Raw genomic sequence first — 141275 nt, 5'->3', positions numbered from 1 at the left:
AAATCCCACTCCGCTCTCACAGCCCAGCTGTCATTCCCCCCTCCTGCCCCCAGCACTATTGTGTCAGTGCCCCCCCCCCACGACCCCTGCCCAAATCTCCCTCCCCGCCCCCCATCTCCACAATTATCATCGGTCCGTTTCAGATGGATCTGGCTATTTTTCTTCCCCCCACCAATCATTCTGCTGTTTTCTTTGTATAAGTTTGCCCCCTTCTGCAAACGCAGAGCGAGATTTGGGGAAGAAGGGAAAGGAGGAGAGACGCTGGCATGACGGGTTACAGACAAGGAGAACTTTGTCTTTGTTTTGCACTTGATATATGTTTGAAAACCTTAATAAAGTGTTAGGAATAAAACAAGCAAAAAGGTTGCACATATTACTACAAGTTCAACCGCAGCTTTTAAAGCTCAGCTAAAAACTTTTCTTTTTCCTAAAGCTTTTAAAACTTGATTTTGTTCTGACTTTATACTGTTAGTTTTACCCTACCCAGTGCCTGTTTACCCTACCCTGTGCCTGTTTGCATTCTCTTCCCCTCCTTATTGTCTTATTATGGTTTTATTAGAATGTAAGCCTATGCGGCAGGGTCTCGCTATTTACTGTTTTACTCTGTACAGCACCATGTACATTGATGGTGCTATATAAATAAATAAATAAATAATAATAATAATTTAAGTAGACCAGAAAGGGCAGATAAAAAGCACTGACTGGGTTTACACAACACAATAATCCACAATCAAAGGTTGAGTGTGGGTTGTTGTTTAACCATGGGTTGTTGTGTTGTCTGAATCCAGCCGTGCAAACAAACCAGGGTTTGTTAACCACGAACAACCCGTAGATCACGACCCAACGACAAACCATGGGGTCTCTTATGGGTTGTTTGTGGTTAACGCAGATGTAGCAGCATCTTAATTTAGGGGCCTACAATATCCCACCTCCATCAGTGACTCCTTCTCCAACGCCACATCTAGTCCCTTGCTCCTTCTTTTGCCCCTCACCCCAAAAGAAAAAAACGGCTTCTGCCCAGCTCCGCATCTTGCCCCATTCCTTCTTTTCCTGGACTCCCTCAAAACTTGCTCCTCCCTCAGCAACGCCTCTTTATATTTTAGGGACAAACTAGATATCCCATTATTCGTGTATTATTCGTGGGCCTATTTGTGGACTCCTCACAAGCAGCTGGTTGGCCACTGCGTGGCCTGGTTCACACGTAACGGCAACCCACAGTATGGGTTGTTGTTGAATTGTAGGTTGTTGTTACATGCGAACGTTGCACTATGGTTTAAGTATGTGTTGTTAACCAACAACAACCTAGGAAGAGAACCCATTGTTTGTCCTACAAACAGCATGGCTGGTAGGTGGGGTGTGTCTTTCTTTTTCTGCAAGAACTACAAACTATTTGGCTATGAATCAATGTAGGTAAGCAATCGGAAGAAGAATGATAATTTCAGAGTTAAAAGAGGGTATTACAGTGTCATTTGGCTGCTACTGCTTAGTGGATCCAGCCCTGTCTGCTAAAGAGACGAGAGACCTCTGAGAACCTATAAGTTGAGGTTTACCCTGAGTTTTTCAGACCGGAGTGACAGCGAGGTAGACTAGGTAAACAATGGACTATTAGAAGTGTGTTCCTGGGACAGTGGGAGTGAATTAGTCCCCTCACCGTTCGTGATAAAAGTAAGAATCGGATATATTTGAGAAGAATATCATGAAGCTGAAATCTGATGAATAGTAGGGTGACCATATGACTGGATTTGCCCGGATTTGTCCGGGGGAAATCCGGATTTTTCCAAAGAGCGGCTCTAATGGGAATTAACAAAAATGCTTATAACTCCATCATTTTTTTAAGATAAAGACATGAAACTTGGCACAATGGTAGCTCTTAGGAAGGGCTTTACTCATACCAAATTTGAAACAGATTCGTCCATCTATTGATTTTTAGGAATTTTTTAAAAATTGAGGTTTTAAAATTATTATTTTTAAAATCGTCATTTTTAAAGATAAAGAGATGAAAGTTGGCACCCTGATAGCTTTTAGGTAGAGCTTTAGCCATACCAAATTTGAAATAGATCTGTTCATCCATTGATTTTCTACGATTTTTTAATAAATGTTATTTTTCAAGATAAAGAGATGAAACTTGGCACTATGATTGCTCTTAATAAGGACTTTAGCTATGCCAAGTTTGAAACAGATCTGTCCATCCATTGAGTTTTAGGATTTTTTAAAAAAGTTTGAGGTTTTAAAATTATTTTTTAAAAATAATTTTAACATGGCGACCATGTTGTCCTCCTTTTTGATTTCCAAAATATGGTCACCCTAATGAATAGTCACCCAATGATCAAGGTTGGGGCCACAGCTAGACCTAAGGTTTATCCTGGGAATATCCAGGGTTCACCCCTGCCTGAGCACTGGAAGCCCTGTGAGTCACCTAGGTGAACAGGTTTGACCCCTGGACGATCCAGGGATAAACCTTCGGTCTAGCTATGGCCTAGGAAGGCATTTTTGGGAGAGGGGAGTGTTCTTTCCTCTCCATCTACTAGGATGATAATACACCTAACTTCACTGCCAAGTGAGTCTAATCTACACCAAGCAGAATATTGCACTACGAAAGCGGTATATAAAAGGCAGGAGCCACACCAAGCAGGATATAGTGGTATGAAAGCGGTATATGGTATGTGTCTTATGGGCCCGAACTGTCAGTGCACTTCAGTACTGCTATATAGCAGTAGCGTGGCTCCTGCCTTTTATATGCCACTTTTATACTGCTTTCATAATGCAATATCCTGCTTGGTGTAGATGAGGCCTTGGCCCCTTCTGTGTTTTTATTTAGCCAGACCATTGGCATCTAAACTGGGCTGCTTTTGAAGGGTTTTTTAATTGGAGCTATTTATTTCTTTTATTGTTGTGCTCTTCATTGTGTTTTTAATATATTGGGAGGAGGCCTTTGGTTCAATTTTAATTAATATTTTAGTTTTAAGTCTGTATTTTATTGTTTGCTGCATCGAGCGCCACTTTTGGGGCCGGAAAGGCGGGGTTTCGACGAATGAAATAGCTAATAAGGCTCTGTACAATGCCTATTAAAAAGACAAAGAGGTCTGCTGTGCAATCTAAAAATAATAAAAATAAAATTCCAAGGGGTTCCCTGTGTCTTTTAGAGCATCAGAATAATGCTGGCAGGTCTGAAGCGGTGTGTGGCACCCAGAAAGCTGCCCTCCTTCCTCCTGTAACATTTCTTGGGGTCTGGTTCAGTTGGCTGGTACTCTGTTCTCTGATGGTGGTATGCCAGGGTCTGGATTTCGTGGGCCGATCAGTTGCCAGGAGGAAATGTTTTTCTAGGACGAGTGTGGGTCCTCTTTTACAGAGGACCGTCCTCTATTTGAAGGCTTAAAGAGAAAGAACTCTAAGAAATGTTACCCAACCACACTTAGGACTTGAGCAGCAGACTGAACGGCAGGGCCACACAGGTCTCCTCCTCGTATGTATTGTATTGTATTTCTATTTCAATGATAAGAATGATTTCACGATTTGCATCTACTCAAGAAAAGTAGCAGAGGCCGTTGTTATGCAGACCGCTGCTTTCTTTTAACCTTTTTGGAGGGGTCAATTCATAAATAGATTATTATAAGTCTTAAGGTGCAATCTTCATGTTTAGACAGAAAAAAAAGTCCTATAGCTCCCAAAGCGGCCTGTATAGCTGGATAGAAGAAGAATAAGGACGAGATCCTATGCATGTTGAGAGCTGTAGGACTTTTTTTCTGTCTCAACTTGCATAGGATAGCACCCGCACTCTTTTTCGATCCAGCTATACAGGCTGCGTCGTACGCTGTAGCCCGGGGGTTCTTTTTATGTGTGAACACGCCCCAAATGTGTCCTGGGCAGCCAGGCTTGGCTGCGGTCTCTCTGTTGAATTAAACACACCAAGTGGCAAACCTGGGTTCACGGCCTTGTCGTGGGTGAAGGCGGCCTTGCGTTTGTACAAGGCCCGCTCCGGTCCTTCCCTGCTGCGCGTTTGGCCACGCCAAGGTCTCCTCACTCTGGAACAATAGCCCAGCACATTCTGATGGACGAGCCAGGGACCGCATGGAATCCCATTGTCTCATGCCCAGTTTCCCGTTTCCGTCCTAGGGGCCTTGGTTCACCTGCCTATTGTTTTGAAGGCATGGGGGGCATGCAGCCAGGGCCGCTACCCACTGCCCTAAGCTGGGGACTCCCTCAAGCTGGCTCTTTTTTTATGGATTCTGTGCCAATTACATTCCCAGCTGGGCTTCCTGAACAACGGTCCTATTATCCGCACAGCTGGAATTCAGCCGCTGAAAAGTCATCAGCCGCCCACCAGGCCAGGGGAAGGAAATGGCCAGGGCTGGTTTGGGGACGCCAGATAATTGGCTTGTAGGAAGCAGGGAGGGTTACGGATGGCTGAGTTCAACATTCAGCTTTAGAGGAGCAGTGAAACCTAGTGGTGGGTGCGGAGTATGAAAACCAGGACTTCTGGGTTCTTGTACGGAGGGTGTGAGAAGATTGAATGCGTTAGGAAAGAATAAAGCGAAGCGCTGGGCATTCCTGGGCCCTGCCCCAAGCTCTGTGTCGGAGCCAGCGGAATCATAGAATCATAGAATAGTAGAGTTGGAAGGGGCCTAAAGGGCCATTGAATCTAACCCCCTGCTCAATGCAGGAATCCACCCTACAGCATACTTGACAGATGGTTGTCCAACGAGCGAGCGACAACGGGTTCAGGAGCCAAGGAGATTGTTGTCACATCTCCTGCATCGCAGCTCACCCTTGTGATGGTGATGAGTTCTTGGGGCACCAAGGACAATTTGAGGAGCAAATGAGGTTAGCGGGCAGGACAGCCAGGTAGCAGTGTCTAGTGGTTAGAGCAGGAAAGGGAGAGCCCTGAATCCTTTGTCTGGCTTCCTCCTCAAAAAGCCGCATCCCAAATTCTGCCTACTCGGTTTCCCATCATCCCCACACACACCCTCTCTCTGCCCCTCTTTCCAGGGCCCTGCCCCTCTGCCCCGGCCGTCTCTGAGGCTTTGGGGCTTTCTTGCCTTTAGGAAATCACTTCTGAGAGAAGAGAGGCCAACGGCTGCTGCTTCCGAGACGTCTGTCGAGAGCATCTTCCCCGGGGTTCCGGGTGTTGTCGGAAGAACCGAGGCGAGGGACACCTTCGGTTCTCGTACCGAAAAGAGCCACGTCTGCTTGGCACATTTGGGCAGACAATAGACGCATGGGAGCAGGGGGGCCCTCGCAGGCGAGAGAGATAAAGAGGGATCAGGGAGCAGGTGCGAGGGGCAGACCGGAGCCAAGTGGTAATCCAGGGCAGGGCCCAGCGCCAGCGCTAGGCACCGTGCCAGGAGCTGCCACCTTCCGGGCCATTAACCCCATCCAGGCCAGGCTGTAGCCCCAGCCACGGCCTCTCTCTGTGTGGTTTTGTTTTTCGCCCATTATCCGCCCTCTTCTGTCTGGCCTTGCTTCATCTTTTCTGTCCCTCCCTCCCCTTCCTTTCTTTGCCTTCCATGACACGTTCTGTTCCCCTGTGGTATTCCCACCGCAAATGTCAGCCGCTCGCCTCCCCCCCCACCCCACCGCTCGCCACCAGCCTGGCCGTTGTCACCCGATCTGTCAGTGACGTGCACAATAGCCCTTGGCCCAGAACAAAAGGCGAGGACGGCATTGACCTTCACTACCGACTCCGGGCCTTATATAGCAACTGCCACGCTCCACAAAGGCTCCTTATTATAGCCGCGGGCCGCCAAGCCCACCCAGGGAGACCGGAATAGAACCCAGGAGTCCGGCCTCCCAGCATGCCCTGCTCTTCACCCAGCCTGGCCTTCTCCGAGCTGGCCAGAGGACCAGAGAAGTCCAGGTTCCCATCAACCCCTCATCTACGCCACAGGTCTGGAGAAAACCCAGGTTCAGATCGGAAGACGGGCTCACGGACCAGGCCCAAACAAGGCTGTCTGGGCACGGAGAAGCATCTTTCACGTTTTGAAACTTCCCGTGGGGTTTAATTTAAAAAGGAAAATGAGTGCCAAGCCTCAAATCAACCAGGAAGCTGTTACCCAGACGTGTGGGTCCCCAGGTGGTTACAAAATAGCGAAAGAAAGGCACTTGCCACATGCTCAGAGGTATAGAGGTATATCTGGTTTTTGTGAACCGCCCAGGGAGCTTCGGCTATTGGGCGGTATAAAAATGCAATAGATAATAATAATAATAATAATAATAATAATAATAATAATAATAATAATAATAATAACCTGCTTGACAATAATTACACGTCTACCCAGAACCAGATCCTGATATTGAAAATTGGAGGGGTGGGGTAAACCCTGGGGACGCTGGGCTTAAAATATGACAGGTGCTTCCCTCCCCGAAACAGAAAAAAAAAATCTGATCTAAACTCCAAATCCAAACTCCCAAGTTTTGTTATTTATTTATTAATTTTTCCAAAAAAATGAGATTGGAAGATTGGCGCTTCTGTTGTTTTTATTTAATCAACAAAATTTATCTCCGGGCCAGAAAGGTTTGCAAATTACTGCCAAAAAAAAAAAAAAAAAGGATCTAGAATTTCACATTGAGCTTTGGCTATTGGGTGGTATAGAAATGAAATAAATAAATTCAATTTTTCTGCCATCAGTGTAAAACTGTTGATTCTTTTAGCGGTAATTTGCAAGGCCATCTGGACAAGACATACATCTTTGCCGTCTAGGGGGAAAAAGAAACACCTCAAACTTGCTCAAAATACTTTACCAGGGGAAAGGGATCTACACGCCATCTATATTTACTGTTTAGTAGTGGCGCAGAGCGGTAAAAGCAGCAGTTTCTGCAGCTGAAACTCTCCCCACGGCCTGAGTTCGATCCCAGCGGAAACTGGTTCTCAGGCAGCCGGCTCGGGTCGACTCAGCCTTCCATTCTCCCGAGGTCGGTAAAATGAGTACCCAGTTAGCTGGGGGAAAGGTAATCACGGCCGGGGAAGGCAATGGCAAACCACCCCGCTATAAGGCCTGCCAAGAAAACGTCAGCGAAAGCTGGCATCCCTCCAAGAGTCAGCAATGACTCAGTGCTTGCACGAGAGGTTCCTTCCCTCAAAATAACAGCCTCTTACTTGCATAAAATAATACCTATAAACCAGTACAGTTCCCCATAAACCTCTTGTCTGGGGTTTTGTGTACTTAAGATCTTTGAGGATTTTTTCCCCTTTTGGGCCAGGAAAAAAGAGGAGGGCCAGGATCTCTTCTCGATCCTCCCAGAGTGCAGGACACGGAATAACGGGCTCAAGTTAAAGGAAGCCAGATTCCAGCTGGACATCAGGAAAAACTTCCTGACTGTTAGAGCAGTACGACAATGGAACCAGTTACCTAGGGAGGTTGTGGGCTCTCCCACCCTAGAGGCCTTCAAGAGGCAGCCGGACAACCATCTGTCAGGGATGCTTTAGGGTGGATTCCTGCATGGAGCAGGGGGTTGGACTAGACAGCCTTATAGGCCCCTTCCAACTTGACTATTCTATGATTCTATGATACATTTGATATATCTGTCACCTTCACTTTCATATATTTAAACGAATTCATATTCTTGCCCAGGTATAACAGTATTATGGATCCAAAGCATTGTTGGGCTGTGTTTCTCTGTGAAAACCTGGGATAGAGTCCCATTTATATACCATTTCTCCACTTGTGCGAAAAAATCAAGAAGAAGAAAAAGAGGTCAGTTTGTCAATTCAGATTTAAACACTTTTACCACAGACTCATTGTGCAGCCCTGGGCAAGTCACTGGCAGGATCTACATTACTGCTTTAAATCGGTTTATAACAGTAGTGACAACAGTTGGGCCCCAGGACACCCTCCACATACAGTTTTCAAACCGTTTTCAAAGTGTCATATCCTGCTTGGTGTAGATCTAGCCTCAGTTCTCTGTCTGTACAATGGGATTTGCAGTGGCATGCCAATAAATGTGAGGGCCATCTGCGTTTGGTTCTGCTAATGTTTCTCCCTCTGGTTTTAAAACAGTAGTTGTAGGAGGCTTTCATTCTGTTTTGGGGTCAGGGCTCTATTTAATCTCGCCATCTCTCCGCCCCGCTCTAGATCACCCCAAAACTTCTGTTAGTTTTGGGGTGACCTAGGCGTGGAAAGAATGTATCTCCACCCCTAACAGCGGAGAGAATACATATATCACACCTGTATATATATTCTTATAGCAGCTTTCCCAGGGGTGATTTAGATTGGAAAAACAGCCCAGGGAGAAAGTGCATCATGGAGTTATCCAAGGTTGCTCATCCGAAAGCACAAAGCTTTTGGTTTGCGTTCATGGGAGTGCAGATCGCATAAGCAAATCTCCACCGGCAGAGAATAGAAGCCGCAAGAGACAGCAGCAATGAGAGAAGATGTTTTCTAATTTGTCTCCTCTTGCCTCATTTTGTGTACTGGATTGAGTGGAGAATCGGAGAAGAGTGTTTAACACTCAGGGGGAAAGAGCCCCTGGACAATCTGGGGCTCTTGACACAGCTCCCGGAATCAACAGCACTTTGTCATGTGCTGAATTTATAAGGTTTTACTTTCTCACTGTGTTCTTGGGGGGTTGATGGGGGGGGACACACAACAAGCAAGAAACTATGGGTAAAGGTGTGGGAGGAAGTGTTAAGGAAACTACATGAGAGAACAAAGTGTTTACGGGGACACTCCTGGGTTGCATAAAAAGTAGGCTGTTCCTCTGTCTCTATTTTCCTCCACCCCCCTGAGGCTCTGCACTCCCCACCCCAATGGAATCTCAACCCCGTTGTTCCAAGATATTTTGATGTCCCCCCCACCCGCCTCTCCCTGAACCTGTTCTTATTCTTCATACCACAACAATGACGACTGATTCCAATTGTTCCAGGGCATGCACGAAAGGATTTGAGGTGGGGGGAGGAGGGGGGGAATGGGTCTGTGTCCATATGAGGCTGGGCCAGGGGGCGGGGGCGGGGGGATAGGGGGTTTATAACAAGGGCTCTGGTTAAGCACCCTGCTTAGAACCCCCCATCGGCGCTGGTCTCAGGTAAGGCCCAGTGCCAGCTGTCCAACGCGTCTTCCTCACCCGTCGTAGGTGCCCGCATCTTGAGGTTGCAGAGGTGGAATGGAGCCCAGAGTAAAAAGGAATGATTCAGGGGGAGTGATGGTGCCAATCTGTTGATTTGCTGCTTGGAGTTGAGATTTTTGTCTGTGAATGTCAGGGCAGAAGGTGGTTTAGGAATGCGTATCCTGTAATGCGCATGAATTTATCAAGGCATGTGCCTGTGGGTTGCACGGGGCGTCAAAGGAGTCGCACGCCCAGCGGCTTGCAGGAATGATGTCGCAAGCACAAGGAATTTAGGGGTGGTTCAATTTGTGACGGCGTATTTGTTAGCAGGAGCGAGCGCACCCCAAGGCATGCGCAGCGCACCTGTGGGCGCGCAGAGCAGATGTAGTGTATTTGCAGAGAAGGTGAAGAGTGCAAGCATTTGCAAGCTATATGGCGATGGTCTTTAAAAACATACCATTGTTATATCGTTGGGCAGAAACGGGGTTCTGTTCTCGTGGGTCTTGCGTTTGGGGGAGAGTTTTGCGCATGGGGCAGCATTTGCAAATGAACACATGTCCTGCGTAGGGCTTGTGAAAATGTCATGCATAAATAAAAAGGTGTCGTATGCATATAGTGGTCGAGGAGGTATGTCTGCATGCAGTCTTGACAAAGTTTGGGTTGGTGTCGGAACGCACGAGAGGCGAGTGTCACATCAGTGAATTTAGCGTGAGTTGTTTTGCCTTTTTGCAAATCCTGACATTCGCTGGGATCCTAGCGGTTACGTAACATCCAAATATCCAGGCAGTTGAGCCCACACCGTTTGCACATCTCTCTTCCTTCTCAGGAAGAACTCAAAGGTATTGTGTGCCAGCTCCCAGCATTCCCCATGGCTGCCTGGGGGATTCTGGGAGTTTTAGTCCAGCACAACTGGAGGGCACCTGTTTGGCTGCTGTACACACACGTCCTTTGAAGAATCGGCGATTAAAAGAGCAAAGACATTTGCATTCTGAAGTCAGCCTCCACTTTTCCTTTCCGCCCAAATGCAAACAGCCGCCCAGGTCTCCCAAAGCTGGAATCTCCTCCCTTCGCTACGAACTAGAACATTAATTGAATGTTAGACCTTTTGCTTGAAATTCAGAGGCCAGGATCTTTGGGGGTTTTCAGCTGCCCTGCCCACGTGCAAAATCAGAGAATCGGTAGCAAGGAGTCCCACAGGCCTGTTTGTCGAGGGGATGCTTTCCCTCCCAGGTTTGCTTCGGGGTGTGTGTGTGAATGTTCACTTCTGGATGGTGTCTATAGTACCGTAACAGAGAGCGAATGTGGTCCTCTTGCTCGTTGCGAGACCTGCTTGTTTTCAGGCTGGGTGGAAAACTGTGTAATATTGGCGAGTTGGATGTGAGGGCGTGCTTTTGTCTGGAGAAAAGAGATGACGTGGAAGGTACCGGTTTTGGGAAATCTACCTCAGTCTAAGTACATGTGACTGAAATAATAGCATAATCTGCCCGTGTTAACCCTGCTCCCTTCCTCTGTCTCCTCCCCTGAGTTGAATTTTCGATTGCAAGCTCTTTGGGGCAGAGACCTTGCACTTTGTAAAGCAACAATAAACGTGCACGGCGTTACGTATAATAAAACCACCATTGCAGTGTTCTGTGTGCCCACCGCCCATGTCTTCTCTCATTAGAATGTATTGGAAACGTCATGATAGAAACTGTGTTGATTCTGCGCCTGTTCCCAACAGGAGTCCGGCCCGAGGTGTCACCCGGTTGTAGATCTCCTGTGGAATCCTAGGACAAGAAAAAAGGTAATAATAGAGAGCTTTCATCTGGGTGCAGCCACTTCTGGAGCGCAATGGAGTAGCTAAATAAATCTTTTATCTAGTGTCCAGTTGCAGGGTCTTCTAGGGTGGGGCATAGGAACTGTTTCTAAGGGGTGCACTTTCACTAAAGCCGGCACAGTGGGTAGCAGTCAGGTATGGTGCAGTCCTCCTGTTGTCCACTTGGGGGCAGCAGCACAACCACTTCCTTTTTAGAGAGATGTGTTGGGCAATGTGGAGCTGCCCCCTGCTGGCCTTGTTGTAAACTATAGATTGCATAATGGCTCCTCCATGGAGATGCAGACCCCTAGTGGCCTGTCGGTGAGTGACACCATTCCCACCCACCACGCCTGAAAGTCAGGGGTTCGAATCCTACACTGGGTTGATGAGCACATGTGAGAATGTCACTATCTGCTTGTGTGGGTGTGACCCTTGGAAATATTTTGCTCCCTCTCCAGCCATGTCTTCACATATCGAGATGTCCGAATTTGGCACCGCCGCCCCTTACCTGCGCATGTCAGAAAAGGCCAGGATCGAAGCACAAAACCGACCTTTCGACATGAAGAAGGACGTGTTCGTGCCGGATGACAAAGAGGAGTTTGTCAAGGCCAAGATCGTTTCCAGAGAGGGTGGCAAAGCCACTGCAGAAACAGAGAAGGGCAAGGTGATACCATCCGCTAGGCCTCTCTTTGACTCATGGCATGGTCCAATTTTCTCCCCTCCCAAAGCATTTAGGAGGGAACACTACCCCACGGTATCCCTCCCAGAAGTTGTCCTCCCAGACCAAAAGAAGGTTCTGGAACCTTCTAGACTCTTGAATTCTTCCACTCCACAGCACCCTTTATAGCAGCCTTCCTCAACCTGGGATGCTCCAGATGTGTTGGACTACAACTCCCAGAATGCCCCAGCCAGCTGGCTGGGGCATTCTGGGAGATGCAGTCCAACACATCTGGAGTGCCCCAGGTTGAGGAAGGCTGCTCTATAGGCACCGATTCACACATCCACAATGTTTTTAACACACATACACACACACACTGCCTTTCCTTCAGCCCTGCGCGATGCCCCCATGATATCCCCCAGTCTTTCCAGATATTCTTTCTCAGTGGAGGCTGGAAGCCTCAATGTCAGTGGGGTGGTGAATCCGCTTTGGGTTTCAGTCAGAACCAGTCAGAACCCTGAAGGAGCTCCTCCGATGTCAGTGGGGCGGTGAATCCTCCGGACTGAAACCCGGACCGGATTCACCACCCCACTGACATCGGAGCCACCAGCCTCCACTGCTCTTTCTGCTACCTCAACAACCCAGCATGGCTAAATACCAGCTGTAATACCCCCATTATCTATCCCTAGGGAATTTCATCCCCCCCCCTTCCCCACATGCCCTTAATTTATTAGGTTTTCAGAGCGAGGGTGTGTGGAGCGGAGGGAGGAGGCGTCCCGTCCTTGAGGTGGGCCCACCCCACTTAGCAGAGTAACGTTCTTGGCTCTTGGCAGACGGTGACGGTGAAAGAAGATCAGATCATGCAGCAGAATCCGCCCAAGTTCGACAAGATCGAGGACATGGCCATGCTCACCTTCCTGCATGAACCTGCTGTCCTCTACAACCTGAAGGAGCGCTACGCGGCCTGGATGATCTACGTAAGCCCGGAGGAGGCACGGGGGGTGGGTGGGCAGGGGGTTACGGGGCCTTCATGTAGCCGCTAGGGTTATTCCAGCCGCACTCCAAGAAACAGAACGTTCTCCACGTGCCACAGAGAGGGTCATGTGTAAATGTGCGTCAAGCCAGTCTGCAGTTGCCTCTTGCAGGAGTACGCGGACACTGATAAGTAAGAACAGAAGAAAAGTCCAGCTGGATCAGACCAAAGCCCAGTGTTCAGTTTCCAGCAGTGGACAGCTGCCTCCAACCCGCCCACAAGTGGGCGCATCATTGATCATTCAGTCTCCTGAGAATCTCAGCTCTCCCTCGAGTTTTCCTGCCTTTCAGGCACAGAAGTAGGAAGCGTCCTTCGCAGCCAGTTAGAATATCATCTTTCTCCTTCCTCTTTCTCGTCTGGCTTCTCCTTTAGACCTATTCCGGGCTCTTCTGTGTGACCGTCAACCCTTACAAGTGGTTGCCGGTCTACAATGCAGAAGTGGTGGCCGCCTACCGGGGGAAGAAGCGAAGTGAAGCCCCTCCCCACATCTTCTCCATCTCTGACAACGCCTATCAGTACATGCTGACAGGTAAAGACCGGGGAGCGGGGGGGCTGTTGGGAAGAAATGGGGCCCTGGATGTGTGGGAAGGAAATGGGATGGCAAGTGTTTGGGGGACCAAGATGCCATAATTGTTTACGACTTAATAGCTAGAGGTCTCTAGGTGGTTCACAAAATAAACTGTATTGTACAGTTCATAGAATCATAGAATAGTAGAGTTGGAAGGGGCCTACAAGGCCATCAAGTCCAACCCCCTGCTCAATGCAGTTCTTCCTCTCTTTCCTTCTTTCTCTTTTTGCTTGCTCTCTCGTTCATGTTTTCTTCCCTCTCTGTTTGGTTCTTTCACGTCTTTCATTTTTGCTTTTCTTCCTTTTTTTGCTGACGTGTTCTCCTCTTTTAATCCGTCTTTCGCCTTCTCCTTTCCTCTTTAGATCGGGAAAACCAGTCTATTCTGATCACGTAAGTTCCAAGCTCTTTTTCTGCCTGTCCTTCCAAACTTTTTGGAACGCTCTGCGCTTTCATCATTTAATCTAAGGCCGCTTCTTGGCCCGCGGTCTGTTGAAACCCGTCTGTTATATCCCAAACTCTTTCCTGCCTTTCGTTTGCCCTGTTCTGTCCCTTGATGAGTAGTAAGAATTGCCCCTTATCTGCTCCTTTGCAGCGAGTAGTAAGAACTAGTTCCAGGTGTCTGACCGGATACGGAAGCTCCTCTTTTTTGTGTGGGTGACTCAACCTCCCAAAATTCTGGGTGATTCCGATTTGTTGACTTCTTTGCAAAATTGCAGTAATATAGCTCATTTGCAGCCCAATGGATTCACACACTACAGCAGGAACAAGTGTTGCCTGTATTTTTAAGAACAGCTGCAGTATATTAGACGACATAGCCGGCTCTACCATTAGGCAAGTTGTTATATAGTGCAGCCGGCCCTACCGTTAGGCAACAGATTAGATGCCAGAGCCGGTCCTACTGTTAGGCAGAGTGATTTGGGGTGCTACAAAAAGGTAGCAAACTTGTTAGTTATTTCATTGATTATTATTATATTTTTACTGCCAGGAAGTGGGAGAGACGCTTGCGGGATTCTTTGCCTCAGGTGCCAAGACCATTTGGCTGGCCTTGGGTACCACACACCTTGACTGGCAGGGGGAGATTTCACCATTCAGTGCTCTGCCTCACATAGCCAAATGTCTTGAGCATCACTTTGGATCCCTTGCGAACCACCTTGAAAGCCTCCGTATGGAGGCAGAAAGGTGGGGCTGAAACACCTCCACAAACAAGCAAGCAAACCTTTCCCCCCCTCCATCCACCAAAGCACCTGACACGTGGTAGCGTGGACAACCTTGTGTTTCTACCCACAGCGGAGAATCCGGTGCAGGAAAGACGGTGAACACCAAGAGGGTCATCCAGTACTTTGCTGTGATCGCTGCCATCGGAGACCGTTTCAAGAAAGACCAGGCGGCATCTACTGGGAAGGTGAGCATTTCGGGCTCCATGCTGGCTGAGGGTGATGGGAGTTGTAATCCGAGACATCGAGAGGACACCAGGTTGAGGAAAGCTGTGTTGCGCCGACCACGTGAAAACCCCATCCCTGGCTGCAGCTGCTTAAGAGCTTGAAGGCACCCTCTGGATGACCAACGAAAGCCAGAGGGGCCCGGAGTCACACAGAGATGGAAAGAAAGGCCCCCATTCTCCATCTTCTGTTGCTGATTGGCTGTTCTTGTCTTTCCCGTTCTCCAACTGCCCACCCATCCTGCCTCCAAACTAGTAGGGAATGTCATTCTAAACTTTCCCATCGCCTGCAGGGGACTCTGGAAGATCAAATCATCCAGGCCAACCCCGCCCTGGAGGCTTTCGGCAACGCCAAGACCTTGAGGAACGACAACTCGTCCCGATTTGTAAGTGTCGCTCAGTTGAGAATTTGAGGCTGGGAGGTGGGAGGGAAGCCCTTCTTTGATATGTCAAGGTCATCACTTGTCCCCACCGTCCTGCGTGCCCCCCCCACTTCATTTCTCTCTCCCTCCCACTCCAGGGTAAGTTCATCCGGATCCATTTTGGGGCGACAGGGAAGCTGGCATCAGCTGACATAGAGACCTGTGAGTGTCACTGCTTATACTTACATTTCTTTCACGCTTGTTCACCCCCTTGGCCGTCCCTCTCAACCGCTCCGTCTTCTTCTCTTGGCATTTCTTAGACCTCCTTGAAAAATCCCGGGTCATCTTCCAGCTCAAAGCTGAGAGGAACTACCATATCTACTACCAGATTTTATCCAACAAGAAGCCAGAGCTCTTGGGTGAGTCTTCCCCGAGTTATTCCAAAGGACTTCCAAGTCTAGTCTGGTCAGAGACCTTGCCGTTAACATATCTGAGTGAACTTTAGCCTGCCCCAGTTCCTCCGAGGTGCAGCTGTTCCATCTTGATACGCCGGGATGAGTACCCAAATGTCGTGGGTCTAACGTATGTTGAATTTTCGAGGAGATTGAGTTCCTGAAAGCTTTGTTTATTCTGAGTTGACCTCTCTCCTATCTTGCTGCGTTGAGTTGGTGTTTCTCTTTTGAGTTGTAATTATTTTGAGTTTGGACTTTCTCTACTTAGGTTGGGTTCAAAAGAGCTTGTATAGCCTGTGGTGGGATCTTTCCAGCCTTGCTAGGGCTGAACTGGCAGCCACTAAGACTTTCTGGGCTGCGTCTTGCCTTCACTTGAACTTGCCAAGTTAGCTTGACGTCCATCTTTGTTTTGATGAGTTGTATTATTGTGGGGTCATGTTTGCTGTCCAGCAATGGAAGAACCATTTGGGAAGGGATCTTCTTCTGTTGCCTTAGTTCCTGCCCTGCTAATGTATCCCAACTGCTCTCATTCCAGATATGATGCTGGTCACCAACAATCCATACGACTACGCCTTCATCTCCCAAGGAGAGACCACGGTGCCATCTATTGACGATGCTGAGGAACTGTTAGCAACTGACGTGAGCACCGCAGACAGAACGATAGTCTAAGTTGAACAACTCATGAATGACCCACCTCTGTCACGGCTTGCTCAGTACAAATCCCCCTTTCGTTTCTCCCAAGACAGAGCGCCTTTGACATCTTAGGCTTCACCCAGGAGGAGAAAAACTCCATCTACAAGTTGACGGGAGCCATCATGCACTACGGAAACATGAAATTCAAGACGAAGCAGCGTGAAGAACAGGCCGAACCTGACGGCAGCGAAGGTGGGAAAGGCGTTCCCTCATTACTAAGTGGTTGGTTCCCAAGTCCGGGAGACAGGCTCATTGCCTGTTCTGGATGGGGTTGCTCTGCCTCTGAAAGAACAGGTTCGTAGTTTGGGGGTACTCTTAGACCCATTTCTGTCGTTGGAGGCTCAAGTAGCCGCCACGGCTCGGAGTGCCTTTTACCATCTTCGGTTGGTTCGCCAACTACGGCCTCTCCTGGACAGGGATAGCTTGACCATGGTGGTACAGGCATTGGTAACCTCAAGATTGGATTACTGCAACGCGCTCTATGTGGGGCTGCCCTTGAAGCTGCTCCGGAAGCTGGAGCTAGAATGCTGCAGCTCGGCTGTTGTCTGGAGCTGCCCCTTTCCAGCATGTAACTCCTCTGCTGAGGGAACTGCACTGGCTGCCTATTCGCTACCGGGCCAGGTTTAAGGTTCTTGTACTTGTGTACAAAGCCCTAAACAACTTGGGACCAGGATACCTGAGAGAGCGCCTTCTCCCTTACCAACCTGCCCCGTCACTGAGGTCATCCGAGGGCCTGCTCCTGGTGGTTCCACCTAGATCCAATAAAAACAGAATAAAACAGTTAAAACAAAATTTAAAAAGAAGCAAAAATCAGAAATCCAAGGCTGCATGTTAAAGAAAGGCTTCTTGGAATAAAGATGTTTTCAGGAGGCGCCGAAAGGAGTACAAGGTCGGAGCCTGCCTGACCTCCAGAGGCAGGGAATTCCACAGGAGGGGGGCCACCACGCTGAAGGCTCTTCCCCTGGTGGATTCCAATCGGAGGATGGATCTAGGTGGAACCACCAGGAGCAGGCCCTCGGATGACCTCAGTGATCCAATGTTGGGATCCTTGCCAAAAAAAGGCTGGACTCAGAGCTCCATGAAATGGATGTTTTAGTGCACTGTAGTTACTGGGCGCTCACGAAGTTTCGCGGGTCCCTCTCACGACGTTGCCTGCCTTCCGCCCCTTCTAGCCTTCTTCACGCGACAAAAAAACAGCCCGGTAAACCCGACTTAGTTTTAAAGACGGGAGTTGCCGCTATCTCCTGCTGTGTGCAGGAGAAGCAGCGGGATCAAAACGGCCTGCTGAATGGGCCATATGCAGGTCGTTTACTTCCTCTTTCAAAAGAGGAAGTAATGAGGGACAAACGTGTGGGTGGAGAAGCGACGGTAAGCAAACACAATTTTCCCTTGTGTGACGACGCTCTACATGGAGCCATGATCTGAGCAAGCAAACTTGCCAAAGATCTCCTAATCCAGCCTTCCTCAACCTGGGGCGCTCCAGATGTGTTGGACTGCATCTCCCAGAATGCCCCAGCCAGTCCAACACATCTGGAGCGCCCCAGGTTGAGGAAGGCTGTAATCCCTTACATCCGGGGTCCAGAATCTCTGGGGATTAAATCCAGCCCTATGTTGTCTCCGGATGGCCCCACCTTATCCCCAATCACTCATCATTTGTGTTATTCTTTCCCCATTCTAAAAGGTTGGAATGCTGCACCTAAAGTGACATTACCTCCTTGCTCTACTTCTGGAGACAGGGGAAAACGTTCTTGTTCCAACAGGCTTTTGTGAACAGTCTGGACATTTGTTAATGCACTAGATTTATTATTATTTTTAATTGTCATTTGCTTTTTAATCTTTTAAAGATGATTTAATTGTATTTTTAACTTGTGTATACTTCTGTTTATATGTTTTAATTGTATATGTTTTAATTTTGTAAAGCAGCCGTGAGTCCCAGTATTGGGGAAAAGGCAGGATACAAATAAAGAAATAATAATAATAATAATAATAATAATAATAATAATAATAATAATAATAATAATAATAATAGGAGCTTTTAGCTCAAATATGCTGGTATTTTGGCTTTGCTCCTTTTGCCTTTGATTCCACCCACCAGCAGAATGTGAGAACTTTTCCAAGATGAAATTTCGCCCTTGTCCTCTAAGAGGTTCAGTGCCTCTACCTCAAACAACTCAGCCCATTTTCCCTTGCCTCCCTCCATGCTGGACCCCTGACAATGTCTGCGGCACCACCTCCCTCCCCATTCCTCCTCAAAGCTCACCTTTCCCACCTGGCCTTTGCCATACCTTCTCCACCTTCGTACCCCTCCTTTCCCACTCGTCTGCCAGCATTCCTGTACCACGGCGTGGCTTCATCGAGTGGTTTCCCCCCTCTCTCTGCATTTACAGAAGCCGACAAGTCGGCCTACTTGATGGGCCTGAATTCAGCCGACCTTCTCAAAGGAGTCTGCCACCCAAGGGTCAAAGTAGGCAACGAATACGTCACCAAAGGGCAAAATGTCCAGCAGGTAAGAATCCAGTCCCAGAGACAAGGAAGGACTCCGCATCCTAAGCTTTTGACGTGAGAAGTTGCGTGGCCAGTCTAGGCTGGCTGCTCTGGGGTCAGTGGGGCGCTGAATCCGCTCCGGGTTTTGGTCAGAACTCTAAAGGAGCTATCCAAGGTGCTGGTGGCTCTGGCGTCAGTGGGGCGCTGAATCCGCTCCGGGCTTTGGTCAGAACTCTAAAAGAGCTATCCAAGGTGCTGGTGGCTCCGGGGTCAGTGGGGTGCTGAATCCGCTCCGGGTTTTGGTCAGAACTCTAAAGGAGCTATCCAAGGTGCTGGTGGCTCCGGGGTCAGTGGGGTGGTGAATCCGCTCCGGGTTTTGGTCAGAACTCTAAAGGAGCTATCCAAGGTGCTGGTGGCTCTGGGGTCAGTGGGGCGCTGAATCCGCTCCAGGCTTTGGTCAGAACTCTAAAGGAGCTATCCACGGTGCTGGTGGCTCCGGGGTCAGTGGGGTGGTGAATCCGCTCCGGGTTTTGGTCAGAACTCTAAAGGAGCTATCCACGGTGCTGGTGGCTCTGGGGTCAGTGGAGTGGTGAATCCGCTCCAGGCTTTGGTCAGAACTCTAAAGGAGCTATCCACGGTGCTGGTGGCTCCGGGGTCAGTGGGGTGGTGAATCCGCTCGGGGTTTTGGTCAGAACTCTAAAGGAGCTATCCAAGGTGCTGGTGGCTCTGGGGTCAGTGGGGCGCTGAATCCGCTCCGGGTTTTGGTCAGAACTCTAAAGGAGCTATCCACGGTGCTGGTGGCTCTGGGGTCAGTGGAGTGGTGAATCCGCTCTGGGTTTTGGTCAGAACTCTGACCAAAATCAGGAGCAGATTCACCGCCCCACTGACTTCGGAGCCGCCAGCCTGCACTGGGGTGGGCATATGTCCTCATTTACAGAGGTCAGTCCTCTTTTTGAACCATAAGAACTGTTGCCCATCAGCAGAATTGAACTCAAGTCGCCTGGTCGCAGTCTCCTCCGCTACGTGAGATGTCATTCCCATTATACTAATGGTTTCTAAATTTGCATGTACACATATAAATTAGCATATGCACGTTTTATGGAAATATCATTCTAATCTTTCCTCTTTGTTTGGTGATGAAATTCCTGTCGCTGTTGTTTTCATAAGTGGCCACCCTAGGATGGAACCCAGTTTTGAAATTTAGCACCTTTTTGCAACTTGGATGTGAAATTTCAGGTTTGTTTGGTTCTTTTGAGATTTTCAAGGTCCCTTTAAAACACGCACACACGGCCACCTTGATTTCCTCTTCTCCCTTCGCAGTTTCCTTCCAACTCTACTTGAAACCCTAGTGAAGGAATAACGCGCCTCTCTTTTCACTCCTAACCCGCTCCCTCTTTTCGGACAGGTGTATTTTGCTATCGGGGCCCTGGCTAAGTCGGTCTACGAGAAGATGTTTAGCTGGATGGTCATGAGAATCAACACCACGCTGGAAACCAAACTGCCGCGGCAGTATTTCATTGGAGTGTTGGACATTGCAGGTTTCGAGATCTTCGATGTGAGTCGTTCTTCCTGTTTTGCATGGTTCATTGGATGGATGGACCAATGGATGGATGGTCCAGGTGGACACTGCACAAGATGGCCTCAAGATGACCACAGAATCATAGAATAGCAGAGTTGGAAGGGGCCTATAAGGCCATGGAGTCCAACCCCCCTGCTCAGTGCAGGAATCCACCCTAAAGCAGACCTGACAGATGGTTGTCCAGCTGCCTCTTGAAGGCCTCTACCAAAGACCACTTTGTCCAGTTTAATCCATCCATCCATCCATGGATTTTAATTGTGAACTGCCCAGAGAGCCTTGGCTGTTGGGCAGTATAAATATGTAAATAATAATAATGATGATGATTATGGATTCAGTAGACCATGGACTGGTTTCCAGGAGAGCTCCCTAGCAGTCTTTGACAGTGCTCTCCGTGCAGAAGACTAGTCCTTGGAAGGTACTCCCTGCCAAGAAAGCAATGGCTCACAGGCCCTTCATTTTTATCCTTCCCTCCCACGTTGCCCCCTTCGTCCACCCCAGTTCAACAGCTTCGAGCAGCTCTGCATCAACTTCACGAACGAGAAGCTGCAGCAGTTCTTCAACCACCACATGTTCGTGCTGGAGCAAGAAGAGTACAAGAAGGAGGGCATCGAGTGGGTCTTCATCGACTTCGGCATGGACCTGCAGGCCTGCATTGACCTCATCGAGAAGGTGCGTGGTTCTCTTCCCTTCTTTTATGCCTCGTCTAGGGCAACAGCTTCCTGGAGTGTACAGGTCTGCCAGTGTGTGGGTAGACCATCTGGGATTATGTAAAGCAAGGGTGGGGAACCTTCGGCCCGTGGGCCAAATGCAGCCCACGAGAGTTCCCCATGTGGCCCGCCCGCTCCTTCCCAAAATTTATGTACATGAAATCCCAGTTTGCGCAGCCACAGTGCCCCTCTCTCAGGCTGCCAGCGGTGTTCCCGAGGAATGCCGCTACTCAAGGACTAGGTGACATCTCGCCTCCTCTTCCACAGCCAATGGGCATCATGTCCATCCTGGAAGAGGAGTGCATGTTCCCGAAAGCTTCCGACATGACCTTCAAGGCCAAACTGTACGACAACCACCTGGGCAAGTCGGCCAACTTTGCGAAACCACGGAACATCAAAGGCAAACCAGAGGCCCACTTCGCCCTGATGCATTACGCCGGCACGGTGGACTACAACATCAATGGCTGGCTGCAGAAGAACAAGGACCCCCTCAACGAGACGGTGGTGGGGCTCTACCAGAAATCAGCCCTCAAACTCCTGGCAAACCTTTTCGCCAACTATGCCGGAGCAGACGCACGTAAGCGAGGGAGTGGAAGGAGAGGGCGGGCGGGAGCCTTGCCTCTCTGATTGTAATTCTATGAACTCCAGTGCAGTCCATGAGCTGGCGGGCAGAGCCCAAAAGCGTCAGCTTTGTTCTGGATGGGCTTGCACTCCCTCTGAAAGATCAGGTTCGTAGCTTTGGGGTACTCTTAGATCCATCTCTGTCGCTGGAGGCTCAAGTGGCCACGGCGGCTCAGAGTGCCTTTTACCAGCTTCGTCTGGTTCGCCAACTACGGCCTCTCCTGGACAGGGATAGCTTGGCCACGGTGGTACAGGCATTGGTAACCTCAAGATTGGATTACTGCAACACACTCTATGTGGGGCTGCCCTTGAAGCTGCCCCTTTCCAGCATGTAACTCCTCTGCTGAGGGAACTGCACTGGCTGTCTATTCGCTACTGGGCCAGGTTTAAGGTACTGGTGTACAAAGCCCTAAACCAGCGGTCCCCAACCTTTTTGGCACCAGGGACCGGTTTCGTGGAAAACAATTTTTCCATGGACTGCGGGAGGGGGGCGTTTAAGGGGATGGTTTTGGGAAGCCCCCCCACTCCAGCATCCTGGCTTCGCGTCGCTATTTTTTTATATATAAATAAACCCTGACCCAGCCTTCCCCAATATGACGGCCTCTGGATGTGTTGGACTACAATTCCCATCATCCTTGGTCCTGCTGGCTGGGGTGATGGGAGTTGTAGTCCGGCACAACTGGAGGGTGCCTTGTTGGGGATGGCTGTTCTGACCTATTACTCAGTCCCCATCTCTCATAGAATCATAGAATAGCAGAGTTGGAAGGGGCCTATAAGGCCATCAAGTCCAACCCCCTGCTCAATGTTCGTTCTCTCTCTCTCTCTCTCTCTCTCCCTTGTACCTACCCAATAGCTGTTGAAAAGGGAAAAGGTGGTCATAAGAAGAAAGGGTCGTCCTTCCAGACCGTATCTGCTTTGCACAGGGTAAGGGGACTCCAAGGATTGTTTGGGAGTGGGAGACACCTGCCCACATAGGGGGCTGCCCTTGGCTGTCACTGACATGGCTGTGAAGCCCTTTGGCCGCCCCCCGCTCCTTCCTCCGAGGGCCACGCCACTTCCGCTCACGCCCTCCGCCAGTCTCAGTCCCAGAACAGAAGGAGCGTCCTGGCCACAACAAGCCGTGGACACCGTTTCCCCGAGAGACGCTCGTCCTGTCACTTGCCCTTCCAGAAATGGGGCATCAAGAATGAGTGGGGGGGGACAGCTGTCCGAGGTCAGAGGCAGGGCTTTTCATGAACGGCCTCTCTGCCGCCCCTCTGGAACATGGCTCCTGTCCCCCAAGCTTCCCGATGGCAGAGACCCCTGAAACGTTTCACAATTAGGACCAAGGGAATTACTGGACCTTCTTTCTCCCACGAAGTCATTTCTCTGCCTTCTTCCTCCTCTTCGTCCGTTTTGGTTTCCGGCATCCTTTCCACACTCACCCACCTCACTTGTTCTCCTGCTTTCTCATTCGGTCAAATGTCCATTTCTCCTTTTCTCTGTCTACTTCCTTTTCTTCCTTCCCTGTTCACCCATCTATCCGCCCAGCAGTGGAGGCCGGTGGGAATGCACTCCAGGGTTCAAAACTCTGAAAGAGCTCTCCAAGGGCCGACGTCAGTGGGGCGGGGAATCCGCTCCGGGTTTCAGCCAGAACCAGTCAGAACTCTAAAGGAACTCCTCAAGGCGCTTGGATTGCTCCTTTAGAGGTCAAGCTGGTTCTGGCTGAAACCCGGAGCGGATTCCCCGCCCCACTGACATCGGATCCACCAACCTCCACAGCCTACACAATTCCATCCCTTTCGGTCCAGCCAGCTCCGTTTCCCTGTTCCCACCTGCCTCGACCCACCTGCTCACCCTTCCTCCTCTCCCCTAGGAAAACCTGAACAAGCTGATGACCAACCTGCGCTCCACCCACCCGCACTTTGTGCGTTGCATCATCCCCAACGAAACCAAGTCTCCAGGTGAGGTCCCGGGCTATTGACTCGTGCCTTGGGCACCTTTTGCCATCTTTCTACGAAACGGGAGAAAATTTGGAACCTGTGCCTCCTTCCTTAACATCGCTGGTCAAAAGGACTGTAGGAATCTGAGGGAAAAAAACCCCAACAACCTTCTAATCGCAGCCTGGTCAGAATTCAAGGCTAGAAGGACCATTAATGCCAATTGGCACCACCAGGACAGGAACTTGGGGCACAGGTCTGGGGCCCAAAGGATTCCCAAATGACATGGGCAATGTCTCCTTTCTACTTTTGTCTTGCCACTGTTAATACAGTGATATAATCCCTTATATCTCTATACCAGACTTTCCCAGTCTGGTGCCCTCCCTGGTTCCCATGGCCCTGCTGGCCAGGGGATGATGGGTGTTGTAGTGAAACACGTTTGGATGGAAGCCAGGCTGGGAAAGCCTGCTTTATTCCCTTCTTGTACCTCTGTGATAACGACCAATCTCCCTTTCACACACATCTTCTTCCGCTCCTTCTCTCCTGCCTTCTCCCCCAGGTGTGATGGACAACCCCTTGGTCATGCACCAGCTGCGCTGTAACGGAGTCCTGGAGGGGATCCGGATCTGCCGGAAGGGATTCCCCAACCGGATCCTCTACGGGGATTTCAGGCAAAGGTGGGCTTCTCCCTCAATTGATGGGGGTGCATGTGATGATGCTTCAGGGGAGCTCATAAGGTTGTCAGGCAAGGCTGTGGGGAAGCCCCCCCTCCCCAGCGTCATGGGACACAGTTTTAAGGCAATCATTTGCACAGCAGCTGGATGACAGGGGTTTCATTTACTCTGCTCAAAAATAAGTGTAACTCCTGCCCCATTTTTGCATACATTTATCAGCAATACTACAAGTGAGAAGGATCTTGGAATCGTTGTCGATCACAAGCTGAATATGAGCCAACAGTGTGATGTGGCTGCAAAGAAAGCAAATGCTAGTTTGGGCTGCAATAATAGAAGTAGAGCTTCCAAATTGTACGAGGTACTGGTTCCCCTCTATTCGGCCCTGGTTAGGCCTTATCTTGAGTATTGTGTCCAGTTCTGGGCTCTACACTTTAAGGAGGATGCAGAGAAGATGGACGGGGTTCAGAGGAGGGCAATGAGGATGATCAGGGGTCTGGAAACAAAGCCCTATGAGGAGAGACTGAAAGAACTGGGCAGGTTTAGCCGGAGAAGAGAAGATTGAGGGGAGACATGACAGCACTCTTCAAGTACTTGAACGGTTGTCACAAAGAGGAGGGCCAGGATCTCTTCTCGATCCTCCCAGAGTGCAGGACACGGAATAACAGGCTCAAGTTCCAGGAAGCTAGATTCTGGCTGGACATCAGGAAAGAATTCCTGACTGTTAGAGCAGTATGACAATGAAACCAATGACCTAGGGAGGTTGTGGGCTCTCCTACCCTAGAGGCATTCAAGAGGCAGCTGGACAGCTGTCTGTCAGGGATGCTTTGAGGTGGATCCCTGCATGGAGCAGGGGGTTGGACTGGATGGCCTTAGAGGTGCCTTCCAACTCTACTATTTTATGATTCTATATTCTTGGCATCACTTATTCCTTGGATGGCCACAGCAAGGAATAAGGCACTATGGAGAAGACAGAAGTCCTAGACTGTATCCTCCTGGCTATTCCTACCCAACCACCTTCTATACTTCTGGGATTCCACCAGGTGTGGGAGCACATCTCTCCAAGCTTATCTTCTTATTCACAAGGACTAGAAACTTGGTTTTAAAAGAAGAGCGAGAACGAGAGAGAGAAAGCAAGCTTAGAATGCCAGGGTCCCACATCCTGTGCCACAATGCCATCACGCAATATACACAGCCTTGGGCTTTGGTGGGGGCAGCAGCCAGCGTTAAGAGCGAAGGCATGGCGAAGGGAAGCTGTCGGAAATAGCTCATGCCCTTACCTTTCTCGATCCCAGGTACCGCATCTTGAACCCGGCCGCCATCCCCGAGGGCCAGTTCATCGACAGCAGGAAGGGGGCCGAAAAGCTGTTAACCTCCCTAGATATCGACCACAGCCAGTATAAATTCGGACATACCAAGGTGAGGGGAGGCCGGGGTGGGGTGGGGAGGGTAGAACGAGCAACCCTTCCCGGAAAAGGGTGACAGTCGCCATTTCCCTCACTAGTTCTTCTCACTTTGGGCACTAGGGGGCGCAAGTACCTTTTAAAAATATTGTCTTTCTTCCTGTTGTGCAGGTGTTCTTCAAGGCTGGTCTCCTAGGGTTGCTGGAGGAGATGAGAGACGAACGGCTCTCCCGGATCATCACCCGGATCCAGGCCCAGTCCCGTGGTGTCCTCGCCAGGATAGAAGTCAGGAAGATCATGGAACGGAAGTAGGTGCCTTCGCGGATGCTCCAGCATTCGTGGGTGTAAAGGCAGAAGCTCTTCTCCAAAAATGCCGTCGTCTGAATGCCATATTGGTCTCCCATAAGGAGCAGGGCCTTTTCGGTGGTAGCTCCGGAGAGCTCTTCTGTAGGCTGTTCGTTTGGCCAACCCCCCTGTGGTTTCTGCTGGGGTTTTATTATATATTTCAGACGTCATTCAACTTTTACCCAAGCTCCTTAACTATTCTGTATATTAACTCCATTCAGTTTTTCCGCTGTTTCCTTTGGCGTTTCCCTAATTGTGTCCTTCGGTGAGCAGAGTTATCGGCTGCATTTGTCGCGGCCTGGAGGCGTCCTCCAAGGCCCCTCTGCCTTGGCAGCCGCCCAGTTTTTAAAGGAGGGAAAGAGTCTGATTCAGAATTAAGGCAGTTTCATCCATCCTGAGATTTTGCCAGCACGTACTACCTACCAAGTCTATCTGCACAGTCTTAATGGCTAGAAACCTTATGAAAGGTGAGATGCTTGAGAAGCTGAGTTCTGCATTTCCAACATCAAATTCCCTTAAAAAGAAGGAGAAGAAGGTTATTGTACAGTTGGAAAAGGCACAGAAAGAGGCAACTGAAAGATCAAGGGTCTGGAGCAACTCCCCTCAGAGGGAAGTTTAAAACATCGCTGGGTCTGTTTAGCTTGGGGGGAAAAGACGAGACAGTGGAGACATGACAGAGATATACAAAATTATGCATGGTGTGGGGAAAGTGGACAGGGAGACATTTTTCTATGACCTGGGGTCACCCCGTGAAGTTCATCAGTGGGGGTTAAACTATGGAATCTGCTAGCACAATTTGACGGCCACCAACATGACGACTTTAAAAGAGGCTTGGACAAATTCATGGAGGACAAGGCTATCAGTGGCTACCAGCCAGAGAGGACTTTCAGATGGGGGGGGTGGAATCACGTTTCCTTACCGTGGCTCTGCTTCCGGGTTCTCTTCCGCATTTGAAATGAGCAGAATTACACGGCGAAGAGAGCAGTGACCATGTGGCCCATGCAATTCAATGGAACAGCGCCCTCTAGTGGGAATTTTATAGCGTGAACATCCGTGAGTCACAAGCTCATTTAAAGAAGCCCCAAATGGCTATGTATCAGTGGCAGTATACCTACAGATACCAATTGCTGGGAAAGATAAGCTGTTACACTCAAGTCACACTTATGGCTTCCCAGATGGCTTTATAAGGGGATTGGACAAATTCCTGGAGAAGAAGATTATCAGTGGCTACTAGTCCTGATGCCTATGTGCGGTAGCAGATAGTATCAGAGTACCAGTATCAGAGGCAGTAGGCCTACGTACACCAGTTCTGGGGAACATGGATGGGAAGGTGCGTGTTCAGAGGAGGGCAACCAGGATGATCAGGGGTCTGGAAACAAAGCCCTATGAAGAGAGACTGAAAGAACTGGGCATGTTTAGCCTGGAGAAGAGAAGATGGAGGGGAGATATGATAGCACTCTTTAGATACTTAAAAGGCTGTCACACAGAGGAGAGCCAGGATCTCTTCTCGATCCTCCCAGAGTGCAGGACACGGAATAACGGGCTCAAGTTAAAGGAAGCCAGATTCCAGCTGGACATCAGGAAAAACTTCCTGACTGTTAGAGCAGCACGACAACGGAACCAGTGACTTAGGGAGGTTGTGGGCTCTCCCACACTAGAGGCCTTCAAGAGGCAGCTGGACACCCATTTTTCAGGGATGCTTTAGGGTGGATTCCTGCATTGAGCAGCGGGGGTTGGACTCGATGTCTTTGTAGGCCCCTTCCGGCTCTGCTATTCTATGATTCTATGATTCTATTGCACATGTCTTACTTGTGGGTTTCCCACAGGCAGCTTGTTGCGCACTGTGAATGATAAGAGGGATGAGAGGGACCCGTGGTCCGATCCAGCATGGCTCTTTTTACGTTCTTACGTTCTTTGCTTGTTTGGTGCAACTGTGAAATCACAGAATAAATGCAACCATGCTTATAGGGGCTAGTGTGGGTGAACTGTCCTCCCGTTTTCAGGTGGAACTTTTGCTCAACCAAGTAAGATCCTTCACTGACACGTCCTCTATTCTGTACACCAATGTTCTCTTTCGCTTCTCCTCCATTTCCTTTTTGCAGGGAATCGCTGCTCGTGATTCAGTACAACATCCGGTCCTTCATGGTTGTGAAGAACTGGCCTTGGATGAGGCTCTTCTTCAAGATCAAGCCCCTGCTGAAGAGCGCCGAGACCGAGAAGGAGATGTTGGCCATGAAGGAAGAGTTCGCCAAGTTGAAAGAGGCCCTGGAAAAGTCGGAGGCTCGGAGGAAAGAGTTGGAGGAGAAGATGGTCTCCTTACTGCAGGAGAAGAATGACCTGCAGTTGCAAGTCCAGGCAGTAAGTGACAGGGTGCTCTTGGAGTTAGTACAACGGGGTTCAAATTTGGATCATGTCAAGCCTCCCAGAGGCAAGAGGAGTATTGTCCGAGCTTCTCCAAATATGAAAGCACCGAAAGCAAAACAAACTTGAGTGGCTAAAGTCCTGGGTGTCTCCATCTTCCCATATTTTTTAAAAATGTCCTCCTTAGGAGCAAGACAATCTTGCAGATGCTGAAGAACGCTGCGACCAGCTGATCAAGAACAAGATCCAGCTGGAGGCCAAAGTCAAGGAACAGACCGAGCGCCTGGAAGATGAAGAGGAGATGAACGCCGAGCTGACGGCCAAGAAACGGAAGCTGGAGGACGAGTGCTCCGAGCTCAAGAAGGACATTGACGACCTGGAGCTGACCCTGGCGAAGGTGGAGAAAGAGAAGCACGCCACGGAGAACAAGGTAAGGATGGAGAAAGGGAGGCGACGCTGGAGGCGAGCCCCAAATGGCTTTTCTAAGAAGTTCAAAAGGTTTTATTGGATTGGACGAGGATCGGCTGGGTTGGTTGCCCTTGGAAGTGTTAAACCGAGTGGTCACAAAGTTGCTTTGGAAGTCTCCAAAGTTCATTTAGTCAATCTGGCCTGCGGACCGGAGGTTGAACACTCCTGCTATAAACTATGATGTGGCCGTAGGTTAAGAACCTGACAGAGGAGATGGCTGGCCTGGATGAGATCATTGTCAAGCTGACCAAAGAGAAGAAGGCCCTCCAGGAAGCACACCAACAAGCCCTAGATGATCTCCAAGCCGAGGAAGATAAGGTCAACACCCTAACTAAAGCCAAGGTCAAGTTGGAGCAACAGGTGGATGATGTAAGTACACCAGCCCTGGCGCTGGCATGCCGGACGGGCTGTCATTTTAACCGTTTCGCTGGAGAAGCAGCAGGGCCTTGGGCAGCCAAGCAATCTTGCTTGCTCTTTGGGCTAGCACGTTCTTGCTTAGTTTCCAGGCTTGATGCCTTCTTTTCTTCGCCCAACAGCTCGAGGGCTCCTTGGAGCAAGAGAAGAAGATCCGAATGGACCTGGAACGGGCTAAGAGGAAGCTGGAAGGAGACTTGAAGCTGACCCAAGAAAGCATCATGGATCTGGAGAACGACAAGCAACAGCTGGACGAGAAGCTGAAAAAGTAGAGTGCTTCTGCTGTGTTACTCACACACCCATCCCGCGCCCGCTTCCCCCGGTTATGGCGGTGCCTCCCGCCTCCCGCTGCTCCGTGGCCAGATCCAAACAGGTGCTTGTCTTCCCCCCAGGAAAGACTTCGAGCTCAACGCCTTGAACGCCAGAATTGAAGATGAGCAATCCTTGAGCATCCAGCTGCAGAAGAAGCTCAAAGAGCTACAGGTAAAGGGCCAACGGCAGGGATACCTGGGCATTTATATCATCCCCAACGTTAAAATGTGGACCGAAATGAGGTCTAGAACACAGCGTTTTGGGGTGTTGTGTAACTTAGCCTTCGACAACCTGGTGGCCCTCCGCCATGCTGGCTGGGAATGATGGGTGTTGCCATCCAGCACATCTGGAGGGCCACCAGGTTGGCAAAGGCTGGTTTAGCTGGTTCTGATGGGCATTACCTTTCTAGAAGGTTCTGGTGGGCATTACCTTTCTAGAAGGTTCTGATGGGCATTACCTTTCTAGAAGGTTCTGATGGGCATTACCGTTCTAGAAGGTTCTGATGGGCATTACCGTTCTAGAAGGTTCTGATGGGCATTACTGTTCTAGAAGGTTCTGATGGGCAATGCCTTTCTAGAAGGTTCTGATGGGCATTACCGTTCTAGAAGGTTCTGATGGGCATTACCTTTCTAGAAGGTTCTGATGGGCATTACCTTTCTAGAAGGTTCTGATGGGCAATGCCTTTCTAATGGGCATTACCTTACCAGAAACATCTGCTGCTTGCAATTGAGATATTATTAGCCTGGAGATCTCCACACAAGCTTCTTAGGATCTAGATCATCGTCTGGATTTTAGATAGGAAGACGTCAATTTCATTCCTGGAGAGCACTTGTTTTAGACCTTACCAAAGGCACGAATTCTCTCCTTTCCCTCCGGTGCAGGCGCGGATCGAGGAGCTGGAAGAGGAGCTGGAGGCCGAGCGCACGTCCCGGGCCAAGGTGGAGAAGCAGCGCTCCGAGCTGTCCCGGGAGCTGGAGGAGATCAGTGAGCGGCTGGAGGAGGCGGGCGGCGCCACCTCGGTGCAGATCGAGCTGAACAAGAAGCGGGAGGCAGAGTTCCAGAAGATGCGGCGTGACCTGGAGGAGGCCACGCTGCACCACGAGGCCACGGCGGCCACCCTGCGCAAGAAGCACGCCGACTCGGCGGCCGAGCTGGGCGAGCAGATCGACAACCTGCAGCGCGTCAAGCAGAAGCTGGAGAAGGAGAAGAGCGAGTTGAAGTTGGAGCTGGACGACGTCACCTCCAACATGGAGCAGCTGCTGAAAGCCAAGGTGCCCTCTGGGTGGGGGAGGCGGAGCTGTGTTGGGGGCGGAGCAAGGAAGGTGGGAGGAATCGAGATTTGAGGGTGGATCTAAAGTCAGCGGTGGGGTCGACGTTAAGAAGAGCGATCAGGAGGCATTAAAAGAGTGGATTTGGGGAGGGGGAGAAAGGATACAAACTTGGAGTGGGCTTAAAGGTTGGAGGAAGCCCCCTTCATCTCAAAATTAAACGTTCTGTGCCTGGCTGGGTTCTCCTTCTCTTTCTCTCCTTCCTTCCTTCCTTCCTTCCTTCCTTTCTTCCTTCCTTCCTTCCATGGGGCTGTCTAAACACTTGGAAAGCCCCAGGGTGGGTGCGCGGTGACGCAGTGTCAATTATATGATGCAGCAACAATTGTGCTTTCCGCTGAAGCTGCAGGGGGGGAAAGTCGAGGACTTACCCTGACCTTTTTCTCCGGAGCAAGGCGAGGATACACAGGACAAGGTGAAGACAGCCCCTAAGCTTCACTCCAGAGTTGCAGTGGAGTTGTGGCCGGGCGGATGGCAACCCTTGATTGGTTGCTGGACAGGGGACATGACCAGGGCCGGAAACCCGGCACTTTCCCTGCATCATGAAGTTTAGCCGCCGCCCTGCAGCAGCAAAAGCGCAGGGGTTTGGATCACCATGGTGGCAACCTGCCGCCGTAAAGACAACCTCCATCTCTTCCTACTTCTTTGTCTTGTTCTTCTTCTCCTTCCAACTTCCTTCTCGCCTTCGTTTTCTCTTTCCTATGACCATCTAAATATCCGTCGTCTTCCCATTCCATCCTCGTTGGTTTCGTCACCCTCTTCCTCTCATTGCTGAATTTCAGGTCAACCTGGAGAAAATGTGCCGCACCTTTGAAGACCAGATGAACGAGCACCGGGCCAAGTCCGAAGAGACTCAGCGAATGGCCCACGACCTCACCACGCAGCGAGCCAAGCTGCAGACGGAGAATGGTGAGGGAGGGGCTCCTTTCACTCGTTCCTCCCTGCCTACTCATCCATAGGAACATAGGGAGCTGCCTTATACCGAGTCAAATCCTAGGTGCATCTAGCCCAGTATTGTCAACACTGACTGGCAGCAGCTTTAAGAACATAAGAAGTGACCTGATGCTGGATCAGACCGAGGGTCCATCTAGTCCAGCACTCTGTTCACGCAGTAACCAACCAGCCATCAGCCAGGGATGAACAAGCAGGACATGGTGCAACAGCACCCTCCCACCCATGTTCCCCAGCAACTGGTGCACACAGGCTTACTGCCTCGAATACTGGAGGTAGCACACAACCATCAGGGCTAGTAGCCCTTGATAGCCTTTGCCTCCAGGAATTTATCCAACCCTCTTTTAAAACCATCAAAATGGGTGGCCCTCACTACATCTTGTGGTAGTGAGTTCCATAATTTAACTAGGCACTGTGTGAAGAAGTCCTTCCTTTTATCTGACCTGGATCTCTCACCAATCAGCTTTATGGGATGACCCCGGGTTCTAGTATTTTGAGAGAGGGAGAAAAATGCCTCCCCTTCCACATTCTCCACACTAGGCATAATTTTGTACAACTTTATCTTGTCTCCCCTTAGCCTCCTTTTTTTCCAAGCTAAACAATCCCAGTTGATGTAACCTTCCCTCATAGGGGAGATGCTCCTCTATCCTTTCATTCATCCACAGCTATCCTTCCTTCCTTCCTTCCTTCCTTCCTTCCTTCCTTCCTTCCTTCCTTCCATACCCCAGTATTACTATCCTTTCTTCTTTCAAAATAGTTGCCCGTACAGTCTTCAGTCATTTCTAAACTAGAAATAATATTTTAATCCTTCCCCCCAAATCAAATGCATACATAGGCTGAGCCATCCTTCTCGCCTCCAAATCTCCCCAACATGAAAAATGTATTAAAACATCTTCTGACAACCATATTCTATAAAACCCAGTCTACAAGACTTTGTATGGATTTTTGATCGCCCCCATTTCCAGAATTTCTACTGAAGAGAAATCCGTCCACAGGAATAGAGATGGCAGGTAGTCAGTGGAATCCTTTTCTGGGTTGCCATTTTGAGACCTGTAAAAAAACAACCTCTGCCTCTGAAGTAATGGGATCCCTTTGTGGGTTACTCAAAATGGCTGCCATTTTGAGACCCTTAAAAACTTCTGCCTCTGAGGTAATTGGATCCCATTGTGGGTTACTCAAAATGGCTGCCATTTTGAGACCCCTAAAAAAACTCTGCCTCTGAAGTAATGGGATCCCTTTGTGGGTTACTCAAAATGGCTGCCATTTTGAGGCCCTTAAAAACGTCTGCCTCTGAGGTAATGGGATCCCATTGTGGGTTACTCAAAATGGCTGCCATTTTGAGACCCTTAAAAACTTCTCCCTCTGAGGTAATGGGATCCCTTTGTGGGTTACTCAAAATGGCTGCCATTTTGAGACCCTTAAAAACTTCTCCCTCTGAAGTAATGGGATCCCTTTGTGGGTTACTCAAAATGGCTGCCATTTTGAGACCCCTAAAAAAACTCTGCCTCTGAAGTAATGGGATGTTCCCAGAGATTCCTCCACCCCAAAGTGACGGACTGTTCTCCTTCCTAGGGGAATTATCGCGCCAGTTGGATGAGAAGGAGGCTCTGATAAACCAGCTCACACGAGGGAAGTTGACTTACACCCAACAGCTGGAAGACCTGAAGAGGCAACTGGAGGAAGAAGCCAAGGCAAGAAACGCATGGAGGTTGTGGGTCAGGGGCATTGAGGGAATCAGGGGAGTTCAGAGGGCAGATTAGATTGAAGGCCCCTGAGAATGTCTGTCTGTTCCGGTTCCCTTAGGCCAAGAACGCCTTGGCGCATGCGCTCCAGTCGGCCCGCCATGACTGCGACCTGCTGAGGGAGCAGTATGAGGAGGAGACGGAGGCCAGAGCGGAGCTCCAACGCCTCCTCTCCAAGGCCAACTCTGAGGTGGCGCAGTGGAGGACCAAGTACGAGACCGACGCCATCCAGAGGACAGAGGAACTGGAGGAGGCCAAGTAAGTGCCCTTGTTGGCCCCCATCCCACCTCACGGCCAGACTTTTTGAGTTCCTGTCATTCTTTCCCTCACCCATCTATCTTTTTACCTCCCCTCTCTTTCCTGCTTCTGTCAGCTCTGCCCTTCCCCGTTTCACTTTCATCCCCTCAGCAAGACAAGAGGAGTCATGGTTATGCTTGAGTTTGCCAAGGCCAAGGCCAAGGCATTTTCCTGCCTGAGGCAAAGAACAAGATGGCGCCCCCTCTGATTTCATGTACAAAAGCTGACCGAACTGGCAGCCGGAACTTTCTGGAGTGCTGGCAATGGGTCAGCACCTTCCCCCACACCTGAAAGCAACAGACTAGCTTAGGGGGCACAGGACAAACCACGTAGCACACAGCTCTCTCTTTAAACACCTTGATGTCACCTCCCAGCATCTGCTGCCTGAGGCGGCCACCGCACTCTGCCTAACGGTAGGGCCAGCCACGAGTTCAGCCCCACAGCAGCAGTGTCAGGGCTTGCGGTGTCAAAGCCCCGGGACTTTATTATTAGCAGGGACTATGACATCATCTCCCACCCCCACCGGCACTCCAGTTTCTCTATTTTCTCTGAGCGTCGTTACAACCCTCACAGTAGCTGCCGCACGATGGATTTTTCCAGGCAACAATACCTCCTTGCAAACTATCCCTGTGTTGTAATGCAAATAATATTGGTGCAGCTTGGTCCTGAATGGGCAATTTGGACCCAAGGGCTTTACAAAAGACCCCCTCCTGATGGAGATGAGAACTCCTAGAATGAGTTTGTTGATTTGGATCAACACCGCGGCCTGAATATTTGGACTCTCCTTGGGGGCGTGGCCAAGGGGACCGTCACAATGAGTGCCTGCACTTCAAAATTCAGCACTATGCCACTGAAAAACAGAAAGGCCAACCTCCGTCCTCCCTTTTTTCTGTTGTTTTAGCCCAGAAATTGCCCTCCCCGCCCCTCCCCTTCCTTCCTTGGCACGTGACTCACTGTCGCCCCCTTCTGCTGTGCCAGGAAGAAGCTGGCGCAGCGGCTGCAGGACGCCGAGGAGGCGGTGGAGGCCGTGAACGCCAAGTGCTCCTCGCTAGAGAAGACCAAGCACCGGCTGCAGAACGAGATCGAAGACCTCATGGTGGACGTGGAGCGCTCCAACGCGGCCGCGGCAGCCCTGGACAAGAAGCAGAGGAACTTCGACAAGGCATGATGGGAAACACAGAGGGAAGAAGGAATGGGGAGCGGCGGGCGGAGAGCACCGATCACGTCATGGTCAAGGGTCCATCCCGTCCAGCACTCTGTTCACCCAGTGGCTGATCAGCTGTGGACCAGGAAGCCGCCACCAGGACATGCGTGCAACAGCACCCTCCCACCCAGGCTCCCCAGCAACTGGTGTATTTAGGCTTACTGCCTCTGACGCTGGAGGTAGCACATAACCATCAGGACTAGCAGCTTAGTGGGAGAGGAAGCACAAGATACAGTTGTGTAGGAGAAGGTCTCGGGTTCAGTTTCCACCTTCAGCAGCTGGAGGTTCTCAGGTCACAAGACACTCATCCAGTACAACACGTATCTTTTATAGGCTACATTGGTGCCAGCAGAGGCTGGTGGCTCCGATGTCAGTGGGGCGGTGAATCCGCTCCGGGTTTTGGTCAGAACCAGTCGACTGGTTCTGACCGAAACCCGGAGCGGATTCACCGCCCCACTGACATCAGAGCCACCACTGAGTGGTACATCCCAGACCCCGATTCCATCATGGGAACAGGTGGCTGGTGCCATTTTCCCGCCTCGTCAGAACATCCAGAAAAACAGGCCGCGTTTCTCTCCCCTACCAAACATTCAAGCTTCTATATTGGCAATGCAGAACCTCTGTTAGGGCCGAAAGCCATTTCGGAGACGCTCTCAGGGGCCGCATTGCAGTAGTGTCAGAGACAAAGGGGTGGGTGGGGGAGCGTTGGGGCCAAAATATCAGCATCTTTTAGCTTAAAACTCTTACTGCTAGTAATTAAGCCTTAGAAGAGACATTTCAACCTTTTAGAAAGGTGGAAAAAGCCACACAAAAGTGAGGAAACTACTCAACGATTTGTAGTTTCGGGAAAGAGTGTAGGTCCAGGGGAAGGAGACGTGGCCATCTGTGGAACCCTGGAGGGCCAGATTGGGGCCCTACGCAGGCCGAATTTGGCCTGCTGGATGGAGGTTGAACACCCCTGCTCTAGATTACTTTGAAAACAGTAGCTGTAGAACCCCATGAAAACCATTCAAACCTGAATTTTATCCGCTGTTCCCGCTTGTTGACCACCCCAGCTCCTGTCCGAGTGGAAGCAGAAGTTTGAGGAGTCACAGACTGAGCTGGAGTCATCGCAAAAGGAGGCCCGTTCGCTCAGCACCGAGCTCTTCAAGCTGAAGAACGCCTACGAGGAATCCTTGGAGCACCTGGAGACCTTTAAGAGGGAAAACAAGAACTTGCAGGGTGAGTCTTTTCCCCTCAGCGTCCGAAGCCTCCTCAGCCGCCCTCCCCTGGATGAACCTGGTTCCCCTGGGAGGTGAGCTGACTTTTCTAACCCTTTTCTTCCTTCCGGTAGAGGAGATTTCGGACCTCACGGAGCAACTTGGGGCCAGCGGCAAGACCGTTCATGAGCTTGAGAAAGTACGGAAGCAGCTAGAGGCAGAGAAGATGGAACTACAGGCGGCTCTGGAGGAGGCTGAGGTGAGGAGGGACATCGATCGCGGTCCCACAGCACCCTCTAACAAAATTCTTCACATGTTTTCCCGTCTACCTCACCTTGAGCACAATTTAGCATTCTTTCGATCCTTCCAGTCTCTTTTCGTTACCTCACATTTCTTCCTTCCTCCTCTCACGTTCCTTAATCTCCCTCCCAGCGTTGAGCTAAATGGTGAGGGAAAGGTGGAAGATACAAGATCCACCTCCCTGGCCAACAGAAATGTCACCTGCTTGGGCAAAATCCACTGTCAAATAGGAAAATGCCCTGACCAGAAGTGGTCCCATAAATGCTGACATTACCTGGACAATGAAACACTGAACAAACAGATTTTTCTACAAACATGGTTTGTTCATGTAAATAAACGGAGTCAGACACGGGGGCTTTTGGCAGACAGCATTGTTTGTTTTCCTCAAGAATGTCGTGTGAATTTATTGTGACTGAGAGCTCCCCAAAACATGTGTTGGGTGGGGTGGGGTTCCGCCATTTTGTTCTCCCCCTCTGCTCACAATTCCTTGGCGTTACAGGCCTCTCTGGAGCACGAGGAAGGCAAGATCCTCCGGGCCCAGCTGGAGTTCAACCAGATCAAGGCCGACATTGAGCGCAAGCTGGCCGAGAAGGACGAGGAGATGGAGCAGGCCAAGCGGAACCACTTGAGGATGGTGGACTCGCTTCAGGCATCCCTGGACGCCGAGACCCGCAGCCGCAACGAGGCGCTGAGGGTCAAGAAGAAGATGGAGGGCGACCTCAACGAGATGGAGATCCAGTTGAGTCATGCCAACCGCATGGCGGCCGAGGCTCAAAAACAAGTCAAAGTTTTACAGGGTTACCTCAAGGTACCTCCAGGACGTTTGGTTTGGGCGCCCTTTCTTTCTTCCCCCACCCCTTCAGAGTGGCTCCTGTCATTTTTGCCTCAGATTTTGCCTCTCTCCTTCACATCGGCTTCCCTTTTTCCTTCCAGGACACCCAGATACAACTGGACGACGCTGTCCGAGCCAACGAGGACCTGAAAGAAAACATCGCCATCGTTGAACGGAGGAACAACCTGCTGCAGGCGGAGTTGGAGGAGCTGCGTACCGTGGTGGAGCAGACTGAGCGGGCCCGTAAACTGGCTGAACAGGAACTGATAGAAGCCAGCGAAAGGGTCCAGCTCCTGCACACACAGGTAAGAGGAGCCCCAGATGCAAGGCAACGTATGCTCTTCGGCCTCGCGGGTTGTGCGCAACCTGGGAATAGAAGATGTTGCCCTCAAACATTCTTTGGTAGACTTATCTATGGCTTTATGTTCCCTACGCTGCAAGGGTGTCGGATCTCAGGCCTCCGGTCTCAATTGGGCCCCCTGAGGTTTGCCAGATGGCTGAGGCCCCTTCCTCTGCCCCTGCCCCTTTCCCCCCAAGGAATGCGGCCCATAAGAGATTCTCCAAAACTGAACGTGGCGCTCAGGCTGAAAGAGATCCGGCACCCCTGCTCTGATGGCTTCCTAGAACGTTCTAAACCGAGATCACTGTTTACCTCAGAACTTCTTGCGCAGGAGAAAACCAAACGTTTACTGCTGCCTCAGAGTGGGTTGTGGTGTGAATTTATAGTCGGACAGTAGGAGGTGGGAAGCTGTCAACCACAGGCCAGAATAAGGGAATTATTTCTTATCTAGTAGACTCTGCCACAGGCTGACAAAGGAATATTTGAATTGTAGGGAAGGCAGGGACAGGCCTTTCAACAAAGGAGCGGAAATTGCCAGAGCATTCCCTAAGAATTGGTCTGGCTGCGCCCCTTCCTTGAGTTGGAAGGCCTAAAGACGGTAATGCATGGGCTGGTAACTTCCAGACTCGACTTCTGCAATGTGCTGTACATAGGGCTACCTTTGTACCTAGTCCAGAAACTTCAACTAGTTCAAAATATGGCAGCCAGGTTGGTCACCGGTACACCTAGGGTGACCACGTTACACCAGCTTTAAAATCACTTCACTGGCCGCCAATTAGTTTCCGGGCGAAGTATAAAGTGTTGGTTATTGCCTTTAAAGCCCTACATGGTTTGGGTCCAGGTTACCTGTGGGATCGTCTTCTCCCGTACAATCCGCCCCGCACACTCAGGTCCTCTGGGAAGGATTTACTTCAGTCAGTGAAAACTAGATTGACAACTGTTATCCAGAGGACCTTTTCTTCTGCCGCCCCCAGACTGTGGAATGGCCTGCCGGAGGAGATTCATCGCCTTAACACTCTTTCCGAGTTTAAGACAGCCATAAAGACTAGTCTCTTCTGGCAGGCCTACCCAAATGAGTTTGAAACCTAAGAATTTTAAGATGTTGTGATTGTTATTTTAATATTGTATTAGTTTTATATGCTCTTTTAACCAGTTTTATGTATTATATTTAATGTTGTTCCCCACCTTGATCCAGAGGGAGAGGCTTCTTCTTCTTCTTCTTCTTCTTCTTCTTCTTCTTCTTCTTCTTCTTCTTCTTCTTCTTCTTCTTCTTCTTCTTCTTCTTCTTCTCCTCCTCCTCCTCCTCCTCCTCCTCCTCCTCCTCCTCCTCCTCCTTATTATTATTATTCTGGCCTGGTCCTGGTGTGGAGGACGGACTCACCAGAGCATTCCAGAAAGTGTGGGACTAGGAAATTAAAGAATTTGTTAGGGTGGTCATAACTTGGGTTGGGGTTTCTCGGTGACCTGATGGGACAAGAAAGAATGGCCAAGGAATTATATGAACTATCACCTCACAACAATCATTTCAGGCTAAAAGGCTGAGGGAGGCAAAGTGAAGCAATCCCACCCTGCTCTTTTCCAGAACATTTATTTATTAAAACATTTGTATCCCGCCCTGTTACCACAGGGATCTCAGTGCGGCGGACAGATAAAACCAGAACGACATAAACATGAATAGAGAGCACATACTTCTATAGAGGGTTCTACGATACAAGACCAGCCCTCAACAGCTGTTCACCTAAACTCGAAATGAAAAGCCCTGATATATTTCTTTCTTCTTTGTTTTTTTCTGCACAATCCAGAACACCAGCCTCATCAACCAAAAGAAGAAGATGGAGTCCGATCTTTCCCAGCTGCAAACAGAGGTGGAGGAGGCCGTGCAGGAGTGCAGGAACGCCGAGGAGAAGGCCAAGAAAGCTATCACCGACGTGAGTGAGAGAAGAGAGAGGTTCTTTTCTAAGGGAGCACTAGTTCCACCCTGCGGTTATCTTGACAGATTTGGCTCTGGCTGGCTGCATTCAAACAAACAAATATCAAAAGCATTAGTTACTTATGTATAATTTATTTTGGAATGGATGCCTCAAGTGTGCACTGTAATATCTTTTCTCCCCATGAGGAGGAGCACAGTCCGTGAAGTTAATGTATCCCAGAATTCTCCTTTCCTTTGGTGTACTGAGAGGAAAGAGCATCCTCTCTCTGGTGGACAGAGGCATGCTGAGTAAAAAGAGGGAGTAGCCCATAACATTCGTGGGGAGTGTGGAAGTTATGACTATCAGTGGCTACCAGTCATGACCGCTATATATTGCCTCAGGTACCAGGGGCAGTAGGCCTCTGTGTACCAGTCGCTGGAGAATAAAAGCGGGAGCATGCTATTGAGGTCATGTTCCGCTTGCAGGCTTCTCATAGGTGTGTTATATCCAGTTAGAAATTGTGGGAACAGAATGCAGGACTAGGCAGGCCTTTGGTCTAACCCAGCCCAGCTATTCTTATTTTCTTATGTTTATGTTCTTTGTGACCCTGTTCAGGCAACACGCTAAGCCATGGTGGTGAAGCATTTTGAGCAAAACATTATGGCTTAGTGTGTCGTGTGAACCATGATTTAACGTGTCGTGTGAACCATGCTAACCATGGTGCTACATAACCATGGTTTAAACACACTCACTAACCATTTCCTGCAAAAGAGTTAGTGGCCTAACCATGGCTTAGCATGTTGTCTGAACAGGCCCACTAAGTAGTTAATCCATTTTGGGTATAGTTACCTATATTATAAGGAGTACAGCCTCTTGCTCCTTTCTATTCCTTAAGTGTGTAGAATTAAAGCACACAGTGGGCCTGTTCAGATGACGCTTCAGGCTCTGTGGTTAGCGAAACTGTGGTTCTCTGGGGTTAGCACTAATCACAAACCATGCTGTCGCACACAACGCTTTAAGCCATGGTTAGAGCCTGTAACCCTGCTGCAGACGGTCCAATTGGGGTTAGCGAGTGAGCAGGGTTTAACAAAATGCATCACATAAGATAGCTTAAACCCTGCTGCTTAAGGTGTCTTCTGAACAGGCCCAATGAGTTTACTAAACTGAAACAATTCTCCCTCTGAACTGCGGCCCGCGTTCCTACTCAACGGGGCAGGCGGCCATGATGGCGGAGGAGCTGAAGAAGGAGCAGGACACCAGCGCGCACCTGGAGAGGATGAAGAAGAACATGGAGCAGACCATCAAGGACCTGCAGCTGCGGCTGGATGAGGCCGAGCAGCTGGCCCTGAAGGGGGGCAAGAAGCAGCTCCAGAAGCTGGAGGCCCGGGTGCGAGAGCTGGAGAACGAGCTGGAGCTGGAGCAGAAGCGCAACGCCGAGAGCGTCAAGGGCATGCGCAAGTGCGAGCGGCGCATCAAGGAGCTCACCTACCAGGTAGGCCGGCTCACATAACCTCCTCCTTTCTGGAACAGCATTGGTTCTGAATGCAGAACTTTGAGCACTGTTGCCTGATGGCTGTCCAATCATCATTTTAATGGCTGTCCAATCATCATCAAGCATCTTGCGTGCCTCTGCTATTTTAATATCGACCTAGCTTGTTTGAGTCCATGCATGGTCCAACCTCATCACAAGGTATTTCCATTGGGGACAAGTCACATCCAGGACACAACGAACCTGTTCAATCACCCCGCAACATGGTCTCTAGATCAATTCACTTGGTTCAAAGTTCTGCTCTGGATCGATCTAGAACCCGGACAATGATCTTGTATAACCTAGAATTACGTAATTGAACTGGTAGTGTAAAATCACTAGTTCTCATAAGGGATGCATCGCCATCAATGGCTACTAGTCATGATGGCTATGTATTACCTCCAATATTGGAGCAAGTATGTCTTTGTACACCAAGTGGGGTCATGCTATGACACTTTTGCCCTGGTAGTTGTCATGGACTTCCCACAGGCAGCTGGTTGGCCACTGTGTGAACAGAAGGAAGGAAAGGAACCTCTCTTGCAAGCACTGAGTCACTACTGACTCTTGGAGGGACGCCATCTTTCGCTGACGTTTTCTTGGCAGGCCTTATAGCGGGGTGGTTTGCCGTTGCCTTCCCCGGCCGTGATTACCTTTCCCCCAGCTAACTGGGTACTCATTTTACCGACCTCAGGAGGATGGAAGGCTGAGTCGACCCGAGCTGGCTGCCTGAAACCAGCTTCCGCTGGGATCGAACTCAGGCCGTGGGGAGATTTTCGGCTGCAGAAACTGCTGCTTTACTGCTCTGCGCCACACGAGGCTCGTGTGAACAGAACGGTGAACAAAATAAGACTTTAAGCTGATCCAGCATGGGCCTTCTTATAGTCTTGATTTTGAACTAATATGGTATATTGTAAATAGCCAAGAACCCAGGTACCATTTTGTTCGTGAAAACAGAACAAAAATATGTCCTATTTAAAACATATGCCTAACATTCATTAATACATGTAACATGTTATATCAGCCAAACACAGCAGGAAACCAGTCTCTGGTTCTCTGTGTTTATGGAAGATTTTGAAACAGCACATGGTGTTCAGGGCAAATTCTAGGGAGGGGAATTGCTCATGAAAAGTGTTCAAGAGTGTTCCCACCACCACCACTTTGGAGTCCAGGCTACCGGGGTCTCCGTCAGGGTTCCGGAGCATGCCTGCATGCCCAATTCCGAAGCAGCGTCTCGCACAGGCGTTTCAAAACGCGACCACCGTCTTTTAAGTCTAGAACAGCTCGGAAAGAATGAAGACTCACAGCTGTGAGAGGAGGAGGCGCAAAGCGATGAACACACCACGCCGTGAACCAGTTTTCTAGACTAGTTAGCTGGGTTCTGACTTGTTTCTCCTCCCTCTTTCTCTCTCTCTCTCTCTTTTGTGTCACAGACTGAAGAGGACAGGAAAAATCTTGTTCGCCTGCAAGACCTGGTGGACAAACTCCAGTTGAAGGTCAAAGCTTACAAGAGACAAGCAGAAGAAGCGGTGAGTAGCCAATGCGCCGGACTGCCGTTTTCCATGGCAGCTTTTCCAGGATACGGCCCTTAGAAATCAAGGCAGCCTACACCGGGGATTCACTCTGCACCCACCTTTTGTCCTTCCACTTCCTATCATCGGTGCCTCTTATATACCTAAACAATTGACACGTGGGCAATCCCTTCCTGGCCGGTAGGCAACCACGGAGAGTACTTCCTGTTCCACTCGCCTAGATTTCCCCTCATCCTCCACATACCTTGAAGTATTCCCTTACTTGTTTTTTTACGCCTTGCCCCATAGCCTAACAAGCCCCCTTCACAGATATAAACGACCACAGAAGCAAATGAAAATCCAATATCCAATTCCATTAGAATCAAAACTTACCAAGCGCGTAAAATCAAATAAAACAACACTTCAGCAGGAAGGAAAACGGCAGATTAAAAACAGCCACACGCTTAAAATCAACAACCACCCCGCCAAATGCCTCCTGACGCAGGAAAGGGGTGTTTTTGTGCGATTTTTGGGGTTCAGTTTCTAAAAATTGGGACGTTCATCCAGCATCTCCGAAGTTTTTTTGCTTTCGGGGAGTGCAGCAGGAGATAGTAGCGCTGATTAATAATGGGATGGTTTGCCTCAGACGTCCTCCTGTGGAGTGGGGGACCCACCCACCCCTCGTATGAATTGCAGGGCATAATCTTGAAGGCTTCTGGTGTAGACGTGAAACGGGTTTGAGGCGCGATGTGGCATTAATTCAAACGTGTCCATGCGCTTGAAGCCTGCAGTGACATCTTCAGCCACTCAGGAGATTTCCCTATATCCGTCACATAACTTTGGAGTCCGTACAGCTTGAAGCCAGGAGAGATGAGTAGGCCGAGGGACTACTCCCTACTGCCATGGGGCAGCTCCCTTAATCAGGGGCTATAGGGCCGTACCATGGCAGGGGCCGTATCTACGGGTGCCAACAGGAAAGGCTTCATTCGTTCAGGGTGGGCCGAAAGTGTCCAACTTTGATAGCTGCATACATTTGTTTGAAGCTTCCATTGTATCCAACCAAGGGCTCTCCTGGTGCATGCGGAACTGGGTCCCTTTGCTAGTTAAAACTTAAACCACCTGCCCCACCTCAGAGGACAAGGTTGCCCAGAGAAGGGCCTCCAAAAGTGACCTGACATGTGTGCAGGTGTTCCTAAATGTCATTTAAATTTTTTTTAATCCACTTCCTGTGAAGAGCACCGCTTCACCCCCGGCGTGCAGTACATGTACCTCTCCGAAGCAGAGTTGGCCCAAGACAAGATGGCACCTTCACCACACCCAATTCCATTTCAGCTGGCAGTCGAATCTTTTCTTGACACATCGTCTTCCTGAGGCCAGCAGGCTAGCTGAAGGGGCGCAGGGCAGGCCTCATGGCCTATAGAGCTCTGTCCTCCAACAACAGCTTCCTGTCACTCTCTGCCACCCCCACAGCATCTGCCGCCTGAGGCAACGGCCTCACTCTGCCTCATGGTAGGGCCGGCCCTGCTCCAAAGCCTGAACCCCAAATGCGAAAGCCTCCCTCCCTGTGTTTTAACACATTGCCTCTTTATTTCCATTCCAGGAGGAGCAGGCCAACAGCAACCTGGCCAAGTTCCGGAAGGTTCAGCATGAACTGGATGAAGCGGAGGAACGGGCTGACATTGCTGAGTCCCAAGTCAACAAGCTGAGGGCCAAGAGCCGGGATATTGGGGCGAAGGTGAGAACCCCTTGAAGTGTTATCTCTTCTAAATCTAGCCACCCCCTATAATTTCAGTTCCTTTTCCTTCTCTGTGCATTTCATCTCTGATGTCTTCCTTTCTCTCTCTCTCTCTCTCTCCCCTCCCCACTCCGTCCCCTTGCAGAAAGGTTTGAATGAGGAGTAACTCCTTTGAAGATCAAATGCCCCGTCCTCCTATACAAACACACACCGAACTCCACACCTAAAAGGTGCTGGAGAAACTTTTCCCGACCTCCCCACGCTCTGTATATCAGCACTGCTTCCAAAATGTAGAATAAAGACGATCAAATAGCCGTCTGTTCAGTGTGCGTGCATAGATCAGCCTTCCCGATGTCTTGGACTACAGTTCCCATCGTCCAAAGCATGGATATTTGGAAATCAGGTGTTGCTTGTGGGCTTCTCCTTTGGGCAACTAGTTGATAACCATGGAAAGAGAATACTGGATTAGAATCATAGAATAGTAGAGTTGGAAGGGGCCTATAAGGCCATCGAGTTCAACCCCCTGCTCAATGCAGGAATCCACCCTAAAGCATCCCTGACAGATGGTTGCCCAGCTGCGTCTTGAAGGCCTTTAGAGTGGGAGAGCCCACAACCTCCCTAGGTCACTGGTTCCATTGTCGTATTGCTCTAACAGTCAGGATGTTTTTCCTGATGTCCAGCCGGAATCTGGCTTCCTGTAACTTGAGCCTGTTATTCTGTGTCCTGTACTCCGGGAGGATCGAGAAGAGATCCTGGCCCTCCTCTATGTGACAACCTTTCAAGTCCTTGAAGAGTGCTATCATGTCTCCCCTCAATCTTCTCTTCTCCAGGCTGAACATGCCCAGTTCTTTCAGCCTCTCTTCATAGGGCTTTGTTTCCAGACCCCTGATCATCCTCGCCGCCTTCCTCTGAACCCCCTCCAGCTTGTCTGCATCCTTCTTGAAGTGCGGTGCCCACAGATGAGGCCTAACCAGTGCCGAATAGAGGGGAACCAGTACCTTGCGCGATTTGGAAGCTATACGTCTATTAATGCATCACAAAATAGTGCTTACTTTTTTTGCAGCCACACACTAGAGAGGCCTTGGGTCTCATCCAGCGTGGCTCTTCTTATGTTCGTAACATTCCGTGGCTCTGGGCAAGCTCTGTCCTCACTAGATTGGCTTGATGAGAGCCTGCCCCCTTAGATTTCTTTTTTAAAGCTTCTCCCCTTTTTTCTTTTGCACTTCTGCAAAACTTGGGCTTCCCCTGAGCTTGCTGACACCTCCCTCTTGTTTCTCAGTCACCCTGTTAAGTCTACACAGCATCACTGAGTTCTCAATTAGTATATGCACTTGGGGCCTGCAACAAAATGTTGCAGCGTCATGTTTTGGGGGCTCCATTAATACTCCCTTCCATTAATACTGCGTATTAATGGAAGGGCTCCCTTCCATTAATACTGCGTTGCTTCCTGGGCTACTCATTCCATTCTGTCCTACCACTTCCTAAATGAAATATCGTTTTTACTTCCCCTAAGCTTGCTGATACTCCCTTGCGGCGGTGCCTAGTTTGGTTGAATAAGTAACATAGGGTGGACCATATGGAAAGGAGGACAGGGCTCCTGTATCTTTAACAGTTGTATTGAAAAAGGAATTTCAGCAGGTGTCATTTGTATGCATGCAGCACCTGGTGAAATCCCCTCTTCATCACAACAGTTAAAGCTGCAGGAGCTTTGCCCTCTTAACCAGAAACAAAAGAGGGCCAGGCTCCTGCAGCTTTATCTGTTGTGATGATGAGGGAATTTCACCAGGTGCTGCATGCATACAAACGACACCTGCTGAATTTCCCCTTTCTATGCAACTGTTAAAGACACAGCAGCCCTGTCCTCCTTTCCATATGGTCACCCTAATGTTAACTTGGGATTTGTATCCTGCCCACCCCTCACTGGCTCTTCTCTGATTATCACTTTGTATGCTAATAGCTAGGGTGTCAATACAGAATCTGGTCAAGAGGGCAGGGCTCCTGCAAGGTTTAACCGTTGTGATGAAGAGGGGATTTCACCAGGTGCTGCAGGCATACAAAGGACACCTGCTGAAATTCCCTTTTCTATACAACTATTAAAGATACAGGAGCCCTCTTTTCTTTCTGGTCACCCAAAGTAACGGCACTCCGAGTATGTGCATTCACCGTTCGTATATAAGGTGTTGATCTCGTATGCATACAACCCCATCAACATGCAGGGTGCCAGTCAAAGCACAAAAGGGCAGGTCTCTGCCCCGTGGAGGTTACAATCTCTGTGTTACAGCCCTTCTTTTCCCCGTATAGGACCTTCTGCTGAAGCTCACTCTTTCCCCATTTCCACCAAATTCAGAGAAACGGGACCAAGTTCCAGTTTTCCCAGCATGTTCCAGGTTTGGTGTGGGGGATTCCTCCTCCTTTCTGATGGCAGCTCCCTGTGCAACTGCTGCCACCTTGTGTTTTTCGCCAGGTAGTAGCCAGTTAGGCCTAATCCCCCCCTTTTGGAAGAAGAGATGCTTCCCTAAAGCCAAGCCAGACTGTGTCACTTCCACAGAACTAGAGTGACCATATGGAAAGGAGGACCGGGCTCCAGTGTCTTTACCATTTGTATTGACAGGAGAAGTTCATTTGTATGCATGCAGCACCTGGTGGTGTTGGACTGGGAGTCAGGCGATCTGGGTTCTAGTCCCCACTCAGCCATGGAAACCCACTGGGTGACTTTGGGCCAGTCACAGACTCTCAGCCCAACCTACCTCACAGGGTTGTTGTTGTGAGGATAACATGGAGGGGAGGCGGATTATGTATTCCGCCTTGGGTTCCTTGGAGGAAAAAAGGCGGGATATAAATGTAATAATAAATAAATAAATAAAAAACAGTTAAAGCTGCAGGAGCCTTGCCCTGCTGTACTAGAGTGACCAGAGACAAAAGAGGGCAGGGCTCCTGCCGCTTTAACTGTTACGTTGAAGAGGGAATTTCACCAGTCAGCGCAACGGAAAAGTCCGCACAGCCTGCCACACAACGCGCCACGCAACGGTTGTGCAGGAACTCTCCTCTGAACAGAATGGCTGTTCCACGTGGAGTGTTTTCCAAATAAAGTCCACCGTTGCGTGGAGTTTTCCCGCCAGACAACACATTTCTCAATGGGGGTGTAAAAGCTTCGCCGCGGAGTTCTAAAACCACAGTTGAGAAACGTGTTGTCTGTTCTGGTCACCACACCTAAAAAAAAAAAAAGATTTTGTAGAGCTGGAAAAAGTGCAGAAAATGGCAACTAAAACGATTAAGGGGCTGGAGCATCTCCCCTAGGAGGGAAGGTTCCAACGCCTGGGATTGTTTAGCTTGGAAAAAAGGAGGCTAAGGGGAGACGTGATAGAGGTGTACAAAATTACGCATGGCGTGGGGAATATGGATAGTTTCTCCCCCTCCCATTAATACTAGAGCCCAATGAGGTCATCCCATGAAACTGATTGGTGGGATATTCAGGACATAGTTAAACTATGGAACTCTCTACCACAAGATATAGTGATGGCACCAATTTGGGTGGCTTTAAAAGGGGGTTGGATAAATTCCTGGAGGCAAAGGCAATCAATGGCTTCTAGTCCTGATGGCTATGTGCCACCTCCAGTATCCGAACCAGTAAGCCAGTTCCTGGGTTACATGGGTGGGAGAGTGCTGTTGCACCATGTCCTGCTTGTGGGTTCTGGTCAACACCTGGTCGACCACTGTGTGAACAGAGTGCTGGACGAGACGGACCCTTGGTCTGATCCAGCATCAGGGCTCTTCTGATGTTCTTATGCTCATTCACAGTTCTTTCAAAACATTCTCAATTTTTATTTTTTAAGAAATGCTCCCTGATTGTAATCAGTTCAAAGTGTTTAAAATCAATTAATCTAATTCAGCTTTTCCCAACCTGGGGGCCTTTGAGAAGCCTTGAACTACGTGCTGGGAAAAGATAGTCTAACACATCTAGAGAGCTTCCAGGCTGGGAACGGCTGATCCAAATTACGAAAGGCGCAATCCTGTGCATGGTGAGACAGAAAAAAAATTCTACAACTCCCAGCATTCTCCATGCTGGTTGTCTAGAAGTGCACCCTAATTGAGTAAGCATCACAACATCTGCCCACAACAGCTCACCTAGGAAAACGCTTCTCTCGTCGGAGACGCAAGAGACAATTCGCCATCCCACTTTGCGCTGAGCTGATAGTTCCCGTCGGAATTTGCCGTGGATGCAGAAGCAAACGGAGGGGCTGCTGTGTCACCTGACGAACAAAAGGCGGATTAAAATATGCATGTGTGCAAATGAGATTAGGCCGGGATGGTAGGTGCCTAAAAGGGATCAGAGACATTTAAGTCCGATATTGAAGGAGATTAGAGGAGATGAAAGCACGCAGATGTATAGATTAGGCTGGCTTATGGCGGATCCCTTGATTAAACTGATTAAAATAGGTCGGTGCTATTTAGAGAGGCTTAGAAGGATTAGAGGAGGGAGGGGTATTTATAGATTTTTTAAAAAATAATAACACACGTACAGGGAAGGGAGTGATTCCTGAGCAAGTCCATTGGACTTCCTGAAATTTGCTCTGTGACATTCCTATCTGAAACGATGTTGGAATCATTTCTTGCATTTTATTGCTGCTACAACAAAGATCCACATTTGGCTCTTCCAGAACACTAATTGGAGAGAGCGAATGGTGAGCAAATAGCTCCACGTTGCTCGAGTGAGCGAGCCAAGCTACGCCTTTTATATACCGCTTTCATACCACTTTCATAGTGCAATCTCCTGCTTGGTGTAGATCAGCCTTCCTCAACCTGGGGCACTCCAGATGTGTTGGACTACAACTCCCAGAAGCTCTGCTGGCTGGGGCATTCTGGGAGATGCAGTCCAACACATCTGGAGCGCCCCAGGTTGAGGAAGGCTGGTGTAGATGAAGCCTAGGAGGAGAGAGAGGCCATGGCTAGACCAGGCCTATATCCCGGGATCATCACTGTGCATCCAAATGACACACAGGGGATCCCGGGAGCAGGCAGGGACGACCCCTCCATTTGCCTGGGATCATCCTTAGGTCTAGCTAAGGCCAGAGAGTGCACAGAGGAGAAAAGTCTGTGTGGTCGGAAGGAGGTTAGGTGGGCCAGGAATTTATTTATTTATTTATTTATTTATTACATTTTTATACCGCCCAATAGCCGAAGCTCTCTGGGCGGTTCACAAAAATTAAAATCATCATAAAACAACCAACAAGTTAAAAATACAAATACAAAATACAATATAAAAAGCACAACCAGTATAAAACCACGCAGCAAAATTGATATAAGGTTAAAATACAGAGTTAAAACAGTATAATTTAAATTTAAGTTAAAATTGAGTGTTAAAATACTGAGTGAATAAAAAGGTCTTCAGCTGGCGACGAAAGGAGTACAGTGTAGGCGCCAGGCGGACCTCTCTGGGGAGCTCATTCCACAACCGGGGTGCCACAATGGAGAAAGCCCTCCTCCTAGTAGCCACCTGCCTAGGAGAAGTCACTCTTTCCATTCCTCCCTCCCAAAGCAGCAGTTTCTGCAGCTGAAACTCTCCCCACGGCCTGAGTTCGATCCCAGCAGAAGCTGGTTTCAGGCAGCCGGCTCGGGTCGACTCAGCCTTCCATCCTCCCGAGGTTGGTAAAATGAGTACCCTGTCAGCTGGGGGAAAGGTAATAACGGCCGGGGAAGGCAACGGCAAACCACCCCGCTATAAGGCCTGCCAAGAAAATGTCAGCGAAAGCTGGCATCCCTCCAAGAGTCAGCAATGACTCAGTGCTTGCACGAGAGGTTCCTTTCCTTTCCTTTTCCTCCCAGCCTCTTGCCTCGCTATTCCCCCCCCCCACACACACACACCCTCTTGACTACCCTGGCCCCCGCTGCAGCCATGATGGGACTAGCCACATCCCAATGGGAGCCATTTTGTGGTGATGCCCACGACAGTTTCTCAACTCCCCAACGTTTGGGGCCCCGTGTCGTAGAGGACGGCCAGTTCACGCGGGAGGGCGACACTCACGGCCCGGCCTTGTCAAACTTGGGGGCCAGTTCTGCTGCGTGATTGGTCCTCTTTCGCCATCAGCCTCTGCCAAGAGCCAACGATTAAACCCGACCGCAAGGACGGGCCTCCTCTCTCTTAATTCCTTTTTCTTGCTCGTAGAACTTAATGCATTAAGGGTAGTGGGGCAGGAGATACCGGCGGAAGGAAACTGATGAGGAAACTCCGCATTATTGAAGTATCCATTGCTCCAACGCTGTAGGAGGCCAAGCGGTCCCTAAATTGAGACGTCGTTAGCCGTGGCAGAAAGATAACAGCCTAATCACAAGGACATTTATTGTCCACTTAAAAGTGCATTAAAACTTTGATCAACATCGACAAGGGAATGAATTTCAACTCTCCCCCCCCCTTCCCCGCAACGCCTTCTTTTAAATCGGTCTCGCTCGCTTTATAGCCGCTCAAGCGTCGATACAACTGGGGAATGAGGGCTATCTTTCTGGCTCATGTGACGAAGCGCTCTGTGGGACTCAGAACCTTTCCTGTTGTTACGCGGAAGAAAGAAAAACTCCCATGCAACACCTCTGTTGTACCTTGTTTCCTCTATGCCAGTTTAGCACCCTTGCGGGGTGGGCAAAGGGGAGCAGAGCTCTTAATGCGGATTCCCCACTCCGCACCCAAAACCTTCTCTCTGTGGCTTCAAAATGCTTCTCTTTCCCCAATAGAAAATCTCTCTCTCTCTCTCTCTCTCTCTCTCTCTCTCTCTCTCTCTCTCTCTCTCTCTCACACACACACACACACACACACACACACACACAGAGACACTGATAAATTCCCAAAGCTGACAGTACCTGAGGAGGAGAGGGGGTCTTGATCTCCCATTCTCTGTGCCTCTTCTTGCTTGAAATGAAACTTGTCTTGTTGGGTGCCGGCCACTTTGGTGGGAAGGACACAGGAGACAGCTGTGGGGTAGGAAGAAAAGGGTCTGTGTATGTGTGTGTGTGTGTGTCTGTCCTTGTTAACTTATGTATTCAATGAAACTCAAGGGGGGGGAGAAGAAGAAGAAGAGGAGGAAGAAGAAGAAGAAGAAGAAGAAGAAGAAGAAGAAGAAGAAGAAGAAGAAGAAGAAGAAGAAGAAGAAGAAGAAGACGGCTTGCTCACCTGCTAACGGAATGTCACCTGCAGAAAGGGGGGATAAGATGAAAAGGGTGGATCCCCCCCACAAAGCCCCAAGCCTCTGCCCACGTTAAAAAAGCCGCTGACCTCCCTGCTTCCTCTGCCATATTCTGCCCTTCTCCCCTGAATACATGGCGTCATCTGACCCTCATTTATTCTTTAATGCCCCTCTTTATACCCTACCGTGCCCAAAGCCACTGAGATTAGGGGCGGTGTGGGGATGAATTGGGATAATGACAAGCCCCCCCCCCAAGCTGTCTGAGGCCGGAGGTGTGGCTGATTAAATAAGCATTGTTGTGAAGTTTCGAAATGGGAGGGGGAGATTCATGTTTGGCACCGGGGGTGGGTGGGGAGGGAGAAATCCTGTCGGTGGCCTTGACCCTCAGCGTCCCACCTGTCACCCTCCCACACGCCAAAATTGTGCTAATGACGTTACCAGAGACTTTCGGTCCAGCAGGTGCACCAAATCTCTGGGAACTTAAAAAAAATCCTGTTTCGCTCCACCCTCAAAGACAGTTGTCTCTCCTGTTATCCTCTCATTCCCCCACCCCCGGGACTTCCTACCTCTTCTGTGGACATATAGACCTACGAGGCATTCTTCCCCTGCTATTGGGCAGTATAGAAATGAAATAAATCAATAAATATCCTGGGGAAGGTGAGCACTGAAGTGAAGAGCCGGAGTGGAGGCAGCGGTGGGATATTTGGAAGGCCCGGGGTGGGGGGTGGGCAATTTGCAGAGACCTGGCTTACTGCAGTGCAGGTCTTTGGGAGATAATTGTGGGGCATTGCGAGAACATGGGGGGGGGGGGGTACTGTGGGTTAGGGTGAGAGGCTGCCTCAGCCAAGCAGGGAGGTGGAGATTGCCGGTGTAGGGTTGGGAGGCTCTGTTCAGTGGTGTCATTCGGTTGAATGGGCTCAGTTGGGGGCTCAGAACTGAAGGGCAACGGGGCAGGTGGATATGGGTCACGATGAGAGGAATTCTCAGAACAGGGGAAGAGGTACTGCTACAGCGGCAGGGGGTCAACAGAATCCAGATTCTGTTGCAACTGGCATTAGATTTTGATTGCACACAGGGACATTTCCACACCCACTTTCTCTCTCTCTTTGATGGGGGGGGGCGCCCCACAAATCCCCGGGAATGTATCACTTCTTTCAGGATAACAGTTGTACTCCTGTTTGGGAATCCACTTTATACTGACTAAGTGGACATTATGTTCGAGGAACAAAGCCAAATTTCATTCCTCCCAGCGCCTCTCGCTCGTGCACTTTCCTTGCGGCCCGATGGAGGAGACAAGGCCGGGAGATAATTAACTCCCCACCACCGTCAGCCAGCCAGCCCCCACCCACTCCAAGCTATTCCCTGATTCTTTTTGTCTCAATATAGTAAGGCCAGGATTCCAGAAAGCGAGCCAGGGCTGGACGTCTGTCAACAGCAGCTGGGTGTGAAGACAGATATTTCCCAGAGACAAGAGAATGCAACACTCCCAGATAATGAACCAAGGATCACCCCCCCCCTCCCGCCTCCCCTTGTCTGCCCTCCCCACTCCCATTTTGCTAGCCCCACTGAATTTCTATCCCAAAGCTCCCCAATATCTCCATCCTGGAGCAGGGGTATATCAGTTGTGCAGGCCACAGGCCACGGGCCGCGGACAATTCCCAGGCTTGCTCGATCGATACAACCAAGGGGCGCGCAGCAAATTGCCTGATGTGTAAGGTGGATTGGTAGTTAGTTACTCACTGCTGAGGGAAGCGCTCCCTGTACATGCTCAGACATGCTCTTGCCTTCGCTAATTCGTGGTGGCTGAAGAGGAGAAGCTAAGCAAATCTGAGCTCTTGCACATCCCTGGTTCTGGACTACGCTCATCCAGTCCCTTCAGTACACCTGTGTTAGGAACAGCACTAAACTGAACCTAATGTTGGAAAGTTGCCAGCTGTCCCATTTTAGCCGCACAATATTGTCCCCAGCGCCATGTTTTCTGTTCATCTGGATGCCTCTCCTAAAGGTGCTCAAGGAAAGGGCCTTTTCCCAGCAGCAAACGACAGAGGCCAGATTTAGATTTAGCCATCGTAGCGTTCCGCAACGGTTTGTTGCTGATTTTCTGCGTCAAATCAGCTATTTTTATTTTATTTTATTTGTGTGTGTGTGTGTGTGTGTGACAACCAATGTGAATTTCGGCTGTGTGTCAGCGGCAGTGTGCCAGGGGCTGCGCTGCGGGTGGCAGAAGGCCCTGCTTGGCCCATCCCTACGGTACGTAGCCCACCTCAAGCTGAAGAGAGCAATGGCCTGAAACAGATGATGAAGCAGTTTTTCAATCACAGCCTCCCCTGACCTCCTGCCCTTCAGCTACATTCAGCTACAACTCCCATCATGCCCAGCCAGCCTCTCCCAACCTGGTGCCTTCCAAATATGTTTGGACTGCAACTCCCATTATCCTGACCTAGCACAATACCAACCAACCGCCATTTTGTCTTATGGACCAAGGATGGGCCTTAATTCGGATCCACGAATTTAGCAATACTACAAACGAGAAGGATCTTGGAATTGTTGTAGATTGCAAGCTGAATATGAGCCAACAGTGCGATATGGCTGCAAGAAAGGCCAATGCTATTTTGGGCTGCATTAATATAAGTATAGCTTCCAAATCACGTGAGGTACTGGTTCCTCTCTATTCGGCCCTGGTTAGGCCTCATCTAGAGTATTGCGTCCAGTTCTGGGCTCCACAATTCAAGAAGGACGCAGACAAGCTGGAGCATGTTCAGAGGAGGGCAACCAGGATGATCCAGGGTCTGGAAACAAAGCCCTATGAAGAGAGACTGAAAGAACTGGGCATGTTTAGCCTGGAGAAGAGAAGATTGAGGGGAGACATGATAGCATTCTTCAAATACTTAAAAGGTTGTCACACAGAGGAGGGCCAGGATCTCTTCTCGATCCTCCCAGAGTGCAGGACACGGAATAACGGGCTCAAGTTAAAAGAAGCCAGATTCCAGCTCGACATCAGGAAAAACTTCCTGACTGTTAGAGCAGTACAACAATGGAATCAGTTACCTAGGGAGATTGTGGCCTCTCCCACACTAGAGGCCTTCAAGAGGCAGCTGGACAAGCATCTGTCAGGGATGCTTTAGGGTGGATCCCTGCATTGAGCAGGGGGTTGGACTCGATGGCCTTGTAGGCCCCTTCCAACTCTGCTATTCTATGATTCTATGAATACATCCTTGGGTGATTTGCAGGAGCTCTGCAGAAAGTTTCTGAATCCTGAGAGTTTTCTTTTTTTTTTACAACAGCAGTAACTAAAAGGGCCCCCTGCTCCTCTCCCCCCACCCTCAAAATCGGATTGCTATAATCAATAAAGCTGAGGAGAAAACCAGGAGTGGATTTTGGTGTAACACTGGACTGTGAGCTCTGTTCTGGCACTAAAAACAAATGATTGGGCTGAAGATACGCTCAGAGGCACCCTGTTCCTTAATCCAAAGGCTGCAGTCCTAAACAGCGGCTGGGGACTTACTTCTGAGTAAACATGCCCCAAATTCCTCTACCATATAGACGCCCCTCTGAGCTGCGCTTTCCAGCCTGACTCCTGTAGGTCAGCCTACGCCAATGTGTTGGACTACAACTCCTATCAGCTGCTGGGTAATAGGAATTGTAGTCCCACATATCTGGAGACTGCCAGGTTGGGGAACGCTCCTGACCACCTCCATTATATGCAGCATCATAAAGAAAAGGTCCCTTGATGGCTATTAGACATGGCAGCTAAACAGAGTTCAGGGACAGCGTACTTCCTTTAGAACAAGCACAGGGAAAGCTTTGCTACATCCCAGCCCCGCTTGTGACTTTCCTGAAAGTATTCGGCTGTCCACTGTTGGAAACAGAATACTGGACTTGCGGACTTTGGGTCTGTTCCAGCAGGGCTCTTTTTATAATAAAGCAAGCCACCAGGAACTTGATAAAAGTCTTGCTTTCACTGCATGCCTGGTTGTCTGGAATTGGCAAGGCTGATAGGGTGCACATTCAACTTAATAATTTATTACATTTCTATTCCTCTCTCTTCCTCCAACGAGACCCCCCCCATTTTATTCTCACAACAGCTCTGTTAGGTAGATTAGTCTGAGAGATAGTGACTGGCTCAAGTTCTCATAATGAGCTTTGTGGTTGAATGGGGACTTGTACCCGAGTCTCCCAAATCCTAGAGCCTTTCTACACGAGGCATTCGTTGAACGCTCATGGTAGTTTGCAGTTGCTTTACACAATGTCAGCATCCCCCCAGGGCCTCGCACGCTCTTTGCAACCATTTCCGCAGCCTTTTTTTTTAAGATCAAGGAAAGGCTGGTAGTATCTGGAAACGACGGAATGAAATCCTAGTGGAGTTGAGCAATTCTGCTATACCACGGCGCCACCTACTGCTTTTGTAATGGAACATATAGAAAGGCAGTGAAAGAAAGCACTTGTGTGTTGTGGGTGGGTGGGTGAACATGTGTAAAGGATAGGATCTTAACCCACATAGATTCTGGAAGCAGAAGCCTCGGTAAAGTTGCGGGATAAAAGCCTCATGTAGAAAAGTCCCTAATCCAGCACTCAAACCGCTATGCCATTTTGGCTCCATGTTGTGCAGAACTATACTTAAATTCTCAGTGAAAAGCCTTCAGAAACTTCCTGCAGGATTAGGAAATCGCTACCAATTCCTGTTCTTAAGATTTATTCATTTATTACATTTTTATACCGCCCAATAACCGAAACTCTCTGGGCGGTTCACAAAAAGATGGTACAACCACAGAAAACCCACACAGCACTGACATGGAAATTTTTAATGCATATTCTTCCTTTGTTTACCCCTTCCTCTGTTTCTCTCCCTTTGTCTGTTGTCTCACCTGTGTTGAATTTTAGACTGTATACCCCTCACAACAGAGACTCTTCCTCTTGTACCCGTAAAGTGTCGTCCAGACTGATCATACTATCATTTCTTTTAATACCCAACTTCCTTGGGGCGTGCCAATCATTACAGAGAGCAAACGCAACGCAGACATGAGAGTTCTCTGCATGCTTAGTGGAACCGCGAGATATGCAGCAAAGAAGACAACCTCACACACACCCTGTCCTGCAAAGACAAATTGCTTAGTTCATCTGTGTTCAAGCACCACACTAAAGTTATTATTATTTATTACATTTGTATGCCGCCCCACAGCTGAAGCTCTCTGGGCGGCTTACATAGGATAAAAACACTTAAAAACAATATACAAAAAATTTAAATCATAAAAACATACAATTTAAAACCACAAAAACATAGCCAGGCTAATTACATATTGCTAAATGCCTGGGAGTAGAGAAAAGTCTTGACCTGGCGCTGAAAAGATAACAATGTCGGCGCCAGGCTGGCCTCGTCAGGGAGATTGTTCCACAATTGGGGGGCCACCACAGAGAAGGCCCTCTCTCTTGTTGCTGTCCTCCGAGCTTCTCTCGGTTTAGGCACCCGGACGGGGACCTTAGATAGTGAGTGTAGCGTACGGGTAGGTTCACGACGGGAGAGGCGTTCCATCAGGTATTGTGATTCCAAGCCGTGTAAGGCTTTATAGGTTAAAACCTATAAAGTTCAACACTATGGATACCTGGGTGAGATAGAAAATGGGCATGCACCTGGGAACCAACTGCAACATTTTGTTGTAGGACCAACTTGTACTCTGATAACAATGAGTGCCTTTGGTTCAGTTCATTTACTGCCGTTGTGCCCAAATCCTGACTGCCACGTGGTGCAGGACCGTCTTGCAATGATCACATTTGGAGCGTGTGCGTGTCAGTCACGTGTTTCTTTCCCAGAATTCCACAGTTCTAACGAAGTAAGAGATGCTATGGTGGAAACTAACCACCTAATTTCAGAATCTATATGTAACCCAATGCTATGTGTGACCAGACTATGGGGAAAGTGTTTTTTCGCTAATGATTACTGCACTGCAACATATGAACTGAACACATGCAGAGTGCCTTTCTGTCACCGCTTTCACAAAAAAATGGATACCCTTCGCCAAATTACAATTGCCAAGTTTGCTGGGGGAAGCCATTGTAGTTAAATGGCACTTTAAACTTTCCAAATTGGTGTAAAGTCATGGGGTAGACCATAGCGTCCCCAATTTGGTGCTCTCCAGATGTGGTGGAATACAAACCCCATCATGAAGGGAGCTGTGGTCCACCACGCTCCCAGGTTGGGGAAGGCAGGATGTAGCATCTGTAGGCCAGGGGTGGGCAGAAGGTAGGTCTGCAGATGTTTTGGACTTCAGCTCCCAGCATTCCTGGCTATTTGCCATGCTGGCAGGGGCTTCTGGGAGTTGAAGTCCAAAACATCTGGTGAACTACCTTTTGCCCAGCTCTGCTGCAGAATAACACAACACTGTTTTATTAACAGAGCCCTCTATCAGGGCTTAGCTGAGCATTCTTTCAACTCTGTGGCAGAGCCTCTGAGCATGTGCAATGAGCCCTGAATCTCAACAGGCAGTCTCCAAATAGGCTTGAGGAGTGGGGGACAGGGTACCTGAGGGCAGGAGGAATCAGAACTACCACAGGTAATGTCCAGGGTGTACTTTTAATCTAAATTCTTTCAATTCTCCACCAGGAAAAGTTGAGTTCAGTGTCCGTGATGAATTGTGCAAATCACAATGTATTCTGCTCCTATGATCCATGGGGGGTGGGGAGAGGCGGGGCAGGGAGACAATTGTGAAACAGCGAAGGCCCATCCCCTGACCGCAGAAGACCTCCTTGGCCACCCACGCTTTTATTATCCCATCAACGGTGAGGACTAGAACCTTGGCCCCTTTGAAATGGTAGAAGCTGAGAGGCCACGATGCCATCACAGAGGCAGAGGACACGCGAAGAGCCGCTGAAACGCAAGGACGGCTCTTTTGAGAAAGCCAACGCTGCAACCTTGCACCCCGTCCCCATTTTCCTAGCTCTGAGCCGCCCGCCCCCCTCAACACCCAGTTCAGCCGGTCCATTTCTCCGAGCTCAGCAGCATCTTCGCTCTGGCTTCTGAGGGCCTATCCGGCGCTACTTGCCCGGCCTTGGGCTATAACAAATGATCCCCAAACATCCTAGTGGCACAAACAAAGCAGGTGTTAATCTCCAAACCCCGCAAAGACTGTGATCCTCCTCTCCTGCCCCCCACCCCACCTTAATCCTCCCCCTGGGCTTATCCCGGCTCCGGCACCTGTCTCCATTCTCCATCCCTCCCTCAGCCGGTCAACAATAGCAGCAGCTGAGAATCGGCACCGGTCCGGGAGGCCTTGAGAGGTGTGAAGTTCCAGGGGGCAGAGCGCATTCCTGTTCCCCGTGTCCGAGTGCCCTGGCAAGGCCCGGTCCCCTTAAACAACCCCCTCGCCTGCCCAAGGTCAGAAAAGGTGACCGGGGTGGTTTGCAGAGGTTGAGGCAAGTAGAGGGCAAATTCCAAGCACCTTGATAGCTCCGATAGAGATCTGACAAACCCAGAGCAGATTCACTGTTCCGAGGACATCGGAGCGACCAGCCTTCACCCCTGACCTGGAGTAGTTTGGTCCCCACAGAACTGGGCCCCGTGGACATGGGCAGGAGGGTTGAAGATCCTAGTCCATCTTGCAATCTACAAGCTCACCATCCCCATGCCCTGCCGGCCCTAACGTTTGCTAGTCGTAACGTTTCGAAGCTCTATTCTGGTCCATCTCCTTTCTGGTATGAAAAGAGAGACTAGCTCTGGTGCTATGTAGGATAAAGAGTCTTTTATGGTATTGTCCCCAAATTAAGATTTTTATTAAAAAGGTTCAAAAAAGCGCGACGTTTCGGATGCCAAGATCCTTCATCAGGAGCTACAATCAACATATAACACAAATACCATATAAGTATACAAACCAACACCCGTACTTAGAAGAATATTAAGCATGATTTTTCTCAGAGAGTTCGTTGTACTGTTCTACACGTTATTTCCATCGTTAAATCTTCTGTATTAACAATGTGATACATTTCCTTTCCTAGATACATGCCCGTTTTTAATTACATAAAAATGCTCGGTACTATCAGCTAGCAGGTCTGGAAAACAATAAGCAGATAAAGGTTACTGATTACCTTTAAAGCTAGGCAAGAAAATAATGTGATAGTCTTGAGAAACTATGTTTGACACAGCAGCTGACCTGTTAAGAAATACTAACTGTTTGGGACAGTAATTTTATCATATTTACCAAACGTTGATACCCTTTCTGTGGAACGTCTTTTTCGAAAGCTATGTTCTCTATCCAGAAAGCGGCTTGTACTTTCATATATATATATATATATATATATATATATATATATATATATATTTCAATACTTAAACTTACAATACAATTAAAAGAAAAACAACATAATACATAAATATTGAATAACATTGATGTCATATATTCTCGCTTAATCTATTTAACATAATCATACTTAACATAAAATTGCACCCCCCACCTCGGGATCTATTCCTGTTTCCAAAATCTCATAGTTTCTTCTGCTGGTGGTTTCCCACTTCCCTTAGAAAACACAAATATTAGGAACTGTTTCCAAATTCCCTCAAAATCATTTGTTTTTGCTATACCTCTTCTCACTTTAATATTACATGTCAATTTATCATTAATAGCAATATCCCATACTTCTTTATACCATTCTTCAATACAATAATCACCTTGATTCTTCCAGTTCCTAGCTAGAATTAACCTTGCTGCAGTCAGCAAATTTGTTATCAATGCCTTAATTTCTTTTTTACATTTTAAATCTTCATATAGTGAGAGTAACACAACTCTTGGTGTTTCTTCTATCTTCATTCCAACTTTTTCTTGAATCTCAGCGGCTTGTACTTTCAAGCCAAGGTCAGGTGTTATTTTATGCTGGTTAATTATATCAGCAGGCTCAGGGAAACCACACAGCGTTCTGGTGAAGTGATCCTGCCCAAACTTTATTCTGTTGTCATGGGCTGGGTTCTGAGGGCACTGTATCATGTTTTTTTAATGTCCCTTTCTTTTATTTACCGATTATCTATTTAAGTCTGGGGCCGGATCTACACTACTGCTTTAAAGCGCTTTATAACAGTTATGAAGCGCTTTAACTGCTTTAAAGCGCTATAAAACTGTTACAAAGCGCTTTAAAGCAGTAGTGTAGATCCCTGGTGGGACTGGCCCAAAGTCACCCGGTGGGTTTCCATGGCCGAGTGGAGAATCATAGAATCATAGAATAGCAGAGTTGGAAGAGGGGCCTACAAGGCCATCGAGTCCAACCCCCTGCTCAATGCAGGAATCCACCCTAAAGACTAGAACCCGGATCTCTGACTCCTAGTCTGCCACTTCAGCCACTACACCACAAGCCATGATGATATGCAGCGTGGCGTGCGAACAGCTGTGGCTTGTTTCCAGCTAGATCTGTTGGAATTCCACTCCCATCTTTCCCAGCTAGCATAGGCGTTGTAGTCCAAAATGTCCGCAGGGCACCAAGTTGCGGAAAACAGCCAATCGCTGTTCTCCCAAACCTTTCCTCTCCCTGTACATGCTTCCCTCTTGCGGTCGTGCCTGTGGGCTTGTGCGGAGTCAGTATTCGGTGGCGCCGGACAAAACCGAGACTGAGCAGCTGAGCCCCGCTTTGAGCATTTGTTTGAAGTCCAAATCTTACCTCAGCGCCACCCTGGATGTGAATGTGGGGGATTGTTGAAGAATGGCCAACCTGATACCTATGGAAAGCCCACAAGCAGGACGTGAGTACGATCGCTCCCACCCACTTGCATTCCCCAGCAACTAGTAAACAGAGGCACAAGGCCTATCATCAGAAGGACCAGCAGCCACCGAGAGCCTTCTCCTCCACGAATTTGTCTAATCCCCTTTTAAGACATCCATCCTGGTGGCCGCGATGGCATTAAACCATAATTTAACTGTGCGCAGCGTGGAGAAGTCCTTCCTTTTATCTGGCCTGAATTCCCCCCACCGCTCAGGTTCATTGGATGAGCGGTATTGTGGGAGAAGGAGGAAAAACGTCTCCCTGTCCATTTTCTTCACACCGTGCGTCATTTTACACATCTCTTCCTCCTACGCTTTCTCGACGGGACTGATGCTGATTCCTAGTTCTCCGGGTTCCTTATCCGACACAGGAACTGATCTTTCGACCACCCTGCACCCCCAAATTAGCCCCAGGCTTCCTTATTTCACGCCCCTCTGCCGTTTCTGGCCCCAAAGGTCTGAGATGCATGCAATGCGCTCGAACACAAGATGCCCACTAGCAATAAGGAATTGTCTTCTCCGTTCGCAAAGTCTTTTCTTACCCTTCCATTTATCCTTGTCTCTCTCCTGGCCTAAAATCACCCCCCAAAACCCTGACAAAACATGCTGTCATTCCAGCTTGGTTCCTTCCTGCTTATCTGCTACCACCAGCACCCTTAAAGTGCATCTGTGTGCGTCCCCCACCCTCCCACCTGCGGAATGCGTCTCTCCTCTGGGAATCAAGGGATTGGGGGGCGGGAGGGGGGGACAGATGAAGGAATGAAGAAGAGCGCCATTCATGGTCAGGCTAAACCTCCACGGAGCCATCTCTCTGCTTCCTTGTCATCGTGTCACTCACAGCTGCGATGGGCCTGCGGGGAGGGGGAGGAAGGTTGGGGTGGGGGCCGGTGCTATTTTGGAAGGAAGGATATAAAGGGAGGGGGATTGGGGAAGGCTCAGATCTTGCTCGGACGCCAGGCTGAGTTACCTTCCCGGCGTAAGTGTTGGGGCCAATTTCTGGGGCGGGGGGGTGAGGGTGGAGAGGAGAGATAGTGGACCAGAGGGGAAGAAATGAACTAGGATTTCAATGGGGGGGGGGGGAGAGAAAGGAGTAAGCCATGCCTATGTGAACCTGAGAAAGAAAGAAAAATGTTCTCCAACTTAAGGCCTCTGCAAATATTCCTTCTGAGTTGGATCCAGAGAGGGGGCGGAGATGGAATTTTTATTCCCTTTCTAGATGAGTTGGCACAAGTGTGCATTGTGGGGATAGACGTCTTCCTGGTACAGACATCTCTGGGTGGTATAGACCTCTCTTCTGTGTGCAATTTTCTGGTGAGTGTGCAAGGATGCTGTGGATGTTCAAAGATAAAAGGGGAAGGTGTCGAATCATCAGGAAAACAACTTGTGTTGGATCAACCTGCAATCTTCTGGGTTTGACAGAACGCTTCATCCAAAGTCCCACAGGGGACTTGCGGCTTTCCTAAACAATTGGCCCGTAAGAGTGAGGCGGGTGAGAAAAGGCCTTACTGATGAAGGGGGTGGTTCTTGAGGAGGGATGCTACATGGAGGAGGCAGGAGTGAGCATAGAGCAGAGGGATGTGTGGCCCTCCAGATGGACTACAATTCCCATCAACCTTGACCAGTGACTGTGCTGGCTGGGGCTGATGGGGGCTAGAGCCCAACTCCTCAACAACCACATGACAGAGGGCTGGGAGAATTTGTAGCAGGCAGAGAAGGAGAAGAAGAAAGGAGAGAGTTCTCAGAGCATTAAAGACTGGAAATTGAAGTTAAAATTTAAGAGTGACACCAGGGAGCCAGTGCAGAGGAGAACGGGGGGGGGGGGGGGTGTGTGGATGGAAGGAGGATCTGGAGCTGAGAGATTCCCAAGTACAGGAATGGCATTTCCTAGAAGCATCTTGGGGCTCCCAGGGAGTAAATTAGACAGGTCTCAGGAATGAGATTCAGGGCACATTCCTATGCATGTTTCGACATATATATATTTTTAAAAAGTCCTACAGTTGTAGGGAGTTGTAGGACTTTTCCCCCAGTGTAAACATGCATACGATTGCATCCCAAGAGTGAAGGATGGAGAGCAAAGAGGTAAAGCAGTAGAAAAGATAAAAGGGATTCGTGGCGGTAGATTAGTGGATAGGTGATGGACGCTTGGGGGGAAAGAAAAATTGAGGAGCTAGGACCAGCTGCGCAGATGACATGAGTGCTCTCCTAGTGCCCCCGAAGCTGGCTGAGGGTTCCAAACCACCCCCAATGATCCAACCTCCATTTTTTTAGAGGTTAACTCCATACCCTCCGTCAGGCTGTTCCAGCCCACCCGGGAGATGTCAAAAACAGAATTCCTGAATTCTGCCAGATGCAAACACTCAAGTCTAACACACACTCTCTTCCTCACAACCCACTTTCTCCGCCTCTCTCTCTCTCCCCTCAGCCTCTGGTTCTTCTACGACACTCTCCCTGAAGGCTCTGACAGGTAGGACAACTTCCTTCCAACCTCCCCATCCAACCACCCCTAGGTTTCCCCCTATATCTGAGTGCAACAGGAGGGGGACGGATAAAATCAAAAAGCATTGGGGGGGGGGGTTTAATTCATGGAAGCCCTTCTCATTTGCCCACCTGTGAGGGCAATTCGGTGGGTGTCCACATGGACAAGGGCCTTCTCTGTGGTGGCCCCAAACCTCTGGAACAAACTCCCATCGGAGGCCCGCCATGCACCATCCTTGCAGGCTTTCAAGAAGGCCTTAAAAACATTGTATTTTACCATGGCTTTCCCATAATGAGTATTGTTTTTGCTGTTATTATTATTATTGCTGCTGCTGGTGGTGGTTTTTACTGTTTTAATTGCTATTTTATTGCTTCTGATATTTTTCATAATTTATTGCTTTTAATATTTTATGTATTTTATTGTTGTAAGCCGCCTTGTGGCTTCTGCCCTGAAAGGCGGCCAAGAAATGTTTTAAATAAATAAAATAAAATAAGCGGGTATGAAACGGAACTACCCAAGGCTGGATGCTGACGGAAGTGTGTACTTATGGGCACTCCTTATTTATTTTTATTTATTATTGCATTTATATTATTGCATTTATATTTATACCCAAGGCGGAATACATAATCCTCCTCCTCCCCACTTTATTCTCACAACAACAACCCTGTGAGGTGGGTTAGGCTGAAAGTCTGTGACTGGCCCAAAGTCACCCAGTGGGTTTCCATGGCCAAGTGGGGACTAGAACCCAGATCTCCCGACTCCCAGTCCGACACTCTAGCCACTACACCACACTGCCTCTCTTTTGACGTGGTTGTTGGCTGTAGCATTTCTGCCGTTGCAATGCCTGGGTGGAGGCACGGCAGTTCCTCCACCGTGGTTCATTTCTCTCACACCGCCCTGCCTGTCTCCTGCCGGACAGCATGGGTGACGCACAGATGGCCGAGTTCGGCGCCGCGGCCCCCTACCTCCGGAAATCGGACAAGGAGCGCCTGGAGGCCCAGACCCGGATCTTCGACATCCGTACCGAGTGTTTCGTGCCGGACGAGAAAGAGGAGTACGTCAAGGGCAAGGTCTTGAGCCGTGAGGGCACCACGGTCAACGTGCAAACCCAGGGCGGCAAGGTCTGTGGTGGCGGAGTAGGCCGGAGCGCGGGGGGAAGGTCAAAGAGGGGGTGAAGCAAGGAATGGGGGTGGCCATGTGGAGGGTGGCAACGAGAACCCAAGGGTGTGAAGGCCAAAAGAGGGCACTGTGAGATGCCAGGGAGGCTGGCGGCTCTGCTGTCAGTGGGGCACTGAATCCGCTCCGGGTTTTAGGCAGAACCAAGCAGAACTCTAAAAGAGCTCTGCCTGGTTCTGCCTAAAACCCGGAGCGGATTCAGTGCCCCACTGACAGCAAAAGAACACCTTGGAGAGCTCCTTTAGGGTTCTGACCGGTTCTGCCTAAAACCCAGAGCGGATTCAGTGCCCCACTGACAGCAGAGGAACACCTTGGAGAGCTCTTTTAGAGTTCTGCCTGGTTCTGCCTAAAACCCAGAGCGGATTCAGTGCCCCACTGACAGCAAAGGAACACCTTGGAGAGCGCCTTTAGGGTTCTGACCGGTTCTGCCTAAAACCCGGAGCGGATTCACTGGTAGCGGAACCACCAGCCTCCACTGGTCAAATGGGATGAGAACGTTGTCAGTGTTTGTGAGGGCAGGTGTGTGGATTGAGGGGCGGCCTCGGGAGGGGCGCATGGCATGAACGAATCGAAAAAACCAGCAAGGATCAAAGAGGAGGGCAGTCCACAGTTAAGGCAGGGGTAGACAACATGGTGCCCGCGGGCCCCAGTGTGCCCCCAGCCACTTTTCTTAGTGTCTGGCAAGGGGGCCTACTCCCTACTTTTTCCAATGAACACATTTTCTTAGCAGCAGCTGGGTCGGCTTTGAAATAAGTTTCTTAAAACGATGAGTTCAGCCTTTGGGGCAGGTTGCTTGTCCTTTGCCTCCCCTGGCAGCCATTTTCTGGTGGTGTCCGGGGCAATTCCTCACATCGCACAATGTGCCCACAAGCCCCCAAAGTTTGGCTATCCTTGAAGTAAAGCCTGGGAGATGGGGAGAGGCGAGGGAGAAGTCGGTGGTCAAATACCCACCGTGGCCCACCGGGCTACGGTGGCTGACAGAGGCCAAAGAGCCGGAGTCAGGATCCCCAAAGGGAAGGAGAACGTTGAAATGCCACTGGGATGGCTGGGGAGGGTTAGTGGTCAACTGGGAATTGCTGGGTGGCCTTGTGGAGCTTCTTTGGGGGGATTTTGTCACTGGGATCTAGAGTGGTGGTGGGCGGCGGTTCTGCCGGTTGACACATTCTCTTCTTCCTCCCCTCCTTCAGACGGTGACAGTGAAGGAGGCCGACGTCCACCAGCAGAACCCGCCCAAGTTCGACAAGATCGAGGACATGGCCATGCTCACCTTCCTGCACGAACCCGCCGTCCTCTACAACCTGAAGGAGCGCTACGCGGCCTGGATGATCTACGTGAGTTGGCGGGATGTGTGTGTGTTCCTCATCTTTTCAGATAGCCTGCCCCAACCTGCCCCGCCCTCTACATGGACTACAGTCCCCATTGTCCCCGGTCACCACGTTGTCTGGGGATGATGGAAGTTGTAGTACAACACATCTGGAGGGTGGGGCAGGCTCAGCTAGGACCATCTCATTCCTGTCTTTCTGCCCTTCCCCTCCCCTCCCCTCCCACCTGGTGGAGGCTGGTGGCTCAGTGGGGCAGTGAATCCACTCTGGGTTCCCGTCAGAACCACTCAGAACTCTAGAACAGCTGCCCAAGTTCTCCCCCGATTTTAGTCTCACAACGACCCTGTGAGGTAGGTTACCCTGACAGTGATTGGCTTACCCAGGGAACTTCATGGCTGTGTGGGGGATTTGAAACTGGATCTCCCCTGTTCTAGTCTGATATGCTAATCACTGCAACCCACTGCCTCTGAGAATTGAATTGATGTCATTCCCTTTCTCGTTACCCGCCAAGAAATAGCCCACTTGCAGACTCCCTTCCAGATCAGCAAGAGAAGTGTGAGGGTGGTCCGTCTTCTAGACTCACAGCGATATGGCTTCCCAAGCAACTCGTGTGCCAACTTCTTTGACTTTTCCTTATACGTCAGGAAGGGGGACTGTGGCCTTTCGGAACTCATCTCTTATAAAAATAGGCTACTGGGTTTCTCTTCCTGGTACATCGGGGCTGCTGAACCAGTGGGCCAAATCCAGATGGTCATAGCCCCTTCCATAGGGTGACCCTATGGAAAGGAGGACAGGGCTCCTGTATCTTTAATAGTTGTCTAGAAAAGGGAATTTCAGCAGGTATTATTTGCATGCGTGCAGCACCTGGTGAAATTGCCTCTTCATCACAACAGTTAAAGCTGCAGGAGCCCTGCCCTTTTTTGTATCTGGTCAAGAGGGCAGAGCTCCTGCAGCTTTACCTGTTGTGATGAAGAGGGCAATTTCACCAGGTGCTGCATGCATACCAATGACACCTGCTGAAATTCCCTTTTCGATTCAACTGTTAAAGATACAAGAGGCCTGTCCTCCTTTTCATAGGGTCACCCTATTAAATGTAATAAATAAATAAATAAATTCCCTAGATCTTCAGGATTTTCTTGCTCGTCTTGCACCAAGAGAAAGCACTTCTCTTTTCTGAATATCCCGAAGACAGCTCTTTTTAATCTGTGCTGCTGTGTCAACATAATACTTTTTTCTAACCAGTTCCCCCCCCCCTTTTTGCTGCTTTTCCGTTCCTCTCCTTTCCCCCCTCAGACGTACTCCGGACTCTTCTGCGTGACCGTTAACCCTTACAAATGGCTGCCGGTCTACAACTCTGAGGTCGTAGCGGCCTACCGGGGGAAGAAGCGGAGTGAAGCTCCTCCCCACATCTTCTCTATCTCCGACAACGCGTACCAGTACATGTTGACGGGTATGGGAGCCCTCGCCAGTCTTTTCTCTTTCGGCCGTGTCTCCCCCACAACACTGCTGAGTCACTCTGACCCTATTCCCTGCTGAATCTTATTCCTTAGCAGAGCTGCCATAGAAGCCATAACATTTTTGTTCTCTTCTGAGGCTGTGCCTTTATTTTGGGAGCTTTGGTGTGTGTCTAGGGCCTGGTACATCGCTTAATTTTTCTATGCCTGATTCCTATTGTCTTTACGACCGGCAGCTGAATATGTGTCTGGCCCCATTGAACATCATTACGACTAATGTGAAGGATTTGTCTCATGTCCTCATATCTGGCCTGATCTACCCTTGCAGCAGAATGAAAGGGGGATAAGGTGGTATAGTCCTAAAGTGGTAGAAAGGATTATGACTAGGGTGACCATATGACCGGATTTGCCCGGATTTGCCCGGGTTTTTGATGACAAATCTGGGAGGGGGAGGGGGAATCCGGATTTTCTCCAACGAGCAGCTCTAATTGGAATTAACAAAAATGCTTAGAACGCCGTAATTTGTAATGCTAAAGACATGAAACTTGGCATGATGGTAACTCTTAGGAAGGGCTTTAGTCATACCAAATTTGAAACAGATCCATTCATGCATTAATTTTTTAGGATTTTTTTTAAAAATTGAGGTTTTAAAATTATTATTTTTTAAATCGTAATTTTTAAAGATAAAGAGATGAAAGTTGGCACCATGATAGCTTTTAGGTAGAGATTTAGCCATACCAAATTTGAAACAGATCTGTTCATCCATTGATTTTTAGGATTTTTTTAAAATTTGAGGATTAATTTTTTTTTAAAAAAAATGTTATTTTTAAAGATAAAGGGATGACACTTGGCACCATGATTGCTCTTAACAAGGACTTTAGCTATGCCAAGTTTGAAACAGATCTGTCCATCTATTGAGTTTTAGGATTTTTAAAAAAAGTTTGAGGTTTTAAAATGATTTTTTAAAAATAATGTCCTCCTTTCTAGTTTCCAAAATATGGTCACCCTAACTATGACACTTGAAGTTGTATGGGGGGGGGGGACTTTTTTAAATGATCCTCTACATTAGCGTGATATATGAAAAGAAGGACAGGGCTCCTGTATCTTTAACAGTTGTATTGAAAAGGGAATTTCAGCAGGTGTCGTTTGTATATATGGGGAACCTGGTGAAATTGTTGGTTGTTTTATTATGCTCTTCATGGTTTTAATTTTTGTGAACTGCCCAGAGCGCTTCGGCTATTGGGCGGTATAGAAATGAAATAAATAAATAAATAAATTTGTTCTTCATCACAACAGTTAAAGCTGCAGGTGCCCTGCCCTCTTTTAAATCTAGTCACTCTAGTATAGCTCCTGCACTTTAACTGTTGTGATGAAGAGGGGATTTCACCAGGTTCTCCATATATACAAATGACACCGGCTGAAATTCCCTTTTCTATGCAACTGTTAAAGATACAGGAGCCCTGTCCTGCTTTTCATATGGTCACCCTACTCTACATAATAAAACACGAGTCACAGCAAGCTAGCAAGAACTTTCCTCCTTGCATGGTTAGTTGGTGTGTGTGTGTGTTTACATGGGGTAGCATTAACAAAATGGCACCTCTATCCTGAGCCCTTAAACAGTACAGCGCACTCTACTACTCATTCCACTGTACATGTACACCTGGCACTTGCAATGGTCTGTTCATACATGCAGTGATTGAGTCATGAACGTTCACATATGAAACTCTTCCAAGAGTGTATTAAGAGTGGGAAAAGGCTCACAAGTAGGAAGAGAGATACAGGTGTGTAAGTACCCTGCTTTTGTACCCCACAGGACTTCTAGGACACTTTTTTTTTTAGCGTGTGGAGGTTCCATTTGTTGAGAGTGCTATACTGTTTTAAGGTCTCTCGGGGGAAATTGGTAAAAACAACAACCAGTCAACTATGTTCAGCATCCCACTTTTATTTTAAGCAATTGTCTGATGATCAAGGGTCTGGAAACAAAGCCCTATGAGGAGAGACCGAATGAACCGGGCTTGAGAAGAGAAGATTGAGGGGGAGACATGACAGCACACTTCAAGGACTTGAAAGGTTGTCACACAGAGGAGGGCCAGGATCTCTTCTCGATCCTCCCAGAGTGCAGGACACGGAAAAAGGGGCTCAAGTTACAGGAAGCCAGATTCCGGCTGGACATCAGGAAAAACTTCCTGACTTTTAGAGCAGTACGACAGTGGAACCAATGACCTAAGGAGGTCGTGGGCTCTCCCACATTGGAGACATTCAAGAGGCAGCTGGACAGCCATCTGTCAGGGATGCTTTAAGGTGGATTCCTGCATGGAGTAGGGAGTTGGACTCGATGGCCTTAGAGGCCCCTTCCAACTCTACTATTCTAGGGTCCTCTTTTCCTAATGCAGTGCATAGTAACCCATGGAATCCATTGCATAATAGGATGCCATGGCCGTAAAGCATAAGGACATTTTTAAAAAAGGCTGGGGAAATCTATAGAGCGAGGATGTAAAACCTCAGGTCCTCCTGAGTTCTCCAGAAGGCCTCTCCCCCACCCCATAGCCACCCCCACATTCCCCACCCACTTTCCCTCGGGCATTTTGGTGATTTCCCAATTTCTGCATGGAATTGTTTCCCATTCTGAAAGGCTGAAATGACCCTCCTAAGGCTTGCTTACTGGCAGTAAGAGCTTTAAGCTGAAAGAGGCTAGTATATTTGGCATTTTGGCCCCACCCCCTTTTCCTCTGGCCCCGCCCACTACTGGAATGTGGCCCCCAAGAGCTTCTCTGAAATGGAATTCGTCCCTCGGGCTGCAAGAGATCCAAACCCTCCTGCTTCTTATCTACAGCATCTAGGAATGGAACATCCATGTTGAGGAGGACTCTTATCTCTGACAACCAGATCTTTGGAATAAACAAAGTTTGGTTTTCAGCTTCTTAGCCTGCCTATGAGTTCCCGGGCGGCATCTGGCTAGCCAGTCACTGCCGGAGACAGAATGCAGGGTTAGGTGGATTTTAAGTCTGACCCAGTGTGGCTATTCATGTGTTTCCTGTTTCCTTCCAGACCGAGAAAACCAGTCTGTCCTCATCACGTGAGTACCAAATATACATTTTCTATGTACAATTTTTGGAGTTCTAAGGCATTTCTGCGTGAGGCTTTTATCCCACATCTTCACTGGGGCTTTTGCTTCTAGATTTTTTGCGGGATTAAACTTGGCTCCTTTACGCGTGCTTTTTCTGGGGTTTTTCTTTCTTTGGCATTCTATATGTTTCATTATGCAGCCACTAGGTAGCGCTGTGGCACAGCAGAATTGCGCAAATACACAGAGCATTTCACAGCGCCTTTTAGGATGTACCAGGCTTTCCTCGATCTAAAAAGAAAACTTGTGATAATGGTTACAAAGCACGGGAGAGACCCTGGAGGATGCTGACGTTGTATAAAGGCCCCGAGTGAGCAATCACAACTGCACAATAAAACCCTCATGCAGAAAGTCTCCTAAGAGTAAAAATTACATTTCAAAAGTTTTACCCCTACAGCGGGTTAGCAGTGATAAACATACGCCTGCACAGTCTTCCCACCCATCTGATGTCTCCCTGTTGCGTTTCGTCCCCCTTCCAGCGGAGAATCCGGTGCAGGAAAGACAGTGAACACCAAGCGAGTGATCCAGTACTTTGCCAGCATTGCGGCCATCGGCGACCGCAAGAAAGACGCCGCCAACTCTTCCAAGGTCCTTACCGTTATTGATCGTTTATAGCAGCCTTGCTGAACCATGTGCTCTCCAGATGATGTCTGGGGATAATGGGAGTTGTATTCCAACTTATTTGGAGGGCTGGTTTATAGAGTCTTTTCTTCCTCTGTGCTTAGACAGGTGGTGGCACCTTAGAGTTCTACCTGGTTCTGACTAAAACCCGGACATGAGTCACTGCCCCGCTGACATCAGAGCCACCAGCCTCCACTGGTTTAGACTCTTAGGTCCCCAACCCTTTCGAGTTGGTGGGCAGATTTCGAAGTTTGATAGAGTGTCATGGGCACTCTCACAAAATGGCTGCCATGGAGGGGCTGGTCCATTGATAAACTGAATGTGTCTCCATTAGGGGTGTGTTCCGCTCCGTTACAGATCCCTGAATCTGAAGCGGGCCGATCCGAACCTCCTAAGCCCAGTTCCGGAGCGGATTGGGGGAGGTTAGGATCAACCTGAAGCGGTTCGGAATGGTCCAAAGCGATTTGGACTGTGCCGAAGCTTCGAAGCCAGGTAAGTGGGAAGGGGAGCTCACCTGGCTCCCCCATCCGCTGCTGCTGTCCGTGTGGCGACAGTGTCAGAGCCAGGTAAGGGGGAGGGGGAGGGAGGCTTACCTGGCTCCATCGGCCCCCGCCGCCACGGTTCGTGCGACGGCTTCAAATGCTGTCCACGGGTAATAGGTGTAGGCGGCCGGCAGTCGAAGCCACCACACGGACCGTGGTGGTGGTGGACGACGGAACCAGGTAAGTGGGGGGGGGGGCTTATCTGGCTCCGCCATCTGCTGCTGCCGTGGTCTGTGCGGTGGCGGACAGGAAGTAAGGAAGGGAGGGGGCTTATTCGGTCCCCATTTTGTCCCCCCTTCCCCACTTACCTGGCTCTGCCATCCGCCACAGAGGCAGGTAAGTGGGGATGGGGGCAAAATAGGAGCCAAATATTGATCTGGACCTCCGGATCTCACTCCAGATCTGGTTCTGGAGCAAATTGGGGGAGGTCCGGATTGACCCGAACCAGTTTGGGCCCAATCCGGAAGGTCCAGATCGGTATCCGAAGCGGTTCGGGGAGGGCGTACACATCCCTAGTCTCCATGAACAGTCCAACACTTTCTACCCACTAAAGGGCAGTGGCCCTTTTGTTGAAATTTCCCCTCGCGACAAGTCTCTCGCCGCTGTGAACTTCCCCCACAGCAGTGCCACAGAGAGGATGATGGGATACGAAAGGGATTTGAGGGTGCTAAGTTAAACAGCCAAGTGCCCCCCTTCCCTTCTTCGTTCTAACCGTTTGTTTCACCTTCAGGGGACGCTGGAAGATCAAATCATCCAGGCCAACCCTGCCCTGGAGGCCTTTGGCAACGCGAAGACCTTGAGGAACGACAACTCGTCCCGATTTGTGAGTCTTCCCATGAAAGCAGGGATGCGGCATCTCAGCACCAGGGGGGCAAACCACAGCCCACCTGGGTTCTCAGTCTGGTCCTCTGGAACTCACCTGGTTCCACCCTGTTTGCCCTGAACATGATTCATTTGGTGGGTTCTTGGCTTTTGTGCAGTTCTATCTGGCCACTCTAAAAGGCTGAAAATTCTCTCTTGAGGCTTCGTTGCTGGCAGTAAGAGCTTTAAAATAAAATATGCTGGTATTTTGGCCGCACCCTCTTTTGCCTTTAGCCCCACCCACCACTGGAACACGGCCCCCGAGAACTTCTCTAACTGAATGCGGCCCTCAGGGTAAAAGACGTTCAACACCCTTGCAGTAAAGGGACCTGAGACACACCGGCATTTCCTCTGGGATTATGTCGGGTGGGGAAACCTCTGGCTGTTGCCAAGGCTTATTACTGTTTGCCTTTCATGGATGGTAATTAAAAAATCGTTGTGATATTTCTGCCCTACATTTTCTGCCTCCAAGGAGCCCATTTACAACCCCCTCGTCCTCAACCCTGCGAGGTAGGCTCCGTGAGGCTGAAAAGTAACTAGCGCCTTACTCAAGGCCATCCAATGAACTTTCACGACTGAGTGGAGGACTCGAACCCAGGTCTCGTCGGACCAAGGCCAATCCGCTCTCATATATTCACCCTCGTCCGTTTCCGTCTAGGGGAAATTCATCCGAATACATTTCGGGGCAACAGGAAAGTTGGCGTCTGCCGACATAGAGACGTGTAAGTAAGGCTGCTAACCGAAGTTTGGCTGTCAGTCCTATCTGTGTATCCACCTGAATTGTCCACCTGTGTTTCCACCTGTCTGTACTTACCTACACGTCTTTCTCTCTGTCCCTTTAGCCCACCCTTCCCCAACCCAGTTCCCTCCAGACGTGTCAGACTGCAACTCCCATCATTCCCAGAATGGGACTTGCAATCCAACCCATCTGGAGGGAACCAGGTGGAGAAGTCAGCGTTACCCTCTCTCCCCGAATTCCTTATTTAACCATACATACTCCTGTGTTATCAATCCCACGCATGTATTGGTTGATATTTTGTGTAATTGTGCAGTTCTTAACTGCTATCTTTATATAGCAGGGAGCACACAACTCCCCTGTTAAAACAGCTCCACTGGCTTCCAGTCTGTTTCCGGGCACAATTCAAAGTGCTGGTTATGACCTATAAAGCCCTATATGGCTCGGGTCCAGGTTATTTGAAAGACCGTATTCTCCCTTATGAGCCTGCCCGTGCTTTGAGATCTTCTGGAGAGGCCCTTCTTTCAGTCCTACCTTCTTCACAGGCACGCTTGGTGGGAACATGGGGGAGGGCCTTCTCGGTGGCTGCTCCGGTGCTCTGGAACTCTCTTCCAGGGGAAGCTAGGCTGGCTCCCTCCTTGATGGGCTTTCGGAAGCAGGCTAAAACTTTTTTGTTCCAGCAGGCCTTTGGAGAATAATCTGGCCCTCCATCTATGTTAATGTCTTAGAATTTTGTTGTGTATTTTAAATGTTTATGGTTTTGTGTCCACCACCACCCCATGTATATTTTAAACTTTGTAAGGCCGCCTTGAGGCCCAGCATTGGGCAAAAGGCGGGATACTACTACTACTATTACTACTACTAATAATAATGATGATGCCTGGCTTTTACACAATATCTACCCATCCATCCATTTTTCTCACTCCTCTCCTCTCTCTCTCTCTCTCTCTCTCTCTTAGATCTCCTGGAGAAGTCCCGGGTAATTTTCCAGCTCAAATCTGAGAGAAACTACCATATCTTCTACCAGATACTGTCCAACAAGAAGCCAGAACTTCTGGGTGAGGTTTTGTTTCTTGGGAGAAGATACCGCAGTTAGAGAACAAACATCTCTACCTATATATTTTATGCCTTTTTTTGGGGTGTGTGTGTGTATTTTTTTGTTCACTTCCTTGTTTTTTTTCTCCACTGAAAGATGGTGGGGTTGGGTGAGATCCTATGCCTGGATCATTCTAGATAGAGTGGTCAAGTTTCCTGGAGAAGAAGGCTATCAACGGCTACTAGTCCTGATGGCTATATGCTACCTCCAGGGTCAGAGGTCTATACCCCAGTTTCTGTGGAACATGGGTGGGAGGTGCTGTTGCATTCCTGTCCTGCTTGGGGTTTTCCATGGGAAACTAGTTGGCCACTGTGTGAACAGAACGCTGGACTGGTACAGTCCCTCTGCAGGGGATATTGTCCATTTGGATTCCTTATTAGCAGTTCCAGTATTAAAATTATTATTATTATTATTATTATTATTATTATTATTATTATTATTATTATTATTATTATTTCTTATCCGCCTCTCCCTCTGGATCGAGGCGGGGAACCACACGGAACACAAAAATATAAAATACATAAAACCGATTAAAAACACAAAACCAATACATTATTAAAAATCCTAAAATCTTTTAAGACAACCTTCCTCAACCTGGGGCGCTCCAGATGTGTTGGACTGCATCTCCCAGAATGCCCCAGCTGGGGCATTCTGGGAGTTGTAGTCCAACACATCTGGAGCGCCCCAGGTTGAGGAAGGCTGTTTTAAGACAACTGAAACTTTGCAACTGCAACAGCGAACGCGAAACTTGGAGGTCTTTCTCACCATACCAGGGATAGAGTCACGCTGCTCTGGGTCCATCGATAATCCTGGACCATGGCAGCTTTTAATTTGAAATTAGAAGTTGTTGTCAAATCTTGTTTTCTCCAACCTCAACGGCAGAAATATTCACCTGGGGGGTAGCTGGTAGAGCAGGCTACCAGCTACTCACACCCTTGTTTTGGCTGGCTGCTTCTGGAGAACCATTCCCTGGGGACACCACCAGTAACCTTTGGCCTGCCCTTCTGTTCCTTCCCCAACCAACCTCCAAACAGACCTGCTTCTGATTACCAACAACCCCTATGACTACCACTACGTCTCCCAAGGAGAGGTGACGGTGGCCTCCATTGATGATTCCGAAGAGCTGATGGCTACAGATGTAAGTGACCTTGGATGGAGGGGGTTCAGAGGAGGGCAACAAGGATGATCATGGGCCTGGAAACAAAGCCCAGTGAGGAGAGACTGAAGGAACTGGTCATGTTTAGCCTGGAGAAGAGAAGATTGAGGGGAGACATGATAGCACTCTTCAAGGACTTGAAAGGTTGTCACACAGAGGAGGGCCAGGATCTCTTCTCGATCCTCCCAGAGTGCAGGACACGGAATAACGGGCTCAAATTACAGGAAACCAGATTCTGGCTTGACATCAGGAAAAACTTCCTGACTGTTAGAGCAGTACAACAGTGGAACCAATTACCTAGGGAGGTGGTGGGCTGTCCCACACTAGAGGCAGCTGGACAGCCATTTGTCAGGGATACTTTAAGGTGGATTCTTGCACTGAGTAAGGGGTTGGACTCGATGGCCTTAGAGGCCCCTTCCAACTCTATGATTCTAGGACCCTCTTTTCCTAATGCAGTGCATAGTAACCCATGGAATCCATTGCATAATAGGATGCCATGGCCGTAAAGCATAAGTGAAATTTTTTTGGAAAAAAAAAGGCTGGGAAAATCTATCGAGCGAGGATGTAAAACCTGAGGTCCTCCTGAGTTCTCCAGAAGGCCCCTCCCTCTCCCCATAGCCAGCCCTACATTCCCCACCCTCTTTCCCTCGAGTGTTTGGTGGTTTTGCTTTGAGGTGGATTCCTGCACTGAGCAGGGGGTTGGACTCGATGGCCTTGGAGGCCCCTTCCCGCTCTACGATTCTAGGATCCTTTGAAAGAAGGAAATGGCTCCAGTACTTTTCAGAGTGGCGGAGAAGAGGGAATTTCAGTGGGCGTAGCTTGTCAAATGGCCGTGCCACGTTGCATAACATGGGCTGGGCTGGGCTGTGGTCAAGAGGTCAGCCGTGCTCCACGTGATGAGTTTCAGTGCAAACCTAGGCATGTTTTCTCAGAAGTAAGTCTCACTTACACTGGGGTCGCCAACGTGGTGGGCATGGACACCAATATTCTCACCCACCCGGGCCCTCTCCCTCCTGATTTTAATTTTTTTTCTTGAGACTTTATTAATTATTATTATTCTTATCTGAGATGCTGGCTTGCTGCAAAGTGAGGGATTCTTCCAGTGCCATCTTTATCTGGCTTCCAAGGAGTGTTTTTGAGCTCAGAACCTACCTCTGCCTTATATTTTCGTTCTTGGGCGAATTCGTTCTCTTTTCTCTTCACCAGTTTGCCTTCTGGGAAATGGGTGTTTTCGCACCACCCATGCCAACCACGGCAGCCATTTTATGAATGGGCAACTCCCCCCCTTGGCAGCCATTTTGCGAGAGCGCTCATAACGCTCTCCCAAACTTTCCGATGTGCCCACTGGTTGAGGATCCCATGGCAAGCTTAAAACTGCAACCTGCGTCAGGAAGCAACAGCTATTGATGGTACAAGAAGGGATGCCAAGATTATGAGAAAAGAAACAAGCTAAGGATACCAGCCAGTAGGGTGACCATATGACCGGATTTGCCCGGATTTGTTCGGGGTTTTGATGACAAATCCGGGAGGGGGAGGGGAAATCCAGATTTTCTCCAAAGAGCAGCTCTAATGGGAATTAACAAAAATGCTTATAACTCCGTCATTTTTTAAGATAAAGACATGAAACTTGGCACGATGGTAGCTCTTAGGAAGGGCTTTTGTCATACCAAATTTGAAACAGATCTGTTCATCTGTTGATTTTTTAGGGATTTTTTTAAAAATTGAGGTTTGAAATTATTATTTTTAAAATCGTTATTTTTAAAGATAAAGAGATGAAAGTTGGCACCATGATAGCTTTTAGGTAGAACTTTAGCCATACCAAATTTGAAACAGATCTGTTCATCCATTGAGTTTTAGGATTTTTTTTTTAAAGTTTGAGGTTTTAAAATTATTTTTTTAAAATAATTTTAACATGGCAACCATGTTGTCCTCCTTTTTGGTTTCCAAAATATGGTCACCCTACCAGCCAGGAATAAAAAAGCAGCCAACCATGCAGGAAGTTAAATGGAGCCCCCTGAATACCAGTTTCTGGGACAGGGAACAATTCAGGGGGGTGCCATTTCCTTCAAGCGGGCTTCCCAGAAGTAGTTTGACAGCCACTGTCAAAAATGTTGGTCCACAAAAGCTGTTATCATCTTATGAAGCATGGTAGAGGCCCCTACTGCTCAAACAAGGCCCGGAGCTTGCCCTGGACATATTTATCGCTAGCCAGGACCATCAGGGACTAATCAGCTCGTAGAAGGTGGAGTAGTGCCACCAGCAGGCCTGATCCTAAAGCAGTCAGGAAAAAGGAGAAACGAGTTCTCAGGATGCTAATATTTTATGCCACAAAGCCCGACGCGTTTCGGCCTGTGTTTTGTTCGAAGCCTTTCCTCAGGGGGACGGCAGAAGAAAATGTCTGCAGAATTTCCTCAAGCTAGATCATTGTCTCCTGTGATGATCTTGCTAGAGGAAATTCTGCAGACGTTATCTTCTGACACCCCCCCGGGGATGGTCTTTGAATAAAACACAGGCCGAAACGTGTGGGGCTTTGTGACATAAAATATTCGCATCCTGAAAACTCGTTTCTCCTTTTTTTTCTGACCTGGCTTGGATGCTCTACTCCTCTTGTTTTGGGTTTCTGATCCTAGAGTTTGTGGTTTATTCGTTCAGTATAGGGTGACCATATTTGGGAAACCAAAAAAGAGGACACCTAGTGTGTGTGTGTGGGGGGAAGCAGCTTTCTGAGTCCTGCAGAAAGTTCGTTATTCCCCCGCCACCTTAAAGAACCCGATTGGAGTGGAGGAGGGGAAAGGATTTCATTCTGCACCACCACCATCCACTCCAATTGGGGCCTTTTCTATAATGTCCACGAATGACCCACTTTCCCCTTTAAGACCTCAATTAGAGCTTGGGGTGGGGGAATGATGTGCCTCAAGAAAGCATGCCATTCCTTCCTGCCATGCTAATGGCAGACTTAAAGAGGAAGGTGTGTCATTCCAGGACATTATTGAAAATTATAGAAAATCCCCCCTGACACGATGGAAAGAACAAAAACCAGGACAAATCCGGGGAAATCCTGACAGTTGGTCACCCTAGTTCAGTCGCTTCCGACTCTTCGTGACTTCATGGACCAGAGTAGCAGCCCACAAAACCTGGCAGGTGCCGGAAGCGGATGGCGCCTGCCCTCCGTGACTTTTGCTCTCTCCCCTCTGATGTATTCACATAGAGTGCCTTCGATGTTCTGGGTTTCACCCCCGAAGAGAAAGTCGGGGTGTACAAACTGACAGGCGCCATCATGCACTACGGCAACATGAAATACAAGCAGAAGCAGCGGGAGGAACAAGCTGAGCCGGATGGGACCGAGGGTGAGAAAAAGATGGATGTCGTGGTGAGAGATGGGAGGGTAGGGTAGGAGAGGCCTGTTTGAAGCTAAAAACCGGTACCTGAAGTTTGCTGCTTTTTTTCCTCCTCCCTTCCAATCCCTTTTCCTTTCATGCTGTGTCTTTTACACGGTAAGCCTTGCCGGCAGGAACTGTTTTGTTATTATTTTGGCTGAAGAGCAGGGTAAAAATGCTGTCAAGAAATGACGTGGAGAAAGGCATTACAGGATCCATCGGAATGATTTCCTTTTCTTTCCAGACGCGGATAAATCCGCCTACCTGATGGGCCTGAATTCAGCCGATCTGGTCAAGGGACTCTGCCACCCACGGGTGAAGGTCGGCAACGAATACGTCACCAAGGGGCAAAATGTCCAACAGGTAAGGATGCTCGCTCACAGGTCGGCCCACACGGCCGGGCTGAGCTTTCAGCCCCACTTCTCTAGAAGCACCCGATAGCGGCTGAAGGTGTTTTGACCCGGCGGAGTTTTCCCCAGAATGGCTGGGATAGGGAAAGCTGCACCTGTTGACTTTCTGCCTGGGATGCAACTCATTTCCTCTGGGGGAAGGAAAGCACTATCAGCTAGCCTTTCCCCAAGATGGCGGCCTGCCGACGTGTTGGACTACAACTCCCAGGTTCCCCCAGCTGGGGGAACCTGGGAGTTGTAGTCCAACACGTCGGCAGGCCGCCATCTTGGGGAAAAGCTTCTCTAGGCTATTTACAGATGTACAGGCAAACACAGAGAAGGAGCTGTTGATGCTGCCATATAGCTTGTCTGCCTTTGACCCTCCCAAATGCTGAATTCTCCAGGCTGCAAAGCTATGCACCCTTTCAGGCTTAGGACTGCAATACCTGATGCAACGCCTCTCCAGACACAAACCTACCCATACACTGCGCTCAACATCTAAGGTCCTCCTCCGAGTGCCTCCTCCGAAGGAAGGAGGGCTCCTGTATCTTTAACCGTTGTATTGAAAAGGGAATTTAATCAGGTGTCATTCATCTGTATATATGGGGAACCTGGTGAAATTTCCTCTCCATCACACCAGTTAAAGCTGCAGGTGCCCTGCCCTCTTTTAAATCTGGTCACTCCAGTATAGCTCCTGCACCTTTAACTGTTGTGAGGGAATTTCACCAGGTTCTCCATATATACAAATGACACCTGCTGAAATCCCCTTTTCTACGCAACTGTTAAAGATACAGGAGCCCGGTCCTCCTTTTCATAGGGTCACCCTAATTTAACAGCATTTAACAACGCTAAGTTTGTTTTTTAACAGACCCCAGAACTGTTGTTTTTAAATGGATGCTGTTGTTTTTATGTTTCTGACGTTTTTTATATTTTGTGTACTTTTTTAATGTTTACTGTTTTTAACTTTTGTAAACCGCCCAGAGAGCTTCGGCTATGGGGCGGTATATAAATGTAATAATAAATTAATAAATAAATAAAAGCTATACACCCTTTCCTAGAAGCGAGCCACCCTGAATACAACAGGGTTTCCTCCTGAATAAACATGCCTAGAAGGACACCGGTTCTCTAAGCGACACTGTCATAAATTAAAGCCAGAAACCGGCTTTAAAAAAAAACAAAAACCCAAAAAAGGTTGCCAGGAATGCACACAGCCCAGTTTGGGGGCAGGCAACCCAGGAGGCCCGCCTGTGGCGCTGGATTTGGGGTAGTGGGTGCCGGGCTCCGGGCACACCTGTCGCACAAGTGATCTTTCCAAATATGCGCTCAACAGCTGAAAGAATAGTACAAACGGTTCATGTGGCAGTGGGGCGGGGGAAAAGCCGACTAGCCGATTCTGCCCAGCCTGCAAATTCATCCCCTTCTATGACAGGGATCAATCACACTTGCGCACTGCACATCAAAGCCATGACATGGGCGGCTCAAAGGCAATAACAAAACCAGGTATTTAAGGGATTTAAAGTCAGGTATTTTAAAGTGGAACAAACGGAAGGGCGTGCTGCTTTTGAGAAAATACCTATGGCTTAGGAGGCTGGGACCTTAGACGATCAGTCAATCCGTGGATATTAGTAAGAATGCCTGTAGATTATTTCCAGAATCAGAGGACTTATGTAGGGTGACCCCATGGAAAGGAGGACAGGGCTCCTGTATCTTTAACAGTTGCAGAGGAAAGAGGCCTGCCCTCTTTTGTACCTGGTCACGCTAGGCGGCTTTCACTGTTGTGATGAAGAGGGCATTTCACCAGGTGCTGCATGCATACAAAGGACCCCTGCTGAAATTCCCTTTTCTGTACAACTGTTAAAGATACCGGAGCCCTGTCCTCCTTTCCATACAGTCGCCCAATATAGTTTAAATTGTGTGTGTGTGTGTGTGTGTGTGTGTTATGCATATGTATGCATTTCAGTATTGGTAAACATACTGGTAAATAATTGGTAAACATATAAACATATTGGTAAATAATTTTTGTGAACCGCCCAGAGAGCTTCGGCTATTGGGCAGTATAAAAATGTAATAAATAAATAAATAAATAAATAAATAAATAAACACGTTTGCTTCTTTGCTGTAACATATCAAGGACGCAGAAGCTGTTGTGAAGCATGGCATGTCACTCGTAGGCTGATGGGAAAAGAGAAGTATTGTTTATTTATTTATTTATTTATTACATTTCTATACCGCCCAATAGCCGGAGCTCTCTGGGCGGTTCACAAAAATTAAAAACATTCAAAGTATAAAGGAAAGGAAAGGAACCTCTCGTGCAAGCACTGAGTCATTACTGACTCTTGGAGGGACGCCAGCTTTCGCTGACGTTTTCTTGGCAGGCCTTATAGCGGGGTGGTTTGCCGTTGCCTTCCCCGGCCGTTGTTACCTTTCCCCCAGCTAACTGGGTACTCATTTTACCGACCTCGGGAGGATGGAAGGCTGAGTCGACCCGAGCCGGCTGCCTGAAACCAGCTTCCGCTGGGATCGAACTCAGGCCGTGGGGAGGGTTTCAGCTGCAGTAACTGCTGCTTTACTGCTCTGCGCCTAAAACCATACTATAAAATACAATATAAAAGCTCAACCAGATATGCACATGGTGGTCTAAAGGCCCTCCCCGGCTGTAAGACCGTTACATCCAGGGCCGACATGGACCTGATCGCACCGTTCCTTCTGCCCGCACAGGTGTACTACTCCATCGGGGCCCTGGCCAAGTCCGTCTATGAGAAGATGTTCAGCTGGATGGTGGTCCGAATCAACAACTCCTTGGAGACCAAACAGCCCCGGCAGTATTTCATTGGGGTGCTGGACATCGCGGGGTTCGAGATCTTCGACGTAAGTCCGTTGCAGCACGTTTCGCAGGGATCTGGACGGGAGCGTTGCGTTACCCTTCAGGAGGCGGGGTGGTCTCGCCGGTCCTTGGCGTGATTCGATTTCTCCACCCCAGTTCAACAGCTTCGAGCAGCTCTGCATCAACTTCACGAACGAGAAACTGCAGCAGTTCTTCAACCACCACATGTTCGTGCTGGAGCAAGAAGAGTACAAGAAGGAGGGCATCGAGTGGGTCTTCATCGACTTCGGCATGGACCTGCAGGCCTGCATCGACCTCATCGAGAAGGTATGGCTAGACGCAGAGATCCCCACGCTTTTGGGTTTGGTGGGTTCAGATTTTAAGCGTGTTGCAGGGTGCTCTTACAAAACAGCTGCCATGGGGGCAGGCTTGCCTATTCACAAAATGGGTGTTATGAAGACCCTTGCCCCTTCACAAAATGGCTGCCATGTAGGCGCTTGCCCCTTCACAAAATGGCTGCCATGTAGGCGCTTGCCCCTTCACAAAATGGCTGCCATGTCGGCGCTTGGCTTGCCCCTTCACAAAATGGCTGCCGTGGTTGCCATGACCTGTCACACAACACCCATTTCCCAGAAAGCAAACTGGTGAGGCTAAAAACAAAAGTATCTTGGCCGAGAACTTAAGTACAAGGCAGAGGTGGGCTCTGAACTCCAAAACACCCACAGTTTGAAAGACCCATTTCATAGAAGGCAAAACACACCTGCAAGCACACAAAATAAAATCATACTGTTGTCCCTCAACCAGGGATTTAAAGGCCCGCTTCCCCGGTGCGTTAATAGCCAATCAAACACACGAGGCTGGAGAATACACTTAATCCATTTACTTCCGTTACTGCAGTATGGGGGTGCTCTCCGGTTCCGCAAGATGGAGGCACCCAGAACAAAGGAATCTCACAGTAACTGGGGCATTCTGGGAGTTGTAGTCCAACACATCTGGAGCACCCCAGGTTGAGGAAGGCTGATATATGACATAAAAGCATTGCATGAAGACATTATATCTAAGAGAAATGAACACATGAGGAAAAAGACCAAAAAAAAAAAAAAAAGAGAAAAAGACAATAAAAAATAATAAGAAAGAAAATTTTAAAAAAGGAAATACATAAACCAAGGTTAAGGTATGTTTTCGGCTCTCTACACATCAGAGACGTAAATTATATTCTCTCCTTGTTAATACATTTAACACAATAATCAAATTCATTTCTTTCTTCCAAGTTAACTATTTCTCATACGTTGAATCCACAGACAAATACATCATTTTTCTCTGTTTCTTGCAAAAATTCTAATCAGAGGTTTCCATTCAGATATAAATGAGATTATTGATTTATCTCTCATTATCACTGTCAATTTTGCCATTTCGGCTAACTCTAACATCTTCAGTATGTATTCTTCCATTATTGGTGTTATTTCATTTTTCCACTTCTGTGCATACAATAGTCTCGCTGCCGTTGTCATATACAAGAACAAAATTCCCCTCTTCTCTTTCTGTTCGTTCTCCATTAACCGCAGTGAAAGGATTCTGGTTTCATTTGTATATTAGTCTTTAATATTTTCTGCATTAAATTATGTATTTGCGTCCAGAATGCCTTGGCTTTTTTGCAGGTCCACCAAAGATGATGGAAGGTTCCTTCTTCTTCACATTTCCAACATTTGCTCGAGGATCCCTTATACATTTTGGGCAGTTTTGTAGGAGACGTTTCACTGCTTTTTCCTCCCATCCCTGCCGACTGACCATATCGTGTTGCTATTGTCTTCTCTCTCTGTCTCCCCCTGATAGCCACTGGGTATCATGTCCATCCTGGAAGAGGAGTGCATGTTCCCGAAAGCTTCCGACATGACCTTCAAGGCCAAACTGTACGACAACCACCTGGGCAAGTCGAACAACTTTGGGAAGCCGCGCAACGTCAAGGGCAAGCCGGAGGCCCATTTCTCCCTGATGCATTACGCCGGCACGGTGGACTACAACATCATGGGCTGGCTGGAGAAGAACAAGGACCCCCTCAACGAGACGGTGGTGGGGCTCTACCAGAAATCGGCCCTCAAACTCCTGGCTACGCTCTTCTCCAGCTATGCTGGCACCGATGCTGGTGAGATTATCCATGATCAGTGATTGGTTAGTGAAATCACATCAGTAATGTCACTGAGATGGTGTCAGGGACCTCTGCCTCCTTAAGAGTAGACGTGGGGTGATTGGCACAGCAGGCACTTGAAGGTTAACACAACAGGTTACTGATATTGTAAAACTAGCAAGTTACAACAGAAGGCATTTAGTCAATAGAGATGAGCGGTACAAAGGCAGTTAAAGGAGAAAAAATGTTGCAAAAAAAAACATTCTATGATCTCTTCTCGATCATCCCAGACTGCAGGACACGAAATAAGGGGCTCAAGTTACAGGAAGCCAGATTCCGGCAGGACATCAGGAAAAACTTCCTGACCGTTAGAACAGTATGACGATGGAACCAATGACCTAGGGAGGTTTTGGGCTCTTCCACACTAGGGGCATTCAAGAGGCAGCTGGACAGCCATCTGTCAGGGATGCTTTAAGGTGGATTCCTGCAATGAGCAGGAATCAGCAGCCTACAATAGGCTGTTAATTGGCTGTATCTGCTTTTGGTTTTGTCGCAGAATTGAGATCTGAGCACCACATTAAGAACATTTTCTTTCCTGCCTTTCTGCTGTATATCCTCTAGGTGGTACTGTGGTAGACCAGAATAATGCAAATACACAAGAGGAAATCACACTTCCTTTTGCCTTCACGATTAAATGACGTATTTTCCCTGTTCTTAAAAAAAATCTCACCAAAAGTGCTGGTTAGACGGAGAAGCAAAACCAGAGGGTCAGAATGTCATCTAAAGAACCTATAAACAACCATGAGTAAGAATGACAAATCTAGATAAGCTCAGAGGCTTGGATCAAGGATGGAGAAATGACAGTGAATAGATGGATGACAAGAGATGGAAGCTGAAGGATAAATTAAGTATGGATGATGAAGGACAAATGGAGGGTTGACAACGGATAGAAGAAAGACAAGGGAAGGAAAGATGGGTAGATGAATGGATGGATGGAGGATAGATGAGGAACAATGGATGACAAGGGATAGATGAAACATGAAGAACAAATTAAGGATGGATGAAGAATGAAGGATGGGTCCATGGATGGAAGATGGAGGACAAGTGAAAGACAAATGAAAAGGGATAGATGATGAAGAATGGATGGATGGATGATGGACAGATCATGGGTGGAAAATGAAAGTTGGATGGATGAAGGATAAATAAAGGCTGGATGGATGATGAAGGACAGGTTATGGATGGAGAGTGAAGGTTGGATGGATGAAGGACAAATAAAGGATGGATGATGGACAGATCATGGATGGAGAATGAAGGTTGGATGGATGAAGGACAAATAAAGGATCGATGGATGATGAAGGACGTTATGGATGGAGAGTGAAGGTTGGATGGATGAAGGACAAATAAAGGATGGATGAAGGGCAATTTATGGATAGAGAATGAAGGTTGGATGGATGAAGGACAGATTAGGGATGGATAAATGGAGGATGAAGGCTAGATGAATGGAAGAGGTGACTAATCTTTCAACGCTAAAGCTCCTTAAATGCTTGTGTAGATGATGGATATTTTGGCAGTGGGAGGTCTTCAGGGTGTGTCTGAACTGGCCCTGTGTCTCTGTCCCCAGGTGGAGACGGAGGGAAGGGGAAAGGTTCCAAGAAGAAAGGATCGTCTTTCCAGACCGTCTCCGCACTTCATCGGGTATGAGACCAAAGCCCTGGGGAATGGGAAGAGGGAATCCAGCTCGAGGAGGAAGATGGGGGTAGTGGGGAGGATCCTGGAAAGAGAAGCAGCGGTAGAAAAAGAGTTGTCACCGCATGCGATTCCCAGGGGTGTGCAAATCAGTTTTGAGAAATCTTGGAAGAAGGGAGAGACAGATGCTTATTAAGAGCAGAGAGATCTGGGTCTTGTCGGTGTGTTAATGGTCTCTTCTGCCTCCCTTTCCGCCATGCAGTGCTACACGACTCCAGGCTATCGAGGAATTGTAGGCTTTGACTCAGGAGCCCTTCCTCCGGCCACCAAGACCCATTGGTTGAGGGGCCAGGGACATCCTGGGGCCTGGACCTTTGCATCCCGGTGATAGATAGCACAGGTGTTGGGGGGTCGCGGAGGGAGAAGGTACCTAAACAACTGCTGACCGCTTTCTGACCACCCCGCCCTATCCCTCGCTTCCTCCCTATCTCTGGCAGGAGAACCTGAACAAGCTGATGGCCAATCTCAAGACCACCCACCCCCATTTTGTGCGATGCCTCATCCCCAATGAAAGGAAGGCTCCAGGTAACCACATGGGGACGGGGCGGTCAGGCTGGCTGTGGGCTAGACACTCCCCCTGGGGTCCTGTCCTTCAATAGATCTGCCTCTTCCACACCACCACTGTCTGCTGCTGGTCCTGCTCCTCTGCTTGCTTACCCAACAGAGAGCCACAGACAGAGCAGGTGCCTTTGTGGCACCTCCTCAGTGCTGGCCTGACCATTTGGCAGAGTGAAGCAACTGCCTCAGGCGGCAGATGTTGCGGGGTGGCAGCACTCCTCCAGCTGTTCCCAGGGCTGGCGCCAGACTATATTGCGCCCTAGGCAGGCACGTTCTGAAGCCTCCGCCCCACCCCCCCACTTGCTCACTCACTGCTCCCCCCCGCCCGCTTGCCCCCTGCCCCCCACCCCCCCGCCTGCTTGCTCACTGCTCGCCCCGCCCGCTCGCTTACCCGCCCACCCACCGCCCCACCCGCTCGCTCACCGCTCCAGCTCACTCCCCTCGCTCGCCCGCTCACCGCACCTGCCCGCCTGCTCGCTCGCCCCTGCTTGCTCGCTCACCGCCCTGCTCGCTTGCTCACCGCTCCTGCTCCCCCCTTGCTCGCTGCCCTCGCTCCCTCACCGCTCCAGCTCCCCCCTCGCTCGCCCACTCACCGCCCGCTCCCTCCCGCTCCCAGCTTCGAAGCCAGGACACTGGGGCTGGGGGGCGGGGCGGAGGCTTTGAAGCGGCGCGCCCGGAAGTGGCCTCCTGGCTTGCCATACTGAAGCCTCCGCCTCCAACCCCAGCGTCCTGGCTTCGAAGGAGCGAGGACGCTGGGGTTGGGCGGAGGCCGGGGCGGCGGCTTTGGAACAGCGCGCCCGGAAGCCGCTCTAGGAGAGCAGCTTCCGGGTACGCTGTTCGGCGCCCTCATTTGCTTGGCGCTCTAGGCCACCGCCTGAGTTGCCTCTATGGCAGCGCCGGGCCTGGCTGTTCCCCCTGAGCCCACACAGCCTGTCCTGAGCCCCTTAAGTGAGCCTGCTGCCCTCCAGTCGTGGTGGAGGACATTTTCCTGTCCCCAGTGTTGAAGTGAAAGTCAACTGCCAGTCCAGCTGGCTTCTAGACACAGGATGGGAGGGAGGACGCCGTCGTGTCCTTCAGCTCAGGCAGCAAACGACCCCTGCTCCTGCTCCTCCTCACCACAGCTGTCATTTGTGTGCTGATCCAGAGGGAGAGCAAGCAGGTAGCAAACAGGAGCAGAAGGAGGAGGTCGGGGAGCTCTTCTCGGTGGGCCCATTGTTGGGCGTGCAGGGGGGGCCAACCATGCCGACCCATGGCGCTGGTCTCACTTACAGAGAGGGACATATCTACGATTTTCCATTCCGTCCTGCCCTCGCCTGGAAGGTGCATCCAACAAAACGGATAATTAGGCAGACTTCAGCAAACCTGCATCTATTAGCATATTTATCATAACGCTTGTGACAAGGGAAGCTATGCAGGGCGTCGGAGCCCCACCTCCTGCGTCCCCGAAGTCCGGCTCACCAGGCACGGCCTATATGCTGCAGCAGCCTTCCCTAGACTCCTTCCCCATGTCCAAACCATCTGGAGGGCGCCGGGTTGAGGGAACGATGTCCCACAGCAGGGGTGGGCAACTCCAGGCAGTCTGGCGGCCAATTTCCCCCTCCCAGAACCCTCTGGGGCTGGACTCCTGCTGCCAGCCCGTCCAAAATATGTTGGCAAACTACGATGCAGACTCAAAAGGCCAAATTTAGGTAGAAAAGGAGCTACGTTGGGCACTTCTGAGTCTAAAACCGCTGATATTTTTGCGGTGCTGGGCCAGCAATGTGTGTGTGGGGGGGCACACTCCAGGCCATGGGGGTAACAAGGTGCCCACCCGTGTCCTAAAAGGTTGCTCCCCGTTCATTGGCTCCAAAAGGAAGCAAAAGGGGGGTATGGCTAAGCTGTCCTGTTTCTCAGAAAACTCCTGCTTTCGATGGGAGGCAAATGACGAGGCTTGCTAAGTAATCCACAAAGCTTTTATTAAGCAACCAACGTCTCTTCTACCTGAAGAGAGTCTAACCTCTTGGAAACGTCCCCCTAAGCAAAACTATACAAACTAAGCAAGACAATTGTCCGTTCAAGAAGAATAGGAAGCCACTTCTCAGACACTTGTAACTTCAGAGTGCCTGGTGCGGAGGCAGGTTCTGGCGTAATCCAACTGACTTTCTCATGCCTTCCTTCCACCCCGAGCATTTGAGCTTCTGGCGGACCCTAGCATCAAGTAGTTTGTCGGGACGCTCTCCTCCAGAAGAAAGCTCACTTCCCACCGAGTGTGTAGGATTTGGCCTTGAGGAGATAAGCTCTGGAGAGGGCTGACTCCCAGCTGGGGAATTGCCCGTGAGAGCTTCCTCTCCCACTGATACAGGCTGGCTGGTGTCTGGCGCTGCGTCGTCTAGTTCCGAATCTGATTCTGATTGATTACCTGAAACATCTTCTCCCAAAACAGGGGCAGTAGGGTTAGACCTGACATAAACGAAGGCCGGATGGGACCCAGTGAAGTGGAGTAAACAAGGGAGGCATGATTCTGACAGGGGTGAAGCCGTCTTTCCTCCCACCTCTGGCCCTCTTTCCTTTTCCAGGTGTGATGGACAACCCCTTGGTCATGCACCAGCTGCGCTGCAACGGGGTCCTGGAAGGGATCCGGATCTGCCGGAAGGGATTCCCCAACCGGATCCTCTACGGGGACTTCAGGCAAAGGTAAATTTGCTTCCTGCCTTGGGAGGCTGCCATTTTGGGAGCAGCATTGGGTCCCTACCTTCCAGTGCTCCTCGTTATAGTCCATGACCTTGAACCAGATGCCTTTCTTAACAATCCTCTTGTGAGTTGCGACGTTGCATTATGCACAGAGGAGAAATGACTCTCTCTTCCTCTGGGGTGGAGGCAGGGGGCAACAGTCACTAACAAGCAATGAAATGGCAATTGTAAATATTTGGAGTGTGATTTACAGTCACATGTTTTACGTAATTCAATTACTTATTAGATTTCTACTGTTCGGTACCACCCAATAGCTGAAGCTCCCTGTGCCGTTCACAACCGTCAAAACCACAGAAATACATCATGAAATACACTATAAAATGTAAACGTTTCAAACTACAATAGAAAAGCAGTAGCCACATGGCAGGAGGAGGGCCTTGAATCAGTTTTGGCCCAGTCAAATGAGTTGCTAAAGGGTTCTGGAGAAAAAGGAATTGGATTCTAGGCTGCTGCTCCGGAAGCTGAAATGCATGGAGCGGAAGGAAGGTGTGAGAAAGTCAGTTCGATTACACCAGAACCTGCCTCCACACCAAGCTCTCTGAAGTTACGGGCGTTTGGGAAGTGGCTTCCTATTCTTCTTGAACAGACAATTGTCTTGCCTAGTTTGCATAGTTTTGCCTAAGAAGAAGTTTCCAAGAGATTAGACTCTCTTCAGGTAGAAGAGACGTTTGTTGTTTAGGATTAGAACGGCTCCGTGTGCTGGCTCCTGCGCTCCTGTAAAAATCTCAATTTCCACTCATCCTGCCAATTAAACACCATCCCAATGGAACCAGTTACCTAGGGAGGTTGTGGGCTCCCCCACACTAGAGGCATTCAAGAGGCAGCTGGACTACCATCTGTCAGGAATACTTTAAGGAGGATTCCTGCATGGAGCAGGGGGTTGGACTCGATGGCTTTTCAGGCCCCTTCCAACTCTGCTATTCTATGATTCTATGCTTCCTATGGGAAGAATGTTTCACCTTTGGCAGGGGAGATTAACAGAATCCCTCCCTCCCCACCAGGTACCGCATCCTGAACCCAGCTGCCATCCCTGAGGGTCAATTCATCGACAGCCGGAAGGGAGCAGAGAAACTGTTGGGCTCTTTGGACATCGATCACAACCAGTACAAATTTGGGCACACTAAGGTGAGAGGCACAGAGCCCAGAATGTGAATACAGATCATGTTCTGTGACTTCCTCTCTAAAACCTGGCCCTGATCTAGCCAGGAGCCACACTGGACTAATATAACTAGTATCCACTTGTGCCAAAGAATGATATAGTTTATTGATGGAAAATGGATGAAGATCATTAAAGCAAAGAAGAGCTTACACACACCGTTCAGCTCAAAGCCCCTGTGTCCTGTGTTGGCTGTAACAGTATTAGTCCAGAAAACAGGCACGGGGTCAAGGCACAGGCAATCAGTCCCAGCTATAGAGGCAGGTGAAGCAGGAGAAGTCAAGCGAGCAAAGGATCAAATGCAGCTAGGCAGTCCAATACACACATCATCCAACAACAGAGTCAAGCAGGAGTCCAAGGTCATAGCACAGGGGTTCAAGAACAAGACCAGGTCGGGAGACAAGGCAACAAAAAAAAAAAAGCTGGTGATACACTGTTTCCAACACCCAGCAAGCTCTCACTGCTGGCTTTTATTCACAAAGGCTGCTCAGCCCCACCCAGGCTCAGCTGCTGCCCATCAGAACTCTCTGGCCAGAGCCCTACTCAAGAGGAGTTGCTTTCTCCCGAGGAGACTGCATTTGCAAGCGAGCACTCCTTCTTCCAGGAGGCCTGCCGGCTTGTTGCTTAAGACGACGAGGCTCCTGGGGGTCAGGGGGTTGCTTAGCCTCTGCTCCAGAGTCAGAGCCCCCTCCCCCTGTCAGGGGAGGACCTGGAGCCGTTTCCCCCGGAACGCCCAGGCTCCTGCTGGTCTGGTGCCAGCGACTGATGTATGTCTCCCTGGTTTCTGGGGACTCTGCTTCCTCCTCTGATAGGGCAACCCTATGAAAAGGAGGACAGGGCTCCTGTATCTTTAACAGTTGTATTGAAAAAGAAATTTCAGGAGGTGTCATTTGTATGCATGCAGCACCTGGTGAAATCCCCTCTTCATCACCACAGTTAAAGCTGCAGGTGCCCTGCCCTCTTTTAAATCTGGCCACTCTAGTGTAGCTCCTGCAGCTTTAACTGTTGTGATGAAGAGGGGATTTCACCAGGGGCTGCATGCATACAAATGACACCTGCTGAAATTCCCTTTTCTATGCAACTGTTAAAGATACAGGAGCCCTGTCCTCCTTTTCATAGGGTCACCCTATCCTCTGAGGGAGATTCTTGTAGCGAGGGCATGACACCTGGTTCCCGTGAAGGAGCAGGTCCCCCCCCCGGCTGTTTTCCGCCTTGGGGGGGCTATATCACCACACACACCCCAAAAAACCTGCAGGCTGCCTGGCACCCCATTCTGCGGAGCGGCAGAGCACCTGAGGGGAGGCTTCTCGTTGACCTGCACCCCTGCCCACGCGTCTCCCCTGTTTTCCCTCTCCCCACAGGTGTTTTTCAAGGCGGGTCTGCTGGGTCAACTGGAGGAGATGCGGGATGAGCGCCTTTCGCGCATTATCACTCGCATCCAGGCCCAGGCCCGGGGCCAACTCATGCGCATCGAGTTCAAGAAGATTATGGAGCGCAAGTGAGTCCCTGGGAGCCGAGCAGGGAGCGGGGAGTGGATTTGAGTGGTGGTGAACGGGCCAAGGAGAACCACGGTCGGGCTGCTGGCTTTTGTCTAACAATAGCTCCAACCCTGCGGAGCTGTTGTGCAGGAGGAGCCGGCCTCCTGATGGCTGGAGAACTCTCTCTGCTTTTGAATGAGATACCCATAAGTCTGGGAAAGATGGTGTGTGTGTGTGTGTGTGTGTGTGTGTGTGTGTGTGTGTGAGAGAGAGAGAGAGAGAGAGAGAGAGAGAGAGAGAGAGAGAGAGAGAGAGAGAGAGAGAATATCAGCAGTTGGCAATTTGGAAGAGAAAAAAAAGAAAGAGATACAACTTGGCTGAAAGTGAAGCCATCTTAGGATAGAGTAACCTTCCCCCAAGCTGGTGCCCGCCAGATGTTTTGGACTACAGCTCCCATCAGCCCCAGCTGGCTGGTCAGCTGGCTGAGATTATGGGGGTTGTAGTCCAAACTCTCTCTCCCTCCCTCTCTCCCTGAGGAACTCATGCCAGGTAAGTGATCTGCCGCCTGGTTGGAATTCTTTTTTGCTTCTCTTATGACCTGCTCTTAAAACTGTAAATAAAGTACATTCTACAAAGTCATCTTTTGTCTCCAGTAGGGTGACCCTATGAAAAGGAGGACAGGGCTCCTGTATCTTTAACAGTTGCGTAGAAAAGGGAATGTCAGCAGGTGTCATTTGTATATACGGAGAACCTGGTGAAATTCCCTCTTCATCACAACAGTTAAAGGTGCAGGAGCTCTACTAGAGTGACCAGATACAAAAGAGGGCAGGGCACCTGCAGCTTTAACTGCTGTGATGAAGGGGGAATTTCACCAGGTTCCCCATATATACAAATGACACCTGCTGAAATTTCCTTTTCAATACAACTGTTAAAGATATAGGAGCCCTGTCGTCCTTTTCATAGGGTCACCCTATTCTCCAGTTCTTTCTCATCTAAAGCATGGGGGAGAGGGGGCAGCTTCTGGAGAATGGGGGGCTACATCACGCCCCTCACCCCCGAAAGCTGCAGCCTGTTTGGTGGGCTGCAGAGAGCCCCTTCTGCATAGAGTCTTATAGGGTGACCGTATGGAAAGGAGGACCGGGCTCCTGTACCTTTAACAGTTGTGTAGAAAAGGGAATTCCAGCAGGTGTCATTTGTATATATGGGGAACCTGGTGAAATTCCCTCTCCATCACAGCAGTTAAAGCTGTAGGAGCCCTGCCTTCTTTTTTAGAGTGACCAGTGTGATGTCAGTGGAGCAGTAAATCTGCTCTGGGTTTCAATCAGAACCAGTCAGAACTCAAAAGGACCTTATCCAAGGTGCTGACTGAAACCCAGAGTTCTGACTGAAACCCGGAGCGGATTCCCTGCCCCACTGACCTCGGAGCCACCCGCCCCATGGACATCAAAGCCACCAGCCTCCGCCGGCCATGTTTTCTCCAGGGTCACACGGTCTTTCCCTACCTCCGTTTCTCCAGGGATGCTTTGCTTGTGATTCAGTGGAACATCCGTGCTTTCATGGGGGTGAAGAACTGGCCGTGGATGAAGCTCTTCTTCAAGATCAAGCCCCTGCTGAAGAGTGCGGAGACGGAGAAGGAGATGCAGGTGAGTGCGGGTGAAAGGGGGAGGTCGGGAATGGGTCCAGAAATTGTTTGTTTCATTTATTATTAATATTTATATACATCTTGAAAATCTCCAAGTGGTCCACGTACAAATACTAAAAATCACATTTAAACGCAATATTAAGACACTCTTAAAAAACCCATTTCAATTAGAGTAAAACAAAATTCATTTAAAATGCGCCGGGGGAAACGATTTATAAACTACACTAACAATATAGAAACAATACAAAAATCAGCAGAATGGAGCAGCAGATGATCGATTTATTTATTTATTTATTTATTTATTACATTTTTATACCGCCCAATAGCCGAAGCTCTCTGGGCGGTTCACAAAAATTAAAACCATCGTAAAACAACCAACAGGTTAAAAACACAAATACAAAATACAATATAAAAAGCACAACCAGGATAAAACCACGTGGCAAAATTGATATAAGGTTAAAATACAGAGTTAGAACAGTATAATTTAAATTTAAGTTAAAATTAAGTGTTAAAATACTGAGTGAATAAAAAGGTCTTCAGCTGGCGACGAAAGGAGTACAGTGTAGGCGCCAGGCGGACCTCTCTGGGGAGCTCATTCCACAACCGGGTTGCCCCAGCGGAGAAGGCCCTCCTCCTAGTAGCCACCTGCCTCACTTCCTTTGGTCTGTGGCATTTCTCTCCTTCGTAGGGGACATTGTGATTATTTACAAGCCACAGAAGTCCTGGGTCAGCCTTCCTCAACCTGGGGCGCTCCAGATGTATTGGACTACAACTCCCAGAATGCCCAGGCTGGGGCATTCTGGGAGATGCAGTCCAACACATCTGGAGCGCCCCAGGTTGAGGAAGGCTGTCCTGGGTGAACAAGTGCATTTCCAGGAGGCGTTTGAAACGTACCCGGTTTTCTGCCTCCTGAACTGCCCGGGGAGAGTTTTCCAGGGTGGTGGTGCCACCACTGAGAAGGCCTGCATTTGAGATATGACATGGCGACATTCTGTTGGTCTTGGAACCACCAGCAAGGCCTTCTCTGACTATCTTAATAGGCAGCTGGGTATGTATTGGGGAAGGCGGTCTGCTAAGTATCCTAGTCCCAAGTTGTTTCAGGTTTTGTATGACATTGATGGTGCTATATAATAATAATAATAATAACAACAACACAACCTTCAAGATGGCTTGGTGGCTAAGAGGCAGCCAGTGTGGTTCTTTTAACAGAGGTGTGATACATGTATAACTAGGTACTCCACTGAGCATTCTTGCTGCTGCATTCAGCACCCAAACAGAGTGCATTACAGAAGTCTAATTTTGAGGTTACCAGTGCATGGATCACTGTGGCTAAACTCTCGCTCTCCAAGAACAGGCGTGGTTGGAGCACCAACTGAAATCGGCAATAGGCGCTCCGGGCCACTGAGGTCACCTAAGCTGCTAGTGTCAAAGATGGATCCAGGAGCACCCTCAAGCTACGGACTTGGAGTGCAACCCCATCCAAAGCTTGCAAACAGCCCAATTCCCGGACCTGGGAACAACCAATCCATGGGGGTCTCTGCCTTATTGGGATTCAGCTTCAGTTTATTCGCCCTCATCCAAGCTATAAGTGTTAAACAGGGACATTTACTAACAGGGACTGGCCGACGAGACCACATTACGCCAGTCCTTTTCCAGCTTCATTGGCTGCCAGTCCAGGTCCGGGCCTGATTCAAAGAGCTGGTATTAACATTTAAAGACCTAAACGATTTGGGGCAGGTTATCTGAAGGAATGCCTCCTCCCATACATACCTGCCCGGACCCTAAGGTCATCCTCAGGGGTCCTTCTCCACGAGCCCCTGCCAAAGGAAGTGAGGCAGGTGGCTACCAGGAGGAGGGCCTTCTCTGCTGTGGCACCCCGGCTGTGGAATGAGTTCCCTAAGGAGGTTCGCTTGGCACCTACATTATATGCTTTTAGACGCCAGGTGAAGACCTTTTTATTCTCCCAGTATTTTAACAGTCTATAAATAAATTTTGACTTGGTGTTTTAAATTTGTAATTTTGCATTGCTGCTGTTTTTATCTGGTTGAGCTTTTATATTGTATTTTATATTATGGTTTTATACTGTTGTTTTATACTTTGAATGTTTTTAATTTTTGTGAACCGCCCAGAGAACTCCGGATATTGGGCGGTATAGAAATGTAATAAATAAATAAATAAATAAATAAATAAATAAATAAATGCACGCAGGCTCTGGTTCAGAACACACACAGCCTCTCCCAATTCAGATGTCCCAGAGGAATAGAGCTGGGTGTGATCAGCACACTGGTGGCCGCTTGTCCCAAATCTCCTAATGACGTCTCCCAGTGGTTTCATATAGACATTAAGTAGCACTGGGGGCAAAGTAGTGCCCTATGGCTCAGTGGAGCACCTAGTTATGCACAGTTGCCCAATGGTATTCTCTGGAACCGACCCTGCAAGTAGGAGCCGAACCACTGTGAGACATTGGCAGGAGTCACACAACACGCTAACCCATCATGGGTTAGCGTGTTGTCTGAATGCAACACGTTTTCCACAGGGTGGCTTGTTAATCATGCAATGTGGTTTATTTTTCTCAAACAGTAATGCCTCTTGAGAACCCATGGCTTGTTGCTGGGTTGCTCAAGGTGGGTCATGAGCCATACTGTATGGTTTTACCCTGATAGTGCTTTTATGTTGTGCTTTTATACTGTTCTTTGTTTTATACTCTGGTTTAAATTTTTGTGAACCGCCCAGAGAGCATCAGCTATTGGGCCGTATAGAAATGCAATAAATAACTAACGAGCAACTGGAAAGTGTGCTGCGTTCAGACAACACGATAACCCGCCCTGTGGAAAACACATTGCTTTCAGAGAACAAGATAACCCAACCCATGGTTCAACTACAAACCACACTGGGTTGTGTGAACCCAGCCATTGCCTCCAATTCCCAACTCATGGAGACAGTCCAGAAAGATACCATGGTTAACAATATCAGAAGCCGCTGAGAGATCAAGAAGAAGTAACTGGGGCGCGCGCCCCCTGTCCCTCTCCTGAAGAAGGTCATCCATCAGGGCAACCAAAGCCGATTCCATCCCAAATCTGGGACTGAATCCAGACTGAAATAGATCCAGATAATCGGTTTCATCCATCACAGAGGTGTTTTGATTTTTAAGCCTGCCAGATTGATTTGATTGTGGTTACATCAGCTTGCTGCCATCTGGGTGACCATACCGGCTGTAGTCCAATACATTTTGAGGGAACCTGGTTGCAGGGAGCTTGGATGAGAATAATCAACTAAAACCCTTTAGCAGTGCAATCTTACACAGGTCTACTATTTGATTCAATTGGGGTCACTCCCAGATACAGTCAGTGCCTATTTTAGGATTGTTCTGTAAGCTACTAAAATGGTGACCTTGATTTAAAACGACAGCAGTCTTTTACATATATATATATATATATATATATATATATATATATATCAGATATATATTTTTAAATGCAGAAAGTTGTCACCATCTTAGAAGAAGCAACGAAAGAGAGAAGGCATCGCCTAAGAGGCGGCAAACAAAAAATAAATACTTTCCCCTCCAAAAAAACCCATTGTTTTGTTCACATGCAGATTTATGCAGATTGAATTGATTAAAGCTCACATGATTAATCAACTAAGGTTTCTTTTAATCAGGCATCAGGCCTGAAAGGTTCGTATCAACCAATTCGATGCCATGGAATCGCACAATGAACCCCCCAGCTGGGGTCACGCAATCACACACGACACAACACATACATCACACACACACACACACACATCAACCCATGCAATCCTACCCCAAATTGTGCTATGGACAAAAAGTAGGGGAATTGCAAGAGATGTCTATGCAGCGATAGTTCTAGTTGCTTCACGAGGGTCAGTTAGAGATTTATTTATTTATTTATTTATTTATTTTATTGCATTTTTATACCGCCCAATAGCTGAAGCTCCCTGGACAGTTCACAAAAAATAACAATTTAGTTTTAGTTTTAGATGGACAATTCTATTTTTGGTCCGTTTCAGTTTTGTATGTATTCAAACATAAGTTCGTATAGTCTAATTTCCACATCATCCTGCAGTTGAAAAAATAAATGAATGCATGACAATGTGCATTTGTTTCTGCTTTTAATTTCCCCCAATATCTGCCTTTTCTACTCAAGTTTCTCTACTATATGCATTTTTCAACAGAACTGTCCTTCACGTACATATTTCTGTGGGCAGTCTTTCCTGCTGTGTAATAAATATTTTACCTACAATATCTGAGCCAAGAACTGCATCCCAAAATTTCATAGAATCATAGAATCATAGAACAGTAGAGTTGGAAGGGGTCTATAAGGCCATCGAGTCCAACCCCCTGCTCCATGCAGGAATCCACGTTAAACCATACCTGACAGATGGCTGTCCAGCTGCCTCTTGAAGGCCTCTAGTGTGAGAGAGCCCACAACCTCCCCAGGTAACTGGTTCCATTGTCATACCGCTCTAACAGTCAGGAAGTTTTTCCTGATGTCCAGCCAGAATCTGGCTTCCTGTAACGTGAGCCCATTATTCCGTGTGCAATCAGAAGGACAACTCTAATGCGAAAAGTGCGAATTAGGATGGTTCACTTAAAAATACGAACCAAATGAAATTCCCCTCCATCCCTACAGGGGAAGACGAAACCCTCCAAGGGCCGTTACCCGATCAGCAGTGGGTATAATTTTTTTTAAAAAAGTGCAATAAACTCTCTACGCAATCAAAGATGGTGTAGTGGGGAGAAGGTTAGGTTAAACCCCTTGCCCAGAGATGCTGGTTTTCTACAAACGGGGATTCCCCCCCACACACACTTTTTGACATGGGGAAAATGAATTTCCTGACCATATCAACTGTCCATTGCCGCCTCCTTTGAAGCAGCGATGCCTGATCTACCTGAGTCAGACAGTCTTCTTTTCTAATCTCCGCAGACCATGAAGGAGGAATTCGGGAGGCTGAAAGAAGCCCTGGAGAAATCAGAGACGCGGAGGAAGGAGCTGGAGGAAAAGATGGTGTCCCTCCTGCAGGAAAAGAATGACCTGCAGTTGCAAGTCCAGGCTGTGAGTCTTCTTATACCACCATATTTCCCCCCCTCCCCACCCAAACGTCCAGAGGGATGGTCTCCTGGTCCTGAATTAAGTAGTCCAGACTTCCCTAACCTGGTGGCCTCCGGATGTGTTGGACTGCACCTCCCATCATCCCCAGCCAGGGGATGATGGGAGTGATAGTCCCAACACAGCTAGAGGCCCCCAGTTTGGAGAGGGCTGATAGCCTCCTCTCTTTTCTCCCCTCCTTCCCCACCTCGCTTCTACTCCACCCACCCCCAGGAGCAAGACAACCTGAACGACGCCGAAGAGCGCTGCGACCAGCTGATCAAGAACAAGATCCAGCTGGAGGCCAAGGTGAAAGAGTTGACCGAGCGGATGGAGGACGAGGAGGAGATGAATGCCGAGCTGACGGCCAAGAAGCGGAAACTGGAGGATGAGTGCTCCGAGCTCAAGAAGGACATTGACGACCTGGAGCTGACCCTGGCAAAGGTGGAGAAAGAGAAGCACGCCACGGAGAACAAGGTGAGCGCAGGAAGCCGGGCACGGGGCCAGCTCAGGCCGGGGAGAGAATGCCCATCGCGTTAAAACAGGGGCGGGGAACCTTTTTGGGTCGGGGGCTGCATAGCGGTGAGCAGGGTGGCTCTGGTGGGGCCAGGAGATATTCAGAAACTCATACGCTCGTTCGGTCTCTCCTGCTCACATACACACATGCAGAGTGGGTTTGGACGACACAATAGTCCCCAATGGCTTAAATAGTCAACCGTTGTCTAATGCGTCATCTGTCGGGAAAATCCCGCCCCATGGTTGGTTATTTCTTGGAAATAACCAACGCAAATAATCAACGGTTGTGCAGATTTGGCTACCTGCACCACCGTGGATTATTGTGTCGTCTGTCGTTCTTTGGGCTGATGGGGCGGGTGGCTCTCCTGCGTCTTTCTCCGCAGCTTCCCGGTATGGGAAGCAGGAACCAGCACTGCCATTCTGTGGGGCAAGGGCGGGGGGCGGGCGAGAGCAATAGTCAACCCTGGGTTAATAGTCTACTCCAGTGGTTCCCAAAGTGGGTGGTACTGCCCCCTTGGGGGCGGTGGGATTGCATAGGGGGCCGCTAAGAGGCAAAGGGGTGGCTGGCAGGGGGGCGCTTGAGGTGGTCTTTTCCGAGAAGCGTCTCTCCAGTAGGTCTTAAGACCCAGGGACATTTTTATGGGAGAAGGTAGTTTGGTCCCAAGCCATATAGGGGAAGAATCCACACATGTATTAATACCGTTTAAGAAGAGTCCTTTTAACGGTGAATTGAAATGTTTCAAAAGCACCAAAACGCTAATGAAGAGACATACGCTGCTTGGTGTGCCCCGCCACGCCGGCTGCAAAACAGAGGTGTTCGCTCTCTTTTCTCTCCCTCGTCAGCAAGCCTGCGGCGGGTGCTTCCCATTTAAAGGGGCTGTGCGCAGGGGGCACTGGGCATGAGTTTGTGGAACCAAGGGGGCGGTTACCTGAAAAAGTTTGGGAACAACTGGTCTACTCGATGGATGACTCTGTGAAGTGGACTGTTAACACAGGGCTGACTATTGTGTCATCCAAATGCGTCCGCACACTCATCGCCACCCAGTGATCCAGCTCAAGATCATTGTTCTCTCGCTCCTAATATAGGGGTGGCCAATTTCGGAGGGCCTAGGGGCCAATTCCCCCCCCCCCCAAGAAGCCACCAGCAGCTGCACCCCACCCTGCCACGGCTGAAACCGCTGCTGCGCTGTGAAATGTGGCAGCAGAAAATGATGATTTCTCTTTCAAATGAGGACGTGAGGATTCCACCCGTGCCTTGCGTCGAAGGGAAATCACTGCTTTTCTGCTGCTTGAACGCTGCCAAATTTCACCAGCAAATTCGGCAGTGGAGGGCAACGCTGGGGACCGCAAAAAAAGGGGGCTGTGTGTGGCTTGTGGGCAACCCTCCCCCCCGGGGTTAATAGCAGTGGGGAAACTGCAGTCTTGATGAGGATCTTTAGGGTGGCGGAAAACGCTTTAACCTTGTCCCCCAAAGACCCTGATGAAGATTCTAATTTCCCCGCTGCTGAGCACAGCGGAGAAACAGCAATCCGATCAGGTGATCAGCTAGGCAGCGGGGGGAAGTGGGCAGGGCACCTTCGGAGCTTTGTGGGCTGCACAGAAAGTGGCCAGAGGAGTGTTAAGAGGTGGGTTGAATCATGGTAAGAATCTGGAAGAGGAGTCTTCATAAAGCCTTGGGGTGGGTGAGGAGTGAAAGAACTGCATGGTGAGATGTTGTCTAGTTGGACGAGCTGGGTTGAATCTCCTGAACGCCCCCTGAAGGTGCAATCCTCTACGCGCTTCCCTGGGGGTAAGTCCCACTGAACTCAATGAAGTTCGCTTCTGGTTGAACACATAGACCATCATGGTGCAGGATTTTCAAAATGGATTAATTTGGTTGAGATGAAATGTTGTTGAGATAGGTTGTGTTGTGTTTGGGCAGACTTGTGTTTCCCCAAAGTACGCTGGCTTTCAGTTGCGTATTTGGCATTAGAAGTCAAACAGAAATATCTTGGGTTAGGGTGACCATATGGAAAGGAGGACTGGGCTCCTGTATCTTTTAACAACTGTATTGAAAAGGGAATTTCAGTAGGGGTCTTTTGTATGCATGCAGCTCCTGGCGGAAATTCCTCTTCATCACCACAGTGAAAGCTGCAGGAGCCCTTCCCTCTTTTGTATCTGGTCACTCTAGTATAGCTGCTGCAGCTTTAATTGTTGTGATGAAGAGGGAATTTCACCAGGGGCTGCAGGCCGACAAAGGACACCTGCTGCAATTCCCTTTTCTACACAACTGTTAAAGACACAGGAGCCCTGTCCTCCTTTCCGTATGGTCATCCTATCTTGGGTGCTCCAGGCCACAGTGACCAAGACGGATCCAGGAGCATCCCCCAGACTACAGACCACCTGCTTCTCCAAAGGGAGTGCAAGACTTATCTCCTGAGCATCCCCTACTTTGCACGTGCTCAGAGCCGTTCCTTCCCACAGCTTCTCACGTCTTGAAGGGATTTGGTTCTTCCCGCAGGTGAAGAACCTCACGGAGGAAATGGCCGGCTTGGATGAGATCATCGCCAAGCTTACCAAGGAGAAGAAATCCCTGCAGGAAGCCCATCAGCAGGCTTTGGACGACCTCCAAGTTGAGGAAGACAAAGTCAACACGCTCACCAAAGCCAAACTCAAGCTGGAACAGCAAGCCGACGACGTGAGTCAATACGAAGCGACCCCTTCGGCTGAGCCAGAACTAGCTCAGACTTTCCCAGCCTTGGGTCCCCCAAAACAACGATGTTGGACTTCTGCTCCCATCATCCCCAACCACACTGCCAGTGGCCAGGGGTGATGGGGTTTGGAGTCCAATGACATCTGGGGACCAAGATAGGGAAAGGTATACTGTAACACAGAGGAGGCTGCCTGGCTGTATTTTCTATCTACCACTGTGATATCAAAATTTAGTAAACCAGAGATGGGGACATGGAAATGGGTGTGGGGCTGGATCACTGGGACCTCCACAGGCCGGATGATGTCAGTGGGCGGAGCCACACCCGTGACATCGCTGGGTGGGGCCACGCCCCCTTGAGGTCATCTGGTCCCTGGCCAAAGTGCTGGCCACGAACTAGACTTTCTGGGTGTTTATTATTGTTATTGTTGCTGTTGTTGTTATGACTATTTATTACATTTATATACCGCCCCATAGCCAAAGCTTCCTGAGCAGTTTACATAGAATAAAACACTGAACATTAAAAAATGACATACAAAATTCAAAACCATAAAAAGCATATAGACAGATTAGATAATACCCATTTAAAACAACTATTCTGGTCAGTTAAAAACTCAACATACGCTGTTAAATGCCTGAGAGAAGGAAAAAGTCTTGACCTGTTGCCGGAAAGATAACAGCCAGGCGAGCCTCGTTTGGGAGATCGTTCCATAATTGGGGGCCACCACTGAAAAGGCCCTCTCCCTATAGCCTGTTCCGCCATCGTTGGTTAATCGCACCCACGTTCTTTCCGTCTTCTGTTCCTTCCCAAACAGTTAGAAGGCTCCCTGGAACAGGAGAGAAAGATCCGGATGGACTTGGAGCGGGCCAAGAGGAAGCTGGAGGGAGATTTGAAGCTGACGCAAGAGAACATCATGGACTTGGAGAACGACAAGCAGCAGATGGAGGAGAAACTGAAAAAGTAGGAAAGGGTCCCTCTCTTCAGCGCACCTTGTGGGGGGCCCAGTCGGGCTGGGGGGGGTGGAGGGACGGCACGGGAAAGCGCAGAAAGGCCAAGGGGTGAGAATATTCAGGTCTGTCGGCTGCTGCGGCCCGGGCAGGAAGCATCCTGTGGCAGCTCATCCCCGCAAGCCCATGAAGGAGTGCTGGCCGCTGGTTCCTCTCTTTCTGCAGCTGCAGGCCGGAAGGGGCTACTGGGAGGCCACCCGGCCATCGTGCAGCACCTTCTGGGAGAGAGGGGCTGTGCTGCGGCTGGCGGGAGGGCGGGAGCCCTGGGGTTGCTGCCTTCTGGAGCACAGAGCCTTGCGGGCGGCAGCTCAGTGAGCCAGGTGGAAACCCTGCAGGTCAGAGAGAGAAAGGTGGGGGCGGGGAGACGTTCACTTCCTGAAATTCCCGTCGCAGGAAAGAGTTCGACATCAACCAGCAGAACAGCAAGATCGAAGACGAGCAGGCCCTGGCCTCACAGCTGCAGAAGAAACTGAAGGAACTGCAGGTAGGTGCAGAGCGCTCCTCTCGACTGGCCTCTGGCTCTTTCCCCTCGGCCGTGGACTGAGAGTTCTAGAGCAGTCCTCCGCCCTAGAACGTCCCTAGCCCTGGGCATTTCCATTCTAGAACAGCGCTCGCTCTAGAATGCCCCCTGCCCTGGGGATTTCCCTCCTTCTAGAACTTCCCCCTTCCAAGCTGCCAAGTGAAGGCTGCTGCTACATAAAAGAGCTGCTTCAGAGACCCAGTGTGGGCACTGAGATGTTGAGGGGCAAGGCTCTCGCTCCTCCTCCCCTCTCTCATCATGCCTCCCACCTGCTTCTTGACTGGCAGGGGTGGGGGGGTGAGTGAGCAAGGAGATAGTGGCATCTCCTGCTCCATCACTGTTATCTGGGCCAGAGCAAAAGGCAGGTGGACAACCAGGTTGCAGTGGTGAGGAGGAGGAAGAGGAAGAGGAGGACCAAGCCCAGGTGCTTCTTGAAGGTGTGGGCCCTCGGCATGTTGACCCTTGACGCCAGCCCTAAATATACCTATTGTAGCACCGAAGTCGTGACACCAAAGAGCCAGCAGGACATGTGCCGGTGTGGTCAAATGTTCTCAAGAACTTCATTCCTAGAGCTGAAAGGTACCAAAGGAAGACCCAGCAGCTCTTCACAGTCCCCAGTTGACTGATGCCATCTGGGCCTTGCAGAGATCTAGAAAAATCCATCCGCCAGCCGGACTGAGGGGAATTCTCTCCTTTCCCTCCGGCGCAGGCGCGGATCGAGGAGCTGGAGGAGGAGCTGGAGGCCGAGCGCACGTCCCGGGCCAAGGTGGAGAAGCAGCGCTCCGAGCTGTCCCGGGAGCTGGAGGAGATCAGCGAGCGGCTGGAGGAGGCGGGCGGCGCCACCTCGGTGCAGGTGGAGATGAACAAGAAGCGGGAGGCCGAGTTCCAGAAGATGCGGCGCGACCTGGAGGAGGCCACGCTGCACCACGAGGCCACGGCGGCCACCCTGCGCAAGAAGCACGCCGACTCGGTGGCCGAGCTGGGCGAGCAGATCGACAACCTGCAGCGCGTCAAGCAGAAGCTGGAGAAGGAGAAGAGCGAGTTGAAGTTGGAGCTGGACGACGTGGGGTCCAACGTGGAGCAGCTGCTGAAAGCCAAGGTGCCCTCCGGGTGGGGGAGGCCAAGGGGCTAACTAACGGTGCGTTCATTCATGGCGGTTCTCCCGAGAGGTGGAAGTTGGGAGGTATTCTGGCAGCCTTCCCTTACATAGAGCCCTCCAGATGTGTTTGGTTACAACTCCCAGCATCCCCCAGCTAGCTATGCTGGGAGTTGTAGTCCAAGACGCTTGGGGGACATTAAGTCGTCGAAGGCTGTGTTAGGGCAATAACTTGCAAAGCCCAAGCTGAGCCAAGACGCATCCTATAGCGGGTCTCGTCTTGGACTTTGGATGCTCCAGAACCTGGAGCCCTCACAGTGCACCCAGCAAGGGGCGGAAGGGATGCACAACCTGAGGGCACCCCCCAGAATCCACTGGCCAGATGACTTCTGCCAGCAGACCCAACGACATAACAAACCAAACACCATCTTCTTCAAGGGGGGGTGCAAGACACGGCTGCAGGATTCCTTTCCTACTGAGGGCCATGAGACGCCTCGTTGAGACCGGAAGGACGGCAGAGAAGACCACAGAGCGTCTTTGCTCAAAGCTTTGATCTGGCTTCCTCGGGCTGCTGCCTCACGGGCATACAGAGCCGTCGCTGGGTCTCCCCAGCCTTCTTCCGTTTTTTTATCCTTCCTTCTGTTCCACTCTCTGTCGGCAGGTGAATTTGGAGAAAATGTGCCGTACAACAGAGGACCAATCTGCAGATTATCGGGCCAAGCTTGAGGAGACCCAGCGGACCCTCAACGACACCAACACACAGAAAGCCAAGCTCCTGACAGAAAATGGTACGGTCCACCATTTTGCCCCGCTTCCTGTTTATGTACTTCCTCTTCCTGTTTACTTACTTCCTTTTTCCTAGAGCTGTTCCCAAGGTCAACACTAGAGGGGGACAGAGCACCCTTAGCTCAGCCTTCTCCAAATTGGTGCCCTCCAGATGTTTTGTACTTCAAGTATGGGAGTTGTAGTCCAAAACAACCGGAGGGCACCAGATTGGGAAAAGAACACCTCAGCTTGTGGAATTGAACTTATTCCTCTTCCCCGTCCTCAGGAGAACTGGCCCGGCAGCTAGAAGAAAAAGAGGCTCTCGTTTCTCAGCTCACACGAGGGAAACAGTCGTACACGCAACAAATGGAGGATCTGAAGAGGCAACTAGAGGAGGAGGCCAAGGTAAAGTTATCATTCACATGGAGGTGGCCGGTTAGGATTGAGCGACTCCAGCGGAAGAGGCCCTGACGGAGCGGGCTGAGGGGAAACCAGCCCAATTTACGCCTGCCCCTCCCTTGCTCAGGCCAAGAACGCCTTGGCGCATGCGCTCCAGTCGTCCCGCCATGACTGCGACCTGCTGAGGGAGCAGTATGAGGAGGAGACGGAGGCCAAAGCGGAGCTCCAGCGCCTCCTCTCCAAGGCCAACTCTGAGGTGGCGCAGTGGAGGACCAAGTACGAGACCGACGCCATCCAGAGGACAGAGGAACTGGAGGAGGCCAAGTAAGTGAGGGGGTCTGGAACTGGGGGCCTGAGCCCTGACCTTTCACCGGAGCTGGTGCACCGGCAGGCTTAGCTGAGGGCCTCCGGAATGGTGTATCTAGAATTGAGGCCAAGGTGGACACGTCAAGGTGCGGAACAGCAGGTAGCTGCTGCCTCTTCTGGGCCGCTCGGACCAAAGAACCGAGCCTGACCTGACAGTTCTTACGGAGGGCCAAGTTTGTCACATGACCTCCTCTGGCCTATCGCAGCTTTGGACGTCTCCTTAAGCTGCCGTGAGCGCTTTTTTGGGGGTGGAAAAGCGGGGTATACATCAAATAAGTAAATAAGGAAGTGTGTGATTTTCTTGTGACTCCTTCCTTTCTCCAATGCTCAGAGGTGCCCTCCGACCCCCTTGACAGCCCTGAAATCCCCAGTCTGGGTCCGATGCGGGCCAGACACCGCCCCGCTCTTCTCCCTCACACACCCGCCCCGCCCACCTGCCTCTCTCCCAATTCCCCGTCTTCTTTTCGGAATGCCCTTCCGCGGCCTCCCCTCCCCCCCTCCCCCCCAAGCCCCACGGAGATCGCTCTTCACAGGTGGTTCCTCTAACGGCGAAGCTTTTGGCTCGGGTTATATTTTAAAATGGCAGCGTATAAGACGAGCAAAAAGCTTGTTGGTTGGAGGAGAAATCCCCACTAAAAAGGCGCCAAGGTAGGTGTGTAGGAGAACGGGGAGCGGTGGGGAGGCCTGGATTCCGTGACTGGGGAGAGGAGGAAGGAAGCGTCTCTGTGGCCCGTGAGGCTCTAAAGAGCGGTGTGGGCAAGACGCAGCAGTGCCCAGGTGTCATTCGGGCCACCAATGTCTCTTCCCCGGCCCACACAGCTCCATGCTGACCCATTTACGAGGCGGCTGCCCCAGATGCAGCGAGGGGCGATGGCTTCCTGGTGCCGCCTGATGATGTCAGCGCTGCCCTTTTCCTCCGCTGCCACTCTCCTGCCCTTCATCCAGGGAAGGACAGGAGAGCTTCCTTCTCCATAGACCGGTGACGCCGAACTTTGGGCCCATAACCAAATCTAGGCTTTTGGGGGGTCCCAAAACCCTTCCCCAGAAGGCCATGAGTGCGTCCTCTCGCCCCACCAATTGTTCATGGATTTTCCGAGTTTCCCCCCCATTCTAAAAGACTGAAATGCCTCTCTGGAGGCTTTAGCGACTGGCAGGAGGAGCCAGAAGCGACGTTATGCCGGTATTTTGGACCTCGCCCTTTTTGCCTCTGGCCCCACCCATCCCTAGAAGACGGCCCCTGAGAATAGAACGGCCCTCGGAGTCAGTCGGGTTCCACACCCCCACCATAGTTGCTGATGAAGGAGGCCGCCTCCCTGCCCCCGGGTGATTGGCTCACTGCCGCCCCCTTCTGGTGTGTCAGGAAGAAGCTGGCGCAGCGGCTGCAGGACGCCGAGGAGGCGGTGGAGGCCGTGAACGCCAAGTGCTCCTCGCTGGAGAAGACCAAGCACCGGCTACAGAACGAGATCGAAGACCTCATGGTGGACGTGGAGCGCTCCAACGCGGCCGCGGCAGCCCTGGACAAGAAGCAGAGGAACTTTGACAAGGTGAAGGACTCAGTTGGGGAGAAAGGGAAATGGGCGCAAAGATTTATTTATTTATTTATTTGAAAGCAGAGTGAGACGGAGAAGGGGGAAGGGGGGGGAAAGAGAGGTGGGAAGGAGGAAACGTTCTCCATCTCCAATTAATTTCCTGGCTCTCTTTTCCGCCCCCCGCTCCCTCAGATCCTCGCCGAGTGGAAGCAGAAGTATGAGGAGTCCCAGGCGGAGCTGGAGGGGTCGCAAAAGGAGTCGCGTTCACTCAGCACCGAGCTCTTCAAGCTGAAGAACGCCTACGAGGAGTCCCTGGAGCACCTGGAGACCTTGAGAAGGGAGAACAAGAACCTGCAGGGTGAGTTCAGGAGGGACGCCAGCATCGGGTGCTGCAGCGGGGCAGGGTGGGAGAGGAGCTCAGTGACGCCTCCTTGCTTTGTGACCCTGATGTCCAGGGGATCTATCCTCGCACCAGGGAGCTTTTTAACCGCTCTGAACAACCCCAAAACAAGCCTTGGTTTCTCAAGGTGGCTTGTTCAAGAAAAAATAAGCCATGCGGCAATAAAGCCACCCTGTGGGAAACGCCCTGGCTTTGGACAACACACTAACCCACGGTTCAACAAACAACCCACGGTTCAACAACAACCCACACTGCACCTCTGAGCGTGGGTTAACGTGTCGTGCGAACTCAGTCTTGCACGTCCTCTCCAGAGTCTGAGCCAAATCTCCTGCTTCCTCCCTCTGCACAGAGGAGATATCTGATCTCACTGAACAGCTGAGCGAGGGCGGCAAAAACTCGCACGAGCTGGAGAAGGCGCGGAAGCAGCTGGAGGCCGAGAAGATGGAGTTGCAGGCCGCTCTGGAAGAGGCTGAGGTGACCGTCTCTTCAATTCTGGGCCGTAAATTGACAATTGGTGACTGCTTCTCTGCAGCAAGGGAGCCTGGCAATTAATGCCCCGCCTGCCATGTCTTTATTTGCTTATGAATTTTGTTTTTTGAATTTTTGGGATGGGGGGGTAAACCGAATTGATGGATTTTTCCAGGAAGGCGGTAAAGAAAAGTCTTCAATAAATAAAAAATCTTCGCCAGAGGTTCCTGGATTGCTACCGCCTGGATTCCATAGATGGCTACCACACTAGAGCCCTGTAGCACTGTTTGGGCATTGCTTTGCACCAATGGCTTCTGGTCATGATGGCTATTTATAAGCTCCGGTTTCAGAGGCATGAAGGTGCAATTGCATTCATGTCCTGCTATGGGCTTCTCATATGCCACTGTGTGAACAGATTGCTGGCCTAGATGGGCCTTTGGTTTGATCCGGTGCACGTCTTCTTATATTCATTTTTCACTATTGCCTGGAAGTGGAATTAAATTAATACAAACACTTAATGTACTGTTATATTAACAAGCAGTGCCCTTTCCCAAAGCCAAGGCCCTTCTATAATGTTAATTAAATTCTTCCTCCTTTCAGGTTCTGCCCGTTTCATTTCTTCCTCTTCAGCACAGCTGGGGGATTTTAGTGATGATTTGCCCTTTTATTTAGTCCGCTTCCGTTTCATGTGTAGCAGCTATAATCACTGGTTTCCTTGCATTTTTTATTTTATTTTATAGTGAAATAGTGGTAGTTTACTATAAAAGAAAAGAAAAACCACCAAAAGAAAGAAGTCATTATAACCCCTCCCAGTTACACAAAGGATGACAAGGGACATTTCATCACTAATCCCCAGCCAAACTCAACTAGAAGCAATAAAATCAGTGAATCTGCAAACAGGAAGTGTTTAATCAAAGGCACAATAGCCCTTTAAAAAAACACATAAGAAGAAAATGGACTAGAAAGCAACACTGTAATAAGGATGGCGATTTCAGAAAAAGGGTTAATGAGGAAGCAGTACCCATGGTCCATCAGAACCTAAGCAAACCTAGCTGGTAGAGTTTGAGGTGAGGAACATCCTGGGTCTTGACACCATCACACCCTCTGTCTGTCTCCTTCCATCTTCCTGTCTCTCCCTCCTTCCTCTCCTCATTATTCATTACTTTGGTCTCTTCCTCGGCTCATAATTATGATAATTCCCTGACTCTACAGGCCTCTCTGGAGCACGAGGAAGGCAAGATCCTCCGGGCCCAGCTGGAGTTCAACCAGATCAAGGCCGACATTGAGCGCAAGCTGGCCGAGAAGGACGAGGAGATGGAGCAGGCCAAGCGGAACCAACTGAGGATGGTGGAGTCGCTTCAGGCGTCCCTGGACGCCGAGACCCGCAGCCGCAACGAGGCGCTGAGGGTCAAGAAGAAGATGGAGGGCGACCTCAATGAGATGGAGATCCAGCTCAGCCAAGCCAACCGGGTGGCGTCTGAGGCGCAGAAACACCTCAAGATTGCTCACGCCCACCTCAAGGTAATGAGGCGCGAGTGAGGCCCCTGCCCACACCTCAGTGGACCAGAGTGTGAGGGGCGGTGGTCCGAGGCTTACACCACCGTCGTGGTGAGGAGAGCTGCCCTTGCCTCAGAAAACGGAGGCTGAAGGCCTTTGCTGTGAGCCAGTGGCTTCCCGCTCGAAAGACGTCCGCTCTAGGCCGTCGCGTTTTTCCTTTCCCAGGACAGCCAGATCCAATTGGACGACGCCCTGCGTGCCAATGAGGACCTGAAGGAGAACATCGCCATTGTGGAAAGGCGGAACACCCTGCTACAGTCCGAGCTCGAAGAGCTGCGCAGCCTGGTGGAGCAGACGGAGCGTGGCCGGAAGCTGGCTGAGCAGGAGTTGCTCGAGGCCAGCGAGCGAGTGCAGCTGCTCCACTCCCAGGTGAGGAGGGACGCCTGCCAACGCTCTGGCGACCCTCGTCTCACGCCATTGTTGGACCAGATCCGTGCGCTGTTTCTCTAGCCGACAGAGCGCTTCACTTGCTATAAAGTTTCTCAAAATAGCCCTTACAACCGTCTTGTGAAGGCGGTTTTCTTCTTTATTTTACTCCTTTCTTCCCTTCCTTCCAAAATGGCACCCGAGGCAGCTAGCATTAATAAAAGGCAGATAAAAAAACAACGCACCCCACAAAATCGTTACTAAAAACGTAACGTTAAAAACAGATCCGTCGAAACGCAATTAAAAACACGATGTTATCATCCCCTTATTGCCCGAGGCCGTCTCGTGAGTTCTTCGGCTGAGGAGATATTTGAACCCACCACACGCTGCTATGTTCCCTCTGTGATGCCAGCGTCTCCCATTTCTCCCTCTTCGCATTTTGGCTCACGGCCGTTTTGACTCCTGCCCTCTCCACAGAACACCAGCCTCATCAACCAAAAGAAGAAGATGGAGTCCGATCTTTCCCAGCTGCAAACAGAGGTGGAGGAGGCCGTGCAGGAGTGCAGGAACGCCGAGGAGAAGGCCAAGAAAGCTATCACCGACGTGAGTCAGACGTGAAGGCATGGGACGGCAACTGGGCCTGGTTCCGTCCTCCCACTGCCCGGCCTCTCAAGACGCTGCCTTCTTTCTGGAATGGTTTAGGAAAGCAAAGCTGTGGATGGCTTTATGGCAGCCTTCCTCAACCTGGGGCGCTCCAGATGTGTTGGACTACAACTCCCAGAATGCCCCAGCCAGCCGGCTGGGGCATTCTGGGAGTTGCAGTCCAACACATCTGGAGCGCCCCAGGTTGAGGAAGGCTGCTTTATGGGGAGGCCACACTCAAGCAGGTTTTCCTGACTCACCGTAAATTTAAATTTTCGTCCCCTTCATGGGTGGTTTTCTCTCCCCCCCCCCACCTCCAACATTTCCAATTATGGACACGGTTTCTTTGTTTGAGGGAGGGAGGGTGGGGTGGGAAGGTGTAAAAAGAATATCCTGGTTATGGATGATGGGTGTTGGCAGTCCAGCTCATGTGGAGAGTGCCGTGCTGAGGGAGTTTGCCTTATATAATACTCACTTTGAGTTCCTTAGAAAGTGCGCCTCAATGACAGGTTTCACAATTTGAAAGTTGGATTTGAGTTCTGACATTTGAAGGTGTTGCCGGCCTTCAAAATGTTGGATTTGAAATCTGGTGGTTTGAAGAAAAATTGAATTTGTGGCCATTACATTTCAGCTCCGTTACATTTAGGTCCGAGAGAAGGGCATATGTCCTGAATAAAAAAGTGAGGGTGGCATCTTTTGTTCTTTCTGGCCGGGTTCACACAACTCACTAACCCACTGTGGGTTATTGTGTTGTCTGAACGCAGCACGTTTTCTGCAGGGTGGCTTGTTAACCGTGCAGTATGGTTGACTTTTCTCGAGCCAGCCACATTGAGAACCCATCGCTTGTGGTTGGGTTGTGCGGGGTGGTTAACAAACTGCACTGCGTGGCTAACGAGCAACCCCTGCAGAAAACCCACTGCGTTCAGACAACACGATAACCCACACCTCGACAACAACCCACACTGATGAGTTAGCATGTGGTTTGAGCCCAGCCTCTGTCTGAATATTTCTCTCTCTCTCGCACGCGCGTACACACACACACACACACACACACACACACACACACCCCTTTCATCAAGTGAGATGAAGTAGTTGACTAGGGTGACCACATGAAAAGGAGGACCGGGCTCCTGTATCTTTAACAGTTGCATAGAAAAGGGAATTTCAGCAGGTGTCATTTGTATACAAGGAGAACCTGGTGAAATTCCCTCTTCATCACACCAGTTCAAGCTGCAGGAGCCCTGCCATCTTTTGTATCTGGTCACTCTAGGCAAGGCTCCTGCAGCTTGAACTGGTGTGATGAAGAGGGAATTTTGCCAGGTTCTCCATATATACAAACGACACCTGTTGAAATTCCCTTTTCTATGCAACTGTTAAAGACACAGGAGCCCTGTCCTCCTTTTCATAGGGTCACCGTATAGCTGACCTCTCAGATGGATGGGAGCATGCTGAGTGTGAAGGGGAGAGCGCCTTGGTGACATGCACAGCAATCCTTTGAGTTGAGGATAAATCCACCCGTTTAAAGAGGAGAAGAGCAAACTCTCCTCCTCTCCCAGGAAAAGAAACAGGAGTTAAAATATACGGTGAGTTTACTAGACTGAAACAATTCTCTCTCTCTCTCTCTCTCTCCCTCTGAACTGCGGCCCGCGTTCCTACTCAACGGGGCAGGCGGCCATGATGGCGGAGGAGCTGAAGAAGGAGCAGGACACCAGCGCGCACCTGGAGAGGATGAAGAAGAACATGGAGCAGACCATCAAGGACCTGCAGCTGCGGCTGGATGAGGCCGAGCAGCTGGCCCTGAAGGGGGGCAAGAAGCAGCTCCAGAAGCTGGAGGCCCGGGTGCGAGAGCTGGAGAACGAGCTGGAGCTGGAGCAGAAGCGCAACGCCGAGAGCGTCAAGGGCATGCGCAAGTGCGAGCGGCGCATCAAGGAGCTCACCTACCAGGTAGGCCGGCTTGGCTGCTGCCGTCCTTCTGGCCGGGCCTCGGAAGTTGTAGGGGGGGCATGGCGGCTGGAAAACGGGTGGTTGTGCAAGGATGGGGAGGGCTGGAACCTCAGGCCTGCGGGCCAAATCCGGCTCACCTGGGGTCCCAAGCCGGGGCTCCCCGTGTGGCCACACTCCCTTGGCTTCTCGGCTTTCGTGCAGGTTCCCCCCCTTCTAAAAGGTTGGAATGCCTCCCCTGAGGCTCCGTTCTGTCTTTGGTCCCACCCCTTTTTGCCTTTGGTCCCGCCCCTTTTTGCCTTTGGCTCCGCCCACCCCTGCAACCAACGCGCCCCCCCCAGAGCTTCTCCACAATGGAATACAGCCCTCGGGCTGACAGAGGTTCTATGCCCTTGAAATATTTGATAAGGACGGGTGACCCTAGAGAAAAGAGGACCGGGCTCCTGTATCCTTAACAGTCAGATTGAAAAGGGATTTTCAGCAGGTGTCATTCGTATGCATGCAGCACCTGGTGCAATTCCCTCTTCATCACAACCATTAAAGCTGCAGGAGCCTGGCCCTCTTTTGAATCTGGTCACTCTACTATAGCGGGGCAGGGCTCCTGCAGCTTTAACTGTTGTGATGAAGAGGGGTATTCACCAGGTGCTGCATGCATACAACTGACTCCTGCTGAAATTCCCTTTTCTATGCAACTGTTAAAGATACAGGAGCCCTGTCCTCCTTTTCATGTGGTCACCCTACGATAAGGAAATGTGGCCATTCTCCCCAGTTTAGAAGGTACTGTGTTGGTAATAGGAAAGGGATGAGCAAACTGGGCCTTTCTTGTGTGTTTATACCTGCCCATTCTGGCTTTCTTCCATCGCGGAAGTCAAGGCAGCGGAGCGGAGTTTGCCAGGCAGGTTATGATCCAAACCCTGACCCGCCCAGACCTTGCTTAGCTTCAGCATATGCCAGCTGTGCCATGAATTTTCAGGCCGCGTCTTCACCACTGCCCCGTCGCCCCACTGGGCTCTCAAAAGAGCTGGAAGAACAATTCGCACAAAATCCAAACCTGGCCGAATTTCGGAATGCACAATTTCGGAATGTTTTTCATTTCGTACCTTAGGAAGAGTGGAAGCTGCTTTACCCTGAGTCCGACCCCTGGTCCATCTAGCCCAGTCTTACCAGCACAGGCAGGCAGCAGCTCTCTGGGCTTTCAGGCAGGAATTCTTTCTGCCTTCCCTGCAGAAATCAGGGATCAGACCTGCGACCTCCTGCATGCAAAGCCTGTGTTCTACCACTGAGCTACCAACTTTTGAAATCTTAAAGTCTCATGGATGATAGTTAAAGCAAGACCTGCGTGTGTGGGCAGCCCAGCTTCAAATCCCTTTTACAGCTTGAGAGTTAGACAACACCTAACTGGAAATCCCGAGAGAAACCAATTTGTGCACTCTGCAAACTGTGTGCGCGTCAGAATCACGCAGGAGAATCCCAACACACGTCCGCACGCTAAAAATAATGTAGCTGTATAGAAAGTTTCTTTTCGGGTTGGTTCAAACAAAACTTTCAAATCCCAGTTTGTGCTAACTGTCGTTTACGCTCCAAACCATGATCTGTCTTCCAGGGGTACAGGCAAACCGTGGTTAGTGCAGTTTTCCTTGAGATTCCCGGGATCTTATCCCCCAACATCCCAAATCTTAGTCTGTCAGTTCAGTGCCAACACACTTTTCGCCCACATGGTGTTTTGCAAACCGGTTTCAAGGCTTAAGGTTCAGATCTCGGTTTAGTGGCCGCTCACAAACTATGATTTGGGGATTGTGTTGAGTAGTCGCAACAAACCATGGTTTGGTATCAACATCGCGGAGGAGGAGGAGGCGGGGATACAACGTGACGCTTTCCTCCTCCTTTTCTTCCCATTTTCCCTCGTCTGCAGACTGAGGAGGATAAGAAAAACTTGCTGAGACTCCAAGATTTGGTGGACAAGCTACAGCTGAAGGTCAAGGCCTATAAGAGACAGGCGGAAGAAGCGGTGAGTTCCTAGCTTCCCTCCCCGATTCTCCGCTGCCCTTCTCAGAAACAAACGTCGAAGAGGGTCAAGCTGCTAAGTCCAACTGCAGCCCCCGACTCGGCCGCCGCGCCTTTGCGAATCACGATCAGCTTTGCTGAACCTGAGCTGCTGGAACGCTCAGGTCGTCTTACGCTTTGCAGGACAAGCTTTGAGAAGTCAGATTGCTTCCAGCTCAGCCTGGCCTTTAACGCTTTGCTAAACCCAAGCAACAGCGGTTCTGATTTTAAGTCCTGTGGCCAAACTTTGCAAGAACTGAAGTCAACCTCCCCCCAACCTGGTGCCCTCCAGATGCGTCAGACTACAACTCCCAGAATCCACTGTAAATCTGCATCCAACCCCATCTATGCATTTTTAGGCCCGTCTCCCTGCGACGTCGCTAGCTGCAAGACCAGGCCGCCGTTGTGATCAATACTTTTGGTTTCCCCTCTCTCCGCAGGAGGAGCAGGCCAACACCAACCTGGCCAAGTTCCGGAAGGTCCAGCACGAGCTGGACGAAGCGGAGGAGCGGGCTGACATTGCCGAGTCCCAGGTCAACAAGCTGAAGGCCAAGAGCCGTGACGTGGGCGGAAAGGTGAATGCCGTGGCCTGGCGGAGGAGAGGGTTGGGCAGGGACTAGGAGACTGAGCAGCGGGTGGTCGCTGCAGTAACATCGCAGAAGCAGAACCCCCGCCAAACAGAGCAAAGGGGTGCTCCAAAAACGTTGGGGTTGTGGTGGCGTGTGTGTGTGTGTTCACCTTTACTGCTATACACACACACACACACTTTTTTTTTCCTGTCCTGCTGGAAGTTCAGGGGGTGGGGAGGGGAGAGCAACCCAAAGAGTTCTGGAAGTTTCAGTCTATTGGAGAAAAACAAGGTGTGGTGGCATTGGCTAGTGCCAATGCCGTGGCGAACACACCACCACCATCAGACCACCTGCCCCACATGTCACTCTCCGCCATCCTTGTCCGATCTCTGCTCCCCTCCTTTATTCTCCTTCCCCCTTTCTCCTTCTCTCTTCCAGAAACTTCACGATGAAGAGTGAGGCGGTTTGGAACTCCCGGGCTGAGCTGACGCAGCGTTTAGTCTCTGGCCCCTTCCTCTGAATATACAATGTAGCGTGAACGTAGTGTAATTAATAAAAGTTGAACAGCAGATGTCGTTTTCAATTTGTCATCCTCATCCGTCGCTTCCAGCGCTCTCCTGCTGAACAGGGAGCGTCAGGTCATCACCCCGCGCCTTTAAAAGTCTCCCAAGAGGCAGACATTGAACAGGTATAGATTTCCTCCATCACCTGTTGAATGCCTGCCTGTCGTGAAGCTATTAAAGGCACAGGAGCCCTCCTAGAGGGAGGAAAATGTATGGCAACTTGAAATCCATTGATTTCGAAAAGAAACTTGCCCAGATATAGTCAGATTATTTGTTGTTTAAAGAGGGCATTCATTATATTACCAGTCAGACGTCTTAATCAAGTTTTCCCAGGAAAGTAGCCTCAACTCTTACGATATCACTGGCGCCCTCCGGTGGTCAGACTGAGCATCTGCATGCGATGCGTCGGCACCAAATTCTCCTCCAGGGTTTATTTTCTGTATTATGACGCGACCTGGCGGCCAGTATGGGGAAAGGCAGCTGGTCCCTTGCATTTTGGGGGAAGCCTTTGATTTCGAACGGATCTCGCAGGTTTTGCACACTCACACACACCACCAATGCCTGCACCACTTCTGCTGAATTTGCCATTCATAGAATCATAGAATCATAGAATAGCAGAGTTGGAAGAGGCCTACAAGGCCATCGAGTCCAACACCCTGCTAAATGCAGGAATCCACCCTAAAGCATCCCTGACAGATGGTTGTCCAGCTGCCTCTTGAAGGCCTCTAGTGTGGGAGAGCCCACAACCTCCCTAGGTCATTGGTTCCACTGTCGTACTGCTCTAACAGTCAGGAGGTTTTTCCTGATGTCCAGCCGGAATCTGGCTTCCTTTAACTTGAGCCCATTATTCCGTATCCTGCACTCTGGGAGGATCGAGAAGAGATCCTGGCCTTCCTCTGTGTGACAACCTTTCAAGTATTGGAAGAGTGCTATCATGTCTCCCCTCCATCTTCTCTTCTCCAGGCTAAACATGCCCAGTTCTTTCAGTCTTTCATTGTGGCAGCTAAAAAAAAAGGACACATTTCTGCTTGTAAACAAACCCCACGCGCCTTGTTTTCTTGCAAAACTGTTGCGGGGGGTTACTCCCAAGTTTGTCAACAGTGGGAAGGGGGTATTGCCCCCCTGGTCGGTTCAGAGGGGGTTAAAGTGGCCTCCTGACAAGATTCTTACACCACATAGAGTCTATGTACATCCCCTCACGCGCATATACATAGCTTTGCACACACGGCCTCATGTGCTGGCTAATCAAGACCTCCGTTTACCACATTAAAAGCACCTTTAATCTCGTCTCCCCGGCAAATTACATGCAAAACCACCCCTGGGCCAAATCGAGGGTCCACATCCTCCAAAGGGTGGGATCGGGGGTCTCTTCCGGAAAAATCCCAGTTCAAAGCGGCCTTTCAGGCCCACAGATGGCAGGCTGGCGAGGGAGGGGACGCTGGGACGCGGCCGGAGCGTTGCGGAGCTTTGACTCAAGGCGGGCGCGCGTTGTCAGCGGATCGGTAGCCGAGGCGGGCGAGGCAGGGGGGCGGAAAAGTGACGCGAGGGAGCGGGAGAGGCTCTGTGTGCATAGCTTTCACCCACCAGTGTTGGGGTGGGTGGGGACGCTGGTTCACTCAGCCCAGATCTGCGTCTGGAAGAGAAAATTAAACAAGTATCAGGAGACGACGTTTGCCTATTTGGGCCACAAATACATTTCAGAGGATCCGCAGAGGGCAGGAAATGGGTCTATTATTGACTATTATTGCCCAAAGCAGCTTTCCCCAGCCTGGTGTCCTCCCGGTGGGTTGGACTACAACTCCCAGAACCGGGGGGTTCTGGGAGTTGTAGTCCAACCCACCGGGAGGACACCAGGCTGGGGGAGGCTGCTTTAAAAGTATGACCCTTCCTCGCCATCCCCTTGATCCACACCCCGGTCATCTCTGATCTAGACTACTGTAATCTCCCCCTCATGGGTCTTCCCTTGCCTCACCTTGGGGAGGGTCCCCCTCACTTCATTCCAGCACTCTGCGGTCCAAACTATCACTCTGATCCCATGATGCGCCTCCTTTGCTCGTAGCGCGAACAATCAGAAACCGCTGCGGAGTTATTCCATTTTTTCCCCCCTCCTCCGAAAAGTCCCGGGACAACACCGGAGGGTGACACACCATAGATGCCGTCGTCCGGACGCTCCGGTAAAATCCTGCCAATGAGGCAGAACGCTGGCGTACTAAAAGCCTCGGCTACTAGCACCCGAAGCCAGTGAACGTGTCACTGAAACAGCTACGTCCTGCCTTACTCCTTGCCTCTGTTTCTCCTGGATTGGGTCCGGACGTTGTCCTATTTAGAGTAGACCCACTGAAGTCAATAGACCTTAAGCTAATCATGATTACTTTGAGCTCCGTTAATTTCAGTGGGTGTAATCCAGGGGCAGGTAAGATGGTGCTGTCCAGATGTTTTGGACTACAGCTCCCATCAGCCCCATCAAGCACAATCAGGGGTTGTGGGAGCTGTGGTCCAAAACATCTGGAGGGCACCAGTTCACCTACCTTGGGGTTTCTCTAAGTATGACTAAGAAGTCAACTCAGTGGAGGCTGTCAGTGGAGTAGTTAATCCGCTCCAGATTTCAGTCAGAACCAGTCCGGACTCAAAAGGAGCTATCCAAGGTCATCATAGAATCATAGAAGGGGCCTACAAGGCCATCCAGTCCAACCCCCTGCTCAATGCAGGAATCCACAGTAAAGCATACCTGACAGTTACCTCTTGAAGGCCTCTAGGGTGGGAGAGCCCACAACCTCCCTAGGTCACGGATTCCATTGTTGTACTGCTCTAACAGTCAGGAAGTTTTTCCTAATGTCCAGCTGGAATCTGGCTTCCTTTAACTTGAGCCCATTATTCCATGTCCTGCACTCTGGGAGGATCGAGAAGAGATCCTGGCCCTCCTCTGTGTGACAACCTTTCAAGTATTTGACGAGGGCTATCATGTCTCCACTCAATCTTCTCTTCTCCAGGCTAAACATGCCCAGTTCTTTCAGTCTCTTTTCATAGAGCTTTGTTTCCAGACCCCTGATCATCCTGGTTGCCCTCCTTTGAACATGCTCCGAAGCGGATTCACCGCCCCCTGACACCGGAGCCACCAGCCTCCACTAATTCAACCCACTACGCACATGAATGGCGCATAGCCTCAGTATTCCACCCACCATGGGGGGGGAGCATTTGGAGTTTCTTCCTTTGTCCCACCACTGTGCCCCCCTCCGGGCAGCCCCAGGACCCCAAATCAGCTCACCCTGGTCTGATCCCATCTCAGCCCTGTAGGTTTTGTAGGCATCGAAGCAGAAGACCGCAATAAGGATAAGACTGAAGACCTGGGAGAAGAGAACGGGCGGTGAATGACGCCGAGGGGAGAAGGGGGGAGGTGGGTGTCTAAGGCTCCGGAGTCCTGACACAGCCCACGTTCGGAGCAGCAGCATTCACGAATGGGCCCAATCTCTCCTGCGCCCCGAGTCCAGACAGAGGTCTGCAAGCCATGATGGAACCCACACGTGCCGGGGGGGCTGGACATCCGTTCAACCACCACACCAGCATCCCCCAACCTGGGGGCCTCCAGGCGCGTTGGTCTACGGCCGGGGTGTTGTACCCCTTTAAGCCGCATTCCAGTGGTGGGTGGAACCCAAGGCAAAGGGGCGGGGCTATAGGGGAAAAGGTGTGGCCAAAACCACCAACCTATTTTAGCTTAAAGTTCTCACTGCCAACAGCTAGGCCTCTGCAGGGGCATTTCAGCTGTTGGGAATGATGAAATACTGTACAAAAGTTGGGGGAAAGGGGCGTGGCCTGGGGAAGGGGGCGTGGCCATCTGGAGAAACTTGGAAAACTGGTTGGAAAACTCCAGGGGGCCATATTTCGCCCCGGGCCTGAGGGTGGCAGGGGATGATGGGAGTTATAGCCAACACCTTTGGAGGGCACCAAGTCAGGGGAAGCAGCGCCACCTTGTGGATTCTTTTAGGATGCCAAAAGGGGAGGAGCTCTAATCAAGGGCATGGCCAGGAAGGGGAGCTTTACACAGAGGGAAGGGTGGCGACTCACGAAAGCAGACACAGCGGAGCCCTCGTGGCTGGCAGCGATGACGGCGAAAGCCACAACGATGAAGACAATCGCGGCGCTGATGCAGCGAAGGAAGTCCTGTGACACGAGAGGGAAAAGCCACTAGTAGCTGAGCGGTGGGGCAGAAGGACCCGTTGAAATCAGTGGAGGCTGGAGGCTCCCATGTCAGTGGGGCGGCAAATGCGCTCCGGGTTTCAGTCGGAACCGGTCAGAAATCTAAAGGAACTATCCAAGGTGAGGAAGGATTCGCTGCCCCCACTGACATCGGAGCCACCAGCCTCCACTGCTTGAACCCAGTACCAGAAAGGGGCAAGGCTGCCCAGATGCTGCCACGTTCTGAATCCCAGAATTCGGGATCTTCTAGCCAAAGTTACCAAAACTCCCCAAGACCAGAGGCAGCACCATGCAAGTTAAAGCAGCTAGGCAAGTTTCAGTAAACAAATTATCTGTTTCTTGCATTTCCGTACTGCCTTTCTAGAACCAACCAGGGCAGGTTTTGCAAAATTCAGAAAACGAAACTCATCAGCCAATAAAGAGGTAGTAATATATGTAAAACAACCTTAAATTTAAAAAGACGCGTCTTAGAATCATAGAATAGCAGAGTTGGAAGGGGCCTACAAGGCCATCGAGTCCAACCCCCTGCTCAATGCAGGAATCCACCCTAAAGCATCCCTGACGGATGGTTGTCCAGCTGCCTCTTGAAGGCCTCTAGGGTGGGAGAGCCCACAACCTCCCTAGGTCACGGATTCCATTGTCGTACTGCTCTAACAGTCAGGAAGTTTTTCCTGATGTCCAGCTGGAATCTGGCTTCCTGTCACTTGAGCCCGTTATTCCATGTCCTGCACTCTGGGAGGATCGAGAAGAGATCCTGGCCCTCCTCTGTGTGACAACCTCTGTGTGTCTTGACCCCCTTCCTGAACACACAGAGAGCAGACAGCAGTCGCAGCTCCAAAGGGAGGGTGTTCCAGAGTGTGGGAGCAACGGAGGAGGAAGCCCTTGCCCACGTCCCCGTCAACCAGGCTGCTGCAAGCGAGGGGTTCACCCAAAGTGTCTCTCCTGCTGATCTTAGTAATGGCGCGTGCCCATATTGAAATATGCGGCCCCCTCAGAGAGCCAGGCCTTTTGCCATTTAGAGTTTTAAAGGTTACAAACCAACACCTTGATTTGAACCTGGTGAACAACTGGCAGACAGTACAGATCTTTCAGTATTGGGGTGTTGCGGCCGCATTTCGGACAGTCTCCAAGGGTAGCCCCACACAGTGTGCATTGCAGTAGTCTAATCACGATGTAAAGCGCACTTCAATACGCTTTAGGGATGTACGGTGAACTCCAACGCCTTTTTTCAAAACGGTCAAGAACCTGACCGTGGGGACATGACTGACCACTATGAAGGGAGTATAAAAACGACAGAGGAGTTACCCACCAGACAGGGCCAGTTGACCCGGGTCAGGCGTTCGTAGTAGTGCGTCGCTCGTAGTCCTAAGAACGCCAGTGTCACCAACACCTCCAACAGGGCAGCGCCCATGTAGGCTGAAATGGATGCCGTTAACAGCAAGAACACCAAGAAGCAGAGGCCCTGGGACACGGTGACGGAGAGGCACCAAAGGAATATGTGAGTGGAGCAGGTATTCTTCCCAAGCTATGTCGGGGGTGTGTGTGTTATTATTTAGACCGAAAACATTCCCTACCCATTAGGAAACACAGCCTCCCTCTTCCAAGTTCTTCATAGTCCCAGATGGCATCATTGCAGGCTGGCTGCAGAAAGGTTACATGCCCTTTATCCGCATGGATCGAACTGGACCCATGGGCCATGCTGGCAGGGGATTATGGGGGTTGTAGTCCAACACACCTGGAGGGCACCAGGGTGGGTAAGGCGGATCTGAAGAATCACATCCTGGGTCTAGATTTGCGATTGTTGGAAGCGAGTAGCAACACCCCACGCCCTCTTTAAAACAACCATTCCTGAACGTAAAAAAAGGGCAGGTGGCACATTTTGATTTAACTCCGCTGTTTTCTAGAACACGACCCTAGAAGGGTTTTCAGTCCTTGCCCACAACAACTTGTCCCCCCGTCGTCATTTCCACACCCGACCCCTGATGGAACAAATTTGATGGGCTGTGTAAGAATTTCCCTCAACCATCAACCACCCCATAACCCCTTCCCCATAACTGCCCTAACCCTGAGATCGGCCTCTTCTCCCCAGGTCAAGCTGCCCCCCCACCGGGCCCTCCTCCCGAGAAGACCCTGGACAGAGCCTGGAGCAGCAGAAGGCAGGGCTGGAAAGGGAGGGGACGGATGGCGAAGACATGAAATAAAGGAAAGAACGTGGCAAAGAAAGGAAAAACTCGGGGTGCAATCCTATGCATGTTTGGACATGGTTGGCTGGAGGAGGATGGGAGTTGTAGGAGTTTTCTCTGTCTAAACATGCATAGGATTATTCCCTAAATCTGTACTCCTGAAAACTTTGCCTGGGGATGATGGGAGTTGTAGAAGTTTTCTCTGTCTAAACTTGCATAGATTATTCCCTAAATCTGTACTCCCGAAAACTGTCTGGGGATGATGGGAGTTGTAGGACTTCTCTCTGTCTAAACATGTATAGGATTATTCCCTAAATCTGTACTCCCGAAAACTTTGCCTGAGGATGATGGGAGTTGTAGAAGTTTTCTCTGTCTAAACATGCATAGGATTATTCCCTAAATCTGTACTCCCGAAAACTTTGCCTGAGGATGATGGGAGTTGTAGGAGTTTTCTCTGTCTAAACATGCATAAGATTATTCCCTAAATCTGTACTCCCAAAAACTGTCTGGGAATGATGGGAGTTGTAGGAGTTTTCTCTGTCTAAACATGCATAGGATTATTCCCTAAATCTGTACTCCCGAAAACTTTGCCTGAGGATGATGGGAGTTGTAGAAGTTTTCTCTGTCTAAACATGTATAGGATTATTCCCTAAATCTGTACTCCCGAAAACTGTCTGGGGATGATGGGAGTTGTAGGACTTCTCTCTGTCTAAACATGTATAGGATTATTCCCTAAATCTGTACTCCTGAAAACTTTGCCTGGGGATGATGGGAGTTGTAGGAGTTTTCTCTGTCTAAACTTGCATAGATTATTCCCTAAATCTGTACTCCCGAAAACTGTCTGGGGGTGATGGGAGTTGTAGGACTTTTCTCTGTCGAAACATGCATTGCACAGGATTGCATCCTAAACCAGCGGGCAGGAAATATCAAAGCAAAGCCTAAAAGAAGGAAAGAAGGAAGGAAAGAGGCAGAAGTGATGAACCAGGGAGGAGACAGGGACCGAGAAGAGACGAAAGGAGCCAAGCCAAAGAGAACAGAAAAAGTGCAACAAAAAAAAAGGAAAGAAAAAAGTCCTTAGAAACGAGTTACTCAAAGGAGAAGGGCTTGGATAGAGAGGCAAACAGGCAAAGCAAACTTGAGGAAGAATGTGGAAGGAGAGGGGGGGAGTGGAAAAAGAGAAAGTGGAGTGGGAAAGAGAGAGGGGGGGTGTCTGTTACCAGCTCTGCCTCCATCAGCACCCCCTTGGGGGAGCGCAGGAAGTCCTTGTCCAGGGCAAAGCCCTGCAGCCCCCCGGGCGTCTCTTCGTGCTCCCCCATCCTGCTGCCTCCGAGCGCTGCTGCTGTGGGGTGGAAGAGCTGCGGTGGGGGGGGGGGGGGGAGGCGGAGGGGAGGGGAGGGGAGGGGGCGTCCGGCCCAAGGAGCAGCGGAGATGAAAGGGGGCGCCTGTTCCCGCGCACCTGGCACCCAGCCGGATTTCCAGGCACGGCGGGGGGTGGGGTGGGGGGAGAGGCAACCGAAAGGGGGCTGGAGAGAGGGGGGGCAGCGAAAGGAGGATGGAGAGAAGGGGGCGCGCTGGGCAGGAAAGCTACGGAAAGGAAGGGGCGTATGAAAGAGGGAATGGGGCAGTGTGGGGAAAGAGGAGTGCAAAGGCAGTTCAGGGAGGGGGCTCTGCCAGGGCTCTGCCCTCCGCCCCCCCACCCCCCTCCAGCTCAGAATGGGGTAGGGGGGGTCCACCTGCCCCCTTTTGCTCCGGCCTCCCAACCGGGGACAATGAGGGATTGTCCGCCAGGGCCAGGCGCGGCCGGCCCGGGGAGAACAAGGTCTCGATTGTCCGGCAGCCCCGAGCGGACGAGAGGGGCGGATGGGCCGCATTCTCCGGCCGGCGGACCCATTCAGCGGCCCGGCGCGTGGGAGGAGAAGCGGAGCAGGATCCGGAGCGGCAGTGCCCGAGGGCGCCGCCAGGGGGCGGGAGAGAGCGGCGGGGAGGTTCCGCTTGCTCCCGGTAGGGGGCGCCGTACAAGGAGCTGCATCAGCCGTATTTATTCGAAAGGTTCTTTTTTTAATTGAAAATTAAATACAGTACAATAAGTGTGGGGTGGGGAGACAGGTTGAGCTTCTTCGGAGGCGGCAGACAAAATACAGCAGTTGGAGTGCAAGTGCAGCAGGTGGGGGTGGTCCAGAGTCATGTTTGTTTGTTTGTTTATTTATTACACTTATATACCACCCCCATAGCCAGGGCTCTCTGGGCGGTTTACAGAAATTCTAAAATTGAGATAAAAACGAGTATACAAAATTTAAAACTCTAAAACACAGAACATACACACATAAAGCATTAAAAACCGTTTAAAAACTAAACATGTGGGTGATTAAGATGTGCCGCCATATGCCTGGGCAAAGAGGAAAGTCTTAACCTGGCGCCGCAAAGATAGCAGCGTTGGTGCCAGGCGAGCCTCGTCAGGGAGATCGTTCCATAGTCTGGGGGCCACCACCGAAAAGGCCCTGTCCCTCGTTGCCACACTCCGAGCCTCTCTCAGAGTAGGCACCCGGAGGAGGACCTTAGATGTTGAACGTAGTGACCGGGTATATTCACGTCGGGAGAGGCGTTCTTTTCTCAAGTGCTACTTTATGGATGCCACTTTTTCTTTTAGGTTTCTCTCCACTGCCTTTAAAGACTGGCCTGGCTATAAATTCAGCAGCATTTTCCACCCCACTGTCCCCATCCTGGAGATAAAGTAGCAGGGGGAAATACATTAATGCATGTCAGGCAGGGAGGGGGTTAAGTTCAGGAGCAGGGTAGGCAGCAAAGGTGTCAATTAGAATCCAGCATTTGGCTTGGTATTGCCAACTTTTTAAACAGCAGGGCTCCTGTGCCTTTAAGAGCTGCATGACAAGTAGAAATTCCACAGCATGGGAATCCAGCCATGGGAAAAGCTTTCATCTGCTGAAATCTCGCCCCCGCCCCCCAACCCCAGCCAAGCAAATGTTAAAGGCAGAGGAGCACTGGAAGAAGAAAATTTTTTTACTAAGTGTAAGCCGTTCTGAGAGCCTTTTTTGGCTGAGGAGCGGGGTATAAATATGATAAATAAAATAAATAAAATAAAAAGTTGGCAACCAACTCTTGGCGGTGGTGGGGAGGTCAGTAGTGAGTGCTTCTCATGTTTTAAATGGATATTGTTTTTTATACTTTTGGTTGTTTTTAAATTTTGTATATCTGTTTTTAATGTTCATTGTTTTTAAGTTTTGTAAACCGCCCAGAGAGCTTTGGCTATGGGGAGGTATATAAATGCAATAAATAAATAAATAAATCATAAATTCCATTAAGAGACCAGGATCCACTCCGCACCATAACCCAGGTTTATCTGCAGTAGCATCAGATATCCTTCAGTGTATTTATCTGCGCATTGCAATACAAGATAGTGTGACTCAGATTCTTGTGTACCCTGCAAATCTACATGCGTCAAGATGCCCTCCTAACCTCCCTATAAAGGCATGCTGGGGATTGTAGTTTTGTAACAGTGCACAGGGATCTCAGACAGAATCTGCAAGCCTTTAAGCGTTATGATGATGATTTTGCAAATTCAGCTTCAAGGCAAGCCATGACGGCTAAACTGATTTAAACCCAGTTAGCTGTGGTGCTATGGCCTCCCGTCCCAATTCACTTCAGGGGGTGGGTGGGTGGGTGCTGAGGCACCCGGGTCCCTAGTCTAGAAATGACCCAGGAGCATATTTTCCTAATTTCAGATTTGTGCAGGTTGCAAACTCCAGTCACTCAATGGCGAGGGAGAAACTTTGCACATGCTCAGAAGCACTCTTTTTCTTATCCCTTCCCCCTCCTCTTCCTTTCTCATTCTCAGCCACACTTTGGCTCTGTGGATCACCTCCCCAATTCAAAGCCAAAGCCGCCCCCAAATGTATCCCCTGCCTTTCCCCAAGTGAGACCACCAGGATATGTCCAAAGTACACCCCCAACGAACACTAGGACCCCAGGTGAAGCAGCATCTACCTTTCCCAACACAACACACACACACACACACACACACACACAACCTCTTGGGTTCATTACCGCTTAGCGGCCACACAGATGCAAGCCACTTTCACGGGGTGATACTTTGGCACCAGGTAGAACCGAGTGGAATTCGTCTCACAAGGCTTCCGGTAGAAGACGAGGACCGAGTGCGTGACCGCGACGGAGTTTCCGTTCCATTCCGTGTTTGTGTAGATTCTTTTATGGCCGTTGTTCGTGAAATTTTTCAAGCTGATGCAGTTGGTGCAGCTGCAACTGGCGTGCCACAGCGTTTGGGGGTAGCGGGTGGCGTTGAAGTCTTCCCTGTGGGAGGCAACAGAAACAGATTTTCCAGTAGGTTAAATCATCTGGTTTGCCGCTAATTGGGTTTCAGCGGCCAGTTACCAAAACCTCAACCTTTGGACCCTAAGAGGGTAAGATCCAGAGCCCTTCTGGATCAGGCCAGGAGCCCATCGAGCCTGCCATCACACCGAACTCGCTCCCAAGTAGCTTGTATTGAGAGATCATAGAATCATAGAATAGTAGAGTTACAATACAAATTTATTTATTTGTATAGCAAAAGCCATTACAAAGAAACAAATAGTAGAGTTGGAAGGGGCCTAAAAGGCCATCGAGTCCAACCCCCTGCTCAGTGCAGAAATCCACCCTAAAGCATCCCTGACAGGTGGTTGTCCAGCTGCCTCTTCAATGCCCCTAGTGTGGGAGAGCCCACAACCTCCCTAGGTAGCTGATTCCACCGTCGCACTGCTCTAACAATCAGGAAGTTTTTCCTGATGTCCAGCTGGAATCTGGCTTCCTTTAACTTGAGCCTGTTATTCCGTGTCCTGCACTCTGGGAGGATCAAGAAGAGATCCTGGCCCTCCTCTGTGTGACAACCTTTTAAGTATTTGAAGAGTGCTCTCATGTCTCCCCTCAATCTTCTCTTCTCCAGGCTAAACATGCCCAGTTGTTTCAGTCTCTCTTCATAGGGCCTTGTTTCCCGATCCCTGATAGGTGACATCAATGCCATGCAGAGGTGTTGAACCTCAGTGCGTGGGCCAAACCCAACCAACTTATTGTCCCAGTCTAGACATCTGGAGTTCCCCTGTACTGGCAGTAAAAGCTTTAAGCTCAAATATGTGGGTATATTTTGGCGGGTTGCCCTTTTGGCCACAACTGAAATGTGTAGGGTGACCAAAGGAGGACCAGGCTCCTGTATCTTTAACAGATGCATAGTAAAGGGAATTTCAGCAGGTGTCGTTTTTACACATGCAGCACCTGGTGCAGTTCCCTCTTCATCACAACAGTTAAAGCTGCAGGAGCCCTGACCTCTTGACCAGATACAAAAGAGGGCAGGGCTCCTGCAGCTCTAACTGTTGTGATGAAGAGAGGATTGCACCAGGTGCTGCATGCCTACAAATGGCACCTGCTGAAATTCCCTTTTCTAAACAACTGTTAAAGATACAGGAGCCCGGTCCTCCTTTCCATGTGGTCACCTTATTTTTGGTATTTTGGCCCTGCCCATTCTGGCAATGCAGCCCCTGAGACCTTCTCCAAAATGGAAGAGGATGCCAGATTATGGTATACTGGGTAAATTGATACCAGATTATGCCAATTATGGGATACCGATAGGATAAGTGGATGGATGGACCAATTATAGCTATGAGCAGCGTGATGGAAGGAAGGCAGGAGAAATGGACAAACCTAGGTGAAAAGATGCTCTTCTCGGGATAGTGTAGGGAATCTCCCCCTAACCTGGTGCCCCCCCAGATGTGTTGAATTAAAACTCCCACTCTTTACCCCAACTAGTTTGGCCAATCAAATGCATCTGGAAAGTACCAGGTTGGGGAAGATTGCTGCAGGGTTAGATCGGGGGGAGGGGGGGCAAAACCAGAATCAGGTGTGGGGCCAAACTGCCCCCAACACCCCTCTCCCGTGGGCCAGATGCTGTCGGCTGTTGTAGCCCAGACCCACAGAAGCCGTCACCCCCATGCATTGTTGCCTGTCTCTGTGCTGAGAGACACACGGAGTTCTGTGTCTCTCAGCAGAGAGAAAAAGGGCTCCGTGGGCTGATGAACCGCCGGCCTGCTTTGGCCCGTGGGCCAGGGGTTCTGCATCCCAAGGTTAGATGGATATCTTCGTATTGGAAACTGCGGGCCATGGGTGGATGTCACTGAGGCATGGGCAGTGGGTTGTATAGACAGACGGAACGGTTGGGCGCTTGGTTAGAATAAAGGGCCCAAGGGGCTCACGCCTTTCTTACAAGTATCTCCAAGGCGACACGGATCGCTTGCTGTCGGAACCTTCGGACCATGCCTGGCAGTCTTCGGAGGAAGGAGAAGGCGTGGGCGTAGGCGTAGGGGTGAGGCCCAGCTGCCTGTCCACAGTATGCTTGATTTCGTCCTCATCACAGCCGTGCTCTTTCGAAAAGCAGTTATGGGCCTGGCCTGGCAGAAGCACTGAGAGGGTGATGCAGACAGACACAACCTGTGAGAGGGAAGAGAGAACCAGGGATGGAACGTCAGGACATCAGCAGAGGCTGGATCAGACCCAGGGTCCCTCTAGTCCAGCACTCTGTTCACACAGGGGCCAGCCAGCTGTCCACCAGGGACCCGCAAGCAGGACACGGTGCAACAGCACCCTCCAGCCCATGTTCCCCAGCAACTGGTGTACATTGGCTTACTGCCTCTGATACTGGAGGTAGCACACAGCCATCAGGGCTAGTAGCCCTTGATAGCCTTCGCCTCCAGGAATTTATCCAACCTCCTTTCAAAACCATTCAAATCGGTGGCCATCACTACATCTTGTGGTAGCGAGTTCCATAGTTCGACTAGGCGTTGTGTGAAGAAGGCCTCCCTGTTATCTGTCCAGGATCTCCCACCGGTCAGCTTCATGGGATGACCCTGGGTTCTAGTATTTTGAGAGAGGGAGGAAAACGTCTTCCTATCCACATTCCCCACACCACGCGTGATTTTGTACACCTCTGTCATGTCTGCTCTCAGCCTCCTTTTCTCCAAGCTAAACAATCCCAGCTCTTGTAACCTTCCCTCATAGGGGAGATGCTCCAGCCCCTTGGTCATTTTAGTGACCTTTTGCATTGCTGATTATGACGGAGCAGCCAATTCAAAAATACGATGCGGGAGCCTTTTCTTTTCGTATGTAAGCAAATGTGCCAGGTCCCCAAACACTCACTTGGGAGAGATGCTTTAATTCACCCTTCCCCAACCTGGTGCTCTCCAGAGGTGTTAGACTACAACATCCATTATCCACCAGCCAGCAACGCTGGAGGGCGCCAGTTTGGGGGAGGGTGATTTAATCAAAGTCTTTCCCGTGACTATTGCAATCTTTATATGAGATGGGAAAATGCAATTCCCTGTTAGATGTGAATAGTGCCAATGACACTGTTCTTCCTGACTGTTAGAGCAGTACGACAATGGAACCAGTGAACTAGGGAGGTTGTGGGGTCTCCCACACTAGAGGCCTTCAAGGGGCAGCTGGACAGCCATCCGTCAGGGATGCTTTAGGGTGGATTCCTGCATTGAGCAGGGGGTTGGACTTGATGGCCTTGTAGGCACCTTCCAACTCTGCTATTCTATGATGCTATGACACACATACCTGGATGTTCTGGTCCTATTATACAGTAATGATAAGCTGTACTGTTTTTGTTGTATTCTTTCAAATGATTCTGAACATTCAATAAAGTTTTGCTTGCTAGTTCTTTCATACAAACACACATGTGTGCACCACACTTCGTAAACTGGAGTGTTCCCAGAGCAGACTGGACAAAAGCCCTAGCATTTGGTTAGAGCAAGGCCAGATCTACACTACTGCTTTAAAGCGCTTTATAACAGTTATAAAGCGCTTCAACTGCTTTAAAGCGCTATAAAACTGTTATAAAGCGCTTTAAAGCAATAGTGTAGATCTGGCCCCAGATTACACAATTGGTAGAATCAAGTGATGTAGCTGTCCCTGCAGTGGAGGGCTGGAGGCTCCTATGTCAGTGGGGTGGTGAATCCTCCGGATTCACCGCCCCACTGACATCGGAGCCATCAGCCTTCCACTGCTTTCCTGGACTGCATTATTTGAACTTGACAGTTGTTGGTTACACATCAAAACAGTCCCCCATAGTAACGAGAAGACCAACAACTGACTCCTTGCACTTCAAAATACAGCATTGCAGTATTTTGATCCCGTTTCCCTGGCATGCTAACTTTCTACATGCAGGGAGTTCCCCCACTCCATGTGGAGGAATTCAAACAACACAGGCTGAAATGGTACACTCCGGGCAGTGCTTGCAACTATATAAACTGGCTTCGAAGAAACAAACCTGGCGTCGCTAGCTCAAACAGCCTATGTTGAAATTCCTTCCCACCCCGCAAAATGTCATTATCAGTACAGCTGCACACTTTTCCCCTCCCCCCCTTTTTTCCTGTGCCTTTTGCAGTAGCCAGGCAAAGGGCAGAAATTAAACAGGTGAGGTTTTCCCCATCTCTGCGCTGGAAGAAGTTTTCACCTGATATGGTTCTGTGTGTTAGGGTGATGCGTATTAAAATCACTGGCACAGAATCTATATAAAAGGGCCAAAATAATTATCACTAATTGAAATCCAGCGAGAGTCATCACAAAACAACCCCAAAAAGATTTAAAAGACACACAAGAAGGTAAAGCAAAAGGGGGTAGGTATACCTTCCCCGGCCTGGTACCTAACAGGTGTATAAAACGGCAAAGTATGCTGTAGGGTGGATTCCTGCACTGAGCAGGGGGTTGGACTTAATGGCCTTTTAGGCCCCTTCCAACTCTACCATTCTATGATTCTATGATTCCCCCAGCCAGCATTCACATGCCTGGGGTGGGCAACTTGTGGTCCTCCAGATGTTTTAGCCTACAACTCCCAGCATCCCCCACCATTGGCTCTGCTCGCTAAGGCTGATGGGAGTTGTAGTCCAACACATCTGGAGGGTGCCAGGTTGGAGAAGGCGGATATTTTCCAGCCATGGTGGGCTTTACTTTTGAATTGCAGGCGTGGCCCATTCATTTGGGAAAATGCTCCAAAAGATAAGTCAGATATGATAACAGGTGGAATTAACACCCATCTTGCTACATACAGTAGAAGTAGCACAATCCTAGACGTATTTAGACAGAAAAAAGAATTCCCCAATCAGAATTCCTCACCCAACTTTGCTATACTGTAGGACTTGTTTCTGTCTGAACATGCCTAGAATTGCAACCTAAATCTCTACTTCCAGAAACTGTAGAACCCAAACGTGTCTCCCATGGCTCAACCTTCAGCTTCATTCCCGAAATCCTGCTCCCATCGTCCCTTCCCCCATCTGGAAGAACAGAGTTTTGGGACTTACCAGCTGTATTTGGGCCATTTCGGATTCCCTTGTCCAACTCCTGGATCTCGATGGCTCAGGTGTCTCACCTGCCACGCTGAGCCCAGGGAAGCCTCTTTTATCGCCAGCAAAATTTCCATCCATCATCCCTCCATGCAAAGTTTGTGGCAGGCTGTTCCACTTGTTCCTGGAGGACTCCGGCGATGGCGGTTTTGTTGCTATTCATTTTAAACCACCAGGTAGAGATGAATTCTGAGATACGGTCAGCAAAAGTGGTGGTGGGGCCTTGGGATGGGAGGGGGAGATGTCACTCAAGAGCAAGGGGCGTTCGAGCACCTAAGAGAGATTGAATCAGCGAAAAGATCTGTGTTCAAATCACAGGATTTCTCCAGCTATTAGTGGCTTGTTTGGCTTACTCGCTTTTTGGTGGGAAGAGGGAGCTTATAAAACTTCTGCTTACAGATTTTCACTGAGTTGACACAGTGTTGGAGATGAAGTACGATGAGCTTGAGATCCTGGCTCCATTGGACTTGGTCAAAACTTACAGGTAGGCTGCCACTGAACCTGGAGGTTTTGCTTCCCCAGCTCACTGGGCGAGGAACGAGAGCTGGAGGGCAAAGTGAGAACCTACCACACCTATTGTGCTAACCCCGAGAGGTCTGGGATGGATGGTCCTTAGAGAAAGCCTGAAGGTTCTGCCTCTTTTGGGAACGGCTTTGCCCCGTGATCCAGAGCACGCATGGGGCTTGCTTCCTGCTCCCAAGTAGACCAGATGTTGGGAGGCCGTGGACTGCTAAATGAGAATTCAGCTGCCACCAGACCTTGGGCGCCACTGTTCCCTGGTTCCATGGAATGAATAAAAGGAAGAATCTAAAGCCAGCGTGGAATTCCTGTTCTTGGAGCGCCCTTGGGTGGAATGTTGTCTGGGGAAACCAACTCCAGATATGGCTTAGGAGGGAGTGATTCTCTGGGGTCCCCATTTGGACTAGGGGCCAATACATAGGGTGACCCTATGGAAAGGAGGACAGGGCTCCTGTATCTTTAACAGTTGCATAGAAAAGGGAATTTCAGCAGGTGTCATTCCTATGCATGCAGCACCTGGTGAAATTCCCTCTTAATCACAACAGTTAAAGCTGCAGGAGCTATACTAGAGTGATCAGATACAAAAGAGGGCAGGGCTCCTGCAGCTTTAACTGTTGTGATGGAGAGGGGATTTCACCCGGTGCTGCATACATGCAAAGGACCCCTGCTGAAATTCCACTTTCAATACAAGTGTTAAAGATGCAGGAGCCCAGTCCTCCTTTTTATATGGTCACCCTAATTTAATACATGATCCAACTTCCCCACCCTTTTGGAGGAAGTCTCCGTCAGATTTGTGGTCCGAGTACTGGTAGGTCCTGGCACCATCTTGTCATTGTCAAGTGAAATTCCATGGCTCGGCTCAGCCCTTAACCTGTAACATGAGAATTACCATATTGATCTGCTTTGCAAGCTTTATTGGACAGTATTATGGAGAGGATTTCTCCATAGAAATACCAAGGGTTTGTGCGGAAATTAGGCTTTCTATCCCCCCTTCTTTTCTGAGCACAATAGCACCAATTTAAAAATTAAAATAAATAAGAGGCACACAGTTTCCTTCCCCTATTTTTATTTATTTAATAGATTTATATGCCACTGAACATATTTAAAAATGTCTCTAAGGGATTCACTGTAAGCCACACTGCGCCTAGTCAAACTGTGGAACTCACTACCACAAGACGTCATGATGGCCATCAAGTTGGATGGGTTTATAAGGGGTGAGACAAATTCCTGGAGGAGAGGGCTGTCAACGGCTACCAGCCCTGATGGCTATGTGCTGTCTCCGGTATCAGAGGCTGGGGAACATAGGGTGGGTGGGTGCTGTTGCACTCATGTTCTGCTTGGGGGGTTCCTGGTCGGCAGCTGGTTGGCCCCTGTGTGAACAGAATGCTGGTCTAGACGGGCCCTTGGTCTGATCCAGCAGGACTCTCCTTATCCCAGGCCTCTTGAAAGAACTGAAAATTAGGGCTGTGCTCCGCTCCAATTCGGATCGCGAATCCAGAACGGAGCGACTCGATCCGCCTCCGCCAAAGGCAGATCTGAATTGGGTGCGAAGCAGTTCGCCTCCATCCGGAGCTCTGAACCCAGGTAAGTGGGGGGGAGGGGGGCTCACCTGGCGCCGGTGCTGCAATTTGTGTGGCGACGGCGACGGAGCCAGGTAAGGGGGCAGGGGGGGAGGGGGGTTACCTGTGTCTGTTGCGGTCTGGCGCAGGCTTCAACTGAGGCCCAGGCCTCAAAGCAGAAGCAGGCTGCGGTAAGTGGGGGTAGGGGGGCTTACCTGCCTGCGCCACCACCGCTGTGCCTCGATCCGCAACTCCCCCAACCCGATTCAGGTCCGCCTTTGGCAGAGGTGGATTGGGTTGCTCCGCTCTGGATTCACGATCTGAATTGGAGCGGATACAGGTAAGTGAGGAGGAGGGGGGCTTACCTGACTCTGCTGCCACCACAGTCTGTACAGCGGTGTGGCGGAGCCAGGTAAGGGCGGGGGGGAGGGGGCTTACCTGTGTCCATCGTGGTCTGGCACCGGCTTCAACTGAGGCCCAGGCCTCAGTTGAAGCTTGCGCCAGACCGCGATGGAGGCAGGTAAGTGGGGGGGGAGGGGGGCTTACCTGGCTCTGCCGCTGCAGTCCATGCGGCAACTGCAGCAGAGCCAGGTAAGGGGGCAGGGGGGAGGGGGGCTTATTTGGCCCCCATTTTGTCCCCCCTTCCCCACTTTCCTGCCTCTGCCGTCCACCACAGAGGCAAGTAAGTAGGGAAGGGGGGGCAAAATCTCGATCCGCCCTTCCGGATCTCGCTCCGCAAAGCAGAGCAGGGTAGGGTCGGATTGACCCGAAGTGGTTTGGGCCCGATCCGAAAGTTCCAGATTGGGCCACGAAGCGGTTCGGGGTGGGTGGGTTCCGTGCACAGCCCTACTGAAAATGGACCTCAGGATTTGTGCTCCCCTGCTCTCCAGCCAGACACCTTGTCACAAAATCCAGGGCGCTCAGTCAATGTGACAGGACGTGCTCTGGAGCCACCAGCCAGACGTGTTGACACAACAAATATTGGTTGCTGAAGGGCTTTCCTTGTGGTTATGAAAAGTCTGGTTAGGTTCCGTTTCGAACTCCTTTTTTCCAGGGTGCCCTCTAACCGAGGTGCCCTCCTTTAAGGCGCCCCATGAGTCATTCAGTAAAATGAGAACAATAGGCCGCCTTTTAAACCCCAGTGAGTCACTGACAGTGTATTCCAGTGCAGCTACAGCCAATAGTACACCTGCTACTAAGCATAGACTACAGACCTACTGCCAAGCAACTGACTGGTTCGACGAGAGCACAGACTATCTGTCTGTCCATTTGTCGGCGCCGTAGGGTCAAGACCATGAAACCTAGACTGCTACAATATGGTTTGCATACTAAGGGGCCCCTGGGGGGTGTGCACTTCGTGGTTGTTTTGTTTTAAAAACACGTTACTGAATTTTAATTAATTTAAATGTGTCCACGGGGTTTGAGCCTGTAGTAACAGCTTCAGCCACGAGGGGCAGGCATCCCTAACTAAGAAATTAAAAAGAGCCAGGCTGGATGAGGCAGGAGTAAGGGACGGTGTAGTAGCTGGTAATGAAAAGGCCCTGCTGGATCAGACCAAGGGTCTCGCTAGTCCAGCACTCTGTTCACACAGTGTCCAACCAGCTGTTCGCCAGGAACCCGCCAGCAGGACACGGGTGCAAGAGCATGTTTCCCAGCAACTGGTGTATATAGCATACTGCCCCTGATACTTGACGTAGCACATATCTAGCAGGACTAGCAGCCCTTGATAGCTTTCTCCTCCAGGAATTTATCCAATCTACTTTTAAAGCCATCCCTTCTTCACACAGCGCATAGTTAAATTATGGAACTCGCTACCACAGGATGTAGTGACGGCCACCCATTTGGATGGCTTTAAAAGGGGGTTGGATAAATTCCTGGAGGCGAAGGCTATCCATGGCTACTAGCCCTGATGGTTGTGTGCTATCTCCAGTATTCGAGGCAGTAAGCCTGTGTGCACCAGTGGCTGGGGAACATGGGTGGGAGGGTGCTGTTGCACCATGTCCTGCTTGATTTATTTATTTATTTATTTATTTATTTATTTATTTATTGCACTTCTATACCGCTCCCATAGCCAGGGCTCTCTGGGCGGTTTACATAAATTCTAAAATTGAGATAAAAACAAGTATACAAAATTTAAAACTCTAAAACACAGAACATACACACATACAGCATTAAAAACCATTAAATAAAAAAAACCTAAACATGTGGGTGATTAAGATGCGCCGCCATATGCCTGGGCAAAAAGGAAAGTCTTAACCTGGTGCCGGAAAGATAGCAGCGTTGGCGCCAGGCGAGCCTCCTCAGGGAGATCATTCCACAGCCTGGGGGCCACCACCGAAAAGGCCCTGTCCCTCGTTGCCACACTCTGAGCCTCTCTGTTCATCCCTGGCTGATGGCTGGTTGGCCACTGTGCGAACAGAGTGCTGGACTAGATGGACCCTTGGTCTGATCCAGCATCAGGGCACTTCTTACGTCCTTATCCCAGTTAGTGGCCATCACCACATCTAGTGGTAGCGAATTCCAATAGTTTAATTAAGTGCTGTGTGAAGAAGTCCTTTCCTTTTATCTGTTCTGAATCTCCCACCAATCAGCTTCATGGGGTGACCCCGGGTTCTAGTATTATGGGAGAAGGAGAAAAATGTCTCCCTATCAACAGTCTCCACACCGCACATGATTTTGTACCCCTCTGTCATGTCTCCCCTCAGCCTCCCTTTTTCCAGGCTAAACAATCCCAGCTGTTGTAACCTTCCCTCATAGGGGAGATGGCTGATCATTTTCGTTGCCCTTTTCTGCACTTTTTCCAGCTCTATAATATCTCTTTTTAGGTGCACGTAGCTTTGCCATCAATGAGGTTTGAAGCCCGGAGGAAGTCATCCGAGAGACAGAGTTATATACTTTCCCCTCCCGGCTGCTATGTACCACCACCCCCTTCAGGGGAGGAGAGGAGATAGACCCCCCTCCCTCGGGGGTCTATAGGGCTGCACTGTGGCAGGGGCGGGTACCACGTGTCCATCTCGGACAGCTGTGTACAAAAGCTCTCTGCACCAAACTGTGGGCTATTATTCCAACCCATGTGAAACCAGCTCCATTTGCTACCTATAAATACTGAGACATCAACAATGACGAAATATTTGACATTTCCCAGAACATAGATCCATATACGTCTATATATGGCTATATTTTCTTCCATATATAGTTAACATTCTGTAATGCGCAATATATTTCTGTCGGCGGCGGACGTGCAGAGAGGGGCAGACATTTTTTTAAACCCTGGGGCTGTCTATACGCGGGGAGAGCCTGGTGTTGGCTGCAAATCTGCGCTGTTTCAGTTATATGACGCAGCCACAGTTTCACAGCCACTGTGGGGCTTTTCCACGAGGCCGCGCAGTGGAAAAGTCAGAGACTTGGCCTGACTTTTTCGGTGGAGCAAAAAAGTACGGCCCTGTCGCTGTCTGACCTCACTCCAGGGCCCATCAGCGGGCGGTCCTGGTGGAAGGCGACTGGAAACCAGGAAGAGGGAGGGGGTGGCTCCAGTTTCCAGATGACCCCCCCAAGAAACCACATGCTCCCCTCTTGGTGTCAGGATTACCCAGCGCTGCCAACTCGGTGCCGTGAAGACCACTGAATCCACTGAATGATCTTTAAGATCATTCCTCGGTCAAACAATGGTGACATTGTACCACTTGTTTTCTTACGTGTCTTTGAGGCATTTCTGAGGAATGGAATCATCCATTTCGCTTTCTCCCGTATATTCCACCCCGCTGCCCACCCACACAATAGCTGGCACCTACCCTTGATGTGCTCCCGTCTCCCAGGAAAACACCTTTGTCTTGTTTCGTTTTGGAAAGAAATCCCAGCCACTTTTCCACCCCAGCTATCAGAAGAGTTTTGCATCTCGTTTCTACGGCTTGCCTGGCAGTTTGGACGGGCAGGTAAATATCAGGACAAGGAAATACCTGTACCGTTAGTTGATAACGCCATGGGTCACCGTAGGAAAGTATTCACAGTGGGATTCCCAAGAGTGGGAACCTGGAGGGAGGGGAAGGGGGAGTGAGGGAGGAATATGGGTAGGGTGACCCTATGGAAAGGAGGACAGGGCTTCTAAGTATCTTTAACAGTTGCATAGAAAAGGGAATTTCAGCAGGTGTCCTTTGTAGGCATGCAGCACCTGGTGAAATTCCCTCTTCATCACAACAGTTAAAGCTGCAGGAGCCCTGCTCTCTTTTGTATCTGCTCATTCTGGCTAAAGAGGGCAGGGCTCCTGCAGGTTTAACTGTTATGATAGGGTGACCCTATGAAAAAGAGGACCGGGCTCCTGCATCTTTAACAGTTGTATAGAAAAGGGAATTTCAGCAGGTGTCATTTGTATACATGCAGCACCTGGTGAAATTCCCTCTTCATCACAACAGTTAAAGCTGCAGGAGCCCTGCCCTCTTTTGTATGTGGTCACCCTAAATATGGGGCGTTGTGGAAATGCTTTGCTCACTCATTTTTTTTTCTAGGCCTCGGCTGTTTTTAGTTTGACTTACCAAGTCCCACCCCTGAAATCTGTTTCAAAATCACATCCTTCTATCCCACAATATGGGCAGCACTGACACAGGCAGAGCCTCTCTGAGCATGTACAGAGTCCAACTCTTCTCCTGTTAGCACTGAGTAATCACACTCCACACACAAGGATTGGGAGTTTCAGGGAGGCCTTTCTCCGCTTTGCAAATATAACCATTGATTACAGAGGTCTGATTCAGCTCAGCCACAGACCAGGTGGTGCTGAACGTGGGCCGTCCAAAGCCAAAGTTGCTGCATGTAACTTGAGAGAGGGCAGGGCCAATGTCTTTAAAGAACAGGCTGCCGCCTTTTCTCCTTCTTCTCTTGCTGGGTTCCAGGCAGGCAGAAATTCAACAGGTGAAACATTCTCTCATCTCCGCAGTGCCATTTGTTACATTTTGGGCTGTCCACCAAAGAATTGCCAGTCATGAGAAAGCGTGTGGCCATCTGGAGACTCTAGGCAGGCCAGATTTGGCCCACAGGCTGGAGGCTCAACACCCCTGGTTTAGACACAGGTCAAACAGTGCAAACATAAGACAAGTCCTGCGAGATCACACCAGGCTGGTTGGAGCTCCATCAAATCCCTTGCCCTGTTTCCAGCAATAGCCAACCAAATGCCTCAAGGGAGCCTAGAAACAGGGCATTAGGCCACAGCGCTCTCGCTCTGTCGCTCTGCAGTAACTGGTATTCAGAGGAAAAGTGCACCTGAACTTGTAGGTTCTGTTGAAGAGAGACTGAAAGAACTGGGCATGTTTAGCCTGGAGAAGAGAGGATTGAGGGGAGACTGAAATACTGTTTCACTGAAACACTCTTCAAATACTGAAAAGGTTGTCACACAGAGGAGGGCCAGGATCTCTTCTCGATCCTCCCAGAGTGCAGGACACGGAATAACGGGCTCAAGTTAAAGGAAGCCAGATTCCAGCTGGACATCAGGAAAAACTGCCTGACTGTTAGAGCAGTACGACAATGGAATCAGTTACCTAGGGAGGTGGTGGGCTCTCCCACACTAGAGGCATTCAAGAGGCAGCTGGACAACCATCTGTCAGGGATGCTTTAGGGGTTGGACTGGATGGCCTTGTAGGCCCCTTCCAAATCTGCTATTCTATGATTCTATGATTCTATTCCCTGTCCTCCATAATTTTGCCAAATTCACTTTCTCCACCTCGAGCATCATTTTATAAACCTCCTTATGTCCTCCTGTATGCTTCTGAAATTAGAAATCCCCAAACCTTGTAGCTTTTACTCATACAGAATATGGTGCTCTGCCCCCACTCCCAGATCATTTTGGTTAGCCTTTCCTGCACCTTTTCCTGCATAATGGTCAACAGTTTGGTTATTATTATTATTATTATTATTATTATTATTATTATTATTATTATTTATTGCATTTGTATATGCAATAATAGCCGAAGCTCTCTGGGCGGTTCACATAAGAAGGGCGGTTCACATTACCGCTTTTCAAATGAATCTGACATTTTCTTCCAGCTTTATTTGTTTATTTATTATTTATTTATTTATTTTATTGCATTTTTGGCTTATGGTTTAATTTGTTTTTAGCTGTGTATATTTACTGTTTTATACTCTATGCTTTTATCTGTACGCTGCCCTGAGATCTTAATGATATAGGGCGGGATATAAGTGTTTCAAATAAATAAATATTTTTGTATACTGCCCAATAGCCGAAGCTCTCTTAGTTAGGACTTTTTACATAAGAACATAAGAAAAGTCCGCTGGATCAGACCAAAGGTCCATCTAGTCCAGCACTCTGTTCATACCAGTTGTCAACCAGAAACCCACAAGCAGGATACGGTGCAACAGCACCTTCTTACCCATGTTCCCCAGCAACTAGTGTATACAGGCTTACTGTCTCCGATACTGGAGGAACAACATAGCCATCTGGACTAGTAACCCTTGATAGCCTTCTCCTCCAGGAATTTTTTCACCCCCCTTTTGAAGCCATCCAAGTTGCTGGCCATCACTGCACCTTGTGGTAGTGAGTTCCATAGTTCCACAGCCACTGTGTGAACAGAGTGCTGGACTAGATGGCCCTTCAGTTTGATCCAGCATGGGACTTGTGATGTTTTTCTGTTCTTATGACTAGGAGCAGTGTGAAGAAGTCCTTTCCTTTCATCTGTCCTGGATCTCCCACCCATCAGCTTCATGGGATGACCCCCCCCCAGATCTAGTAAAAATGTCTCCCTGTCCACATTCTCAACACCATGCATGATTTTCTACACCTTTATCGTGTCTCCCCTTACCTTCCTTTTTTCCAAGCTAAATAATCCCAGCTGTCCTTCCTAGCCTACGTAATTTAAATTCATTTTCTCCTCCGTTATTTTTCTTTTTAAAATTGTCTGGTTTGAATGTGAGGCCAAAAAAAAATGGGAAACTGGTAGGGAGCGGTTCTCTTTTCCCTCCTATCCTGCCCAGATTTTGATGCTAACAGAAAAAGGCAAGACTAATGATATCTAGGAACTGGAAAGTTCAAGGGGATTATCACATAGAACAGCCTTCCTCAACCTGGGGCGCTCCAGATGTGTTGGACTGCATCTCCCAGAATGCCCCAGCCAGCGGGCTGGGGCATTCTGGGAGTTGCAGTCCAACACATCTGGAGCGCCCCAGGTTGAGGAAGGCTGATATA

General features: G+C 49.8%; 3 protein-coding genes across 3 annotated transcripts; 2 read left to right on the top strand and 1 right to left on the bottom strand.

Moving 5' to 3' along the window:
• Positions 1–11294: 11294 nt before the first annotated feature.
• On the top strand, positions 11295–44507 carry LOC134406447 (myosin-7). Its single transcript, XM_063137879.1, has 38 exons — positions 11295–11498; positions 12326–12469; positions 12898–13054; positions 13456–13483; positions 14381–14495; positions 14825–14917; positions 15052–15115; positions 15214–15312; positions 15881–15984; positions 16092–16230; positions 18426–18544; positions 19928–20077; positions 20600–20770; positions 21076–21385; positions 22283–22353; positions 23285–23372; positions 23908–24025; positions 25315–25438; positions 25594–25730; positions 27870–28125; positions 28316–28558; positions 28789–28965; positions 29133–29278; positions 29403–29493; positions 30204–30593; positions 31430–31556; positions 33171–33289; positions 33402–33598; positions 34616–34799; positions 35897–36062; positions 36175–36299; positions 36840–37148; positions 37274–37477; positions 39315–39440; positions 40639–40914; positions 42381–42476; positions 44059–44193; positions 44339–44507. Exons 1-38 carry the CDS (start codon positions 11295–11297, stop codon positions 44357–44359), a joined length of 5823 nt encoding a protein of 1940 aa, XP_062993949.1. The 3' UTR covers positions 44360–44507.
• Positions 44508–64494: 19987 nt separating this feature from the next.
• MYH6 (myosin heavy chain 6) lies at positions 64495–116218 on the top strand. Its single transcript, XM_063137882.1, has 39 exons — positions 64495–64696; positions 65939–66082; positions 67367–67523; positions 70576–70603; positions 71131–71239; positions 72545–72637; positions 73334–73397; positions 74371–74469; positions 75542–75645; positions 78872–79010; positions 79285–79403; positions 82148–82297; positions 82410–82580; positions 84087–84396; positions 86000–86073; positions 86562–86649; positions 89238–89355; positions 90414–90537; positions 91930–92066; positions 93563–93689; positions 98635–98763; positions 99031–99273; positions 101813–101989; positions 102817–102962; positions 103403–103493; positions 104239–104628; positions 105287–105413; positions 105677–105795; positions 105917–106113; positions 107516–107699; positions 107877–108042; positions 108434–108558; positions 109765–110073; positions 110275–110478; positions 110953–111078; positions 112786–113061; positions 114971–115066; positions 115542–115676; positions 116109–116218. Exons 1-39 carry the CDS (start codon positions 64496–64498, stop codon positions 116127–116129), a joined length of 5817 nt encoding a protein of 1938 aa, XP_062993952.1. The 5' UTR covers position 64495; the 3' UTR covers positions 116130–116218.
• Positions 116219–117791: 1573 nt separating this feature from the next.
• CMTM5 (CKLF like MARVEL transmembrane domain containing 5) lies at positions 117792–123946 on the bottom strand. Its single transcript, XM_063137852.1, has 5 exons — positions 123828–123946; positions 121737–121889; positions 120296–120391; positions 119499–119577; positions 117792–117866 (listed from the first exon to the last, which is right to left on the bottom strand). Exons 1-5 carry the CDS (start codon positions 123924–123926, stop codon positions 117850–117852), a joined length of 444 nt encoding a protein of 147 aa, XP_062993922.1. The 5' UTR covers positions 123927–123946; the 3' UTR covers positions 117792–117849.
• Between the last annotated feature and the right edge of the window lie 17329 nt (positions 123947–141275).

Source organism: Elgaria multicarinata, chromosome 11, assembly GCF_023053635.1.
Source record: "Elgaria multicarinata webbii isolate HBS135686 ecotype San Diego chromosome 11, rElgMul1.1.pri, whole genome shotgun sequence".
Lineage (NCBI taxonomy): Eukaryota > Metazoa > Chordata > Lepidosauria > Squamata > Anguidae > Elgaria > Elgaria multicarinata.
This window is presented reverse-complemented; position numbering and strand designations above follow the sequence as displayed.

Bases quoted from the DNA above. Each gene is read 5' to 3' on its own strand.
- MYH6 (XM_063137882.1), top strand. From the start codon at position 64,496: ATGGGTGACGCACAGATGGCCGAGTTCGGCGCCGCGGCCCCCTACCTC. The intron at 92,067-93,562 runs GTGAGTCCCTGG...CCGTTTCTCCAG, and splicing joins AAGAAGATTATGGAGCGCAA to GGATGCTTTGCTTGTGATTC. The intron at 102,963-103,402 runs GTAGGAAAGGGT...TTCCCGTCGCAG, and splicing joins ATGGAGGAGAAACTGAAAAA to GAAAGAGTTCGACATCAACC.
- LOC134406447 (XM_063137879.1), top strand. From the start codon at position 11,295: ATGTCTTCACATATCGAGATGTCCGAATTTGGCACCGCCGCCCCTTAC. The intron at 18,545-19,927 runs GTAAGAATCCAG...CTTTTCGGACAG, and splicing joins AAGGGCAAAATGTCCAGCAG to GTGTATTTTGCTATCGGGGC. The intron at 22,354-23,284 runs GTAAGGGGACTC...CCTCTCCCCTAG, and splicing joins CCGTATCTGCTTTGCACAGG to GAAAACCTGAACAAGCTGAT.
- CMTM5 (XM_063137852.1), bottom strand. From the start codon at position 123,926: ATGGGGGAGCACGAAGAGACGCCCGGGGGGCTGCAGGGCTTTGCCCTG. The intron at 120,392-121,736 runs GTGGGTAACTCC...CTCGTGTCACAG, and splicing joins GGGTCAACTGGCCCTGTCTG to GACTTCCTTCGCTGCATCAG. The intron at 119,578-120,295 runs GTGAGTCGCCAC...CTCTTCTCCCAG, and splicing joins GCTCCGCTGTGTCTGCTTTC to GTCTTCAGTCTTATCCTTAT.